At 51.0% G+C, this 138,171-nt stretch overlaps 10 protein-coding genes and 1 pseudogene across 12 annotated transcripts; 4 read left to right on the forward strand and 7 right to left on the reverse strand.

The window, feature by feature from the left end:
• Window positions 1-29,232: 29,232 nt before the first annotated feature.
• Window positions 29,233-42,424, reverse strand: VPS52 (VPS52 subunit of GARP complex). The gene is made up of 20 exons (XM_075555452.1): window positions 42,093-42,424; window positions 41,298-41,382; window positions 41,117-41,169; window positions 40,847-40,922; window positions 40,605-40,672; window positions 39,897-40,072; window positions 39,370-39,520; window positions 38,993-39,093; window positions 38,750-38,882; window positions 38,575-38,632; window positions 38,092-38,225; window positions 37,517-37,672; window positions 37,274-37,392; window positions 36,925-37,048; window positions 36,562-36,657; window positions 36,348-36,455; window positions 35,897-35,962; window positions 30,306-30,417; window positions 29,998-30,116; window positions 29,233-29,758 (listed from the first exon to the last, which is right to left on the reverse strand). The coding sequence occupies exons 1-20, from the start codon at window positions 42,180-42,182 to the stop codon at window positions 29,612-29,614; spliced, it is 2,172 nt and encodes a 723-aa protein (XP_075411567.1). The 5' UTR covers window positions 42,183-42,424; the 3' UTR covers window positions 29,233-29,611.
• A 17-nt stretch (window positions 42,425-42,441) lies between these two features.
• RPS18 (ribosomal protein S18) lies at window positions 42,442-46,783 on the forward strand. Its single transcript, XM_075555453.1, has 6 exons — window positions 42,442-42,575; window positions 43,075-43,173; window positions 46,119-46,205; window positions 46,285-46,386; window positions 46,470-46,561; window positions 46,667-46,783. The coding sequence occupies exons 1-6, from the start codon at window positions 42,573-42,575 to the stop codon at window positions 46,740-46,742; spliced, it is 459 nt and encodes a 152-aa protein (XP_075411568.1). The 5' UTR covers window positions 42,442-42,572; the 3' UTR covers window positions 46,743-46,783.
• A 547-nt stretch (window positions 46,784-47,330) lies between these two features.
• B3GALT4 (beta-1,3-galactosyltransferase 4) lies at window positions 47,331-48,912 on the forward strand. Its single transcript, XM_075555455.1, has 2 exons — window positions 47,331-47,435; window positions 47,508-48,912. Exon 2 carries the CDS (start codon window positions 47,528-47,530, stop codon window positions 48,668-48,670), a length of 1,143 nt encoding a protein of 380 aa, XP_075411570.1. The 5' UTR covers window positions 47,331-47,435; window positions 47,508-47,527; the 3' UTR covers window positions 48,671-48,912.
• Window positions 48,913-49,104: 192 nt separating this feature from the next.
• On the reverse strand, window positions 49,105-58,004 carry WDR46 (WD repeat domain 46). Its single transcript, XM_075555454.1, has 15 exons — window positions 57,844-58,004; window positions 57,524-57,739; window positions 57,348-57,428; window positions 57,081-57,193; window positions 56,884-56,971; window positions 56,411-56,472; window positions 55,780-55,884; window positions 55,531-55,681; window positions 55,274-55,409; window positions 54,994-55,093; window positions 50,233-50,546; window positions 49,994-50,088; window positions 49,730-49,825; window positions 49,451-49,564; window positions 49,105-49,366 (listed from the first exon to the last, which is right to left on the reverse strand). Exons 1-15 carry the CDS (start codon window positions 57,910-57,912, stop codon window positions 49,271-49,273), a joined length of 1,836 nt encoding a protein of 611 aa, XP_075411569.1. The 5' UTR covers window positions 57,913-58,004; the 3' UTR covers window positions 49,105-49,270.
• Window positions 58,005-58,256: 252 nt separating this feature from the next.
• PFDN6 (prefoldin subunit 6) lies at window positions 58,257-59,337 on the forward strand. Of its 2 annotated transcripts, none has more exons than XM_075555456.1 (5): window positions 58,257-58,332; window positions 58,505-58,583; window positions 58,713-58,783; window positions 58,873-58,997; window positions 59,199-59,337. In XM_075555456.1, exons 2-5 carry the CDS (start codon window positions 58,520-58,522, stop codon window positions 59,326-59,328), a joined length of 390 nt encoding a protein of 129 aa, XP_075411571.1. In that variant the 5' UTR covers window positions 58,257-58,332; window positions 58,505-58,519; the 3' UTR covers window positions 59,329-59,337. The 2 variants fall into 2 exon arrangements, with proteins under 2 accessions (XP_075411571.1, XP_075411572.1); XM_075555457.1 differs by having other exon boundaries at window positions 58,263-58,301.
• A 735-nt stretch (window positions 59,338-60,072) lies between these two features.
• RGL2 (ral guanine nucleotide dissociation stimulator like 2) lies at window positions 60,073-68,823 on the reverse strand. Its single transcript, XM_075555458.1, has 18 exons — window positions 68,366-68,823; window positions 67,963-68,161; window positions 66,553-66,636; window positions 66,166-66,344; window positions 65,979-66,029; window positions 65,591-65,888; window positions 65,107-65,358; window positions 64,906-65,009; window positions 64,720-64,804; window positions 64,566-64,634; window positions 64,313-64,387; window positions 62,301-62,333; window positions 62,067-62,188; window positions 61,889-61,984; window positions 61,700-61,811; window positions 61,307-61,594; window positions 60,836-60,950; window positions 60,073-60,701 (listed from the first exon to the last, which is right to left on the reverse strand). Exons 2-18 carry the CDS (start codon window positions 68,119-68,121, stop codon window positions 60,490-60,492), a joined length of 2,334 nt encoding a protein of 777 aa, XP_075411573.1. The 5' UTR covers window positions 68,122-68,161; window positions 68,366-68,823; the 3' UTR covers window positions 60,073-60,489.
• Window positions 68,824-69,205: 382 nt separating this feature from the next.
• On the reverse strand, window positions 69,206-85,060 carry TAPBP (TAP binding protein). The gene is made up of 8 exons (XM_075555461.1): window positions 84,869-85,060; window positions 84,557-84,730; window positions 84,117-84,371; window positions 72,437-72,835; window positions 71,756-72,097; window positions 71,580-71,669; window positions 71,462-71,499; window positions 69,206-70,222 (listed from the first exon to the last, which is right to left on the reverse strand). The coding sequence occupies exons 1-8, from the start codon at window positions 84,903-84,905 to the stop codon at window positions 70,211-70,213; spliced, it is 1,347 nt and encodes a 448-aa protein (XP_075411576.1). The 5' UTR covers window positions 84,906-85,060; the 3' UTR covers window positions 69,206-70,210.
• Window positions 76,613-79,807, forward strand: LOC142453122 (ribosome biogenesis protein NSA2 homolog pseudogene; annotated as a pseudogene).
• A 186-nt stretch (window positions 85,061-85,246) lies between the features above and the next one.
• ZBTB22 (zinc finger and BTB domain containing 22) lies at window positions 85,247-88,551 on the reverse strand. Its single transcript, XM_075555460.1, has 2 exons — window positions 88,447-88,551; window positions 85,247-87,786 (listed from the first exon to the last, which is right to left on the reverse strand). The coding sequence occupies exon 2, from the start codon at window positions 87,713-87,715 to the stop codon at window positions 85,811-85,813; it is 1,905 nt and encodes a 634-aa protein (XP_075411575.1). The 5' UTR covers window positions 87,716-87,786; window positions 88,447-88,551; the 3' UTR covers window positions 85,247-85,810.
• A 613-nt stretch (window positions 88,552-89,164) lies between these two features.
• DAXX (death domain associated protein) lies at window positions 89,165-93,517 on the reverse strand. 2 transcript variants are annotated; one of them, XM_075555462.1, is made up of 8 exons: window positions 93,373-93,517; window positions 92,283-92,541; window positions 91,297-92,128; window positions 90,986-91,200; window positions 90,637-90,823; window positions 90,019-90,481; window positions 89,650-89,872; window positions 89,165-89,422 (listed from the first exon to the last, which is right to left on the reverse strand). In XM_075555462.1, exons 2-8 carry the CDS (start codon window positions 92,487-92,489, stop codon window positions 89,363-89,365), a joined length of 2,187 nt encoding a protein of 728 aa, XP_075411577.1. In that variant the 5' UTR covers window positions 92,490-92,541; window positions 93,373-93,517; the 3' UTR covers window positions 89,165-89,362. The 2 variants fall into 2 exon arrangements, with proteins under 2 accessions (XP_075411577.1, XP_075411578.1); XM_075555463.1 differs by having other exon boundaries at window positions 92,283-92,538; window positions 93,373-93,514.
• A 2,623-nt stretch (window positions 93,518-96,140) lies between these two features.
• SMIM40 (small integral membrane protein 40) lies at window positions 96,141-96,383 on the reverse strand. The gene has a single exon (XM_075554186.1). It carries the CDS (start codon window positions 96,381-96,383, stop codon window positions 96,141-96,143), a length of 243 nt encoding a protein of 80 aa, XP_075410301.1.
• Window positions 96,384-138,171: the final 41,788 nt, after the last annotated feature.

The following is a 138,171-nucleotide window of genomic DNA, read 5'->3' on the forward strand; positions in this document are numbered from 1 at the left end:
CATGTCGTAATAAGGCAGGGAGGGCAGTAAAACTGGAAGGATGTGGTAGTCCCAGGCTATACCATTACTTGAGCTTCCTCAAGAACCAAAGGCCACCAAGACTGGTTCTGTGATCTTGGGATAGCAGTCATCTGCTTCTTCTCACAACTAGGGCATTTCAGCCATACATTCAAGGGCTACAGGTGAGTTTGAGGTAGAAGCCAGTTCACTTCATGGGCTCCCACATGGAGTGTGACCTATGAAGGATGGCGTGGGCCTTGAAAGAACAGAGTCTAAAGTCCAGTACTCTGCAGCATATGGCCTGGATCACAAAGGGCTGCATAGAAACTGGGCGCAAAGTGTCTAATTAGGAACAGACTCACTGCCATTGAGTCCATGCCAACTCCCAGTGACTCTGTAGGTCGGGGTAGACCTGCCCTGTGAACTTACAAGACTGTGGCTGTTCACTCAACACAGGGAATCCAGGACAGGTAAACCCCCCAGGATCCATAATGGGAGTAGGCATACCAGGAGGGTAGAACTGATTGCAATGATTGACGTATAACACCCTCCCACCCACCACCCAGGGTGACGGACAACAAGAACATGGGTGAAGGGAGACAGCAGATGGTGTAAGATATGAAAATAATATGATTTTATAGTTTATCAAGGGTTCATGAGGGTAGGGGGTGTGGTGGAAATGAGCAGTTGATATCAAGGGCTCAAGCAGAAAGAAAATGATGAGATAAGAGCTCAGGACACGCGGAATCCAGGAACAGGAATAGTAATAGAGATACCAGGAGGGTAGGCAAAAGGTGGGGAGAGGAGGGGAGGAAGGGGGAACCATTTATGATAATTGACACATAACCACCCACACCCCCTCCAGGGGGATGAACAATAGAAACCATGGGGGAAGGGAGACAGCAGCTGGTGTAAGGTATGAAAATAATGATAATCTATCTTTTATCAAGGAGTCACAAGGGTGGGGGTGGGGCGAGGGAAAAAAGAGGAGCTGATACCAAAGGCTCAACTAGAAAGTGTTTAGAAAATGATGATGGCAACATATGTACAAATGTGCTTGACACAATGGATGGATGGGTTGCCGCAATAGCTGTAAGAGTCCCCAGTAAAAAGATTTTAAATAAATAAATGAAATGAAGAAGATGGTAAGTGTTCACGGGAGCAGAAAGCCCAGTGTTTCACCCATGGAGCAGCTGGTGGTTTAGAACTGCCAACCTTCTGGGCTGCAGCCCAGTTTGTAACCAGAATGCCTCCAGGGCACCCGTCAAGTAGGAGCATAGCACCAGGGAATAGTCTCCCCTGGGGGTCTATATAAGTATTGTTAAGTATTTTTATTCTGACGTCAATGTGGTATTTAGAGAAGCTCCCACTGGTTTATTTTATCTTCGGTAGTGAGCAGGGTGTTTTTCATTGTGTTGTTGGTGTTGTCAGGCCTCATAGCAGGGTCCTGAGGGTGGTATCTATTTTCCCACGGATGATTCTTAGGGGTCTAAGGTTTATATTCAGGTCTTCAATCCATGTGGAGTTTGTTTTTAGTATACGCTGGGAGGTAGGGGTCTTATTTTAATTCTGCTGCGTGTAGAGGTCCAGTTTTCCCAGCACCATTTATTGGAAAAGCCACGTCCTCCCCCCCACTTAATGTATTATAGTCCCTTTATCAGAAACCCTGAAGGTGCCTGAAGGTGTCTCGTTGCATCTCTGAGCTCTCTGTTCCCATCCACTTGACTACAGAGCTGCCGTTGCACCCATCCCATGTTGCTCTGATTGCTGTGGGCTGCGATCGGTTTTAAATCGGAGACCTCGTACTTAGTTATTATTTAATAGGGTTTTGTTTATCCTGGGTTTCTCTCCTTTCCATATAAAGGGCTTCGTTGTTTTTTTTTTCCAGGATGTTTTTCTCCAAATGCGTGATATTCCACAAATAAACAGGAATAAAGATTTTAAAGAAGCATCACAGCCTTGAACGCCCATTGTTCATTAGACGGCACACTGGGCTGAGTAGCTGCAAAAGGAGGAGGAGTCAAAGGCGAAGCTGCCTGAAGTTCTTCTGTGACCTCGGGGTGGCTTCAAGCCACAGCAGCAGTTCCCTCTTCTATTGCAATGTGGCCGTCGCTTTCCCTCAGGAAAATCCCTTAGCACAGGCCACAAACCCATGAGGCAGGAGCTTGAAAGAGGCAAGGTTGGGGGGCCTGTCATGACCTATCAGAGGCACGAGGCCCTGGGAAGGCGTGCCTTAATAAAGCTGGGGGACGCTGCAGTGGTGTCAGGGATGGAGGGGAGAGGACCAGAGGTGCTGGTCGACATTGACACCGGGACTGGAGGGAGAGCTCAGACGTTGTAAGAAGCTCAAGAGCCAAATAGCCAAGGATCGGCCGCTCCATTAAAACCCACGGCCCTCAATCACTCCTGACTCCGAGAGACCCTATCGGACGGGCCAGAACTGCCCGGTGGGGTTCTTAGGCTGTCAATATCTACAGGCATAGAATGTCTTTTTTTTAAATAATTTTATTAGGGGCTCCTACAACTCTTATCTGGTGATCCATCCATACATCAATTGTGTAAGGCACATTTGTACATTCATTGCCCTCATCATTCTCAAAACATTTGCTCTCTACCTAAGCCCCTGGCATCAGGTCCTCATTTTCCCCTCCCTCCCTTCTCCTCCCTCGAGTGTCTTATCTTTCTCTTGAGGAGAGACTAGTGGGTTTGAACTACTGACCTCATGACCAGCGGCTCGATGTACAGATGTTTACTGGACCATTGGCTTCAGGGAATAAAGTGAGAGAGCAACCTGGGATGCCTTGTGTTCTCAACCCTCCTCATGCCCCCACCCTTTCATACAGTTCCTCATGTTGTGGGGACCCCCCCCCCAACCATAACACTATTCTTTGTTGCTACTTCATCACTGTCATTTTGCTGTTGTGAGGAATCGGGTGACCCCTGTGAAAGGGTCCTTCGACCCCCAAAGGGGATCACGACCCACAGGTTGAGAACCGCTGGGCTAGAGCAATTGGGTACTTGGTCATCTCCGGCTGCTGTAGTCAGAACAGCGGAGAAGGAGTGGGCTTGAGGGGAAAGATGAGCTTAAATTTGGGACTTCCCAGAGCTTGCTTGATACGTTCTCATCCTGCCTCATTAACGTGATAGAGGTTAGAATTAACAGCACATACGAACCAAACCCGCGGCCCTCCAGTCCATTCTGACTCTCGTTGACCCCACAGGACGGGGAAGAACTGCCCCTGTGAGCTTCTGAGTTGGAACTAGTTCCTGACATCGGAAACCTCATCGTTCTCCTGTGGGGCGACTGGTGGATTCAAACTGCTAACCTTGCGGTTTGCAACCCAACACGCAAGGCACTCTACCACCAGGGCTCCTTTTACAACACAGCATCTTGAGGTCAGACCGCAAGACAGAGGATTAGACATTATACTGAGCATGGTGGCCTGGCCTGTGGTGTTGAGTGTGTTGGGGGTGGGGGGTCACTTTAACCCATCACAGAGGGTATTTCAGGGGATCTCAGCGTGGGGGGGGCCTCAGCTGAGCAGCAGCAGGCCTAGCAGGAAACTGGCTAGAAATGCAAATTCGCAGGGGCATCGCAGACTTACTAAATTAAAAAAATATGGTTTGAAAAAAAAATTAAAAATATATATATATATGGTTTGGCAGGCCTTCCAGGTACTTCTGCTGCTGCACCTCAAACGTGGAGAGTCGCTCCGTCGTTCTAACGTGAAGAGGAAAGAGAGTGGGCTCAGAGGCCAGAGGTCGTGTGGATCTGGAGACAGGGCATAGAGGGGCTTCCTCCTTCTCATGACATAAGAGGTGACATCATCTGCCAAGAGTAAGCAGGGGACGGTGGGGGGCAGAAAGAGGAGCCTCAAGTTTGAGGACTGTGAGGGTTAAATTAGCGATTGACCAGAATCATGAGTTTGGCTTACTAAACCAAGCCAAGCCAAGCTGGGATCCTCTCTGGGTTGATGGCCAGGAATGAGGAGGAATGATCGTGTCCTGGATGTGTGACCTTTCCCATCCCTTCTCGATGGGCAGCGTCAAAGCCTAGAGAAAATAGATCACTGAGATCATGGGGGTGGGGGAGGTGGCGGGGGGTTGGCTTTGCCAGGTGGATGGATGCAAAGGGTCAGAACAGAGAGCGGCAAGGCAGTTTGGGGAATGGTGGAAACGACGGGCCATCCATCAAAGCTGGTGAGAGAGGAGACCGTGGATAGGCAGGAGCTCTGGGACTGGGAGAAGGCGGGGCATGATCGGGAAGTCCTGGGGGTGGACAAAGGGTGTGAGGAGCGTGGGCAGCTCAGCGAAGGTCAGACGGCGCTGCTTGAGCCAGCAGTTATCCAGCAGCGGCAGCTTCAGGTGAGCTGGTTCCGCCGGACTGAGGTGCGGTGGAGACGTCTCCAAGCTGCTAAGAGGCCAGGTGAGACACTGAGCGCTCCGTGCGGGCAGTGAGGTGGCCCGTGAGCAGATTCTGGGGGCAGGAAACCAGCCAGCAGGCTGCCTGGGCCCCCCTGAGGGAGTGGGCCAGCGCTGACGGCTGCGCTGTGGAGGCAGAGAATGATTTTGTAACTAGCAGTCGGGGGCTGTGTGAAGAACCGCCTAGAACATGTCCTGAGAGGCGCGATCAAGAATTACTTAACGCTCTGAGACGTTTTCGAATGCTCGGTTTATTCACTGCAGACACACATCACACCAGCCAAAAATAATCCAAAGGATAAAAGGACTGGAACAAGCAAGCGTGATCATAAGTATGCGCATAATAACAGCGCTCTGCACACGTATCATTCTAGCATCATAGTCCCAACAAGCATTGCCTTCATCGGTGCGTTCACCCGGGTAGAGTTGGAGAGAGCAGAGCAGGAGTTGATGTCTCCTTGGTTCCTAGCTCTCTAAAAAGTCAGTGCCTGTCTGTCTCTACCCAGGTTTCAACGGACAACTTGGCTGGTTCTTTGACGTATTCACTGTCCCAGTCAAGTCTCTCTCATGGGGTTTCTCCACACTCCTCGGACCAGCTGCTGATTCTTGGCGATGGATGGTCCAACTTCCTGACTGGGCCCTAAGGTCACACGTTATTTCTTCTCCGAAGTGGAGTTGCGTGTGTTTGCTTCTTTGGAGGAGGCCCAGCGTCTTGCAGGGAAGTGCGATGGATGGCGCACTCTCATTGGAGCAGCATTTGGGAGCAAAGGAAAGCACTCTTGGCAATAATAAGCAGCTCCCGGTTCAGAAGGCTGCAGGGGGGGCGATGTCCTCAGGAAGACTTGCATTTCAGTGAAGGCAGGACGTGGAGTGAATGCCCTAAACAGCCAAGGGGACCCGGGAGTTTGCAGTTGATTAGAAGACAGTGGGGAGCAGGTTAGGGAGGGCTGGCTGTACCCCAGCCAGAAAGCACAAGGCACCCTGAGGACAGAGAGCAATAGAGGGGAGAGGTCACTGAGTGGTCACTGCGTGGTCACTGTGCTGATACAGGCTGTGAAAGTGGCAACGTCAAGATGCGGTCCTGTGCAGCGGGACCTGCTGGGACACACGTCTCAGCGCCGTCACCCACCGTGGCTTGGGCCCACAGCCACCCCCTGTGTCACAGAGGAGAATGCCCCAGGGTTTTCTTGGCCGGGCGGCACGTGTGGTAGAGGGTCGGAGCAGAGGAAGCCCCTCAAAGAGATGGATGGGCACAGTGGCTGCCATCTGCGGGCAGCGATTGCGACGGCGGTGCTGGCCCGGGCAATATCTTGTTGTGTTGTGCACAGCTGTCATGACGGGGCTTTAAGCCGCCTCCATCCATGAAATGCCTTGATCTTTGTGTCTGATAAGGTGGACAAGGAAAGGAAGGCTGCTCCTAACGGTACTGACCCAACACGAACAACAAAAGGGGTCACTAGCCATCCATAGCCCATAGCCTCGTGCCAGCATCTCTGGCCTTCAATTTCTTCTGCTGTAAAATGGGGATCATCACACGACGTCCCTCACAGGGGCGCTCTACGTTTTCCAGGACTTAGTGTCTCCAGTGTCGTCTACAACCGTGTGTGTGGTGGGCAGTTGCCTCCGTGCCTTTCCCTGGTGCCTGAGCTGGTCAGTTGGGCTAAGGCCGTGGGAAGCGAGTGAGCATCGTCTCAGCCTCCTTGCCTCATTGAAATCCTCCTAGGCTGGATCGAAAGCAGGCACCGCAGGCATTTGGATGGGAAAATGATGGGTCTGATGAGACGTTCGGAATGCAGGAACTTTTTGGAGACACCAAGGGCGGCTCCCCTACAGGAGGTCCCAGAGGAAAACCAGATTCTTCCCAATAGACGCTGCTGACGTGCCTTAGACCTTAGACGTGTATCAGGAGGGCCGGTCCCTGAAGGACATCCTGTCTGGTCAAGTGGAAGATCGATGAAAAACAGGAGCCCCTTCGATCAGATGCGTCAACCCAGTGGCTGCAGCAATGGGCTCAAACGCCGGAAGGGTTGTGAGCATGGAGTGTAAGCGGGCCGTGGTTCATTCTGTGCACACAGGGTTCCTGTGAATTGGAACCGACTCGGTAGCACCTGACGACGACAGCGGAGTAAAGGCCACCGTGGGCTGGACAACACGAACCTGCCCAACGTTGGCATGGTCGCGGGAGAGCTCTCAAAGGAGGGAAGGTGGCACTTTGCAAAGGAAAACAAGGAACTCTTATTTTTTAAATCATTTTATTAGGGTCTCATACAACTCTTATCACAGTCCATACATACATCAATTGCGTAAAGCACATTTGTTCATTCATTGCCCTCATCATTCTCAAGACATTTGCTCTCCACTTAAGCCCCTGGCATCAGGTCCTCATTTTCCCCCCTCCCCCTCCCTCATGAGCCCTTGATAATTTATAAATTATTATTTTGTCATATCTTACACTGTCTGTGTCCCTTCACCCACTTTTCTGTTGTCTGTCCTCCAGGAAGGAGGTCACATGTAGATCCTTGTAATTGGTTCCCCATTTCCAACCGACCTTCCCTCTACCCTCCCAGTATCGCCACTCTCACCACTGGTCCTGAAGGGATCATCCGCCCTGGATTCCCTGTGTTTCCAGTTCCTATCTGTACCAGTGTACATCCTCTGGTCTAGCGAGATTTGCAAGTTAGAATTGGGATCATGATAATGGGTGGGGAGGAAGCATTTAGGAACTAGAGGACAGTCGTATGTTTCATCATTGCTATACTGCACCCTGAGTGGCTCGTCTCCTCCCCGTGACCCTTCCGTAAGGGGATGTACAGTTGCAATGGGCTTTGGGTCTGCACTCAGCACTTCCCCTGGCAAGGAACTCTTAAAGGAGCTGGGCTCTGCTGTTATTTGAGAAAGGAGGCAGTGGGTCTTCCTTTGAAGCCTTTAGGTGAAGATGAAATCAGAGGCTACCAATGACATGTTGAGGAGGCAGAGTTTCATTTATAAGGGGATAGGGCCCTTCCACAAAACAGAACAAGATGGCAAGCAGCAGCTGCCCCACAGCAGATGCATTTGTTGTCATTGTTTTGTTTTCTTTTGTTGCTTTGTTTTGCTCTGTCTTGTTTTTTGTGCATATTATAAGGCACATTATTAGGCATCCAGGGCTCAATCATGTGGCCATCAGGTTAGAGAGATCTCAAGAGAACGGAAATGTGGAGGGGAGGACAGGCTTTTCTTGATGCCCCTGAGACCAGCAGAGTGTCCGGGCATTGAAAGTCTATCGGGGCATCCGAAGCAGCATTTCCAGAGCCCAACGCTGACCACCCCCTGGACCTCCAGTAGCTAGAACTGGCCTCTCCCTGCAACCCATTCTTCCCAAGTCACAAACACTTCTCAGGTGCCAACCCCTGAGGTCATGACTGGATCGGTGTGCCTCAACTCAGGCAACCAAGTTGAGAGTGGGGAGGGGGGTGGTACCACGCATTTCCAGGATGGAAAACCGCCCCCCACGTTGCGGTGGGGAGCGTGGCCCAGATATTCCATTGCACTCTCTCTCATCTAGGGGCTGCTGGGTGGGGATTTTGCCGATGTAATTAAAGTCCTCACTCAGCTTATCCGGATTAGTCAAAAAGAAGCTAAGTGGAGGTGGGTCTGATAGAATCACATCAAAGCCCTTTCACAGTGGCTGGAGCCTCCCATGTGCTTCCGAGCCTGTCCAAGGCAGGCAGGGGAATTTACTCTCCTAGAAAGGCACCCTGGCGACTGAGTGGGTCATGCTGCCGGCTGCCGGGTCAGCAGTTCGAACTCAGCGGTCACTCCGATCTTATAAAGATTTATGGCCTCAGAAACCCCAACGGGCAATTCTGCCCTGTCCTAGGGGCCATTATAAATCGGAAGCAATGGTAGTGGGTTGTATGCTCCAAGATTTCCGTACGTGAATTCCAGCCGTGCAGCCTAAGGGTCAGCTTTCTGTGGCTCCTGGACGGGGCTCTGTGAGTGCCGAGTAAAGAACTGCTAACTATTCAGAAACGAAAATACTGATGCTGTAGAGTAAACTTACTAGAGTAAACTTACTCAGAAAGCATGCAGCAGCGGCGGCGGCAGGTGTGTGTGTGTGTGTGTGTGTGTGTGTGTGAAATTCAGGGCACAGGGAAGCCTTTTCGCAGGTGTGTGTGTGTGTGTGTGTGTGTGTGTGTGAAATTCAGGGCACAGGGAAGCCTTTTCGCAGGTGTGTGTGTGTGTGTGTGTGTGTGTGTGTGTGTGTGTGTGTGTGTGAAATTCAGGGCACAGGGAAGCCTTTTCGCCAGTACATCAAATCCTGGAGTGAACAGAAAATGCAAGGTTGTCTTGACTAATGGGAACTCCTTAGTTGTGAGCGACATCTAGACACGAGGAATAGAAACCAGATATTATCGCAAGGCATTGCCAATCCTGACCAAGAGGGGGACACTGCAGCACAGAGTGTCAAATCTCCATACAGGCCAGACGTTCGGAAATCATGAAGTCGAATACACCTTCCCCAAATTCCCCTGAGATGATCTTTAAACCAAAACTGTCCCTGAGGTCAAGCCCAACAAAAGTTTAGCTGACTTTGCAAAGCTGGTCAGTTTTGAATGTTGTGTTCTGTTAGAGAACTATCAGTCACTGGAAAAATTAGATAGGAAAATTAGGGGTTAGTGAATTTATGTCAATAACTCAATGAAAGAGCGGAAGAATGGTTGTAAAACTTGAAGAATGCAGCCACAATCAATTCTATGGGTAGGAATTGCTAGATTCATATGTCTTCTGCTGTACATACCCTCACCAACAATAAGTATAATAGATATTATTAAAAGATAAAAAGCTCAGGTGTTCTAAAACTAAGAAGCATGTCTAATTTTAAGAACTAACAACTCCCCAATAAAATGATTTAAAAAATAGATGTGGGGGTGACAGTACAATTCTCCTTGATATGAATGAATGATTGAACTATTGAATTACATGATATGTAAATTACTTACCAATAAAACTGTTGGAGGAAATAAAAAGAACTAAAAATGAGAGAAATTATAGGAATATTATTAATATTAGCAAATTAAAAAGAAACTTTTGCCATTTGTTAGGGCCTTATTCTTGAATGTTGTACTTCGGTATAATTTCACACTCAGTTTGTCCTGATTTCGAAAAACCCTGTTGGGATTTGATTGAAATGATATTGGATCTATAAAGCGTTGTGAGGTTACTTTATACCTCTTCAATATTAATTCCTTCCATCAATAAACATGGCATAATCCTCTATTAAAAAACCAAACAAACCACAATTTCCAATAGCTGACAACAATGTGTACTGGTTCTGATAAATTTGCAAGACTTACGCCAAGCTGTGAGAGTCACCCAGAGACCAAGGAGGGAATCCCTGCCCTCTACCTGTGGGGAGGCCCTACACAGGATCCCGGAACATAAGTGGGAGAACAACATCTTCTCAGGGCTTGCCTGTCGAAACTTGCCACCTGAAATACAGGTATTTTACCCTGGAGTGGTGCCACCAATTTCTCACTCCAAGTTCGGGGAAGAAATGGATCTTTTTATTAGCAGGCAAACACCAACAAGTTTACATTCTGTCTTTGTGTTGTCCTGTTTGAATTCTGAATACACAGAGCACATATACCATTTATATTGGAAGTTACACTTGGGGGAGTCACATGTAGATGTTGTACATAAACTTGGGTCTCACGGTAACCTCGGGGAAACAAATATTGACCATGGACAAGCAAGCAAAACAATAAGATTCTTTAAGCCTAAGGTCAGTCTCAGGCTATCTTTTCTTTTTTTTTTTTTTCATTCCAATGTGTTTATTTATTTATAAACCATTTTATTGGGGGATTGTGTTAGTCTGGGTACTTTAGAGGTGCAAATCCACAGAAACACATGTATAAGACAGAGTTTTATATAAAGGTTAAGTGCGCATCAAGAAAACATCCCAACCCAGTGCTGCCCAAGCCCACAAGTCCAACATTAGCCCATATGGCTGACACCAATCAACAAAGTCCTCCACCTCAGAAAACACACTCATTGATGCCGACTGCAGAAAAAAAAGCTGAGTCAGTAAATGTGTAAGCATCTCAGTGCTGGCAGGGGTCTCCACACGGCTGCTCCAGCACCCAGGGCTGCATCGGGGTAGGTCCATGAGGCTTCTCCTCAGTGATGTCTTGCAGGTAGTGAGCCTTGCCAGCTGAAGCAGGGAACTGGCTAAGGCAGCTGCACCCTGGGGCGATCATCACTCAAAGACCCGAGAACTAGAAAGGCGAGACACACCAAGCCATTTATTTCTCTGCCCTTCAATTAACCCCACATGTGTTTATTACCCAGGTTAGCACAATCAACTAACTATATCAGGGCTCTTCCAGCTCTTATAACAATCCATACATTGATTTTATCGAGCACATTTGTACATATGCTGCCATCATTTTCTAAACATTTTCTTTCTGTTTTGAGCCCTTGGTATTAGCTCCTCTTTCCCCCTCCTTCCCCTACCCTCCTGCCCTTGTAACCTTTATATTTTTATAAATTATGAATTATCATTTTTCATATCTTACACTGACTGCTATCTCCCTTCACCCACGTTTCTGTTGTTTTTCCCTTTTGGGGTGTGTGTGTGTTTTAAATGTTGATCATTGCAGTTGGTTCTCCCTTCTCTCCCTCTTTTCCTTCAATCTTCCCCCTTGGTATCGCTACTCCCATTTCTTTTCCTGAGGGGCTTATCTGTCCTGGGTTCTGTATGTCGAGAGCTCTTGTCCGGACCAGTGTACATGCTTTGGTCTAGTTGGATTTGCAAGGTAGAGCTGGGGTCATGAATATTGTGTTTTGTCAGTGCTATACTGCACCCTGGCTGACTTGTTCCTTCCTTGTGACCCTTCTGTGAGGGGATAACCAATTGTCTACAGATGGGTTTTGGGCCTCCCCTCTGACCTCCCTTATTCTCAACAATATGATCATTTGTTTTGGGTCTTCTGATTCCTGTTATTCATATCGGTATCCCTGATCACACAGGCTGGTGTGCTTCTTCCATGTAGGCTTTGTTGCTTCCCTGCTAGATGGCCCCTTGTTTAACTTCAAGCCTTTAAGACCCCAGACACTATATCTTTTGATAGCCAGGCACCATCAGCTTTCTTCACCACATTTGCTTATGCACCCATTTTGTCTTCAGCGATTGTGTCTGGAGGGTAAGCATCACAGAATGCCAGATTGTTAGAACAAAGTGTTCTTGCGTTGAGGGAGGGCTTGAGCAGAGGCCCAAAGTCCACCCACTTCCTCAATATATTGCCATATAACTATATGTACATAGACCAATGCCTCCATTTTTATAAATTAATATGTTTCCATATATATGCAACTATGCTTCTACCTCTATCGATGGTTTTGCTTCCTAGATCTTTCCTCTGTCTCCTTTTACCTTCCTCATGCCCCACTGTCACACTCACCCTTCATTTGCCTCTCAGTAATTCCACTTGGCTAGATCACCGTTGCTTCAACAACCTCAGGGTCTCTATGCCCACCCCGCCATTGATTTTAATTCCCTAGTTGTTCCCCTGTCCATGGCATGGTTTGCTCACCGCTCCCTTCCCCCGCCTCCTCCTCCCCCAAATCCCCGGAATCATCAGTCTTCATTGCTTCCTCCTTGTGCTTGCTTCTCATGCCTGCCTGATATAGGCAGACAACACAGCAAGAATGAAGACAAAACAAACAGTAAGCTCACGATTGAAGGCGGGGGGGTGGGAAAAAAGAAAGGGAGAAGAAAAAAAAATCCACACATCATTCCAGGTCTGTTCACTGACTGTTATGACCGTCTCCCCACCAGTCCTGGGGAGCTCCAGGTACTGCCCCTCCTGGCCTGAAGTCTATTTGGGGGGCTCCTCAGGGCTTCATGGCTTTGCTCCCCTTGCTGATCAATTATGCTCCCTTCTTGGTTCGCCCCACTGGGCGGGGTGTGGGGTGGTGGTGGTTAGATCAGGCTCACTCCCCCAGTGTGTCCCCATATTGTCCCCTGTGGTGGTCAGATGCTCCAGCAACGGGGCATGGTGTCTGAAGCTGCTGTGGGCCCTACAGTCCTCTCTGTGCCTTAGCGGCTCCGTGCAGGGACGCCGCCCACCGGGCTCTCAGGCTAGCTTTGCCGATTAACTGGATAGAAGAGCCTCTGCATTAGCTTGTCATCCCCGCCATTCAGGTGAGTGAGAGAAGACTCTCCGAGTTATCTGGCGGCCAACCTGTCTGCATGGAGCACTGAAGTGAGCTACAGCAAGTCCACAGAGACCGCATGAAGACCTTTAGCGAGGGGGGGGGGTTTCTCACTACACTAAACTGAAGTGAAATAACTTGGGTTCCAAACTTGATAGAACTCTGACTTTCTTCCTCTTGACTACCAGTTCCAGGCCAGCCCCATCCATGTTCCCTTGGAAGCGCTCCGGTATCCTGTGATCTGTGTGCGAAGTGTTGGGTGCCTACTGGGGCCCTTTCCGGGCCTGTTTCCTGACTTTCTCGGACCACGCCCCCATCTCCTAGCAGCACCGGCCAACCTCCATTGACTCATCCAGATCCTGAACTCACAGACAAGTTGGGCCTCGATCCAAATTCCATTGGAGAGACAATGGAATGTTACAGTTCCGTACCCTTGTGCGCCTTCCCTCCCCCACTCAATGTGTCAGACTTGCAAAACATAGAACACAAACCTCAGGGGCACAAAATAAAGGGGACCATCAGTAAGGACGCCGGACATTGGATGAGCTCAATAAATCCGATCCGTTTGACAAACACAGACCACATCTCCCAGCAGCAAATAATTCACATTTTTATTTTATTTTTTTATTTTTTATTTTTTTATTAATAATTCACGTTTTTATACAGAACATTATTTTCCAAAATTACCCCCATGTTAGGTCGCGGAACAAGCTTTCAAGTTTTCAGAGGATTGAAAACCACTCCTTTGAATCCCACCATAATCTCTGAAATGTTAAAAATCAGTAATGAAATAGGAAAATATCGAACTCCTTCATATAAAGAAAAGACTTCTAGATAATATCTAGATTAAAAATAGAGGTAAAACTCATCAGAACTAAAGAAAACACCTCATCAGAACTTGGAAGTTAAGCGTGTCTACAGAGACACAGTTGTCATTAAATGCGTAGACACAAAAGCTCACGGAGAAATTCCATTCGTTTCCAACTCCATGGAATTTTTTTTAAGCCCCTTGGTATCAGAATAGGAAACAGGGTGAAAAAAAAATCAATGATTTGAGATTCATCTTGAGACATCAGGCCAAGGTTAACACATCAAGCTTGAGTATAGCAAACAGAAGAAATAATAAAGAGGTAAGAATCACTGAGATAGAAAAACGTTCAATAAATTGACATCATGGGAGGGAACCAACAGTGCCTGGAATGGAGCAAAACACTCATTTCTGTGACAGCGACGCTCTGACGCTCTCGTCTCTTGTGAGTCAGGGAGGCACCGAGACAACAGGAAGAGACCTTGGACACTTACTGGGGGCGAGGCTGGCCCAGGAGCCCTGCAGATTCCAACCTAGTGGCATTGGGGGAGAAATGAGCTGGGAGAGTGGCTGTTGATCTGAATGCAAGGCAGAGTCTTTGGATGGCATAAAAGTTGGTTGTTGGATGAAGCAGCAAAATAACAGGGAGGTCTGTGGGGCCGGCCCCAATCCCAGCTACGTGGAGCCCCTCCCCAGAAGACGGCACTACAGGGGACAGCACTGAGGACACAGCCCAGGGAGAGTGGCGGGCCTGCCCAGACCACACGGGAGCAAACTAAGAGCGAGCTAGAGAAGGAAAGTGGACAGCAGCCTGGCCCACCAAGCCCCGAGGATGACGCTCTTGCTTGTAGCAGCCAAGGCCCAGTGAGGCCCATAGGGCCACCCCCACTTTGAGACACGACGTCCCCACACTGACCCACAGCACTGCAGGGGACAGCACTGGAGACGCAGTGCAGGAATCATGTCTGATCTGACCACCCACAGCAGGGCACAACACAAAGGGGGCACAACAGAGCAGCAAGGGGAGCAAAGCAACGAAGTCCCAGAGGAATCCCGAAAATAGACTTCAGACTCAGGGGGCAGGGATTGGCACCTCATCAGACTCGGATGGAAAACACACCGAAGGGTCAGCAGAGAGACCTGGAATTATTTATAGGCCTTTTTTTTCTTCATCTTGCATGTCTATTTAAATAAGATAGGCAAGATAAATAATCCAGAGGAGAAAACAATGGAACCAATGGTTCTGGGGGGACAGGGGAGAAGGGAAGGTGGGGGGATGGGAGAAAAGAACAAGAAATCTAAAACCGATGGCAAGGAGGGCATAGAATGCCTGATGGGGTTCAATCAAGGACAATGTAGTCAAGAGGAATTACTGAGAGCCAAAGGAAGGTTGAACATGATAGGGGGCAGGAATAAAATAAAAGGAGATAGAGGAAAGAACTAGGAGGCAAAAGACATTTATAGAGGTATAAATATAGACATGTACTTATGTAAATATATTAATATATAACAATAGGGACATAGGCCACATACACATATTTATATGTTAAATATTTAGGAAGCAGATGGACATCGGGCCTCTGCTCAAGCTTTCCCTCAACACAAGAACATTTTGTTCTAATAACCTGGCATTCTGTGAAGCTCACTTTTCCAACACAGTTGCTGAAGACAAATGGGTGCATAAGCAAATGTGGTGAAGAAAGGTGATGGTGCCTGGCTACTAAAAGATACAGCGTCTGGGGTCTTAAGGCAGTGGTTCTCAACCTTCCTAATGCCGCGACCCTTTCATACAGTTCCTCATGTTATGGTGTCCCCCAACCATAAAATTATTTTCGTTGCTACTTCATCACTGTCATTTTGCTACTGTTATGAATTGGGTGACCCCTGTGAAAGGGTTGTTTGCTCCCCCCCCAAGGGGTCACGACCCACAGGTTGAGAAGTGCTATCTTCAAGGCTCCAAGTTAAACAAGCAGCCATCTAGCAGGGAAGCACATGGAAGAAGTCACCACCACCAGCCTGTGTGATCACGAGGTGTTGACGGGATCAGGTATCAGGCATCAGAAGATCCCAAAACAAACAAATATACCGATGCAAGTGATGGGGGTAGGATTGGAGACCCAACGCCCATCTGACATTCTCTCACAGAAGGGTCACAACGAAAGAACGAGGTAGTCAGGGTTCAGCGCAGCACCGACGGAACACACAATATTCCTCTAGGTCTTTAATGCTTTCTCTCCCCGCCCCCACTCCCACCCCCGCCATTGTGACCCCAGGTCTATCTCACAAATCCAGCTAGACCAGAGCATGTACACTGGTACAGATACGAGCTCTGGACACACACGGAATCTAGGACAGATAAAGCCCTCAGGAACAGTAATGGGAGTAGTGATACCATGAGGGTAAGGGGAAAGCGGGGGGAGAAGGGGGAGAAATGGGAACCAACTATAATGATAGATGTATGACCCCCCGGCCCTTCCCAGGGGGACGAACAACAGAAACATGGGCAAAGGGAGGCAGCGGACAGTGTAAGATATGAAAACAATAACAATTTATACATTATCAAGGGTTCACGAGGGTGGGAGGGGGGAAGGGAGGGAAAAAGGGAGGAGCTGATACCAAGGGCTCAAGTAGAAAGGAAATGTTTAGAAAATGAAGATGGTTAAAAAGAAAAATAAAATGATGATGGCAACATATGCACAAATGTGCGTGATACAATTGATGTATCAATTGTTATAAGAGCTGTAAGAGCCCCCAAAAGAACAATTTATTAAAAATTTTTGTTTTTAAGTTGGCCATTGCCATCCACCAGAAGAGCCTCAGAAGAAAGGGCTGGCGATCTGCTTCCCAAGGATGGTAGCCATTATGCGAAAGGCAGGCCTATCCGAAACACCGAAGGGACACGGAAGAGTTAGGACCGATTGGGTCGACAGTGATTTGTCTTCTCGTTATGGCCGCCATTGTTTAGAATTACTGGTACATGGAGATAAGAGAAAGTTGGTTTCAGCATTATTTTAAATTTCTTTATAGACAACCTACCTCTTTCAACCCTTCCACTTGGGGTAGCCCTTCCTCTTGTGTGTGGGGTGGAGTCTAACCGTCAGGGTGATGCCTTCTTGGGGATGCAGCCTTTCCATAAGCGAGAAGCTGGAAAGTTCCCCGCTCTCTCTTGCCCTTGCCCTTCATCTGTGTTTGGACTTTGTCTCCCTCCAAGGGTGGCCTCCTGTGTGCCGCCTGACCCTGAGAGCTGCCAGCTCCCTGCCACAGGCTCTACCTTCTTGATCTATGCTGACCCCTAGACATAGGGTGAGATGGACATCACAAGCTTCAGTTCTCTAGACAACCCAGCCCACCACCAGGGCTGTCTGTGTGTTCTTTTGTTTCTGGGTTGCTGTTTGTTTGTTTGTTTGTTTGTTTTCTTTTGTCTGATGTTCTTGAAGTGAAATCCAGGGCAGGCACGTCTAAGGAGACAGCAATTCGATGAATAGTTTCTTAAAATTATGGCAGGGGAGGTTGAGGGGAAACAGAACAAATGACAACAAGAAGGAAGGAAGAGGTCTAAATCGATCGCCGTGATGACTTCACAGCTCTTTCTAAACAGGGGTATCGGCATTCACTTATCACACAATTCACTAGCTCTATCACATCAGGAAGAGTTGTACAATCAACTCTTTTTCAAAAATGGAATCATCTCCTTTTAATGCATTTAAACCAATGGATTACATGGTGTGTGATAACAATGTCAACAAAACTGGTCAAGTGCACAACGACAGCCTTCAAGCAGCACCATGCCAGAGTGGAAAGGAAGCTGTGTCAGAAGAACACGATGCTTCCTGTCCTCTCACCTGCTGGAGGGAGAGAGGGACCAGTATTATCATCGAGCCAACATCCCCACCGGCCCCTTTGATCCTAAACCTTGCCTCAGAAACCAATGTTCAGGAGCAATGTCTTATCCAATCCAGAGCGGTCCTATAAGATAGAGTGGAACTGCCCCTGTGGATTTCCGAGATGAAATCTTTTTAATATTTTGAGACTGTAAATTTTATATATATTTTTTTAATTTTGAGACTGTAAATCTTTAGGAGAGCAGAAAGCCTTATCTTTCTCCATTGGAGCAGCCGGTGGTTTCAAACTGCTGACCTTGAGGTTAGCAGCCCATTGTGTAACCACTATGCCACCACGGCTCACTGTGTGGAGGCAAGGTGGGACAAACGCCTGGCACTCAGAGATGATGATCTCCAATTGCTTGCCTGAGCGCAACAAAGGACTCTGAGACCCTCAGCTGCAGGAGGGTGCGGTGGTTATACAATGTTGCGTCAACTTGACAGTATTCAGAGTGAAAGGGCAGAGTCTAGCCTGTCAATCAGGCCACAGTCTGATGCTGATGGGCGTGGCCTTCTCAGGAGGATTCTGGGAACTCCTCTCCCTCTGCCTTGGTTTTCCTGTTGACAAGACCATGCGGAGACTTGCTGAGACCTGCAAGAGCTTTCTCTCTGCTTCACCTTCCTGTTGAAGAGCCACACTCAGAGAGCGGGAGGAGCCACATGGAGACCCGCGACAGCACTGAGACGCTTCCAAGGACATGGGATCCACCAGACTTTGTACCCATCAGCCTGTGATCTTCCTGCATTTTGCATCATTGCATGTGACTGCCTGAGTCTAAAGAAGAATTCTTGGACTAGTGTTGGGCTGACTGATGGGCCAATATAAGACTTATGGACTGGATGTGGACTGGGCTCGAATGTTGGTTTTTCTAAAATCATTTTATTGGACTCATACAACTCTTATCACAATCCATACGTACATCAATTGAGTAAAGCATCCTTACACACTCATTGCCCTCGTCATTCTCAAAATTCGCCTTCCGCTTGGGTTCCTGGAATCAGCTCATTTTCCTTTTTTCCCTCCCCCTCCCTCCCCATTCCCCCCTCCCTCATGAACCCTTAATAATTTATTAATTATTATTTTATCTTATCTTACACTGCCCGGCATCTCCCTTCACCCACTTTCCTGTTGCCCATCCCCCAGAGAGGAGGTTATATGTAGATCCCCAAGATCGGTTCCCCCTTTCTACACCCCCTTCCCTCCCGGTATCGCCACTCTCGCCGTTGGTCCTAAGGGGTTCATCTGTCCTGGATTCCCTGTGTTTCCAGATCCCAACTGTACCATGGAATGTTTTCTTAATATACAATTACACTTTGAGATAAAGCTCTTTCCTACACATGTGTCCCTGGATTTGTTTCCCTAGTCAGCCCCGACTAACAGAGAGGGTAAATAAAAAAATACTGGTACTAGGATTGCAATTATTACATGCATGAGTTTATCCCACACAAAAGCATTTAAACATGTCTCTGTGATCGGTAGATGGTTGCAGACAAGTTCTCTCAGTAACAAACTTGTTTAATCTCATTAGGGTGCCTTAATTTTTTAATTTTTGTAAAGGTCCAATCAAAACAGTGACTTGTGAGGGAGCTTCTTAAATTCAAGGCAGAGAGGTCAGCTGAGTGGTGGGGCAGTTCCGGGTGTGGCTCAGGGTCTCCCGGACTTGCTCGCTGGTGCGGCCACCACCTGGCGCAGGGGTACAGGGGCTTAGGCAAGGCACGCATGCCTGTCGTGGAGACTGCAGACCAAAGTAGCCATTGCTTGTTTCAGGAGTGTCCTTTTGGTCTGTACTTCTTTCTTTTTCTTTTTTTATTTTATTTTATTTTATTTTTTTTGGTCTGTACTTCTTTCTTCTGGGTCTCCAGTGTGGTTATTCTTGCCGTTGGCATTTGGGGCAAGGTGAGCCTGGAGAATTATTTTCCTCTTTTAAGTGAGAAGGTCGCCAGGGTCCCGTCATGGTCATGGACGCTGGCACTGTCATGAGTCTTTGGGGAACCTTTGGCGGTTCTGCTCCCTGCCAAGCTTCTGCCTGGATGCGACAACGATGCGATGTGCTGATGTCATCACAGGATCACTTTTCAGACATGAGATTAAGAGCAACTTTACGAATAATTATGCCGATGAAACACAACTTTCCTGTAGTTCTTTGGTGCTTCCTCCCCCACCACCCCACTATCATGACCCCAGTTCTATCTTACAAATCCGGCTGGACCAGAGAATGTACACCGGGACAGATAAGAGCTCTTGACACACAGAATCCAGGACAGATAAACCCCACAGGACCAGTAATGAGAGTAGCGATACCATGACAGTGGGGGGAGAAGGGGTGAAATATGGAACTGATCACAATGATCGATGTACAACACCGCCGGCCTCCCCCCTGGAGGGGACAAACAACAGAAAGGTGGGTGAAGGGAGACAGTAGGTGGTAGAGACTGAAAATAAAAATAATTTGATGGGGTGGGGGGTGCTATAAAAAAATTTTTTTAAGAAAATAAAAATAATTTATAAATTATCCAGGGTTTATGAGGGTGTGAGGGAGGGGGGAAAAGAGGAGCTAATCCCAAGGGTTCAAGCAGAAAGAAAATATTTTGGAAATGATGATGGCAACCTATATGCAAATGTGCTTGCTATGACTGGTGTATGTGTGAATTGTTATAAGAGCTGTAAGCGCCCCCAGTAAAATGATTGATTAAGAATAAATAAACAAAAAAAACCACACACAAAAATAAAAATAATTAAATAAACATTCAAATGAAAAAAATTAATTAATTTTAAAGACTAATTATGAGAAGACCCCGCAACAATATAACACAACAGGAGATGATCCAAGTGTACACAAGACCCGGAACACACTGCACTGCGGGGCTGCTCCCAAATCCATCCGTCGGGAAGCTCCTAATTGTTCCTCCAAACTAGGATGGACAGGGTAGGGCTGTCACATGGAATGAACTGGGAACAAGAGGAAAGTGAAGGAAACCAGGAAGGTAGCCAGCCACAGGCAATGACCTCCAAGGGGCCACAAGTGGGAGTCCTTGTAGGATTTTTCTGCAGCGTCGCTGGCTTCCTGCTGCCTTTCTGGTGCCCTAACAAGCAACCAGGAAGCCACCGAATCTGCGGGCTCTCTCCTCTGCGACTTTCAGTCTCAGAACCCTCGCTGTCGACCCTTCATGACAGAAAAAGGCGCTTGCCCGGCCTATCGCAGCCCAGCTCGTGACCGGAGCTGCCGGGGCTCCTTCTGGAAGAGCCGGTCAGTTAGAAATGAAATCTGCTCCTATTGACTTTTCCTTTTCTCACGGAGGGCATCGGCCAAGCACTGGAATGTGCTATTTTGATGTAAGACGGAATTGGCCCCTCTGAATTTACTACTGACGTAGTGGGATAGAAAATCAATCCCTCCGAGCTGCCACCATCCCCGGGAGTCAAGGTTGTCCGGTCTGATTGTATAATGTACATCAGAAGGTTGGAATGCTGTCAGTTGTGGGGCGAGGGGGGATCCCCAACAAATCATCACAGGTCCCACAGGCGCAGTTGTACAGCGATAATAAGTAAAGATTATAGTAAAGTCATAGAGAGCGTGAGAGGTAGAGGAGAGATTGGAGTCAAGACACATTTCATGGTGGCATGCTCATCGCAGCCCCACTTGGTGGTCCTCGAGGGGGGAGCCCAGCCACGAGAGCAGGAGAGAGCCCCACTTTATTGGTAACCAAGGGTTATATCTCCTTCAGGGGCGTGATTGCAGATAACCACGTGTCACAGGAAGGGGCAGTCCAATAGGCACACACATCGTAGGAAGGGGATGTATGATAGGCATGAGCGTGACAGGAAGGGGATGAGCTAGGAGTGTGCCCATAGGAAGGGGAGGGACTAGAGGTATACATGTGACAAGATGGGCGGGCCCTAGATTCATGATGGCAGCCTAACCTTGGTCATCCTTGACCTCTCTGGTGTCTCCTACAAGGAAACAGACAACTACTATCCTTATCAGAAGGGAGTGGGTCCTACTTGTTGTGGGATAAACAGTGGTGACTGCTTGTCTCTAGATGGCTGATAGCTCTTAGGGAGAATGACCCTGACCTACTTCTGATGACCTCCAAGTGTGCAGTCATTGGAGGGCAGCTAAGTTTGGCATATATTTGGGGGAGACAGCTTGGGAGAAATCCTTCTGCTTCCCACAGTCAGTAACCACTGTTCTGCAACCAGGCAGCAGAGGATCCCACCGTGTCCTAGAACTACAGTCAGTATTTGGAACGCACCCGGTGCTGGCGATGGTCTCTGACCGAATGCACCCCCAAACTGAGATACTCTTCATGCTCTGCGAGACAGCAGGTTTTAACACGCTTACGCTTGCCTCCAAATTAAGGGGTTTGTCCTGATTATATTTTCGCTATTGGAAGAGTTCTCGTTAATCAATGATGTTGCAGTTAATGTCTTTTCTTTAGGAATTTCAATTCCATTAGCTTTATTTGGTATTTCCTCACTGGGTTTATGAGGTTTAATCGGTCAACTTGAGTAGTGTTAATTTTGATTTGTGTTCTTGAGTAATAAAATTATTTTACACAATAAGAAAAAGACGATGAGAGGGAGGAGGAAGAGGAGGAGGAGGAAGAGGGGTAGAACCTCTGATCTCATGGTGAGTGATACTCAAAGCTAGCTGCTCAAAGTATGGTCTCTATATTTTCACCCAGCACCTCTTTAGAAACGCGAAAGCTTAGGCTCCATCCCTGATGTGCTGAATTATAATCAGCATTTGAATCTGAAACAAGATGCTTCATTAGGCCTGGTCTGCGTTTTTTTCAAGTTGCTAAGCTTCCTGCTGGCAGCCAGCCTGGGTGGCTTAGTGGTTACACACTGGGCAGCTAACCAGAAGGCCAGCAGTTTGAAACTGCTCTGAGGAAGACAGAAGAGGCTTTCTACTCCCATAAAGAGTCGCCGTCTTGGAAACCCACAGGGACAGTTCTAGCCTGCCCAAGGATTTATTTCCCCCCCCCCATCATGACAATGTGCTATGGAATACTTCCGAGAGGAGCAAACGCCCTATCAGTAGAAACCTTACTCCACCTACTGGTCTTCGGACCTCTTTAGGTTTCTCAAACTCAAAGAACATTGAAAAGGAGCAGGACGTGAGTCCCTGAAGAACCCCCCAAACTCCTTTTTGGACAGGGCTCCAATCAGAGAGGGAAGGATGCGGCGGTCGCGGGTCACAAAGCTGGGGCACCACCTTCAGAAGGCGACCCAGTTTGACACATTTGTGTCAAGAAAGGATTCTGTGGATTTGCAGTGAAACCTTTTCCTTATTTTCCTGTCATCATTGACCAGGCAGGTGTTTGTCTAGCTTATGCAGAGAATGGTACCTTGTATGGCTTGACCGAAGAGCTCCAAATTCAGCAGACCTGGGATGTGGCACCAGGAACCTGGAAGCCTGTTTCTTTTATGGGAGTTAGATTAGAAAGGCTACCAGGAAGGGGTGCTGACCTTGGGAAGCCCTTAAGGTCAGGCAACAAGGACAGAAAGGAACTAACATTTCCCCCGAGATTTTACTTTTGCCGAACCATGCCCATCTCTTATCTCATCTGCTCATCACATTGATCCCTAATAGAGCGGGGCTTTGTTTGCTTTCCAAAGTGGTTTCTTTTTCGTTTTTAAAAATTTTTTTATCTAATGTTCTCTCTCTTTAAACAATTGTTTATAAATCATTTTATGGGGAGCTCTTACAGCCTTTATAACAATCCATATACCCATTGTATCAAGCACATTTGTACATATGTTGCCATCATCCTTTAAAAAATATTTTCTTTCTATTTGAGCCCATGGTATCAGCTCCAAAAGTATTTTTTATACATTAAGAAAAAGAAGAACCAAGAACAAAGATTCAGTTTACTCTAAAGTGATTAAAAAAAAACTTGCATCTTCTTCCCGCAGAAGAATTCACTTCAAAGGATAGCACTGAAACTACAGCTCCGGGAGAGGGACATGTCTGATCAGAGCACATGGGAGCAAATGAAGGGGGAAGAAGAGAGAGTGGAGTGCATCCTGGCCCACCAAGCCTTGAGGACAATGTTCCCGCTCAGAGCAGCCAATTCAGAGAAGACCATATGGCCAGTCCCACTATGAGACACGAGATCCCTCACTGCCCCTTAGCCCTACAGGGGACAACACTGGAGAGACAATGTGGGAATTGTGCCCGATCTGATCCCACCACACCGAGACAAAACACTAAGGTCTTGCAACAGAACAGTAAGGGGAACAGAGCATCAAAGTCCCCAGGAAATACCACTAATAGACTTTGGGGCCAGGGCTTGGCACACAATCAGACTTGACCAGAAAACACTCCTAAAGGACAACAAACAGTCCTTGAACTAACTACAAGCATTTCTTTTTTGTTGTTGTTTTCTTTGGTGCTTCATTTTGCTCTGTCTTGTTTTTGTGCATGTTATTATCTCTGCAGGTCTGTCTAAATAAGATAGGCTGGATAAACAATTTGGAAGAGAAAACAACGGAACCAACAATTCTGGGGGGACATGGGAGAGGAGGAGGTGGGGGGAAAGGAAGTGATGTTGTTAACAAACCCAGGGACAAGGGTACAACAAGTGATCCAAATTGGTGGTGAGGAGAATGCAGGAGGCCTGGTAGAGTGTGATCAAGGGCAAAGTAACTTAGAGGAATTACTGAAACCCAAATGAAGACTGAGCCTGATAGTGGGACAAAAGGAAAGTCAAAGGAAAAAGAGGAAAGAGATAGGAGACAAAGGACATTTATTGAGGTCTAAAAGACATGTACATATGTAAATATATTTATATATGAGGATGGGGAAATGGATTTATGTGAATATATTTATAGGTTTAGTATTAACGTAGCAGATGCAAGAATACTTTCTTCTAGTAAACTGGCATTCCATGATGCTCACCTTCCTGACAGAATCACTGAAGACAAAGCGGGTGCATAAGCAAATGTGGTAAAGAAAGCTGATGGAGGTGGCTATCAAAAGATATAGTATCTGGGGTCTTAAGGATTTGAAGGTAAGCAAGCGGCCATCTAGCTCAGAAGCAAAAAAGCCCACATGGAAGAAGCACACCAGTCTGTGTGATCATGAGGTGCCGAAGATATCAGTTATCAGGCATCAAGAACAAAAAATCATATTATGTGTGCTCACCTCCATGATACGATCACTGAAGACAAATGGGTGGATAAGCAAATGTGGTAAAGAAAGCTGATGGAGTCCGGCTATCAAAAGATATAACGTCTGGGGTCTTAAAGGCTTGAAGGTAAACAAGCAGCCACCTAGCTCGGAAGCAACAAAGCTCACATGGAAGAAGCACACCAGCCTGTGTGATTACAAGGTGTTGAAGGGATCAGGTATCAGGCATCATCAGAACAAAAAAAATCGTATCATTGTGAATGAGGATGAGTGCAGAGTAGTGACCCAAAGCCCATCTGTGGCAACTGGACATCCCCTCATGGAAGGGTCACCCCGGGAAGGAGATGAGTCAGTCAGGGTGCAGTGTAGCAATGATGAAACTTACAACTTTCCTCTAGTTCCTAAATGCTACCCCCCTGAGCCCTGACTATCCTGATCAAAATTCTACCTTACAAATCTGGCTAGACCAGAGGATGTACACTGGTACAGATAGGAACTGGAAACACAGGGAATCCAGGGCGGATGATCCCTTCAGGACCAGTGGTGTGAGTGGCGATACTGGAAGGGTGGGATAGAAAGGGGGAACCGATTACGGGGATTTACATATAACCTACTCCCTAGGGGCTGGACAACATAAAAGTGGGTGAAGGGAGACATCAGACAGGGCAAGATATGACAAAATAATAATTTAGAAATGATCAAGGGTTCATGAGGGTGGAGGGAGCAGGGAGGGAGGGGGGAAATGAGGAGCTGATGCCAGGGGCTTAAGTGGAGAGCAAATGTTTTGAGAATGGTGAGGGCAATGAATGTACCAATGTGCTTTACACAATTGATGTTATGTATGGATTGTGATAAGAGTTGTGTGAGCCCCTAATAAAACGATTAAAAATAGAAGATAGATGGAGCTCTCCATCTCTCTCTCACTCGTCAATACTTCTGCATTCCTCCCCCAGCACCTCTTCTTTAAATTGTACTCATTGCCGTGGGGAGCTGGCGTTTGGACTGACTCACACCTTGAACAATGGTGCTTTTGTTTCTTTCTTTAATCGATGTTTGGTGTGATGGGAGGACAAAAGGCGAGTCTGAAAGTAACGGTAATTATGCGCACTGCCAGAGCGATGAGGAAGGACAGTGTAGACATTACACTGTGAAGGGCAGGTGGCATGGATGTACGTGGTGGAGGTGGAATTTGAGCACGTGGACACTCGCTGGATTTCGCCGCCCCGCCCCCTGCACCTGCCCCTCCCCCATTCTTCTGGTGGCTAGCTCTCTTTGACAGGGGGTCACTCATTGCCCCCATGTGTGGCGCTGTTCATCAAAGTGCCCTGTCCTCCTGCAGTCAAGGGTGGGTCTTCCATCAAGTGACCCAACCTGGGCCAGCCAGTGCTGCCCGTGCAATTGGATCAGTGGATCCTGGTGGAAGCACTGACCTTTGGTCCCCACGGCCTAGATCTCAGAGCTGTCCTGGCTTCTGTCCTTTTCAAAGCCCGCCTGTCCGACTTTTCTTTCAGCTCTTCAGAAGATCTTTCAGATACCTTACTCCTGCTTATTAGAGTCAAGGGGCTGCTTCTCTACAATGGCTGCCTCCTCAGCTCCAAGACGCCAGGCTGGGAGTCACGGAAGGAGAGGTGAATGTGGATACAGGAGGTTCAGCCCAGGGAAGGGCTATGGTGTTGGACTCATTCCTCAAAGTGGGTGAAACAGGACTGGTGCGTGAATTCAGAGAGGTGAGAAATCTCCCTAAGTGGGCTGTTCTCACGTCATTGACTCCGCAAGCCCACCAAGGGATACGGAGATAAGTGAATGAGTGCTAAACCTGAAAACCCTATAGCACACGAATGGCCATGTCTCATTCTCAAAATAGAGACTGGGTGCCTAGTCTTCCCCTCAACGTTTTGTCTCGGTTTTGCTTTCTCTATCTTTCCTTAAATATTTGCCCTAAATCTGAAGACTTAATGTTGGCCACGGCCTGCTTCTAATGCCCCATCTCCTGAAATCAGGAGAGCGGCCCTGAAATGGAAAGGTGGGCAGGTCCATACTTACCTTTTGTCCTCAGGTCTAAGTCCACTTTCGGTAGCTCTGACAAGGATTCTGAGGCGAGCTGGTCCGCATCATACACCCGTAGCACTGTTGAGTACTTTCCAGCGAGCCAAGTTAACCCAGCTCCGGGCAAGGCCAGAGCTCACAGAGCCGGAGAACCTGGGAGAAATGGTATTTCTTTAAAGCATAGAGATCCCTGGACAATTGAGGGGCTGTTTCAGTGCATTGATACCCCCCTGCCCCCCAGTACCCTTTTCCCTGACATAGGGGCCTCCTATCCTAAATACAGACCGGGATTGGCAGAGGGAAGGAGGTATTGATGCGATTCCGCCCCAGGGAGAGAGCTATCCTAGCTGCTAAGAGGTCAGTGTATCACAATTAACAAAAGGGACAAGATGAGGGAGAAATCCAGGGCTGGTGGTGTTCTCTGCGGTTATGCGTTTCGGCCTGGGATCCCAGGGCCCGGAGCGCCCGCCGGCCAGCGGACCGGTCTGCTCGGAAGAGCAGCTCGTGCCCTGACCCACGCTGCCGCCTGCAGGTCTCGCTGGGTATCGCCGCTGGTTCTCGCTAGGTCCGAGGATTCCCATGCACAGACAGACACCTGGAGAGTGAAGTGTCCCCGAAAACCGCCTGCTGCAGTCCCACCTCAATGCTGCACGCGGGGTTCCCGAATCACGAGCGCGGGAGCCGTTCTCGGCCGCACCGCGCACATTCAGCGCTGCCCCTTCAGTGAGACCTCTACACCTGTGCTTACTGGTTCAAGTCCGAGCCCCCGCGCTGGGGTGGAAACGGGGCGTGCGTGTGTGTCTGTGTGTCGGGGCAGGTGTGTGTGCACGTGCACAGAAGGGTCAAAACTGGGAGGGATCGAGACCCCGGCCTGCCCTGGGAGGTCCTCCCCTGGGAGCACCAGGTGTTGCATGAAGCGCCTCCCCGCAGTAACCACCCCCCCAAGTTAAGAACCCCTCTTTCCCTCCATGCAGGAGCCCTGCGGGTGTGGGGGTTGCATGTTCGGCTGCGATCCACACGGTTGGAGGTTTGAAACCACCAGCCGCTCCGCAGGACAAGGACTGGCCTTGCTGCTGCCGTGGAGGCCCACTGAAGGGCATATGCGTCGGGGAGTTGTCAATGCAGCCACATCGCTCCTGTCCCGAGCTCCAAGCCCACGTCCTTCCTCCTCACGGGGGTTAAAGTCAGGACAAACGTGAAAGCATTTCCTGGGTGCCCCATGACAGGGACTTGGGAGTGGGACGCGACGGAAGAGGGGCGGAGGCGTCGGGGCACGAGCCTGGGCGGGCCCGGGGGTGGAGGAGGGGCAGGCCTCGGCGGCTGTCTGGGGCTGAGTCAGTCTGGCGGGGCCATCCCGGAAAGGGAGCCGACCTTCCCGGAGATGAAGGGAAGGCAAGCCGCGGGGCGGGGGTCAGTTAAGGACAGTCCTGGTCCCGCCCCTGGCGCGCCTAGACCAATCAGGAGCAGTCCCCAATCACCTGCGGCGCTCGCACTTTAGGAGCTGAGTGGCGGCTCCCGCAGCCAATCAGAGCGCGACTCTCGGGGATGGGCGGATCCCCAGCAAGGCTGGAGCAGGGGCCGGCTCTGGTAGACCTTACAGCGGCCCCTCACCACTGCAGCCCGTCCGGTGCCCCCAGTTCCCGGGACCACGTTAACTGGGCCACAGTGCATCCCACCAAGCGCCCTCACCACGCTTCGTGCCCCTGAGCGGCCCTTTTCTCCCCATTCTGGGGCCACATCCAGAAATCCAAATCAGAAGGTGGAAACTGGTACCCTCTTCAGAGTTGGCGGGAGCGGGGTACGGGAAAGACGACGCCATGCGTGCGGAGGTGACACTTTGCCCCTTAGGACTTACAGGCACCCGCTTGTCTCTCCAGTCTAAAATCTGGGTTAATGAGGTAGATAGACGTGGACATGAACGTGGCTCCCGCTCAAACCCAGAAATGGATGGTGTAAGTTGCCAACCGGCTGGCTTTCCCTTACTGGGTGTGAGGGTAGCAGACCTCCAGCAGGGGCCGAGGAAGGCACAGGCTGGTGCAGCAGCAGCAATGTCTGAAGGCCGGGCTAGTCCCAGGATAGCCTTTGGGAGGATGCCAGCCGTTGCACACTGCCCGCCGTTGCTGCAGGGCCATTTTAATCACGATAATGATCTCCCTCCAGCAGGTGAGTTACCGTGAAACACTCCCCTAGGCTCAAACCACTGCGGCACTAGAAGCATGGAGAAGCTTAACCATCTCTGCCCCTGCCCATTCATTCTGGACACCCACCAGAACAGAGGGGTGGAAGCCGGGAGGGAGAGGGAAGGTGACCCTGCAGCCGAGGTTGGGGCCGGCTGAAGGCCTTCAAGAAGAAAGGACAAGGAGGAAGCGTAGAAATGTGAGGTGGGTAGAAATGTGAGGAGGGTAGGGGTCCTGGGGTCAGTTCCCACTCGGAGCGACCACATTCTATCACCGTACAAAGTGCTCCGTGGTTCGTCGGCACGCTCACAATTGCTGCTGGTTGAGTCATTGCGGCGGCCACTGTGCCCCTGCCTTTCCTTGAAGGTGGTCCTCTTCACTGACCCTCTCGATTTTACCAAGTATGGTGTTTTTCCTGGCACAGTAAATATTTATTGTTTATCATAGGCTGATCTTGGAGTACGTCTCCGGCCAGGCGGGGATGAGTTAGTGTTCCTGTTTGTGCTGAGATCTAAAGCCAAAGAGCTAAAGAAATCATTCTGAGTTAAAAAAACAAAAACAAAAAATGACTTGGAGACAATCTTTCCTTGCCACCAATTCCGAGGGGGGAGGCTTCACAGCTCAGGATATGGTGACAAGAGCTGAGAGGGTCAGAGGTGGAGGCAGGCACTGGGAAGATCACACTGGGTGTGTGTGTGTGTGTATGTGTGTTGGGGGGGAGGGTATGTGACAAATTGAAAACACAAAGGTCATTTTGGAAGTCCGGGGGCAGTGGTCCTGGGAAACTTGAAGACAGGAGATTCAAGAAAGGCCAGGGACCCCAGCTTATCTTGATGGGTTAGGGTCTGGAGAATGGAGGCAGCAGAGTCAAGAGGCTGGGAGGCAAGGGGAGAACTGGAAGCGGGCTGAACCCAGGTGAAGTCCACGGATATGGCGGGCAGCGTGTCAGAAGTTGGGCTTGTGCTTCTTGAGCTCCACCATGAGGTGGTGAATGTTGATGAGCTCCGCCCGGGCGGGAAGGGCACGCAGCTGTGGCTGGGACAGGACGCGGTGGAAGCGATGATAGAGCTGGATCAGCTGGGTCAGTGCTCCCTGTTCAGAGAAGGTTTCGAATGCATCAGACGGTGGTGTAGGGCGAGGGAGGGCGGTTTAGATGCACACAGAACTTGGGCCAGCACTGGTAGGTGACGATCAAGGGTGGGGGCTGAACTCAGGGGAAAGGCGGGGACAAAAACCAGTGTTGGGGGTAGGATAGAAATGGTGACGGGCAGTTATAAGTTACCTGGATGACGGGGGTAGGATAGAAATGGTGACTGGCAGTTATAAGTTACCTGGATGATGGTGGTGCCATTTCTGAAGTTGGTAAAACTCCGCATTACGTCCTGACTTAAAGACTCCACTGATGTTTTCCACGAACTACCAAAGCCCCGGATCAACTGAGTTACTCTGGCTGATGACAGAAAGAAGGTGTTAGAGAGAAAGCAGGCAGGGCAACCTTCCACCCCGGTAAGTACTTCCTAATACACACAGCCATCCAGCCCTTTCTGACTGACCCCTTCCAACTTGTTCTTCTCGGGCCCTGTACATCCTGTCCTAGTCTTACGCGGCTGCCCAAGGCACTACCACACCGTCCTCATACCTTCTTCCCCTCGAAGCCGCTCAGCCTGCCCACGTTCAATCAGAGCCTCAGCTTCCTTCACAAACGCCACCAGGCCCCCAAAAGGGGGAGACAGCAACTCTTCAATGAACTCCTGGGGAGACACGTACATACACACAAAATCAGATGTCCCACTTCTGACACCAGGGCTCACCCAATGCACAGAAGTGCAGGCCCACTGCAGAACAGCCAACCTCTGAAAAGAACAACAGTTGAACACATCGCTGATCTTACACACTAAACCCACACTCACTGCCGCCGAGCCGATTCCGACTCAGAGCGACCCTGTACGGGAGTAGAGCTGACCCTGTGGGTGTCCGAGATTGTAACTCATTATGGGAGTAGAAAGCCTCATTTTTCTCGCGTGGGGCCCGCTGGTAGTTTTGAGCTGCTGGCTTTGTGGTGAGCAGCTCAAGCCGTCACCCACTACTGGCACCAGGGCTCCTGTTTTACACAAGGGGGAGGAAGTCTCCAAGGCTCTCCTGAAAAGGGGGGAAAGATACCAAGCAGGAAACTCAGCGGAAGCGAGGGGCAGAGAAACAAGGAAATGGAATCAAGCCTGGAGCGAGAGGGCTAGGCCGCACTGCGAAAAGACCAATGATTCTGATAATAACTCTGCTGTCTGTCCGCGGCTGTCTGTCTGACACCAGTCTGGAGCGGGGAGGCCGAGTCTCGGGTCTCTTGGAAAACCTCGAGAGGTGTCAGTGTGCACCTAGGTGAAAGCTTCTCGCTGTCGTGGAAATAGGAGGCTTCCTCTCCTCGGGAGGGGAAAAATCTCAGGCAATGAACTCAACTATCACCAGACACAAACACGCCAGCCACCGTGAAAATCAGCAGGATCAAAAAGCAATGGATTTAGACGGCCAGTAACTGCCAATATTATGACGGTCAGATACAGTTGCTTATTCTGTTGGAAATATCTTTTTTAAAAGACAAGGATGCAAAGGTAACCAATCAACAAGAATTATTAGCAGCAAACACGCTTGAGAAAAAGTGGGATTTTTCTTTAAGATATGAAAAAAAACATCACTGTTGAAATTTTTAAGAAGTCCACAGGCTCGGGAGCATTTCAGAAATACCTTAAGAATGATGGAGCGAACTGGAATTCCTAACTGATGGGATGACTCAGGATGCAGCACACATAAGGAGCTGGGAAAACTTGAGGTGTCTGGGGACAAAAAGTCCCAAGCCCAAACACGGAGTCGATTCCATGATCGCTAGTCGATTCTGACCTGTAGTGACCTAACCGGTTTCCTCACGGAGGACCGGTCTCCTCACGGAGGACAGCCTCTCGGTTTCCTTTCCTGGGAGGGCTGGTCCCTTAGTAGCCCTCGGAAATATACCAATTCGTTTGAGTGAGCTGGGTTCACGGAAGGTAACGGCATCACAAAGACAACCAAGAAGAGGTTATGTGCCTTCTGATACAAGCACAGCACACACCGACTCCAAATGCTGTTGGCATCTGATCAAACCTTCCCATCTGATGAGACAAGTAGTCGGTTAAGAGACATACGCAAGACGGAGGCACGGTTTTGCATCACCACAGAATGCAATCACAAGAACCAGGTTACACATCCTTCTAAGGGAAAATGACCCGATTTTTCCACAAATAAATGTCAAGGGCAAAGATGGAGATAGCCTGCAGATTGCCTACGGCCGGACTTGATAGGGATTCTGATTTAACTGTACAAGTAATTTATGAGATTATCTGAGGAGATCTGAGTACTCCATTGTTATTAAGTTGATACTTAGTTGTTCATTTTTAAAGAGCGTTACATCCGTCTTACGGCTCTGCTTTTAAAACAACTCCTGGTCCAGGGGAGGTGGTGATGGTAGAATTTAACTTCAAATAGTTGGAGCTGGAAGGAAACAATATAGGTTCCGGAGCAATCACATTGTGAGTTGCTCTTAGTTGCAGTTCTGTGTGACCAGTGGCTGAGGGTTCACGAAGCTGAAAGGGCCGTTTTTGTAGGTGCCGCCCAGCCCATTTCCACTCACGGGGAGCCCAGGTGACAGGCAGGGCACCGGCTTTTCTCCTGCAGAACTGCCAGGCCAGCTCGAACCACTAACCTTGCAGTCAGTGACCAAGCACTTACTGGACTGTAAGTTATTGGGGCTCCTTTGGTGAATTAAAAAAAACAACATTCTTTTGATAGCCGGGCACCATCAGCTTTCTTCGCCACATTTGCTTATGCACCCGTTTGTCCTCGGCGATCATATCATGGAGGTGTGCAGCCAATCATATGATTTTTGTTCTCTGTGCCTGATAACTGATCTCTTTGACACCTCATGATCGCACAGGCTGGTGTGCTTCTTCCATGTGGGCTTTGTTGCTTCTGAGCTAGATAGTGTCTGGGGTCTTAAAGGCTTGAAGGTGAACAGCGGCCATCTAGCTCAGAAGCAACAAAGCCCACATGGAAGAAGCACACCAGCCTGTGTGACCATGAGGTGTCAAAGAGATCAGGTATAAGGCATCATCAAAAAAAAAAAAATTCCTTACCATAGTGAATGAAGGGGGAAGTGCAGAGTGGAGACCCAAAGCCCATTTGTTGACCACTGGAGACCCCCTCACAGAGGGGTCTAGGGGAGAAAATGAGTCAGTCAGGGTGCGATGTAGCACCTATGAAGAACACAGCTTTCCCCCAGATCCTGGATGCTTCCTCCCCTCAACTACCATGATCCGAATTCTAGCTTGCAGGGCTGGATAGGGCAGAGGTTGTACACTGGTGCATATGGGAGCTGGAGGCAAAGGGAATCCAGGGTGGATGATGCCTTCAGGACCAGGGGTGTGAGGGGCGATGTTGGGAGAGTGGAGGGTGAGTGGGTTGGAAAGAGGGAACTGATTACAAGGATCCACATGTGACCTCCTCCCTGGGGGACGGACAACAGAAAAGGGGGTGAAGGGAGATGCTGGATAGGGCAAGATATGACAAAATAATAATTTATAGATTATCAAGGACTCATGAGGGAGGGTAGAGCGGGGAGGGAGGGGAAAAAGGACCTGATACAAAGGGCTTAAGTGGAGAGCAAATGCTTTGAGAATGATTAGGGCAAAGCATGTACAGATGTGCTTTATACAATTGATGTATGTATATGTATGGATTGTGATAAGAGCTGTATGAGCCCCTAATTTAAAAAGAAAGAAAAAACCCCCAAAACATTCTTTTTCCTTTTCTAATGCCGCTAGATGCTATCATGCTGGCTCCATCCACACTGCCCCGGGCACAGCGGGACGGGGTACAGCCTGCTCCTACACCACCCGCACAGTTGTTGTCTGCACCCCGGTGGTAGTCACTGACCCTGTGAACACTTAAATCACCTGGGTGCCTCACATCGGTGGCACGAACTCCAGTTCTACTGGGTAGCACTGGTCTAGCCTTGGGTAAACTTCCTTTACGCTTTCCACACAGCAGAAGTATGCATGAGAACATTGTGACAACAGGAGTGGCCAGAGGGTCCCAGCGCCCAGGGCTTCAGTGAGCCAGCTCTCCCACACAATACAATCCGCAGCCAAACTCAAGGAGGACAGGGAGCACTGACCACAGCTGGCTCCTCACCTCTGGCCAATCCTGTGACACGTCAGCGGCTCGCTGCAGGATCCACTGGTTAGGCGTGTCTTTGTGGGGTTACAGGATCTAGACTATTGAAGCGCTGATTCTCTTTGGGTCACCTAACTGTCCAGGGGGAGTATATCCAGTTCCTTTATCGTCAAATCGCATGTTTGTTTTACGAAAAATGAAAGCACAGCACGGGAAAGTCTACCCTACCAACTGGTCAGATTCCCGAAGACGAGAACGCAAAAGCGATGCTTAGAGAGATGCCAATTATGAAACGTCCAGACACAATGGAAAACAAAACTCTAGAAGACCCAGGAAACCACAGCTACCAAGTGATGATATAAAGAGACATTCACATCCGGACGCAATGTGGCAAAACTGCCGGGCGCCCCGAACCAGAAGCCAGAGAAGGCGCTGTGCCCGCAAAGGGACACTTGTCAATGTTCCTGGCTTAAATGTCTAAATGGTGGAAGTGCTGAGCCAGCCTTGACAAGGAAGCACAAAGCATCTATTCACGAGAAAGTGGAAATGAAGACCTACGTACACAAACAAAACCAAGAGTTCATGAACGACAGACTTTCCCCAAAGGAGAACAGTAAGTGACTGTGAAATTCTGTTTCCTGCTTGGGAAAAGTGCTACACAAACTGTTGTGATATTGAACACAGCTTACAAGCACAGGGCTATGGGGAAAGACTCGAGTGTAAGAGTGGTTTTCTCGATTCAAAAAAGGTAAACTGTCAATTGATGACAAACCTCACTCTGGACGTCCACCGACTTCCCAAGTGGACGGAAATTTCAACGAATTCATGCACTGACAACAGACGTTGATGAGATGGGGGCCTTATCTAGACTGTCTTGGAGCTCAGTTCCGCGAATTATAACAGGAGATTTGGGAATGAGAAGGTCCCGACTGGCCAGACAAAGAGCATCGCGTGGAGACATGCTGTGCTTTGAAAGGCGAGCTCGGAAGTGACCCAGACGTTTTCCCAAGGTCACTACTGGAGGCGAGGCACGGTGCTATGCTTACCACCTCGAACGCACACATCAGTCAAGCCGGTGGGAGATGGCACCGTCACCTCCCCAGCACTGGTCCAGAGGCTGGCGAGCAGCTACATGGCCCTCGGCTCAGGACTCAGGCTTGGCTGTGAATGACCTCCCCTCGGGCGGCCGAGGGGCTCTGATGATGTCCACGTATCATTTTTTTTTACGCCATCTTCATACCACCCCTGGTAACCACTGATAAACTCCGGTCCCACGAGAAAGCTTTCATAAAGGCTCTCAACATCTGTGTGTGCCGAAGGACACACACCAACATGCTCAGAAAGCCGTGCTCCCAGTGGGGAAAAAAAAAACCAACTTGAAGCAATCCAACTTCCCACTCGCAGAAGAATATGGATGGTCGCAAAGTATAATAGAAGACAGCAATGAAAGAGAAGACATGGACAGATGTACAACAGGGCAGTATCGCCCATGAGAAAAACGCCCCTCTAGTTTAACCAGTAAAAAATGTCGCTTTGCCTTGTATGCGCTTTTAAGAACTACCTGTACTGGAGGGAGCTGACAAAGAAGCCACGTGAAAGATTAGATCAGCGTTTAGAAGGCGTCCCCACCCCAGCCAGTGCTGGGGCTTCGGGGCTCGGCTCAAGGAGAGTCCCTCTGGGACACGGGGTACAGTGAACGGGGTGACCCTGTGCCTGGGCATGCCTACACAGTAGGGGATGCGGGGCCCCTCTAGGGTTTCCCGTACGGGCTCCAATAAATGTCTTACCTTTTGCTTAAAAAAGAAAAGAAAAACCCCAACAGAACTTAGGCGGCAGTGAGCTGCTGTTCACGGGGGTGAGCCGCTTAGAAAAGGAGGGTGAGACCATTGGTATCTCATGCATGTCTCTGAGTGCTCCCGTAGGAACTGGGGACACGGGTCCGGCCGCGAGGCTTCTCAAGGCCAACAGAATTTGAATCTGGGCTCTGAGGTCTATTAGCTGCCGCCCACGCCTACCTTGGCCCCGCCCTCCTACCTGTGTCCGAGCATTGAGGAGCTGCTGGAAGCTTTCCACTTCCTTGCTGTCATCCGAGGCCCGCTCCTGAGGGGAGACAAGGGAAAGCGTGGGCTCGCAGGAAAGCAGGCCTTCGCTCAGGGATCCTCGTCATTTCCCATGGACTGGACTTAGCCAAAGCAGCCCCGGGGCACGCTGAGCTGCTAACTAAAGGCAGTGTAGCGGTTTGAAGCCACCAGCCGCTCTGTCGGTGGGAGCTGAGGCTGTCCGCCCTGCAAGGGCTTCCAGCCTCAGACCCCACAGGTGCGGTTCTAGCCTGTTCTAAGAGTCAGCTGATGGCAGTGGGTTTCGGACTCAGCCAGACACGCACGGTGCTAGACCCTGGGGATCAACTACTGAACAAGGCAGGCGTCCCCTCTGTCCTCGCAGAGACCACGTGCTCTGGGCCGGGACACAGGGAGGGGCCTGTTACCATCAGCACGCCCAGCATCATGTCATAGTTGTTGATCAGAAACACAAGCTGCTCCTTCCTGGAGGAGAACTCGGCTGCCACTCGGAGGACAAAATTCTCCACTTCCACCTGAGGAGGCCAAGAAGAGGGGACATGAGGAGGCCCTCCCAGCGCTGCCTAGGGCAGCTCAGGAGAACAGAGGGCTGCTGCAGGAGGCCCCGCTGCCCTGTCCCACCTGCAGCTGTGCCAGCAGCTGCATGGTCCGCTCATTGGGAATGGTCTGGTTGATGCTGACAAGGGCAGAGGAGAACTCGGCATATCGGCGTGTGATCTGGGTGAAAGAAGGGAGAAAAAAAAATCATACCACTTCTCCTGTTCCAAAGCATGCAATCGCCAAACCCCCCCGAAGCCAGCCAAGCAGGCTCCCGTTGACTCTGCCTCTGCTACTTTCTAAGAGGTCCCAACCCATCCTGAGCCTGGCCCACTCCAAGGCTGCCCCTCCCGGCATGGCTAAGTATCCAGCCAGGCCCACGACCCAACCGAGGCGAGCTTGAAGGCCAGCCCTCCAGGAGCCCCCCGGGGCCGGGTCCTCCCTCACATAGTGGGGCCGGGTATCCAGTCCCCCCAGGCGCTGAGGGTCAGTGCTTCGGACACTCTGGACATTCATCTCCAGGATCAGCTCAAACCGAGGCCACAGCAAGGCAAGCGCCTGTTCCCAGTACCTGTGGGCTTAAAGCGATGGGAGGTCAGCTGACAAGGAAGGGTGGGGGGAGGTAAAACATGGCAGGGGCGGGGGAGGGGATCTGGAGGGGGTGGGTGAGAGGTGACTCAGAGAGCAGCAGTCCAGCTGTTCAGGGCAGACGAACAGCACAGGGGACCCTGATGTCGGATGGATGAGCAGAAGCCCTGAGGGCCATGGCAGTTGTATAAAGCTGGAATCCAGTGACCTGTCCAGGGCGGGAACGTCCCTCTTGGCCACAATGTTGCGGAACCGGAGGACAATATGGATACAGAGGAAAACAGCAATGGCGTCGTAGCAGTCAGCTAGGTAGGACTCCAGGTGCTTCTGTGGTTCGAGCACAGGGAATTGCGAGATGGCTGTTAGTTTGCCACCCCAGTGGCTGGGGACACACACATGGGTTTGGATTTTAAGGAGCCCGGGGGGGGGGGGGGGGGGGAAGGGCTCTTACCAGGGTCATGCTGAGCGTCCGGCCCATCACCGCATGGAAGAGGTCGTGCGCAGCCGGGCCGGACACGGCAAAGAATTCACAGATGAAAAGATACTCGCGGCAGGAATTGTCTAGGAGGGCGTAGTGCTGGCTGCGGAAGAGGGCCTCAAAGGGATACTAGGACGGCAAAGGTAGAGAGGAGAGGCAGGGGGGATGGAGCCCAACGGTCATCCCCAGGTGGTGGCTAGCAACCCAGCACACCTGCGGACTAGGAGGCCAAGACCCTTCTCATTGCTCTCCTGCCCACCAGACCCAAGTCCTTACTGCGGACAGGATCCGGTATGGGCCCTGAAGAGGTGGGAGAATAAGGGACATAAGTTGCCCTCCCCATTGGCATCTTGCCTCAACACCTGCCCCAAGCCCCTCAGCTTATCTCTCCCCTCTCAAGTCCCCTCCCCTCTCCGACCACAGCACACAGGCGGTCTAGGGGACTGACTGACACACAGGAGGGGAAGTTCTACCCTGCCCCCCGACCTTCTCTCCTGCCCCCCCTGTCCAGTGTCCCCTCTGTGGATGCAGCCTGTGCCTCTTCATACCCTCTGCTCGCCTCGCTGGGCTGTGTGTGGCACCAGGATGGGGGCCTCTAGTTCGGTGGGGGAGATGACAGAGCCACGGGTCCCCAGAGTGAAGATGGTGTTCCTGCTGCGAAGTGATGGCTTCGAGAAGAATCGTGGGAGGGGCACAGTCAGGGAAAACCATGAGACCGCAGCTGGGCCCCAACACTTGATGCTTCCGGGGCCCCACCAGTCAGGCCCGGCCTTAGATGCTCCTTAGCACCCCATCCTCTTACCCAGCCCCAGGACTTGGCACCTGGGAATGGCCTTCAGGGTACACCTACATCCTCTGAGATCAAAGGCCAAAACTGGGTGCTAAAATCCTCTGTGCAGTTTTCTGGGGGAGGGAAGCCCCCCCCACCCGAGATTCTCACAGGTCCTACACCCAAAGGTAGGAGGCAGTGGGACCCAGCAGGCTGCCCACTCTCAAGGGCCCAGCGTGAGGGCTCTCCAGTGCTAGGATATCTTTCTTTGCCGTATCTTCCACGCCCATCAGGTCATCTTTTTCCGCCACCTCCTCATACTAGACGCAACAGGAAAGAGAGCTGGTGGCCGCCTCTTCCCACAGAGCCAGGAAGAATTCGCCCTCCACATGGCTCTTCCCAGCCCGTGTGCCCAGGGATGTCCTCCTTGGCCTCACCTGCACCTTCATGAGCCGGCCCAGGTAAGAGCGGTAGTAGGACAGGTAGATCTTGCTCAGGGTTTCCACGTACTCATCCCTGATCTCCTTGGCCGTGGCTCGCTCATTGCCCAGCAGGAACTGATAGAAGAACCTGGAGGGCCAGAGACGAGTCAGGCCGCCTGCCCAGAAACCCTGTGCCCTCGCGGGGGTGCTCAAAAGCCCAGCAGCCACCCTGTGCCCTTCTTCCAGGTGGTACGTGACCTGTACTTCAGCAGGGCCGTCTGGGGTATCTGGTAATTGGTCATTGGTTTTCGGAAGGAGTAAATCTTCTGGAGAATGAATTCCCGGATCTTCGTCACAGCCTAGATCCGGGGGAACCAAGCACGCCATGAAGCGGCAAGACTCTCCCTGTTCGGGAGCAGCGGGGGAGAGTGAGAGGGGCTGAGCCGAGGAGGAGAACTGGAGGGCCACTCTTTAGTGTCTCAGAAGACTCTCAGGGGAGCCCAGAGGAAACCGAAATGATCTCCACTAATTGACGTTAAGGTGAAACTTCGGTGAGCTCTGCCAGGGGAATCCAGATGCACGTGGTAGGGAGAGTGGCCCCAGCAGTCTCTGGGGTACCCACCCCCGTGCCCCACCTTGACCCGGAGCCGGTCGAGAACCCCTCGGACGTCTGCGCAGGCTGCTGTGCCCCTGGCCTCCTGCTCTCTGACCGCGGCTGCCTTGGCATCGAGCTCCTGCAGCTGCTCCATGAACCTGGGCTCCGTCACTGGGGCCTCCAGAATTGCCCTGGTTGGGGTGGGGGAGAGTGGGGAAGGTTAGGTGGGCGCCCCAGCCATCCTAGGTTACATGCCAACCAGCCTCTGTCTCCTGCGCCTTCTGCACTCTATCATGCGGTCAGACTCTATGCATAAAGTTTCCTGGATTCGCCATGTAAGCCTCGGACACCCTCACTGCACACTGACCCTGGACAATTCCGAAGCTGTGTTGCCCCCCCTGAAAGCTTGTATCACAGTAGGAAAAGACTGTCAACTTCTGTCAACCTATCAACTACCAACTTAACAACCTACCAACTTCTGACAGGTTCTGAAGGAGCAGGACCCAGACCACCCACATGGTAAGCCATCTGACAGAGACACTGTGATCCTTTCAACTGGTGACTCACGTGACCAGGGCAGAGGGCACCACCAGACCATCAACAAGCTCCCCAAGTTTCCCTCGAACTGCCTGGCGGTTTCGAAGACGAATGTTCATGGCTCCTGACTGTTCCTGCAGTGTCCGAATCTCAGAACTGATGGAGCTGAGGTCGCTCTGGAAAGCTCCCAACATCTGCTCCATGCGCTGGGAGGGGGGTGGGGGGTTGGAGAGGGAAGAGCATATGATGCTGGAGCACCATAGGGTTGGTCAGGGACAAGTGGGCCCTTTCCCTTTCTTGATAAAGTGGGCCCGAGTAGACAGTCCTCCAAGGCCCAAGCACATTCATCTCTAGGACCAGCTGCATGTCCAGGCCACAGCAAGGCAGGCGCCTATTGTCAGTGCCTGTGCCCAGTGAAAGCTGGGGATGGGGGCGTGAGGAGGGAAGAAGCATTCCAAGCTGACCATTCAGGAAGTGTCAACCCACCCACCGACTTCTTAATGACCGGGACCCAGAAGGCCCATGTGGTAAATTGTCTGAAGTAGACATTGTGACCTTTCTAACTGGTGACTCACTGCCTGTCAGTAATGACAATGAAAAAATGCAGCTTAGGTCATCCTGAAAATGACTCTACCCAGTCCCCACCTAAGGCCAAGGCCAATGAATTAAAAAAACGACACCCAAATCCTTGGTCTGATCGGTGCAGGTTATTATGGGTCACAGGTCTTGGCTACTAACCTCAAGGACAGCATCACAGGCTGTGATCTGGTTGTGCAGAGACGCTATGTTCTCACTCTCTTGGATATCTGACCCCCCAAAGTCAAGAGGCCTTATGGTGAAGATGGAGCGCCTCGGACCCACAGGACCTCTTTGACTTCTCCCTGAGGCAACCCCTAGAAATCTTAGCAGGGCTGTCTGCACCCCCCCCCCCACGCAATCCCTGTGTCAGAACACCACTCTCGCCCTCTGCTGAAGGATACAATCCCGAATGGATTTCTGCTCAATCTGCTGCAGCTCCAGTTCAACCTGCTTCGAGTAGTGGCGGAGGTCCACCCCCTAGAACATGAAGGCGATGGGTCAGGAGAAAGCACAGCGAGGGACCAATGGAACAGAATCAGCCAAGGGCTAGTGGGTGACACCCCAGAGTGCTGTAATGTAAACAAGAGATAGATTTCTTCCCTTTTTGGGCGGTGGGGTGGTGGTGCCAGGGTTTAGATGAGGGAGCAGATTAGCAAAGTGGAAAGCCTCACCGTTTTCAGAGCTTCCTTTACTAACTCATCCTCCAGATTGGCCTGAATGTGAACTGAAAACAGAAAGTTAATGTAAGGGGGGGGGCACTTTCACAGTTTCCTCTCCACACCCCAAATCCCAGTCTCCATCCCTCGGCCTTAGATGACAGGTACTCTGACTTCGAGCTCGGCCAACACTCACCATCCACTTCATCCAGGATGAACTCGTCAGAAGTGATGTCCAACTCCCCCAGCTGCAGTGGCTCGGTGAGCCCAGGACCACTCCCCTGAAAGAGGAAAGATTAAGAAGGGACGGGTACGAGGAGGCGAGGTGTGGAAGAATGAATGGATACTCCCAATCCTCAAGCGGGAGAGGGGCGCTTAAACTGGGAAGTAACAGGTGCGGAGTCAAACCGTTTCTAAAGCTTCACACTGCACCTAGCTTATTACTTCAAGGTGCATGGGCAGGAAATGGGACCAAGGGGGGAAGCCACCCATGAAGAGGGTGGAGGATTTAAGCCCCCGGGTTCTCTAGAGATGTCAGTCAACTAATGATAAAACATCCACTGTGTTTATCTGTGGGCCAGGTGCCATTTTACAAACATGAATTCACGCAATTCCCACAACACCCTATACGGTACAGTTTATTCTTTTCATCTCGATGGAATGACCTAGTTCGCTTGTTCCAGGGCACAGAGCGTGCGGATGGCGGAGCTGGAATTCCACCCCGGGCGGCGGGCTCCAGAGGCCCGTATTCTTCACCTTGACTCTCTGCTTCCCTATTCTGCCCCCGCCTCTGAAGGGCGGTTGAAAGTATGGCCCTGGGACGCTGGTCTTCTCTGAGACTGAGGTGGGATCCCCGGGAGGTGATGTGTGTGGGGAGCCAGGCGGGGAGGGTCCGCGCGTCTACCCTTGCGTGCCTACACCCAGCCGGGTGTCTGTGGCACGGGGAGGCCCGGACGGCGCTCTAGCGAGGAAAACCGTTCCACGCTCTCACCAGGGGACCCTCCTCCTCGTCCATCTCCGAGGCCCCGGTCCGCAACGCCAGCTCCCGGGCAGCTGCCGCCATGGTCGCAGCAGCGGCCATGACGCTCAGCCGCACTTCCGGCAGCTGTCAGTCCCGGCCAGTCCGTTCCCAAAGGGCCTCGCACAACGCAAAACCGTTCCCGGGGAATTGGGTCAACGCGGGTCACTCCGGCCTTCTTTCAACTCGACCCGCTTCGCCCCGGCGCGTAGGAGGGCGAGGTGGGTGCTCAGGCACCGGCTCGCCCCGGAACCTTCGCGGCGGTCCGTCACACACTCGGCGGGAAGCAAAGAGGAGGTCGCACCGGAAGTGGTGGCAGTCGAGTCCGTTTGCGGTAGGGTAGTTTCAGGAAGTGCTTCGCCCAGTTCGTCCCGCCTCTTCCGCCAGGGACCTATATAAACAGAACACGTCACTTCCGCTCCCTTTTCCACCGGAGGCCTACACGCCGCCGCCATGGTAAGCCTGGAATCCGGGTCGGGATCCGGCGGCATCCGAACCGGGGCAGGGAAAGTGTGCTTTCCGAAGGCCAAGAATGCCTTGTCCTGGGGCCTGCTGCTTGCTGTGTGGAGCCTTGGATTGCGCCCTGAGAAAGGATGACCAAGGACTTGGAATGCCGGGGAACGGGACCCGAGGAAGGGTCACTGCCCGGACGCGTCCGAGCACTGAAGGCTTAGGGGTGTATGGCGACCCTCGGCCTTCTATATGCAGAGGATACTTTTGGGAACCGCCAGGGGCCCTACCCCTCTTTCCAGAAGCCTCATTTTCCCCGGGCTCGAACGTTTTCCCGTTCCTGTTGTCTGCAGTACTGAGGAGTTTGCCGTGATATGAAAACGTGACACGGGGGTCGCGGCTCCCCGAGTGACGAAGTAGCGGTTCTGTGTGAAGTTGTTTGGGGGCCGTACGGTCTGACGGTCGTTCGCGGTGTCTGACCTCTCCCCTCATCTCTTTCCATCAGTCTCTCGTGATCCCCGAGAAGTTCCAGCACATCTTGCGAGTCCTCAACACCAACATCGATGGGCGGCGGAAAATAGCCTTTGCCATCACGGCCATTAAGGTGAAGTAGAGACTGTTCACAGCACTTGGGTGGTTGGGTCCTAAGCGACAGACGAGGCAGTGCTGAGGCACGAGTCTCATGCGGGCCGCGGGCTTAATGGGTGAGGCAAGAGAAGTTACAGGTGTGACTGGCTTCCTGAGCACAAAAGGTAAGTCGTGAAAGCCAGAGTGGTTTAAGTTGTCAAGCCAAACTAGCTCACGGTGCGGGGAGCTGGTACGGTTCCTTCCCGGCTTTGCCAAATGGAAAAGCCATTCTCTGTTGCCTCTCGCCTAGCATGTACATGCTAACGACCCTGCCTGTAAAGCTTACATGCCCCGAAAGCTGCTGCTCATCATGGGGAGTAGCTTTGCTAACACATGCCAAGCGAGAAGGAGAAACAGCCCCATGGAGCAGGTTGTTGCCAGGACTGTAACTCGGTTGCCGCACGTGGAAGTAGGTGTTTGTCTAATGTAGCTGGAGAGCCAACAGGTTTCGCCTGCGGCTTGTTGGCAAGTGTTGGATCAGCAAATGCAAGCGTGGACATCACTTTGACCCAGTCTTCCAGATGGGGGCATTCTGTCCTTTGTAAATTACGAGGGGAAATAACTGCTTGTGTTTGTTGTCCTATGTAACTCTGCGGGAACCAGGGACAAGCTGGTCGGCTCCCAATAATCCATCACTTGTGCATTGTTGTGCATCCGATGTCCTGAAGGAGGTGCTGGGCATACAAAAACATCTGGTGACCCGGGCTGAGTCCCTGGCTGGTCCTGACAACAGGTCTTTGTACATGATAGTACAAAACCGAGCTAGCTGCTGAGAGTTCCTACTCACGGTGATTATGTAGAACTCCCTCTGGCTGTAGGTTTTAGAGACTGAGTGGAATGCCTCTCATCCCCCACAAAGTAGCTGGCGGTGTTGAATTACTGACCTCAGTGATTAGTGGCCCGGTCCATCACGCACTCACTGCCCGAGCATTCTGTTACTGAAAGGGTGTCGGTCTTAGGGGCTAATTTTTCCACTAACATTGAAGCCATCTTTAACTCTTTTACTCTACTGCAGAGGAAGCTAGCAGTTGATTCTTTGACTTTCTCTGGAAAGGGGGAGGCACTGGGAAACTCTGCACCTTAGCTGCCACAGAGGGTTGTAAGTATGAAGGAAGAGCACTGGGGTCCCTCTCTGCCTCTAGAGATTGGTGGAAATGGGTCTTGTTAATTTGGTGGGAATGGTGTGGAGAGCTAGGAAAGACAGCTGCCTGTTGGTAAAAAATGTTGAGCTTCTTAGGGGGGCCTTTGTTATGGGCAATGTTGAGGCACTGGGGTAATAGAAATGAACACAAGTGTAAAGGCGAAGCAGGAACAGGGAGGAAGACAACATGGCAGGACAAGGGAGAGCAGAAACAGCTTTATGGGGGGGGGCTCCCATCCGGATCTCACCTAGGCCAACAGGTCAGGAAGTCAGCAGCTAGGGGTGAGGGTTTTTAAAGGGTGGTGAGGAATGTAGGGCAATTAGCAGATGGGGTCTGGAATTGCTGGCTGCTTTCTTTGAACCAGGAACACCTGGTTTCACTGGTTATCTTATCTGGCGCCCCTGCTGCTGACCTTTGGGATGTGCAGGGCCCAGACCTGCTTCAGCTCGTCCAAACGGGGGCTGCTTAGTTCAGACCCAACCTTAACACCTGTGGTGGTTCTGCGGTAGAGCTCTCAGATTAAATCTGAACATGACACTGAAAGCCCAGTTAACCAAGGGGGTGCAAGAATGTGGTGCTCAGGACTGGCCAGGCAGCATTTCAGTCCCATGTGTATAGGGGTCACACGAGCCAGCGAACAGCAATGCAGGTCCTGGGGTCTGCGTTGATCCACATCCTGCTGGGTTGCTAACGCTAAAATGTTCAGTGACACCACAGTGTTTGAGAAGGCCCGGCAATCTGCTTCAGAAGTTACACCCTGTGGAGCTTGCACATGCATGCATGGTCGCTGTGAGTCTTAGTTGACCACTGGAACTGAGATACACCAAAAGATGCTTAGATGCTGTGATCTTTTCCAAGGCCAGTCTTCTAACTGCTATGTAGGAGATGGTTGTAATGGGAAACTTGAGGGTTAGCGTTCACACAAGCCTTGTTCATAAGGAGCTCTTATCCCACTGAAGTGCTAGATGGCCGCCACCTTTAACTGGTTTTGGGCACACTAGTAGTTCTGCCCTAGAGTAGAAATGGGCCCTCTGCAGATTATGGACTTTGTTGGCCATGTATTTTCTCACCCGAATCATTGAAAAGCCACCCGCTGTTTCCAGGTACGTAGTGTAAGTGCAGTTGCACTGGTTGGTTGCTATCAACTCATGATACAGGCCCTCGGACAGGAGGCATTGGAGAATACTGCTCTGCTGGGGCGGAGAAAAGGCGTGAAAGCACTCAGTGTAGCTTCAAAAGCTGTCTGTCTGTCTATGGGGAAATGGTAAGCATGTCCCAGTACCATGTGTACTTGAGCTTAGAGCTCATTGACTTGTGGCCAAGAGCTAGTGAGGCCATTGCTGTTCATTTCTGGTCGGGGGTTTCCAAGGTTGTCAATGTTTACAGAAGCAAGTTTGTGGATTCAAAACTGACCTGCTAGACCATCGTGGGCTCCGACAAGTTCTGATCTCAAAACCAATCACTGGAGTCTGGTACCTTGCCCAAAGGACTGACCCTTACAGACCTTCAGCAGTCAGATCATCTGACCTCCCACCGGAGGGCGTCTGATAAGGGCTCTGGAATTTTGTGGGTATTCTGAGAGGGAAAAAGTTCAAGGATTTATTCTCTACCCTAGGTTCTATGGTAATTGTCTAGCTGAATTGAGGGAAGGGCACTTGTGAATTGTAAAGTAACTTTCAAAAATATTGCAGACCCTTCCTGTATGTGCCCCCCCCTTTCTTTGAGTAATAGAGCTAAAAAATGGTAGTAGATCTAATTCTTCCCAAACCTACCCTCTCAGGGTGTGGGGCGAAGATACGCCCATGTGGTGTTGAGGAAAGCAGACATCGACCTCACCAAGAGAGCAGGAGAGCTCACAGAAGATGAGGTGAGGGCAGGGAGAAGGGGCTGTGGGCGGGGCGCACCTGCGAGGGGCTTCTGGATCTGACCCTGGTCCTGCCTGCCAGGTGGAGCGCGTGATCACCATCATGCAGAACCCACGGCAGTACAAGATTCCAGACTGGTTCCTGAACCGACAGAAAGACGTGAAGGATGGTAAATACAGCCAGGTGAGTATTGTGGACTGGAGATGTGGGGGCGGGTCCTCCGGTAGGTGACCACGGGTGAGGACAGGCCCTTGTCCCAAATCCAGGTCCTGGCCAACGGTCTGGACAACAAGCTCCGCGAGGACCTGGAGCGGCTGAAAAAGATCCGCGCCCACAGAGGGCTGCGCCACTTCTGGGGGTAAGTGGGGGGCGGGGGGCTGCTGACAGCCCTGCCTGAGTCTCTGTGTGTAACCAGTTCTCTCTCACCTACAGCCTTGTAACCAGTTCTCTCTCTCACCTGCAGCCTTCGAGTTCGAGGCCAGCACACCAAGACCACTGGTCGCCGTGGCCGAACTGTTGGTGTGTCCAAGAAGAAATAAGGACTATCAACATTGACTGTTAATAAATAGTTTATACACAATTCTGTCTGGGGTTCTCTTCATTTGCCAATGCCGAGAGGGAGGGAGCGTGGGCGGCTGGGGCATCACTTCAACCCTTCCGCTCACTCTTGAGAGAGAATGTCACCCCCTCCCGGGCTTCTAGAGTAGAAAACAACCTGCACCCAGCCTGCTGGTTTGCACCCTGGAGTTAGAAAACGCCAGGCCACGTGCCCCTTCCCAGCTAAAGGCTAGAGTCCATAACGCCGCCACCTAAATAGTGCCTTGGGATGGGTGGACATATTAGGCCCCTCCCTATCTCGGCACCCAGGTGTTGGGTGTGCCATCCAAGTAGGAACACCCCAGCCTTGCGGGGAGCCCGGTCGGTTGTGAGCACCTCTGGGAGGGAGCTGGCGGGGTGGGCGCGAGGCTTTCCCCCCTCCCGCTTGGCCGGGTTGGAGGTTGCCTTTACAGGGGGGGGAGGGGGGCGCACCGTAGGAGGCAGGGTGGCCCATGAGCCTCGGTTTGATAAGTGGGTATGTGGGTACGCCGGCCGAGTCGCCGCTTTCGATGAACCGGAAGGGCTGGGTGCTGCGCCAGGAAACACATGGCCGGGTGCCCTTGGGAGGGGTGAGCTGCCGGCTGTCGGCCTGGTTCCAGCCTGGATACCCCGCGCCCGGCCGGAGCAATGCGCAGGTAGCCGGCCGGGCCCCGCCCCGCCCCGCCCTCGCCGGGAACCGACCTGTAACGCCCCCCTCTCCCCGCCAGGTGCCGGCCGCCGCCACGCCATGTCCCTCCGCGGCCTCCGCCGCCTCCTGCTGGCCGCCGTGCTGCTCGTGGTTGCCTGGACCCTCCTGGGGCCCTCGGGGCTCGGCGAGGAGCTGCTGAGCCTCTCGCTCGCCACGCTGCTGCTTCCCGCCCCGGCCTCCCCGGGGCCGCCGCTGGCCCTGCCCCGCCTCCTCATCCCCAACGCCGGCTTCTGCCGCGGGCCCGGCGCGCCCCCCTTCCTGCTCATCCTCGTGTGCACGGCGCCCGACAACCTGCACCAGCGGAACGTCATCCGGGCCTCGTGGGGCCGGCTGCGTGAGGCCAGGGGCCGGAGGGTGCGGACCCTCTTCCTGCTGGGCGAGCGCGTGCTAGGCGGCCCCGGCCCCGGCCTGGCCGAGGAGGCGGCGGCCCACGGGGACGTCTTGCAGGCGGCTTTCCACGACTCCTACCGCAACCTCACGCTCAAAACCCTCAGCGGGCTGAACTGGGCCAGCACGCACTGCCCCATGGCCCGCTATGTCCTCAAGACCGACGACGACGTCTACGTCAACGTCCCCGAGCTGGTCTCCGAGCTGGTGCAGCGAGGAGGCCCCTGGGAGCAAGGGGAGAGGAGCCCAGAACCCCCGAGCTCAGCGACCGTTGGAGATAACGAGCAGGAACAAGGGGGCCAGGATTTGGGGAGCGAACCCGTGCCCCTGCTGTACCTGGGCCGCGTGCACTGGCGGGTGTACCCCTCTAGGCTGCCGGGGAGCCGGCACCAAGTGTCAGAAGAGCAGTGGCCTGAGGCCTGGGGCCCCTTCCCACCTTATGCCTCTGGCACCGGCTACGTCCTCTCTGCCTCTGCGGTGCAGCTCATCCTCAAGGTGGCTAGTCGGGCACCCCTCCTGCCACTGGAGGATGTCTTTGTGGGGGTGAGTGCCAGCTGGGGAGGCCTCACCCCAACCCACTGTGTCAAGGTCGCTGGTGCCACCCACTACCCTCTGGATCGGTGTTGCTACGGGAAATTCCTGCTCACGTCCCACAAGCTGGACCCCTGGAAGATGCAGGAGGTCTGGAAGCTGGTGGACAGCGCTGATGGGGAAAGGACTGAACCCTTCTGCTCCTGGCTCGAGGGTGTCCTGGGTGTCCTGCGGTGTCGATTCATTGCCTGGCTGGACTCTTGAGTGGCTGGGCCCACTGGAGGAGCTGAGGGTCAGGCACGCTGGGACCTTTGTGTCCCGCACCTGAGACAGCCCTAGCCGCGGGCAGCAGGTCCATCTCAGTCTGACACTGCAGACCAAGAAGGAATAGGTGGAACTCAGGGGCCTAGCCTGCTAGCCCCCAAAGACGGCCATCGTGGGCAGCGAGGACTCAGGAAGGACATGAGGCCCTCAATAAACTTTCTCTCTCTGCCTCGTGAGTGCAGTGTTTTCTTCACATTCCCAGACAGGGAAGGAGCTCTCCCAGGGACTGGGGGAAGGAGCACTGCCTGTCTGAGAAGGCCCCAAGGTCACGGCCGGCGCACCATACGCAGGGCAGGGGCTGGAGAGTCTGTCTGCCGTGACCCCACTGATCCTAGAGCCCTCCCTTCAGACACAGGACACACGAACTCATGATCTAGAAAAGAGAAAAATCACCTCTTTAATACTAACTCCCCTGGAACCAGCTGGCTATGCTGTCTGGGGAGGGCACATGGCTCCTAGCTTCCCAGGAGCCAGGTCGCCCCCCACAGAGGATCCTGGGAAGAAACTTGTTCCAAGTCACCGGGAGAGGGGAGGGCAGGTTCAGCGCACAAATCTGTCCAGGGCAGATGGCCGGGCCCCCTCAGGCTTGGCCTTCTTTTGCTTCTGCTGCTGCTGGAGGCTCTGGCGGACCTTGTCCTGGAGGAGGCCCAGACAGAATGAGCAGTGGCGGGGACCGAGGCGGGGGACGGGTGAGGGCAGGGCCCCGTGCAGTGTGCTCACCCGGTGCTCCTCGTCCATGACCTTCTTCTTCCTCTTCACCAGGCTGGCCGTGGAGCTGCGGCCTTTCTGCTTGGGCTTTGGTTGGAAGGGCGTCTTGGCCTCGGGGTCGTAGCCCTGAGGAAGAGGGGAAGGAAAATTCGGCTCCGAGGCAGGGAACCGGTGCGGCAGCTCTCGCCCGCTGTGCTGCCCTCTGGGGACAGGCCCGGTGGGGTGGGGTGGGGAGGGCCGGGCACTCAGGGTGGTGGGCTTGAAGGTGGGCATGCAGGGTGGGCTCTGTACCAGTCTCTCTATCCGCTCCTTCTTTTGCTGTTCCAAAGTGACGACATCAACTTCCGCCAGGGCCCGTGGGTCCAGACAAATGAGCTCTGCAGGTACCTGGGGGTGTCACGGGGGACAGGAATAGTGTGGAGTCGCAGGTGGTGGCACCAGAGAGGGGCAGAGCAAGGAGGGTGTTGAGCCCCCGTCTTCCCAAGACCCCCAGCATGGGGGACGCTTTTCCTACCCCCGGCCCCCGCCCCAAACCACACATAGGCACAGGCTCACCTTCTCCAGCAGGGCCTTCACCTCCCATTCCTGACGCTGCTTCCGGCTCCTGTACGGGTTACTCTCCAGGCCGTCAAAGTTGGGCTCGGCAGCCCCTGGAGGGAGGGGCACGGATGGGACCACAGGAAGAACCCGGTCTGCCAGCTCCAGCCCAGCCCTCTGCCTCATATTCACAGGCCCACCCAAGCAGCCCCCAGGACATTCCCCGGGGAAAGGCTCCCGTGCCCTGACCCACTCACCGGGGACCAGCATGCTGGTGATGCCCCCACTGTGCCCCACCCCCAGCACGTCTTCAAAGGGGCAGAACTGAAGGCCATGCACGTGGCCGGAGAGTCGGTGGGTGAGGTAGGGCTGCTGCAGGGAGGGCAGGCTGCCCTTGCCCTGCCCTGCCCATATGTTGACCACATCGCTCGTCCCTGCGGCCAGCAGTCCTCGCTGGGAGAAGGCCAGATGCCCTGCTCCCTGGGGCAGGGTCTGCGCGCTCAGAGGCTGAAACGTCCCTCGCAGGTCAAAGACCTTCAGCTGGTGGTCCAGGCCAGAGGTGGCCATATACCTGGGCGACAGGAGGGATCTAGCAGTCAGGCGATAGGGGTTGACTGAGCTTTCCGTGGCCAGTCCCAGATTCACGGAAAATACAGCCTGTCCTCCAGGCACTGGGTCTGGCTGGGCAGGAAGACCAATCACCACCCCCGTGCTCTAGGCAGCCTCTCTGTGACACGGCACAAAGGGGCCCTTTGGAAGAGGGGCAAAGGGCACACAGAGAAGGGAAGTCGGGGAGGAAGCAGCAGAGCTGGGATTCTGGGCAAACCCATTTCCTCAGTGTCTGCACTTACCAGCTAACGCTGCACCACCCTCCAAGACACAAGAAACCAGCACCGCAGAGGCCACAGTACAGTGCGTGCCTGCAGGGGTGTTGTGCTGCAGGGCTGGGGGGAGGGTGGTGGTGGTGGTGGTGGTGGTGGTGGTGGTGGTGGTGTGTGTGTGTGTGTGTGTGTGTGTGTGTGTGTAAGCGGTCAAGGACAGCCCAAGCCAGTCTACCCAGTTTTCAAGGAGACCCATGGGCCTCGAAGGATATTTCACACTGGCACCCAGATGGAAGCAGAGGTCTGCTTTCAGGGATGGTTAGGAAAATTGGAGACAACTTGCTCCACGTCTCGGGGAGGGCTCTTAGCTCAATGTCCCAATGTTAGTCGCCGCCAAAGGCTGTGTGAACACGAGAGCCACCGCTCTGGAGGGAATGAAGCCAGCGGCAAGAAGGCCTCCTCGCTCATCTCTGCTCCCCAGCCGTGGGAAAGGCAAAGGAGGTGACCAAACCCCCTGGAGGGATCTCTCCGCCTGCGTCGGTTACTCTCAGAAGCTTCTCAGTGGCTTCTAAGAGATGGAGGCTGTAAGGGACCAGGCCACCGAGGGGACACGGGCTTCTCTTTCTTGCCCTGCGAATGCAGGAGGAGGGACTTGAGAGTCGTAAGAGCAGAGATTCACGCTGTGACAGAGGCAGACAACCAGGGACCCACGTCCACCAGAGGATGAGGCCAACCAGGAATGACAAAGGGTTCCTGGGACCCAGGGCCACTCCCTTTGGTGAACCACCAATGCAGAAGCACATGCTGGCTGATCCCAACATGCCCACCAGGTTGTTCCTAGAAAATTCCGGCCTGGTGGCCACATTGGCATCCTGGCTACATTTGCAAGCAGTGGTTCGCCTTTGAGAATCCAGTTCAGTCCTAACAAAAGCTCCCAGAATGCCACTAGAGGAACATGGCGAATCTCATCTCTGGAGGATGTGCGGCTTGTCTGAGGGGCTCCTGAGGGTAAGGCCCAAGGACCAGGGGTAGTCAGCGTCAAAGCGCTGCCCAAATGCCAGGCTCAGCGAGCTAAGGGCGTATGCCTCACATACTACTTAAGCCCAGTGGTGCCCAGAAGGCAGAAAGCCCCAGGGCAGGCCTCTCATCCTCCCAGAACCAGGCTGCCACCCCCAATCCAAAGCCCCGCCAGCAAGCCAATCCTGACTCACAGCAAGCCTACCCAGGGTTTCTGAAGCTGTGTATCTTCAGGGGAGCAGCCAGCCTCGCCTTTCTCCTGCAGAGCAGCTGGAGGGTTTGAACTGCTGCCCTTGAGGTTGGCACCCCACTACCTAACATGCCAGGCTCCTAGCCTGGCAGAGGGACGAAGTAAGAAGCAACACCAAACCACAGACATGTCGGTCTGAAAGGCCCGGGCGCCTCCAGGACTTCAGCAAGCTGATGGCCACTGGTCTTTTCCTAGGCCTCTGCTGTGATGTCCCCTTTCAACCGTTCCATTGGCACTTCATCCACTCAATCACATCAAGAAGCGTGGTATAATTACCATAATAATAATAATAATTCTAGGGGGGAGCGGGGAGGGAGGAGAAAAAAAAGGACCTAATGCAAAGGGCTTAAGTGGAGAGCAAATGCTTTGAAAATGATGAGGGCAAAGAATGTACAGATGTGCTTTATACGATTGATGTATGTACATGTATGGATTGTGATCAGAGTTGTATGAGTCCCTAATAAAAGGTTTTAAAAAAATAATAATTCTAGAACATTTCCTTGTTCTCGGTATGCCTTGTTATTCACAGCGATTTTCTTTTTAACAACCGACAGTCACGCCGTTTGTGCTCTCATGTAGAAGATTCCGGAGCGGAAGTGTGAAAGGAGGAAAGCAGGTTGTGGGGTAGGATTGCGAAGGAAGACTGGCTCTGAGAGGCACTCGCAGCCGTGGGCGGCAGCAAGATGGAGAGACACAGACCTGCGAGAGGCCCCAGGAAGGGCCTCCAGGACTCCCCAGGCACCGGCGAGCAGTAAGGAAGCAATGTTGCTGGTCAGACAAGTATCAAGGCGTGGGGACCCGGCTAGCCCTCAGTACATGGTGCCGTCGACACCCGCCTGCCCTGCCGACGGCTGGGGAGCGTGGAGGCTCTGCTTTAAGCGGGGCAGCTGGACGATGCTGGAGGAAGCGGGCAGCACGGAGGATTCTGGCAGCGGAATGACCCACCTCCCAACACTGAGTGCATCACCTGGCCAATCAGTGCCCCCCCTCCCCGCCCAGGGGTCCGCACCCTACAGCCTGCCGCTTGCGTTTGTAAAGAAAATGCCCTGGGAACAGCACCCCAGAGCTGACTGACCCTGCGCTCCCAGCACCTCAGCACAGACCAGGACACAGGGAAGACCTGATCAAAGAAACCGAATGAGAAGAAAACACACTGATATTTGTGTGAAAACACAAAAACCAAAACAGGCCCCTCAGATACAGACATAGAAATCACACAGAGAAACGAGAAAAAACGCAAATAAACACTCTCCAAGGAAGAACAGAAATGCAAAGTAGACACACCACGCCCACCTCTGCCGTCAGAGGTGGTCACTGAAGATGGTGGTGACAAAGGGCAGGTCCCGTGCCAAGCTCTTTCTGTGCCTTCCCTGCTCGATGGCTGCCGCAGCTCGCTGAGGGGCTGGGAGACCAGGGCTCAGGGGCCAAAGCTGGCCGGCCCTCTACTGCACTAGGACCCACAGGGAAAGAAGAAGTCTGTTTTGTTTTTTCTAACCATCTGGTGCGTGCATTCGCACTCTCAGTGATCCTCTTGTCAGCGCAGAACGGCCCTAGAAGGTTCCAGGGCTTAGCAGGCATCGACTTTGCAGGCGTTAACTGCACGTCTCCTGCCAAGCAGTTGGTGGGTTTGAAGAAAGGAGAGTTTTTTTATGCCCCTTTTAAATGGCTAAACGACAGCCAAAGATTTCATGGTGAAAAGCTACAGGAAGTTCATACACAAAGCTGTCCTGAGGTGGATTCACTTAGCCTGTGGGTTGCTGAGGGGTTGTCAGAGCCCATATAGGGCCCTCTCCGTGTCTGTGTGGCTGCCCTGGGCACCCACCAGCCCCAGTGACAAGAGCTGGAACCTGGCCGCAACCGGGATGCCTGGCGCGGCGCCTCTGGGGAGTGCTTCTAAAGATGAAATACACACAGAAAACCTGTGCAAGTCAGCGTGGGCCGGTGAACACTTTGCATTTGAGTTTGATGGCACGTAACCCTAACTTGGAATCTCAATGCCCCAAAAATGTTACCCTCAAGCACAGAGTTCCATTCTCACAAATGGGCCTGTATGACCCATGACAGGAGCCCTGGTGGTGCAGTGGGTAAGTGTTGGGTTGTTAACCACCAGGTTCCCTGTTCAAATTCACCAGCTGCACCTTGGAAGAAAGATGAGGCTGTCTGTGTCTAGAAACGGGCACTGATGGTCTCACATGCCCTAAAAAGCGGGGTTGCCTTCAGCTGAAATCAGTTGGCCAGCAGTGGATTGGGATTTGGGATTTTTCATACTTAATTAATAAATTTTGAGTTTCATCGCTTAAAAAACTGTGACAGTTGCTTTTGTCTCATGTTAATTAAGTCCCTTCAGCAGGATCTTTGATGTTGCCTCGGGCCTGCAAGACACAGTTATTCACGATCTGGTCCTTTTTAGGAAAAGTTTGCTGACCCCCTAAGCCAGACACTAAGGAGCCCTGGTGGTGTATGAGTGGGTTATGCGTTGGGTTGCTAACCGCAGGGTCGGCAGTTCGAACCACCAGCTCCTCCAGGGAGAAAGACAAGGCTTTCTACTCCCATAGTTACACTTTCCATTAGGAACATCCATTACAAACAAACAAATTGAGATACTTATTACATATTACATATCACTCTTCCATTACTACTAGAAAAAGTGTATGAAAAAAAGTTACAGTCTTGGAAATGCCCAGGGGCAGTTCTGTCCTGCCCCATTGGGTCGCTGAGTCTGAATCAACTCAATGGCACCGAGTGAGACGCTAGACAGAGGCTCCCCCACTCCGGAGGGGAGGACATGACAACCCACAGGAGCTGTGTAATGAGCTCACAGGGCCAGAGCTGATTAAATGACTACAGAAGATTTTAAACGAGACAGGCACATTTAACTCCCACACCTTTCTGTTCCCTCCCAACCCTGCAACTCCAAACAAATGACTTACGTGCCTGTAGAATCCACGGCCACAGCCCGGACCCCACCACGGTGACAGAGAATCTTGGCCAGTGGCTCCTTCAAGGCTGGGCTCCACAGAGACACAGTGCCTGAAAGTGACCGAGGAAAAGCTAAAGCTGTTGATGCCAGGAGGTCATTAAAGCCGGGAAAGATGATGCCCAAAGACCAAGGGAAGGTAAAAGAGCAACATTTGGGGGCTCAGGAAAAACAAGTAAAGAAGAAAAGCCGGTCAGGATGGGCCAAGGGTCACACCCAACGCAGGGCCTGACCGTTGCTGTGTCCCAGGTGGATGACGGCATTGTACGGGTTTTGAGCCATGACATCGAGGCGTCCAGCCCGAGCGTTCAGAGCGGCCACAATCTTCCCCACGGACACATCCAGGTAGGTCAGGAACCCTGTCTCTGACTAACAGACAGAGAGATCGCTCAGTCCTCATTGTCCCCCATCCTCCGTACATTGGGGGCCAAGAGGAGGCGCAGTCTTCCCAAGGATTGCCACCCGGTCGCTGAGCTCTGCCGTCACTCACAGCAGAGGCCAGGAGGAAGTGGAAGGGCAGGAACTCCAGCCGTGTGATGCGGTCGCAGCGGCGGATGCAGTGGAGTTCGATGCCTTGGTTGTCATAGATGTGGAGCCAGCGGCTCTGAGCAACAGCCAGCAGTGCCTCCGAGTGCAGAAACCTGGGCCGTGCAAGGGGAAAGGAGTCGCAGGCTGCCATTCCATCGGGGTGGCGCTGTCTTGGTCCCAGGGCCTGCTGCCTGCAGGGCAGGCCACTCACCGGATGTCCCGCACAGCCTCCATGACGTTGATCTCGCACATCAGCTTCTTGGTCACCCAGTCAAGGGCGGCCACATGGCCCCGGCGCCCTCCAAAAGCTAGGTGTCTATTGGAGGTTGGGGACAGAGTGTAGGTTTAGGGAAACAGGCTGCTTCAGTCCATTTGAAGTCCACCCCATCCCAGCCCCACCTTCTCCAGGTGAGAGACGTCACGCTAGCGCAGCGGTTCTCAACCTGTGGGTCACGACCCCTTTGGGGATTGAACTACCCTTTCACAGGAGTCGCCCAAGACCATCGGACAACATAAAAATCTCGCAATATGTAATTACATATTGTATTGTGATTATCACTATGCTTGAAGTTTAATTACATTCAATGTGTAGCAATGAAAATACATCCTGCTTATCAGATATTTACATGACGACTTCTAACAGTAGCCAAATGACAGTGATGAAGTAGCAAGGAAAATAATTTTGTGGTTGGGAGGTCGCCACAGCATAAGGGACCGTATCAAAGGGCCGCAGCATTAGGAAGGTTGAGAACCACTGCTCCAGATGCTCATCTCCATGACCAGGCACATCACATCTCCTCCCCCATCAACAAGCCAAGCTTAGTCTCCGAGCGCAACCTCACCTCCCAGTTTGAGAGTAATTCAGCCTGTAGGGTCCGAACTGCCGCAGATTTAAATCAAAGTGCTGGGGAAGGGGAGAGGACAAAGAATCAAGGCAGAATTGGCCCCTGAGGCCACTCCCTCTTCTAGTCCTCACTGCCCTCTTGACTTGAGGCATTTGCTTGAAAACCCTTGGGGGGGGGGGGGGAACCAGACTCAAAACGCCATGGTGGAGGAGCTGATACCAAGGGCTCAAGCCTAAAGCAAATCCTTTGAGAATGATGATGATGGCAACAAACGTACAAATGTGCTTAATGCAATGGATGGATGGAGTGTGATAAGAGATGTAGGAGCCCCGAATAAAACGATTTAAAAAAAATTAAAAATACAAGTTTGACAACAACAACAAAAAGAAAACGCCACGGTATTTCCCACCAGCTTTTGGGAAGTTAAGCCCTCTTGTCGATCCACTGGGCCCTTCGGCGCCCAGGCTCACCTTGGCTGCACTTGCAATGTCCACCGCCTCCACGATGTCCGCCTGACGGATTTTTGCTGTGTCCTCCCCATCCTCGCCTTCCAAAAACCTGCACGGGAAGGGTAAGACTGCAGTGGAGCGTCCTCCCTCATATGTTGCGTATCCCACGAAGAAAGGGGAGCCCCCCCTGACGGGATTGGTGGGGCCCACTCACTCACCCAGGCTCCTCTGCCAGCAGCAAGGCGGACCGAGCAGCTCTCAGGCTGGTTTCTTCTTCCTCAGCTTCGGCCACTTCAAGTCGGTTTTGGGTTTGGGGCTTAGCATGGGGGAGCTACGCATTGCCGCCAGGGAAGGGGTTGGGGAAAGAACCAGAGTTAGGTGCGGGGGGGGGGGGGGGGGGGGATGGGGGGAGGACAGGGGAATCGCTGCCCATTCCCCATCCAGCTCCGCCTTCAAGCTCTCCCTTTCCCCGGATTGGTCCTCACCTTCTTGGATTTGTTTATCCGGCGAAATTTACCAGTGGCTTCTGCAGGCACAGGGGCGGGGCCTGGGAATGGGTCCTGGGCCTGGGGACCAGAGGACAGCGTGGGCTTCTCCACCTGTCACCCACCCGAGTCCCGGGCACCTCGCCCCCACCACCCTGTCCACTCCCGGTCCTTACCCCGGACAAGGTCTGCCGGGACTCCGGATTCCTCCGTTCCCGCGGCCGCTTCGGGGCTTGGGGCTTCTTGGCGATCCGAGCCTTCTTTTGGATGTACGCGTTCTTTGGCCTCTGGGAGCGGGCCTCCTGCTTCCTCTTCTTGCTCCCAGGGGGCCGTGGGGAGCCTCTGGCAGCGGTCGGGGCGCTCTCTTCTTCCTCCCAGTATCGCCGAGGCTTCTGCAGGCAGATCGGGGACCTGGATGCCCCGCTGCCCGCGACACCCCGCCCCCGCCGGGTACCGCCGTGGGGAGCCTCCCTCCCCGCCCCGGAGGAGCCTCTACCTTCCTCTGGACCCGAAGCTTCTTTGTCTTGGGCGGGACGTCCCCGCCGGGTTCCGGGGCCGTCTCCATGAAGCCCCCGGACTGGTTAGGCACGTGCAGACCCTTCAGCCATGCACCGCCGGCCAGGAACGCCGGAAGTCCTCTGCCCTCAGCCAGTCCGCGCGGAGCAGGCCTGACGCCGCCTCGGCGCCATCTTTAGTGAGGGCGGCCGCGCCGTGCCAGGAAGCCCGCCGGGCCCGAGCACTAACGTCACCGTGGACAACCCCCGAACCGAGGAGTGCTTCGTCTCCAGCTCCTTCTCCTGCTTAAAGCCGTCTCCGTCCCGTCTTGGTAGCGGAACGCCGGCCGTTCAGCGGGGACCACATTTCCCGGCATGCCTCAGACGGCAACTTCCGGGGGCGGCTTTTCCCCCAGCGTTCCCTGTCCACTTCCGGGGTTAGAAAGCCTGAAGGGGGAGCGTGAGTAGGGCTGGCTGGCGGTTGAACTGGGGTGCGCTGGGGTCTCGTTTGGCCCGCTTCGGGGCGGCGGGGGTCGAGGCGCGCCCCGGGACGGTGGAGGGTCGGGGCGGCCTCCCCAGCGGGCTGTCCGTCCCGCCGGCCGGGCCGGGCAGTTGGGGCATCTTCCAGTCTGAGCCCCAGCGCCCCTCTCCCACCGCTCGCAGGCACTGGTCCCCGCCATGGCCGAGCTGATCCAGAAGAAGCTGCAGGGGGAAGTGGAGAAATATCAACAGCTCCAGAAGGGTAAGGGGGGGCCTCACCCCCATTGCGTCACGGACCCACACCCCCGACGGGGTTCCCCGGTCTCGTCTGGCTAGCACGGCGGGGGGCGCGACAGACGGCTCTGACCACGTCTTTCCTTGCACACCCCAGACTTGAGTAAGTCCATGTCCGGGCGGCAGAAACTCGAGGCACAGCTAACGGAAAATAACATCGTGAAGGAGGTGAGCGGCCGGGGGTGCGGGGCTGGGTTGGGGCGGGGCGGGTGCCGGCGGTCGTTCTGATCGTGGGTGTGTGCTCGTCCCCCCCTCAGGAGCTGGCCCTGTTGGATGGGTCCAACGTGGTGTTTAAGCTGCTGGGGCCGGTGCTGGTCAAACAGGAGCTGGGGGAAGCCCGGGCCACAGTGGGGAAGAGGCTGGACTATATTACAGCCGAAATGTGAGTCTGCCCCGCCACCCTAGGGTGCGGCTGGCCCTGCTGGGAGTAGAGGGGTCCAGGGACCACCGGTAGAGCAGCGCTGCAAAGTGGCCCCCAACTGCCAGTCTCCCCCTCCCCCCTCAAATGTCAACTTTACCTTGGTTCCTTCTCAATCACCCCTTCTTAAAACCCACTGATCTCCTCTTTCTTGCCTCTCCTCAGTAAACGCTACGAATCGCAGCTGCGGGACCTGGAGAAGCAGTCGGCGCAGCAGAGGGAAACCCTCGCTCAACTGCAGCAGGAGTTCCAGCGGGCCCAGGCTGCAAAGGCAGGGACTCCCGGGAAGGCCTGACCTTGGGGAGGGGGGGAGGGCGAGGGGAGGGACTTGGCAGCTTTGGGGTCTATACTGTAGCTAATAAAACGTGAAAACACCTGACGCGTGTTTTCTGACCACTCTTGTCACTCCACCCATCCCTTGCCCACTTTCTGGATCTGGAATTGCCATCTCTTTTTTCTTGCATTGCCTGTCTCGAGCTTACTTGCCTGCCTCTACCACTTGAACGTTCTCATACTGTGCGGCAGCTGGTTATAAGTATCAGTTTAATTAGGCCCACAATTCTCAAGCCCGATGCCCAAGAGGCAATGTGGTTACCACCCTTGCTATGATCAATAGTACTAGTGATCCAATAACCAACCCTGCCACCTCTTTTTAGTCAGTCTTGGAATTTGGTCATTGCCTCGGCCGATTTAAAAGTCCCAACATAATGCTATACGTGGTCCTAAGTTCTCAAAGTTCCCATGTATGTTGCCCACGGAATTGTTGCTGCCACCTGAGTCCTAAAATTGTTTCCCTAGAGACTTGCATCCAAAGGACTCCTTCATACTGATTTCCTCTGGGAAAAGAGAAAAATGTAATAATAATGGGCTGGGGTGGGACGTTGGTGGAGAGGAGCCAACTGCACTGCGAAAACCATCGGAACTCCCACCTCGTTACAGGGATAGAAAGCATCTGGCGTCTCCTGTTGGCTTTGCTTCTACCTCAGCCAACCTCCTGCCCCACCCCTAGCAGCTGGGGTCGCATCACAGACAGGAGAACTCGGTAGTGTCTTTATTTATTAGTGTTGTCAGAGTACAAACCCCTCAGTGTCGGGGAAACCCGCCTTGCCACTGACGCTCTCCTGGGGCTCAGAGCCTCCAGGCCTTTCCTCTCACTACCTGGAGGCCTTTCTTTGGCCTTTGGCATGCCAGGCTGTGGTCAGGAATCAGGACTGACCCTTCTGGCCAGCATCAGCTTCACGGAAGGCATCCAACTTGGTTTCCAAGATTGCCCGTTTCCACAGCGCTCCAGCTCACGCTTCCCTGGTAAACCAGTGACACTTCACCGTTCCAGGGTGGCTGGCCACCCTTTAGGATTTCTGTCCCAGTGCAAGTGACTGCCACCATTCGGGAGGTTCCCCCGCTCCCGCATCTGGTAGAGCCACCCTGAGTCCTGTGAACTGACAGAGCTTCCTCTTCAGAACAGTGCCCGGGCAATCTTCCTCCCCGTGGCCTTGATCCTGGGGAAAGAGCCACCTCCCCCCTCACTTGGGGGTGTTCCTGAGGCAGAGGGGCCGCTGGCGGCACCCACTGTGGCAGCTGAGGGCCTCCGTCGCCGACGCAGAAGAAAATCGTGTGACGCTCCGTCCATGGCATAGAAGACGTTAGCCGAGGGTGGGATGGTCAGCTCTGTCGGCACAGAGACTGTGTGTCAGGCACTACACAGTTGTTCCCCCACAACTGTGCAGATGGGGAAGTCCGTCCAGTGGCCCAGCGTTAGCCCCGAATTCCTCCCAAGCCTGCCTCTCCCCAGGGCCGCTGACCTCGCTCCCCGGGCAGCAGCTGCACCAGCTCATACTCGGAAGCCACCGCAGAATCACGATTGTTTTTCTTCAGGACACGGCTAATGACACTTGGGGCCTTGTCCTGGCTGGTCACCTAAGACAGAACAGGAAGGTATTCCTCCAGAACCAGTTCATCCTTCCAACCCCAGCCGCGGACCCACAACTGAGAAAAACACTACCTGGACCCCGTGTGCTCACCCACACGGGGCCCAGGGGACGGGGCTTCCTCCCTGTGGGGAAACTGCTGCGGCTTCTGAAAACGGGACCTGGCCATGCAGAGTTCAAGCGGCTGCAGCTCATGCACAGCAGACATGCAAAGAACACGGCTGCCCGGGTCCAAGGTCAGAATGAAAAGGAAACCGGGCCGCCCCTGGGGCTGCCCAAACCTCCAGGCTGAAGCGCAGAACAGGCCCGTCCTGAGCCCGCCTCCAGCAGGCCAGGGGTACTCACCAAGATGCTCTTGTACACACTGCCGTCTTCCCCCAGCTCCATCTGGACGCGGATGATTCGGCAGTCGGAGGCCCCTGGCCCAGTGCCCCCTCCTCCAGATCCAGTGCCCCTGGGGGTCCCGTCTCCTCCACTGAGGGGGGTGCCACAGGACGCAGATCGGCGGTGGCCTCGGGAAGGCCGCGGAGAGGAGGCTGGAGGAGAGAGGTGGCTGGGGTCGGCCGGACTGTGCAGGGAGGGCGTGCTTTCCAGGGCGGAGTCCAGAGACGAGACAGATGGCCACTTCACGTGCTGAGGGGACAGACAACATGGGGAAGTGGCATAAAAGCAGGGTGAGGAAGGTGCACTCGAGGGCCAGGCTCAGGGCCAAAGTCAGAGGTCAGGAGAACAACTCACCTGGGCTAGCCGGGTCAGCAGAGGCGCAGGGGCTCCAGGTGCTTCATCTCCCCCAGCACTGGGCCGGTCCCAGGACGCCAGAGGGGTGGGGACCCCAACAGAGCCCAGGACCCTAGAGTGGCAGATGGGTAGGGTCAGAGGGAGAATGGCAAGTCCCCAAGAGACCACCCTCAACTGCTGACCCCTCACTCTGTCCACTGCGAGATGACCAGTGTTGGCCGAAGCACCCGTGGGGCAGGCGGGTCACTGGTCCCCGGAGGCTCCACCTCACAGGACACCCGGTGGCTGGGGAGGGGACAATGAGCAGAGTTCAGGACACAGCACACTAATCCCCCCGCAGTGGGGCCCCAGCCTCCCCAGCGGTCACCTCTGGGCCTCCGTCAGCGGCCGGAGCCTCTGCAGCCACTGCTGGATGTCGGGGTCAGGTCGCAGGGCATAGGCTTGGCACTTGTTCTGGAGCCGCCGCAGTTCAGAAAGGACAGCGAACTCCTAGGGAGACCCCTCACGCTGCAGGAGCCAGCTCTTGGACACCCCCGTCTTTGCCCTCCCCCTTTCTTGGGACACGGAAGGGGGAGGTGCGGCATCCTGCCAGCCTGCTCACCTTCCTGCGCTTGTCGAAATTGATGTAGCCATTCTGCAAAGACAAGAAGGCCAGTGAGAGCCCGAGCCCTGCCTTCCGGGCCACAGAGGACGAGGCACCACCTCAGACACACACACCCCCAAACTCAAACCCTCCCCCCGGCCTCGCTGACTCCCCTTTCCATCGATCATGCCCCAAGCCCTCACAGGAAACGGTGGCCACTTTGCAGATGCAACATTAAGGCTCAGAGAACAGCACCTTGCCCAGGCTCCTCCTAGTAGTTCATGTGGCCCCCGTGGTTACAGCCACCGCATCCGTGCTCGGCTCTTACCCCGGTTTGAACCCCCAGTCACTGAGTGGGAAAGACGGGGCTTTCTACTCCCGCAGAGTGACAGTGTCGGAAGCCCCCAGGGCCAGTCTGCCCTGTCCTGTTGGCTCGCGATGACTCGCTATGGACTTGAGGGCAGTGGGCTTGGTGTTTTTGGTTTAGCCTTCATCAGAGCAGGGTGATGTAGTGACCCCTTGTTTCCAGGTCCCCACGAGTGGCGCTGTCAGGTAAGGATCAGGCTGTTGACGCCAGGCTGGTGGTTCAAATCCACCAGGCACTGAGGAAGAGCCGCGGTCTGCTCTGCCAGCGCTCACCACCTCTGTCCAGCGTTGCCACCAGGCAGAACTGACTCGATGGCAGCGGGTCTGGTTTAAGGTAGTACAGCAATGACAGGGCGACGTTATCAGAACAAGTCTCTGCCGAAGATTCTGCTCCGTTAACAGGAGGATCAGCCAAACAAAATAAATAAAGAGGGTGCTCCTCAATGGACTCCCACGGGGACGATAAGCATGGGCTGAAATCGCCCTGCGGGGGTGGTGCGGGACCAGGCGGTGTTTCCTCCTGCACAAAAGGTCACCAGGAATCGGAAAGAGACTTCTCTTCTCACAACAGGCGGCTCGAAGGGGGACCCCCGTGGGGCCGTGGTTAGGCCCTCAGCTGCTAACCCACAGGTGACAGTTTGAGCCTACCGGCCACTCCACAGTGGAAAGGACCACGTGTCCTGTTCCGGGAAAGATTACAGCCTAGGGAAGCCCAGAGGGGCCCTGCTGGCTCTGTGGGTTGCGCTCTGGCCGGCTAACCGCAAGGTCATCCGTTCAAACCCACCAGCGGCTCCAGAGGAGACAGACGAGGCTTTCTGCTCCTGTAAAGCGCCACGGCCTCAGGAATCCAAAGAGGCCGTTCTAGTCATCCTACAGGATGGCAATGTTTCGGTCTGGTTTTCTTCGAGGAAACCCTATGGGGCAGTTACATACTATGACGTGTTTGGCATCAGTCGGAGCCAGCTTGATGACCCGTAACAATCAGGCACTAACAGAGTACCTCTGGGTGGCACCAACGGCGAAGCAGGTGACTACTGATCAGGAAGGCTGACAGATCAAACCCACTCAGACTCAGAGGTGCCTCAGCAGAAAGGTCAGGCAGTCTGCTTCCGAAAGACCACGGCTTCAAGAACCTCTTAAGCCCAGGGAGAGTTTATGCCCAAGGCCCGTGGAGACCTCCGAGAGAGACGGGGCCCACCGAGGGTGAACAGAGGCAAGGATCCGCCCCCGGCCTGAGGAAGTGCTTGTGGGGGAGAGTGATGTAAACCTGACACAGAGAAAGCTTTCCCCTAAAGCTGGCACCCGGAATTTGGGCTGTTGGGCTCCTAGTTGGTGAGAAGATATAGTTGTTAACAGTTCAAATCAAGAAGGTGTTGAGCATCCAGAGGGGGTCACGACGTCTGGGAAGCAACGTAACATGGCTGGTTTCGCTTGGTGTTCGGCCTAAGGGCGGCACGTTTGCTTTTGGAAGCGGCACATGCAGCTTAGGCAGCTTCCCCAGCACGCGGGCAGACCCCAGTCATCTCGGCCCATAATCTCCCCGCGTTCTCAGCTGTTCTGTCTCAGCTTCCTTCTGACGGGAGGGCTGTGTGGCTCTGAGGCCCACTTGTTGACACACACACGCACACGTGCACACGCACACACACGCAGACACGCATGCTAACCTCCAGCTCGTCCTTGGAGGCTGCATCCAGCATCACCAGGTCCTTCAGGAAGGTTCCGAGGTATGGGACGACACCCTGGGGTCAGGAGTCAGGCTCAGACCCCCCCTGACAGGATAGGAGGGTCCTCCACTCCCCCTGCTACTTCCCTGCCCTCCTGCCTGAGCGGAAATTGGATTCCATCTCTCAAGCTGCTCCCGCACCCTGCCTTCTCGTCTTCCCGCCCCAGCACGACCACCCACCGCTGATCACTCACCCCGCCCCGGGAGCCAGACCTCAGGGGCTTCTTTGAGTTGGTCTCCAGAGGGGACTGCAGCTTCACCTCCTGGTGGTGACAGAGAGGACATGGAGGGGGTGGGGAGTGGGGGGGGGGTCGAGGAAGAGCCGGCACAGCAGGGGCCAGGGCCTACCTGAAGGAGCAGCTCCCTGCTCTGGGAGTAATTATCCTCTTCGGAGAAAATCTGACAGAGTCCGGAAAAGACTCGGAGGCTGTCCCTGGGGGACAAAGGGTGTGACTGTGCGGGCAGGCCTGGCTCAGTCACCTCCTGCCCAGCCCTGGGAGACCCCCAGCCCATCCAGGGCCCCGTCCTATCCACCTGGCTGCTTCCCCCCAGGCTGCCCGAAGCCTGTGGACGGGGCTGGACTGCAGGGCGGACACGACGGCATACACGGAAGAGAAGTTGTGGAGGCGGCGGCACTCCTGCAGGGGGGTTCACAAGCCACGTCGCAGAGAGGACACTGGCTGGGGGACCCCTCTCCACGCCATGGCCCCCAGCAGGGCAAGCCCTCCTTTGGACCTCTGCCACACGGATCCACTTCTCCAGGAGCCGGGCCCTCTGTGGTGGGCGCAGTGGCCGTACGGTCACCTCCTCAAGCCCCTCTCCGGCCGAGGTGGCTCCCAGGACAGAGCTGACCACTGCCCCTGCCACCTTGTTGAACTGGGTGACAGTGGCCCGGACAGACGGGCAGAGGTGGGAATGTCCCGGCCGGTCTCTGTGGCCCCACAGGCCTCCCAGGCACTGAGAGGGGACCAATTTGAGAAACAGCTCCTACAGGGCAAAGGTTAGACGTTAAAAGTTTGGGGTGAAGTGAAGTCAGCCTTCTAACAGCAGGGGTCAGAGGGTCTCAGATGGCCAAGGAACCAGTGGACATTAAAGTTTGAAGGACAGCAACCCAGGGGGCAAGGGGAGGCTAGGAGATGGGAGCAAGGTAGGGGTCTGGGCTCGAGGAGGGTTGTTAGTAAGGGGGAGAGGGCATGGGGGTCAGAGATCAGGGTCTCACCGCATCTAGCAGGGTCAGCTGTTCGGCCAAGTGGTCGGCGAGGAACACCAGGACATCCGTGGGGTCAGCAGGGGGGTCGCCGGGGGGGGCCAGGGACTTAGGAAGGTCGGGGGCCTGGGGGTCCACCCGGGACCGGAGGTTGCGGATGAGTTCAGCGCTGCCCCCCCCAACACCCTCCCCTACTGCATACCCGGTCCGAAGGAAGAAGCTCTCAAGCCGGTCAAGTTGACCCTTGACCTCAGAGCCAAAATCCTCAGGGTGAGAGGCCAGCCAGGTTGACAGGACAGAGATGGCTACCCTGGGGGAAGGGGAATCAGCCAGGGATCAAAGGTCAAGCTGCAGCTTGGGCAGAAGGGGTTGAGGGGGTTAAGAAGCCGCGGTCACTCACCCTGCTGTCCGCTCGAGTTCATCGGTAGGATGAGACTCAAGGGCTTCCAGCCTGAGGAGGGGAAGAAAATCCTCCTGTGCCCCTTGCCAAACTCCCTGCAGCCTTGGCCATTTTGGAAGGCTCTAGTAGTCTGGCTCAAAGATGTCCAGACCCTTCCACATGCCCCTGGTCCCTTATGATCCCTGACCTGTCAGCTATGAGCCCCAGCAGAGCAGGCGTGGAGGTGAAGGCCAGGTGGGTGGCCAGGAAGGTCGGGGTGAAGGTCACGTCAGCCCCTGAAGTCCGGGCATCCAGCAGATGTCTGACCAAGGCCTGGAGAGTGCCGGCTCGGAGCCGTCGGGAGGCGCGCGGGGGAGGCGTGGGGGCCTAGGAGAGAAAGAGTCAATTACTGAGCTTTCCCTCAGGCCAGACCGAGGAGATGGACCAGAACTGCTTCGGTGAGATTCAGAGAGGTCGACACACTTGGCCGAAGTCCCGCAGCAGAGTGCGGATCTCCAGATGCCCGACCTGGCATCCTGCAAGGACAAGAGGGAGGTGAGGGGTCCGAGGTAAGAACCCAAAGTCATGTTCTCACCAAGGGTGCGAGAGGCCGGTATTGGCGGCTTGTGACGGTGAAGGTGGAATCTTCCTCTTCCTCATCCCAGACAGACACGGGGGCCTAGAGGAACAAGGAAGAGGTCAGAGAACGCACACCATCCCCCCAACTCCCCATCCTCACCCCCAGGCCGGTCCCCCTCTGTACCCTCACCTGTGACGGTGGGGGGCAGTACCAGCGTGTGCGAGGGGTTGGGGGGGCAGGTGACCCCAGGTCTCCCCCACTGGGGCCCAGACAGCCCCCCCCCTAGCCGTCTAAGGGCCCGATGGAGTCGGCGGGGTTGCAGTGGGGGGGTGCTCGATCTATAGGATTGCTGATCCCGGAGACTCCCAGATCTGCTTCCCCCCAGAGCTGAACCCCAACCCAATGGAGAAGCAGGTTGCAGAGGCCAGAAGGGAAAAGCGAAGGCAGGTGAGAGCCAGAGGCAGAGACCTACAGAAGCCGAAACCTGGGCAGAGGCACGGCAGAGACTCCGCCTCCCCCGACCCACCCAGGGAGGAGCCCAAGCCAAAGAATCAGTCCTTCGCCTGGACTCCCTTGCCCCAACGTTCCTCAGGTGGGGACCCCACTCTCTGGCAATGGTTCTGGGGGTTTCCACCCAAAGCGGCGGCTCCAATCCCAGTACAGGAAGGAGAAGGGGAAGTGGGAATGATGATGTGTGTGGTGGTGGTGGGGGGGAGGCGGTGTAGAGTCAGTCACGTGGCCCCAGCCCCTCCCCCGCCCGATCCCGAAAAACCAGCCCTGCCAGTCCCTTTGACCTCACCCAGCCTCTGGACTTAGGTGTTCAGGCCCTTGGGCCTCAAATCCAGTGCCTGGCTTCTCCTGAGGCCCCAAACTCGGCTCCTGGCCATTGCTATTAGTCCCAGACGAAAGTAAGTGTCCACTCCCTACTAGGCTGGGATGGGTCCCTCCAGGTTCCAGAACCTCAACTTCCGGGGGGAGGGGGTGGCGTGGCCTCCACCCAACACCTTGACTGTGGGTTGGGAGGTGAGGGGAGGAGGGGCCACGAAATCTCAGCGTTCCCTCCCAATCCCAGAGTCGGAGGAGCTGGTTACTGTGGAAACAAACCCCTCCCCTCCAAACAAAAACCAGGAGGGCGTCGGGGAGAGGCAGGCACAGGCAGGCCTGGGCTGGCAGGGCGAGGCCTGCAGCGGCCCAAACCCAGTGGCACCCCCGGCGGGAACACGGCGGCAGGTTCCTGCGGGCAGCTCCTGAGTCACACTGACACACACAGAGACGCCGAGACGCCCTGCAGCGGGGAAGTTGGCAAACGCCCATCGAAAGGCAAAGAAGTAAACTGAGGCGAAGAGGAAGAGATAGATGCAAAGGAAGGGGCAGAGGCGCTCCGAGATCCGCTGGTTCCCCTGCCTCCTGCCAACCGCTCCTCACCTCTTCCTCCTCCTCCTCCTCCTCTTCCTCCTGCCCCCCGCCCACGCCTTGGGCCCCAGGAACCCCTTCTTCTTCGGGGTTCCGGCTCCGGAAGCTGCTCAGCACGACTCCCCCGGGGGGGCTCGAGTCCAAGAGCAGCCGCAGGGGCCGCGGGAGCATGGCCGGGGGAAGGAGTCAGCGTGGCTGGGCCATGGGGCGCCTGGGGAGAGACGAGGGGTGCAGGGGAGTCAGGGGGAGCCAAGCGAGGGAGCGATGCGTGGGTGCCCGAGCCACCCGCCGGGAGTCCGGGCTGGAGCGGGGGAAGGGCAACACCGGGTGGAATACGGGGGCCCTGTTGCATCTTGGGGAGGCGGGGGTCACGAGTCCCGGGTCGGGAAGGGTCAAAGGGTGCTCCGGCTCTGACCTGCTCGGGAGGGGCGGGGGCTGCGCGGGTCCCGGGCCGCTGGTTCCCGTCGGTCTCCGGCCCCGGACCGAATCCCCTGCCCGGCTTTTCCGCACCCTCTGGAGCCCCCTCCCCGGCCTCCGCCCGCCGGCCTCCCGGGCCCTCCCGCCCTTTCCGCTCCCCCCTGCGTCCGCCCGCTCCGAGAGCAGGAGCCAAAAGGGGAAGGAAGTGAGGACGGGAGCCAGGACCGCGGACTCGGGGAACACCAGGGGCCGCGTCCCAGGAGCGCGGGCGCCCAGCTCCGCGGCCCTCCGGCCTCCTCCTCTGGGGTCGCGGAGCCCCCGCTCGCCCCTCGCTCTGAATTGGGGTGGTGATTCCAGGAGGCAAGGCCTCGCGAGGGCAGGAGCGGGACTTAACATCTCCGACCGCCAAAGACCAAGCTAAAACTCCCGCGAAAAAGCGCTGTCGGCGGAGAGGGACCCCGTTACTCCGCCCCCGCCGTGTGACACTTGCCAACCCCACCCACGCGCGCAGCGGGCCGAAATCCACCCCGGGCTTTCTAGGAAGCCCTCGGGCCCCGCCTCCTCGCGGAGGGGCGGGGCCGGATGCCGCCACTTCCGGTTCCGGAGTCGGTGGCCCTGGGTTTCCGGCACTCCGAGGCCGGGATCTCCGTTTCCTGCGGTCATCCTGCGGGACCCTTCAGCTTGTGGGCGCCCCGGGCGCCGTTAGTGGATTGCTTGGAAAGGCGTGAGGGTCGCGCCACGGCGGCGTTGAGGGCTTGGGGGTATTGGGAATGGCCAGCGGCGACTGGAAGAAGTGTGCTTGGAAAAGGGGGTTCTGGGGAAGAAACAGAGGCCCCGGTGGAAGCACTGGTACACAATTTTATTCCCGCACGATTAGACCCGCTTCCTCCCCGTCGTCCCGGCCGCCCGTCCTGCCCTTCGGAGGTCCACAACACGGGCGGCCGTTTCATCCGACATTCAGCGGTCATTTGAGGGGCGCCCTCCAGTGGACGCTACGATCCGTGCACGCGCGGGGTTACAACAGTGGACAGACCAGCTCCCTGCCCTTGAGGACGGGACTGACCTGGGAGGGAATGCAAGGATTCACCCAACCACTTAAATACAACCATGTTGAACCACACAAGAGGGGCACTAGGCGGCCTACGGGGAGTGACGGGGCTCACCTAGTCTGGGACCCAGGGTGGGCGAGGGCGGGCCAAGCAGAGGCCACGTGGAGGAAAGAGGGGGCTTTGGGTGTGACAGCATTGCGAGGCACAGGTGGGCCCGGAGAGAGTCCGTGAGCCCAGGCAGAAAGGCAGGGTTTGGCCTTTAGCGCAAGCGTTCCCAAGTGTTGACCCTGACTGGGGGTGGGGTGAGGGAGTGGTGGGGTGTTTCTAGGAGGATTTCATGGGATAAGTGGGGTCGATACGACTTTTCATACCGATACTGAGGTGTTACTTCTCTTTAGCATTCTCATTCTGTAAGGGTGTGCTGTAGAGTTTTCTAGAAGCGACAATATGTATTGACCTCGCACTCACTTCATGGAAGATGTGTGTATGTGTAGCCTTGTGTTTGCGTTTTTTCTTAATACTCATTTCTAATAGAGTTAACGGTCAGTCGTTAGAACGCACAGACAAAATTTCTTTAGGGACCTCGGTTAATGTTTAAGAGGCCAAAGGATTTGGCAACTCCCACCCTAGAGTTCTAAAATGAATGTTGTAAGAACTGTGTCTTTAAAGGAAGATTCTAATGACTCGGTGGGGAATGAGTTGGAAGGAGTAGGAGCAAATGAGGGGACCAAATTTGGCGGCACTACTGCAGAGATGATGGTGGCTTCGGCAGGGTGCTGGTGCTGAGAGAGCCCTCACTGTACTTTCTGGAAAAAGAAGGAAGCAGGTGAGGAATGCAGCATTTGGGAGTTGGGATGAAACATTCAGAATCAACTCAGATAAACCTTCACAGGTACACGGGGTTAAGGAATGCCCGGGCTACCTTGTTCTGGGCTTTCTGCCTGCTAGACACTGTGCTGAGTTACTGTTTTGTTTATTTTGACCCAGCGAACTAGATGACAGGGTAGAACTGCCCTATAGAGTTCTCTAGGCTGTAACTTTAGAGGGTCAGCGCCCCAGGTCCAAACCCCAACCTTTCTGTTCGCAGCTTAACCCTTGTGGCAATAGGGCTCCTTGGACAAGCGTTACTCAGCCAGAGTCTCCCAGTGACCCTGTGAGGCTGGGCTACCCACCACGCTAAGAAACCATCACCTACCTGGGGATATGGAGCACTGGAAATATGGCTAGTCTGAATTGAGATGTGACAAAAGGGTCTAAGTTGAAACTGGTGTTTTGAAGATGGAGTGCTACAGACATCTAGGATTTCTTATACTGATCACACACTGAGATAATATTTTAGATTCTACAGTTGGAGTTGAATGTGTTACTATAAGTTCACCTGTTTCTTTTAATTGTTTTCTGGAAGTGGCAACTAAATTATTTTAATTGGCATTGTATTCCTATTATACTCCTTGCTCATTAAAGATAATAAAGCATCTCATCCATTTCAACCCGTAGCGACCTTTTAAGGACGAGGCAGAACTGCCCCGTGGATTTCCAAGACTCTAAGAAGCCCCATCTTTCTCCTGAGTGGCGGGTAGTTTCAAACTGGTGACCTAGTGATCACAGCCTAATTCATAACCATGACACAAGCAAAACCCAACCCACCGCCATCAAGCCAGTGCTGACTCGTAGCGACCTGTAGGTCTCTGAGACTAGCTGTTTAGGGGAGTAGAACATCCAGTCTTTCTCCCCTGGAGGTGGTTTTAAACTGCTGACCATGCGGATCGCAGCCCAATGCCTAACCACAACACCACCGGGGCTCTTTATGAGACAGCTTCACCTAAATAATACCTGAGATTCTGGTGCAATGACCTGCCAAAGAGACTAGGTTACGGAGCTTGTTCAGGGGGTCCTATGGTTTAAGGATCTAAGTGGCAGGGGTGTGAGAATGCTAAGCCTGGTTACTCCCCACCCTAGCAGCAGCCTCCTGCCATGGGTGACCAGTTGGTGGACGGGCTACGATGATAAAGGAAGATAAAGGGAAATGATGAGTTGTTTGTTACCTCTTTCTCTGACTTGTTGGCAGTGAACAGGTAGGCACCTGTAAAGAGATTGAGAAAGGATGGGATAGAGTGGGGAGCTTCTGGAAACAGGATTGTCACGGGGTGGGGTCATGCTCACCAAGCCAGCCCGATGCCTTGATGAGGCTTAGGAGGAGGAAGGCTGAGAGGAAGAGCCCCATGCTGTCCTCTAGGGAGGGCCCGGAGAGGCCTGGAAAGCAGAGGGGTGGCAGTGAGCTTCCTTCCCGGCAGGCCCTGGGCCCCACCACGTGGATCTGTGGCATTCCTGCATCTTACCTGCCACTTCCAGGGTCACTTCGGCGCTGCGCCCTGAGACCGGCAGGCTAGGGTGGTGGATGCGACAGGCGTAGCGCATCTGATGCTGCTCCTTGGTGACGGGGGACGGCTGGAGATGCCCCGCGAGGCTGACAGAGCCATCAGAATGGTGGTGCAGTGTGGAGTGCCACCTCTGCCCCTCAGCCTTCTGAAAGCCACCCTCCGGGCCACCTCGGGTCTCCCACTCAATTTCCAGGCCCTCGGAGGGGTAGAAGTGGGAAGCAAGGCAGACCAATGTTGGGGGCGCCTCTCCAGGGGCAGCCCAGATGAGGGGTGCTGGCGTCAGGGACACTTTAGGGGGTTCTACGGAAAGAGTAGGAAACAGATATAGGGTAATCAGTTCACACTCCACCCCCCTCATCAAAGACCTTCAGCTTGCCTTCTGGATGTCCCAGAGCTACTGGGGGAGGGGAGCTTGGGTTTCTGCTTCCAGGATGCTGGCACAGGGAGCCCACTGTCTGCCCTTTGCCACAGGCACCATGATAAAGCAGCTTAGAGGCCCAGTGACCCTCTCACTTCCTCTCCACTGCCAAGAGCCCCACCCTCACTCACCCAGGCACCCCATCCTCCACCCCCACCCCCTTCTTAGGCAGCCTCTAACCCCAGTGCCCAGCCTTTACCCATGGGGACCCCCACACTCACTGTACACAGTAAGCTCCAGGGTGACCTGCCCTTGCAGGTATGGCAGGTGGACAATGGCCAGATAGGCGCCCTCCTGGGTGGGTCGCACTGCAGGCAGCCGGAGGGTGCCATTCCCGGTCCATGGTCCCCACGGTTCACTGTCATCCCACGAAGCAAATGTCACTGCCCCTTCTCGGGCCACTGGCACCTGCCCATTCAGCCCTGGGGTTGCGGCCAGGAGCAAGTGCCCCTTACCCTGGTGCTGGTGTCGCCACTCCAGCCCAAAGGGCGGGGGGCCTAGGGCCAGGGCTGCTGCAGCCTCAGGGGTGGGGGGCATATAGGTAAAGCTCAAGTCCAGCAATGCATCCTGACCCAGTCGAATCCGAGGCACAGGTGTGTGGGTGAGTACAGTCAGCACCGCTGGAGAGGGCAGGGGAGGAGGAGCGAGACAAAATAGAGAAATGAAGTTACTAGAGGCTCAGCTATAATTTTACCCATTCCACAGAAACCCCCCTTTCTGATCTCCCCCCAGCCCTCAGGAAACTACCCCGCTGTGCTGGTACCCAATCTGGCTGGGAGTGAGTAAAGGGGTAAAGTGAAGAGGGGCAGGTAGTGGGCATTGTGAAAGAGCTGGAAAGGACTCAGTGCTTGGTTTCAAGGCGAGGTTTCTGCCAGAGAAGCAGCCCTGGTGGCGTTGGGCTGTTGGTCATTGCACCAGGGTCACAAGGTCAGTAGCTCGAAACCACCGGTCGCTCCGTGGGAGAAAGATGAGGCTTTCTACTCCCGTAGAGAGTTACAAGCTGGGAAACCCACAGGGGGCAGTTCTACCCTGTCCTATAGCAGCAGTGCTATGAATCAGACTGGGCTCGATGGCAGGGAGTTTGGTGTTTTGATTTCTGCCTAAGATGTTGTTGTTTTTTTTCCCTTTTGCTGCAGTACTTTTTGCTGAGTCCTTACACGGTGTTTCTGTCCCATCCCGGATCGCTTTTTGTCGTCGTTCCTTTAATACAAACTTTAACAAAAGTTTCGGTTTGCTCTTGTACAGTAATAGCTCTTGGCGGCTGCTCAGAACACTTGAGCCCAGCGGACAGGGGGATCCGAGGCATACTTGATCCAGGCTGAGCCAATCCGTCTCCACACACACCACCTTGAGGAGCCAGGCCTGCCTTAGTTGCTGATGAAGGCGGTGGTGACCTCTGACCCTCAGTCCTCCCGGGCTGTCCTTATTGGTGTTGTATGCATTAGCTATGGAAGATCCAGGTTCCGGCCTAGACCCGAGTACAGATCGCTATGCTCTACTGAGGCAGTGTCGTGCAATGGTTAAGTGCCTGGAGCCTGGTTACCTTTGTTCAAACCCCCACTTGCCAATTACTTACCAAATAATTGGCCAAGTTCATTAACTTGGACCAGTTACTACATCTTCCCATGGCTCAACTTCTTAGTCTTTACAAGATAACTACTTCATGGGGTTCTGGTGAAGGTTAGACCCTTTAATGCCTCTTGCTGTCCCAATCTTGCCAGGCTTCAACTCTAGACAACAAACGCACCTGTACAGGTCCTCCCTGGAACAAAGGAAGCCTGCGGAAGTACTTGCTAGGATGACCTCTGACTGCCAAATTTACCATGCCCCTACCTCAGCATAGTCTCTGTGTCATCTCCACTCTGTCGCAGTGCCTGCCTGCTTTGCCTGGATGGACCCCCACCGGCCCAAGGTAAGCACTTGAAGTCACCCTGGCTCCTTCTAATTAATCTTCTAACAAATATTTATCAAGCACCTGGGATGTTCAAGATGTATTGCTAGAGGATCGACAGGCAGTTTCTGCCCTCAAGCTGTTTGCAGTCTAGTGAGGAGACAGACAAGTGTTTCAGGCCTTCAATTCCAAGCACTCGTTTTCCTGAAGGCTTTGGCTTACAGTAGGAAATCTATTTTGAGTCTCTACACACAAGCAGCTTCCACTGAGTTCTTTCTGACCACTGGCAATGTGAAAAGCATTTTACCTCCAACAGAGTGCATTTCAAAATGGCTTGCTGCAATTGCCCTGGCTAGCCCAGCGACAGTCAGTCAGTCTGGCCCTCAGGGATTTGCCTGGGCAAACCCTTGATAGAAATTGGGACATTGGTGCCTCCTGCTTATGAGTCATGCCCCCTCCTCCCCAGAACCAATCCCATAAGCTTTTTCTAATCTGCAATATTATGTCCCATCCATAGTCCCTTTCCAATTTCTATAGTCCCACCTGACACTGTGATGACTGGATCTGCAGCCAATCTTGATTTTCTTGCAATTCCCCTTTCTCTTCATGGCTTTATACCAGGCGTCCTCAAACTACGGCCCGCAGGCCACATGCGGCCCACCGAGGACATTTATCCGCCCCCCCCCCCCCGGGTGTTTGTGCCCCGTTTGTTTTTTTTACTTCAAAATAAGATATGTGCAGTGTGCATAGGAATTTGTTCATAGTTTTTTAAAAACTATATCCCGGCCCTCCAATGGATCTGAGGGACAGTGAACTGGCCCCCTGTTTACGAAGTTAGAGGACCCCTGCTTTATGCCCTAGCTACATGGTGTGAATCCTTCGGACACTGTGATGACCTCATACTGAAGAGGCCCCTGATCCCAATGATTTTCTTTGTTTCTTTTTCCTTTTAAGACTTAATAAAGGGATCTCGATAAAATATATTGGGATTTGGGGGTCACTCCCCCCACCCCCAAGGACAGTCTTTTTGGCTCTTAACATAGTTCAGGCTCCACTTGAGTTCTTCCTGACCATTCAACTAGCCACAGGAAGCTTAGGGAGGTGGCCCTTGGCTCCAAGTATATCACACCTGACTTTAGAGACAATCTCAAAATAGATTTCCCGTGTTGAACTAATGACTGATGACCTGATGAGTTGTGGTCAAGAACATCATCCATGAAGAAAGCAAAGCTCATTAACAAGACAGGAAACAAAGAGCCAAAGTGGATGTCAGAAGAGACCCTGAACATAGACTAGCAAACGTGAATGGAAGAAATGATAAAGTCAAACAGCCGAACAGAACATTCCCTGGGGCAGCTCCAAAGACAAGGTAAAGCATTGTCATGAAATACACAAAGGCTTGGCATTAGAAACCCGAGAGAAGAACACTTTCACCTCCTCAAGCTGAAAGAACCCAAGAACCATTCAGGTCTCAAGTTGCAGTATCAAAGAACTCTGTGGGAAAAATAGAAGCCTTGGTGGCGTAGTAGGTTATGCTTTGGGCTGCGAGCCACTGTGTCAGCAGTTCAAATCCACTAGGGACTACCTGGGGAAAAGGTGAGGCTTTCTGACTCCTGTAAAGATATATAGTCCTGGAAACCCAAAGAGGTAGTTCTACTCTGCCCTATAGGGTTACTGTGAGTTTAAATCAACTTCATAGTAATGGGTTTGGGTTTTGTTACAGGTAAAATATTGACTGATGCAGGACACACCAAAAGAAGATAAAGCGATACCCAGAGCTGCTGTACCCCGCCGAGAGATAGCATATGTAAAAAACCAATGGTAAAGAAAGAAGTCCAAACTGCACGAAAGGCATCGACAAAAAAAGGCTCCAGAGACTGATGGGATAGCAGTTACAATGTTTCAGCAAACTGATGTAGCATGCGGGCACCCACTCTTCCATGCCAACACGTTTGGAAGACACTTACCAGGCTAGCCAACTCTAAGAGGTCCATATTTGGGTCCATTCCAGAGAAAGATGGCCCAGCAGGATGCAGAAATTATCAAGCAATGTCAATAACCCATGCAAGTAAAAATTTGAAGATAATGCAGACAAACCACTGCAGCAGTACAATTTGGATCCAGAAGAGAACATAGAATAAGGAACGTCATTGCTAACAGCACATGGATCTTGGTTGAAAGCAGAGTCCACCAGAAAGATGTTTACTCGGGTTTCATTGACTCTGCAAATTCTGTGGATTATTTCAAACTATGGAAAACATTGTGAAGGATGGGAATCCCAGAGCACGTAATTATATCCATGTAGAACCTGTACATGAATGAAGATGCAGTCCTTCACAGAGAACAAGTGGCTAAGATCAGGGAAGGTGTGCATCTGGGCAATAGCCCCTCACCACACTACCACACTTACTCTCTATGCTGAGCAAATAAGTGAGAAGCTGGGCTGCATGACGAGGAATGGGCACCAGGATCGGAGGAAGGCTTATTAACCAGCTTACATATGCAGATGACACAACCTCGCTTTCCGAAAGTGAAGAGAGAGGACTTCAGATACTTCCTAACGAAGATCAACGAATACAGTACGGATTGGCATTGATGACAAGAAAACACAATCCCTCACAACCGGACCACGACGCAGCATCGTGATCAAGCAAAGCCTGATGTTGTCGAGGAGTTCATCTTACTTGGTTCCACCATCCTCACTCCGGGAAACAGCATCAGGAAATCAAGCAAGGACTCTCACCAGGCACATCTGCTGTCTAGGCCTTTTGAAAGCATCGAAGAGCAAAGGCATCACTTCGAGGAATAAGATTCGCCTGACCCAAGCGGTGGTCTTTTCAGCTGCCTTACGTGCATGCGCAAGCATTTAAGAGATCGGATGCATTTGATTGATGGTGTAGGTGAAGAATACTGAAAATATTACAGACTTCCAGAAGAACAAATACATTTGTCTCGGAATAAGTATCGCCAGAATATTCCCGAAGGGCTACAATAGCAAGGTCCATCTAACATACTTTGGAAATGTTATCAGGAGAAAATCGTCCCTAGAAAAGGACATCATGCTTAGGAAAGCAACAGTGAAAAAGAGAAAGCCCCTTGTGATAGTTAGGTTTGGGGTCAACTTGACAGGGCAAGGATCCTCAGTGGCATTTAAGACCTAGTAATCACGATATGGCCTAACACATGTAATCAACTCCAAAAGGGGGGGGGTCTGTGGAGAGCAGATGATCAGCTGTGGAAAGAATAGGGTGAAACTCAATCTCCCTATTTAGGTGACAGCCTTGATGCAACTGAAAGGAAAATTTCTCAGGGGGATGTGCGAACCTACTTCCTACATAAGTGGATGCAGTGGAAAAGTTTGCTTGCTATTTGCTGGGTCTGGATCCTGCATCTGGCTCATCAATCTCTGGTTCTTTAGACTTGAGCCAGTGGGCTGCCATATTGCCGGCCAACCTGGGGAGTTGTCAGGGTCTTTCTATCTGAACTTTCAACCTTGGAGTCCTACACCTCTCCTGTCACAAGCCTGACCTATTGATCTGGGTTTCATCCACCTCTGTGGCCCCCAGCTAGTGGTGACCTTGGGTTCATCAGCCCCTGAAGCTACATGAAGCCTCTAGCTTAAGAGCTGACTCACAGAGTTGGAATCTGCCTGGGTTTGAATTTCTCTAGTTGTACAAGTGTGTGAGCCATTTTCTTGATATCAGTCTTCCCTGTATAAACATATAAATGTCCCTGGTTTTGCTCTTTAGGGAACCCAGCCTCAGACAACCCTCAAGAAGCTGCACGGCTCTTTCCTATGGAGGGCTGCTTGGAGTCAGCTCTTGGGTCTCAGGGACCCGAAAATTGAGTGGTTCGTCGCACCCCGGAAACTGCGCCCGGTGGCTTTGGTGCTGTCACCGTACCCCAAAATGAACATATCAAGTCCCACCGTAAGCGTTATGGGTATCGTTTGGATTACCAAGAGAGAAAGAGAAAGAAGGAAAGTCAAGAGGCTCATGAACGTTCAAAGAAGGCAAAAAAGATCATTGGCCTCAAGGCCAAGCTCTACCACAGGCAGCTGAGAAAGTGCAAACGAAAAAGACTATCAAAATGTATGGAAAGAGAAACAGCAAACAAAAGAATGATGGGAAGACCCCACAAGGCGCAGTGTCTGCCGGTCTGCTGGACAGGAAGACGATCTAACGAAAAGAGAAAGCAGGAAAACTGGAAGTTCCTCTGCCCAAAGTCCATGCCCAAGGGGTTACTGAAATACCATAAGTTATCCGAACAGGAAAGAGAAAAGAGGAGACGGGAAAGGATGGTTACTAAAGTCTGCTTGGGGGGTGGGGGTGGCTCTACACGGAAACCACCAAACTATGACCGGCCCATGACCAATGAATGGGCTTACGTTCCAAGAAGGCACAGGTTCCTTGCATCCTGAACGTAAAGCCACCTTCTGCTTGCCAATACGCGGTGGAAAGAGGAACCCCTCGTTCCACTGTCCACGATGTTGGGTGTTGTTACCAAAGGGACCGTCACTGAAGGGAGTGCGAGCGAACTGGGCCTGGTGACCAAGGAGGCCGGGTGATGTGAGGAAATATGCCCAGGTTCCCGAAAACGATGGCCGCACAGAGGCAGTCCTACTGGTTTGATGTCACGTTCATACAAGGAGCTCCCTGTGTGTGTGAGGATGACAGATGGATCAGGGCACCACCATGATTACCGTGTTCCTGAGTCCCACCACCAGTTTACCTGTCTGACGTCAGCAAGAGAACTATTGATAAGAAAAACAAAACATTAAAATGGCCCCGTTGTACAAAAAAAAAAAAAAAATAAGAAGCATCGATAGAGTGACTGTGGCAATGGATGTATCCTAACAACAACATGCCCGTGGGTATGCCGTCAGTCGTCCTGTGTGGCCATGAGCTGGATTAAGGTGGAGTGTATATTGAGTAATTTCCTGAAGGTGATACTCCAGTTCCACCTTTATCCCGCATGTTCAAGTGGACTCCCTTCCCTGCCGTACTGAAGTCGCCCCTTATCTCTTGCAAGAGAGAAGGGGAGACCAGACTACCACCAAGAATAAAGGGCAGATGTGGAGCAGATCACTTGGCCCCAGCGAGTGGCGCTGCATGCAGTGGGAGAGTCCTGGAGCCAGGAGAGATAGAGAGCTAGAACACTGGAGACAGTGCGAAATGGCAAGAAGCTGCCATCGATTTCAAAGGCAGCATCTGGCCCAGCATAGAACTCAGAAGGCAGGCAGAGATAAGAAAGAAGGGTGAATGAAATGGTCCACACAAGGAGGAACTGAGAAGAGGGCCATGACATTGCCGGGATTGCAATCGGTGGTATGAAACAAAATGTGTATGAATTGTAGAATGGAAAACCAATTTGCTCTGTAAGCTTTCACATCACAGTGCAGCAGCAGCAGCTGACCAGCAGCACCGTGGGCTCCCTGGCCCTCGGTGAGAAAGCTGAGCACCTGTGTGCAGGGCGGAGGCCAAGGACCATTCACGAGTACCCATGGGGCATGACTGAGGAGATGCTGTACGGATCCAAGAAGTATCTCCTCAATAATTTCTGATCCCAAATTGTCATCTATTATGTCTCTAGTAAATCGCATAATTGTGAGAATTGCCTGTGAGTTTCTGGTGGCCGTTACAAGGAATTGTCACACCCAGTAGAGGAGCTGAGGGTGGTGGGGGAGGGATGACTTGGATTATGTCACTACCATCTATCAGGGTTGGTAAACAGTGCTGGAGAGTGGGGGTCTGTCTAACCTCTACTTCCTAGGAATCAGCCGTGGCTGATCTTTGTTCTCCTTCCCTTTTGTGAAGTTAAAGGTCAGATGCACCTACCAGACCATTAGTGCACCTCCTCTCTGGTCTTGCTAGCCTGTTTCTCTTCCCTTCAATTCACCCTCCACACAGGAGTCAGTTCAAAACCACTAGCGGCTCCTCTGGAGAAAGACTGGACTTTCTACTCCCATTCACAGTTACAGTCTCGGAAACCCACAGGGGGTTGCTCAGAGGGACCACTGACTTGATGTCAGGGAGTTTTGAGAGAGTTTTTCTTTGTGATGATGTTACCTTTAATCCTGGATACTTAGGCCTACAAAGCTAAGCCATTCGCAACTTGATGGGATTGTTCTAGCAGAGTTTAAAAAATGCATACAGTTTCACTTAGTTTGTAAAGAAATCTAGGCATAGAGATTGTTAAACACAAACAGTCCAGAGAATTAAATAAAACATGAAGGTTTTACAGTCTAATCTTCAAGCTAACAGTAAGTAATAGGAGCGTATGGGATTTGGGAAGCAATTTTAGACCTGTGTCCCATGAACTGTGCTCTGCGAAAAGGCAGGAGTAACTATGACGGGGCCAGAATCATAAGGAAGCCTGTCACCTTCATTTTGGTAGCATGGATAAATAGATTTTTGCTTTCCCATTTATTAAAAAGCTGAGTGTGGGAATTGCTCCCAATCTTATCCTGCCACACCGAGGCAAAACACTAAGGGGGTGCAACAGAACAGCAAGGGAATGGAGTGGCAGGGTTCCCAGGGAATGCTGAAGGTGGACTTTGGGACCAGGGTGTGGTCCCCCAACAGAATGGACTGGAAAACACTCCTAAAGGCCAACAAACAATCCTTGAACTAACTACAAGCTTTTCTTTCTTGTTGTAGTTTTTTTTGGTCATTGGTTTGTTGTTGTTTTGTTGTATATTGTTGCTTGGTTTTGCTCTGTCTTGTTTTTGTGTGTGTTATTGTCTCCACAGGTCTGTCTGGATGAGATGGGCTGGATGAGTGATCTGGAGGAGAAAACAATGGGACCAACAGTTCTGGGGGGACATGGGACAGGGGGAGGAGGGGGAAAGGTAGTGGTGTCAACAAACCCAGGGACAAGGGAACGGGAAGTGATCCAAATCGGTGGTGAGGAGGGTGTGGGAGACCTGGTAGGGCATGAACAAGGGTAATGCAGCCAAGAGGAATTCCTGAAACCCAAATGAAGACTGAGCATGATAGTGGGGCAAGAGGAAAGTTAAAGAAAATAGAGGAAAGAGCTAGGAGGCAAAGGGCATTTGTAGGGGTCTAAATAAAGGCATCTACATATGCAAATATATTTATATGTGAGTATGGGGAAATGGATCTATGTACATATATTTATGGGTTTAGTAATAAGGTGGACATTGGGCCTCCACTCAAGTACTCCCTCAATGCAGAAATACTTTCATCTATTAAATTGGCATTCCATGATGCTCACCTTCCCAACACAACCACTGAAGACAACGTGGGCGAATAAGCAAATGTGGTGAAGAAAGCTGATGTTGCCTGGCTATCAAAAGAGTTAGCATCTGGGGTCTTAAAGGCTTGAAGGTAAACAAGCGGCCATCTAGCTGAGAAGCAACAAAGCCCACATGGAAGAAGCACGCCAGCCTGTGTGATCACGAGGTGCCGAAGGGATCATTTATCAGGCATCAAAGAACAAAAAATCATATCATTGTGTGCTCACCTCCATTATATGATCACTGAAGACAAAGCGGGTGCATAAGCAAATGTGGCGAAGAAAGCTGATGGTGCCCGGCTATCAAAAGATATAGCTCTGGGGCCTTAAAGGCTTGAAGATAAACAAGTGGCTATCTAGCTCAGAAGCAACAAAGCCCACATGGAAGAAGCACACCAGCCTGTGTGATCACGAGGTGTTGAAGGGATGAGGTATCAAGCATCATCAGAACAGGTGCAATGTAGCAATGATGAAAAATACAACTTTCCTCTAGTTCCTAAATGCTTCCTCCCCCCCCCCCACACTATCATGATCTGAATTCTCCCTTGCAAGTCTGGCTAGACCATAGGATGTACACTGGTACAGATAGGAACTGGAAACACAGGGAGTCCAGGACAGATGATCTCTTCAGGAGCAGTAGTGTGAGTGGTGATACTGGGAGTGTAGAGAGAGGGTGGGTTAGAAAGGGGGAACTGATTACAAGGATCTACATGTGACCTCCTCCCTTGGGAAGAGACAACAGAAAAGTGGGTGAAGGGAGACGTTAGGGCAAGATAGGACAAAATAATAATTTATAAATTATCAAGTGTTCATGGACTGGGGGGAGCAGGGAGGGAGGGGTAAAAATGAGGACCTGATGCCAGGGGCTTTAAGTGGAGAGCAAATGTTTTGAGAATGATGAGGGCAATGAAATGTACAGATGTGCTTTACACAATTGATGTATGTATGGATTGTGATAAGAGTTGTATGAGCCCCTAATAAAACAATGAACAAAACAAAACAAAAAACATCTTCACAATAAAAAAATATATATATATTAAAAAGGTGAGTAATACCTATTATAAAGTATCAATAAAAATTATTCCAAATCTAATCAAGTTTCTAAATCCAACTACCAAGAAGCCAAAAATCAAACCCACTGTCGATGAGAGTTGATTCCAACCGGCAGAGACTAGTTTACAGGAACTCAAGGGCAACATCAAGGACACCATAAGGACACAAAGTGGACAACGGACGATGTAAGACACGAAGTTACAACAACAACAACATATAACTGATCAAAGACTCACGAAGGCGCACACAAAGGAGCTGATACCAAGGGTTCACGTAGAAAGAAAATGTTCTGGAAAAGTTGATGGGAGCATATGTGCAAGTGTGCTTAATACAATCGAATGATGGATTATGATAAGATGTGTAAGAGCCCCCCCCCAATAAAATGATTAAGAAAGACGATTCACCAACTAACACAAACAAAAAAAAAGGAAACAAAAAGCCAGGTACATTCTCAAAATTCCTTGCCATTGAGTCAATTCCGACTATAATGACCCTACAGGACAGAGTAGAACTGCCCGGGTGGGTTTCCCAGACTGTGAATTTTTACAAGCGCTGGGGCTCCCTTAGTTTTCTAGCTGACTCTAATTTGCAGCCAGAACCGAGAACTACTGAGCCTTACCTATTCTTGGTGTTAATAAATATTTATTGAAACAGTGAATAAATTAACACAGTACCTCAGTTGACAGTCACAATAGCAGGTAGATGGAAACCAGTAATGCCCTGTTACATACACATGGATAAACAGAAAGGGACCTTCTTAGGCTACCTCAGTGAAGCCTCGGCTCTGGAAAATGTCACTCTTACCTACTGGAGTATAACACAGAGCCCCAGAAGGCTTTGTTATCCCTGCTCCCGCCCAGGGTGGCTCAGGGTTTAAGGTGGGAGGTGAGGGCAGCAAAGTGTGTGCCACCTTCCCCTTCCCTAACCCTGGGGGTCACTGTCTCTTAGATGGCAAGGAGAGGGTACCGGGCCAAGGGAGGCGCAGGGCCTTGGTTGGGGTTGACCTGTCAGCCTGTATTAAAAATTGTGTTTAAGACGGAAGGAAATTGAGGACTCTTCCCATAGCAATACCCACCACTGTTCGCCTTGAGGAGAGCCGGCTCTATTCTTGCTTTATTGGCCTTTTCTCTCCGCTTGCCCCAACCTCGCCGAGGGCCCGCCCGCGCGCCCCATCTGTGAGCCCCAAACCGCTTGGCACGGCACAACGAGCGGTCCTTGCAGTGGGAATCAGCAGGCCCCTGTGCTTTCTTCCACCCCCAGTTGAGTGACCACTGAGTCTGTGCATCGTCTCGCGCCGCAGGCTAGAGTGCCAGTGGGTTTGCTTTGCTAACTGCTGCAGGCGGCCGGCCGGGGTGGGTGCCAGACAAGGTGAACCTGAGACAGCCGGCGGTAGTTCCTGCTTCTGAGCCCCGCCCCCCTACCTGGGCCAGCGTCCGGAAAGGCCGCCTCCCTCCAAGTCCCGCCCCACTGCGCGCCTGGATGCTCCGCCCCCAAACCTAACCGCCCACCCGGGTCCGCCCGGTTTCCCTGGGTGGGGAAGGGAAGAGGAAGGACGGAGCGTCCGACCTCTCACCTCGTCGACTCGCGACGAAACTGCGCCCTGACTGGGGCACTGGGTCGCTCAAATGCACGCAGCTCGTTAGCAGCGCACCCGGACCCTAAACGCTCCGCAGCCGTCATCACCTGCCCGCCCCACCTACCTGTTGCCTTGGTGATGAGACCCGGCTCCGGCTCCGGCTGTGGCTGCAGGAGGCTGGAGAGGCTCAGGACCGGGCTGGACACGCTGACCATGAGCCAAGGCCCGTCCAGGGATCGCGGGCAGCTGCGCTCGGGGGTCAGGCCTCGGGCCCAGTAGGCAGAGGCGGGGAGCGGGACGTAGTGGCTCATCTCGCAGTGTGGCGCCGGGGCGCCTCGTGGGTAGCGCCGGAAAGCGGCCTGGAGGGTCCCTGCCGGGTCTGCGAGGGCAGAGGAGGAGGCTCGACTCCCGGTGCCGCCGGGAGAGGGGCGGGGAGGGCAGGGCCGCGGAGTTCCCAAAGCACGGACGACGGGACCGGGAGACGTTTGGAGGGGTCCGACTCATTTTGCAGAGGGAGAGGCCCTGGGGAGGGGGCGACTTAGGGGCGAATCCCGGAAGACTCACCGTGCACACTAAGGTAGAGCTTGGGATCGAGGTCGGGCCGGGGAGGAGGCCCCCCCGGGCCCTGGCGCAGCAGCAGGGCGGCGGGTGTCTTGGACAGGCCGCCGCCGCCACCCACGTCCTCCACGAGCCAGCACTCAAGCACCACGGGCCCGGCCGAGACGACAGTCGCCAGGCCTGAGAGAGGGCGCGCGCGTGAGGCGGCGGCTGGGAATGTCCGCCCACGAACACCCACCTGCCCACCCCCGCCCCGCGTCGCCTGGGAAACCGCCCTTACGCCCCGGTTCTCGGGCAGGACATAGGCGATTCGCTCACCCAAAGCCACGGAGAGGAGCACGGACCCGAGCTTCATGGCGCTGCTTGCTTCAGCTCTGAAGTCGCCTCTTCCCCCTTTTACTTTCACTTTCTTCCAAGTCAGTGAGGGGAAATCCCGGCTTAGACGACAGGGCGTGGGAGACAGGTGGCCGCCACCGGGCCAGGCGAGGAGGATCCAGGAACACCCCCTACAGTTGTCAGGGCACCCCGCCCCCTGCGCCACCCAGTCCCGTGGGTTCCAGACCCTCCGCAGCCCCATGCTCCCCGCACCCCATCCCCTTGCATGCCGCCCCCCTGGGGATATGTGCTCTGCTTTCCCCACTTGTACCCGGTCCCCAGCAAAGACGTATAGGGGTTGTCAGGAAGTCACATGAAATGATCAATAAATATTTTAATCACCGTTAAAAAAAATAAGATTTAAAATAAGAACCTTGTACTCCTACACTACATACTCCCTCCTTGTCTCCCCCCTCCCGCCCCTGAGAACCGAATCGGGGAACCCTCTGGAGGTGGCGGGTAGAGATGTGGGGACTCCTCCTGTCGGGGAGAGAGAGGTTCTAGGACACGGATGGGGCTCGATGGGCTGGTCTCCACACAACACAAACACAGATTTCTGGCACAGAGGACAACCACCGGACTCTCGACCCTGACTCCAGCCCCCTACACCTCCTAGGTACGCCCCACTCCGTGGAGCTGGGCCTTTGGTGTGCCCGGGTGAGGGGAAGGAAGGGCTGAGTACTGGGGGTAACTTCTCCAGAGTAGAGGAGGGCGGAGAGTAGAATGGGCTGATGATGGCAATGACCTTGGTTCTCCCGCCTGGGTATATACAAGTGAGTATATACAAGTCCATGGAGTTAAGGAAGACGGTGGGAGACCACCTGGGACCCTAGCTCGTACTTCCTGTTCCCTCTCCCCAAAGCTAACCCCGCTAGCTCTGCCCCCTCAGTTTGCCCCTCCGCCTCCACTGAAGCCCATCTCCACCTTGTGAACACTAGTAGGGGACCAGACCCTTGGGCTGGGGGGAGGCGTGGCCCCACTCGTCTCGTCACCACTCCCCCCGCCCACCCGGTGGGACTCTCGCTTGGGCTGCACAGCTGGCCCCGTGGGTGGCCCAGGCCCCGCCCCGCCCCCTGGCCCACCACCGCCCAGGCGATGCCACCTCTCACAGTGACCCCGATGGCGCATGAAGCTGTCGCGCCACATGAACTTCTTGGCGCAGACGCTGCACTCGTAGGGCTTGAGGCCCGTGTGTGTTTTCATGTGCTCCGTCAGGTGGTGCTTCATCTTGAACTTCTTGTTGCACACGGGGCAGTCGAAGGGCCTCAGATTAAGGTGCATGTTCACGTGGCGGTCCCGCATGCTCTTGTGTGAGAAGGCCTTCCCACAGTGGCACAGAAAGATCTTATTCCCATCTCCGCCACCTGTACCCCCAGAGGCCCCGCCAGTGCTCCCTGGCACACCCAAGCCCCCCGCTGATGCGCCCCCCAGGGTCACTGCCCCATGCTCTGCCTGGTTCCCTGGTGACTGGCCGGGAGCCTGAGAGGAGGAGGAGGAAGAGGAGGAGGATGAGGATGGAAAGACCAGGATTTGGTTGCCCTGCATATCCAGGGGAAGCAAGGGCCTTGGAGGGTGGGAGGGGGCATAGGAGGAGGGGGTAGGCCCCCCCGAGTCATCCAGTCCTGCCCCAGAACCCCCACCCTCATAGGGGCCAAAGTCATTGGAGGACTCACAGAAGTTGACTTGTTCCTCCCCCTTACTTGGAGGCTCTGTCAGGGTCCGCACATCACTTATGCTTAGGGTAGCTTCAGGCCCTCCCCCCGCCGAGATCCCTGAGCCACCCCCCAGCTCTTCGTCTTCATCATCCTCACAGGTCAACACCAGGTCTTCCTCCTCATCCTCCTCTAGATCCGGATCTTGGGGAGCCAGGGGTGCAGGCGCAGGGCAATTCCCACTCTGTTTTACGTACACCCAGTGTTTCTGTGGCATGATGCTAGAGGGTGTGTAGTTGGGTCGACGGAGTCCAGTCCCAGGGACCACCGCCCCTCTGCCATCCCCACCATCGTCGCATAGTTCATCTGCCTCCAGCAACAATTTCCCAGAGGTGGCCCCACCACTGCCAACCACAGGGGCTGGGAACACAGGGCCACCTCCTCGCCGCTCCCCACTGCCCACCGCAGAAGCAGCAAATGCCTCTTGGGAGGAAGATGAGAAATCCGTGGATTCCCGGGGGCTGAAGTAGTTGCTGCTGCTAGGGGACTGGTTCTCACTGGCCTGACTAGACGCATGGGAACGTACAGAGCCCACGGTGGCAGGGGCCACGGTGCCCCCACTCCCTGCTGGGCCCCCAGCACCAGGGACAGTAACTGAGGTGGCCGCAGAGGTGGTGATGGTGGCCGAGGCCCGGCCTTCACGGAGGAGCTCAGTGCATTTGTCCACGATGTGCCACATTTGGAGCACGGAGCCCACGGTGAGGAAGTTGACAATGTCAGCAGCGGCCATGCTGAGGCGGCCAGTGTAAGCGGAGGCCAGGACAGTCTCGAAGGCCCCAGGATCCATGACGCTGGGCAGTGAGATGGACGTCATGCCCTTGAGTAGGACCTGGTCGTGGAAGTAAGGGGAAGAGGCAGCCAGAACAGCACGGTGAGCCCGGAACTCGCGGCCCTGCACTCGAATGGACACATCGCAGAGCTGGCCCTGTAGCCGCTGCTGGTTGAGGGATTCCAAGAGGGCACTGGTGACCTCAGGAAAGGACACGTGTACCACTGCAGCCGCTGGCAGTGGGGGCTGGGCCATCGGTAGGGGCAGGGGAAGTGCTGCCCCACTGGGAGACAGAGACGAGGGCTCCATGGTGTCGAGGGAGGGGGTGGCCCCCCCCAGCCACAGGAACAAGGGAAGGAAGAGGGCGGCCGGGGGGGTACCTGGGGGCGGAAAAAGAAGAGTAACAATACCACATAATGATACAGCCCTTCACAACTAATAGACACCTGCACAGGTATCATGCAGTATCAGAGTGGGTCCCCACAAACAACACTGTGAGGAAAGCATTCTTATCCTCCTCAACTCCATTTGACAGACGGGCAAACTGAGGCTGAGAAAGGTTGACATTATCCAAGGTCACATATCTAGTAAGTGGCAGTGCCAGCAAATGTAGATCTCCTAACTCGAAATTCAGCGCTCTTCCTTTAACGGTTGTTAAAGAAATAAGATGTTCTTAGGGAATGGGATACCAGCCCCCCCCACCCCACTAGAGTTACACCTGATTTTCCATTTGCCTGAGAGTCTGACTTTCTGAAATCAACCTTTTTGGTGTTTTGTACGGAGGGAGTGGTACGCAACTGTTCACGTCCTAAAAACCATCCTTCACTTCATCCCCCTCAGGCCAGGCCCTAGCTCTCACCGACCACGCCCCGTACCCCCGCCCCAGTTTATCCGTAGCCCCGCCCCCAGTCCTTCCGACCCCGCCCCTCGTCCACCCCCGCCCACATCGGACCCCGCCCCCCTCTGCTCCGCCCCAAGCGCTTCAACGGCCTCCTCGCCCACCCGGAAGGCGCCCCCCAACCCCGCGCGTCCCCGCTTACCGGGCCGCGCGCCCCCGGGCCCCCCCGCCCCTCACTCGGCGACCAGAGCCGCAGCCTGGGCCCCTCCCGCCGCCATCTTGCGCCGACTCCCTCCGCCCTCCGCCCCCGCTCCGCCTCCCGCCCCTCTGCCTTTAAAGGCATAGCCAGGCACCCCGCCCGTGCCGCTGGGCAATACTCGGCCGACTCGGTCAATTCTCCTTTAAAGAAACGTCGACACATTCCACCTTAAAGGTGTCAGGTCCTTCCTCAGCTGAGGGCTCCGAACCTGGTTCGGCAGAAGCGTTAACTTCCCCTTTAATCAGGAAAGACCTGCCTCTTCCCAGTAGTGACGGGTCGGGACCTTAGTTACCTAGGCTCCGCCCCTGAGCCGTGGCTATTAGCTGGTTTCCCGGGTCAAATTGCCCCCGCCTCTCAGCCTCTGACAGTTCCCAGTAAGCCCCGCCCTCCTCCCCCGAGCCTGGATTGGCCGAGCACCCTTGAGCCGGCGCCTGATTGGCCTTTTGGCTGCGGCCGCTGGAGAGCGAGAAAGTACAGCCCGTGGAGGAGGCCGGAGCACTTTTGCTCAAGCCCGGCAGAGGCTGCGGGGCGGGCTGCGAAACCCGACAGGGGTGCACAGAAGCCCGTCTGGGCAGGGCAGTTCTAGGGCTCCTTGGGGTCGGAGCCCGGGGAAGAACTGGCGCCCATCTGTGACAACCAAAGGACACGGGAAAGACAGGGATACAATAAGAAAAGAACTTTATTGTTTAATGTTTCTGTGTAAAACATAAGCCTTTATGTTTGTAAAAGAAATCACCCAAAAGGGATGAGATCAGTCCTTCCTCTTCAGTCATGTGCTCCCCACCATCCTCCAAATGCGTGCGTTCTGCCAACATTTTGGAGGCGGGAGGGAGGGAGACAGACGGTGGGGGGGAGCCAGTTAATCTGAGTCTGAGAGCACGATGATCTCCTCCGGGTCGCACTGTGTGGCCACACTCATCTGCCGGAGGGGAGGGGTGAGAGACAAAGGGGCAAGGGTTAGGCAGCCTGGGGGGACGCGGAAGAGAAGCAGGGTCAAGGTCATCATCAGCGATAAACACCCCTGGATGGAAAAGCTAGAGGAAGACTGTGGCAGGTGCAGTGTTCAGAGATGGCCACACTGCAGAGACAATGACTGTACTGCACCGCAACTATCAGAAGCAAAGCACTCTCTGTCGGCTCCCTTACCTTGTAAGTACCAGGCCGGGGGGCTTGGGATTGGGGGTTTGGGCACGGCTTGGCTGGAGAAAAGCCGCAGAGGGAGCTGGTCACCAGGCTGTGGCTGGGAGAGTCCACCCTCGTTGAGGAATCGGCTACTAGGGTCTTGGATGCCAGGGGTGAGGGTGGGCTGGAGAGGGTACAAATCCTCTTCCCGTTCTTCTCATTCACTGCCCTTCGCTTTTCCACATAGCTGAGTCAGAAACACAAAGGTGTGGAGGGGTGAGTGGGCTGCAGGGGGAGCGTCTCTGCTCATTCTCGGCAGACTGTTCACCAATCCTCCTCTCTCAACCCCCCCTGCACTCCTGCCATGACTTCCCTCTTCTGCCTCCTCATTACCTGACATCTAATGGCCCTGTCCCTGTGTCCTCCTTCCGAGATTTCTTGCAGGGGGGGCCGGAATCGCCCCAGGTGTGAGGAGACACACCTCCATTGAAGGAAGTAGACGTGACTGTGGCAGCTCCGTTCTCCACCACAGGGGGCAGCGAGTCTTCGGTTTGCTTCCTGGAAGCTGTAATGTCCCTCTCCTCAGGGGAGGGGGTGTTCTCCACAGGCAAGGCCTCAATCTCTAGCTCAAAAAGTTGAGACATAGGACTCTCTTCCTCCAGAGGCAACTGTTCGCCACTGCTTTCGCCGTCTGTGGTGGACAAGGCCGTGGGCTCCTCTGACAGTGAAGAGGGGGACGCTCTCAGTCTTCTGTTTTGCCATGCACTTGAAGACTTGCTCAGCTCTTGGCCAGCTTCCAGGTTCTGTTCAGGGAAGGTCTGCAGGGGCGACGTGGGGCTCTTGTCTCCATCCTTGCCTGAGGAGGAAGAAAAGAAGGGAGACATGAGAACGAAGCGGTAAATACTGCTGCCGCCGAGGATATTCAGGCAGTCGACAAGGGTCTCAACAAGGTGGTGCTTGCTCAACAGGGTGAAGGAGGTGACCTGTGGGAAGAATGCTTCCCTGACATACCCGCTTCCTCCTCCTCGTCCTCTTCATCGGACCCTTGGCATTCCTGAATTTGTTCCAGATCGTCTTCAGAATCAGTGACCTCCTCCTCCTCTTCTTCCTCGTCCTCTTCCTCCTCTTCACTCTCTTCCTCATCGGTCTCCACTTTGGATGTGGTAGGACATTCCTGAGACGCTAATCCACTAGGACCCTGGAGGACAAAGGCATTTCTCTAAGAATCCCTTTGCTCCAGAGCCCAGCCCTGGCTGTCCTCCTGCACACCCTCCTCCCAGCACCCCCAAAGTCACCTTGGATGCCCTGGTGGCCAGTGCAGGGGGAAGGCATGGCCTTTCTGAAGGTGTCCCTCTCATACCTCACCAGAATCTGAGGAGGCTCTGGGGGGATCCACAGAGTGGGAAGAGGTGGCTTTGGGGTGCTGGGCTCTTCTTTTCTGCCTCTCGCCCTCCTCATTCTTGTCTTGCAGCACTGCGTACTTGGAGATGACCTCATCCAGCCGGCTCATAGCCAAGTTCCGGTTTTCCCGCAAGCGTCGGGCCAGGGTGGGATCCAGCAGTGCGGGGTCAATGCCTGTGGAAGAAGGTGTAAAAGCCAGGGAATTCAGCCCAAAGCCCAGAGGGCAGGACTAATGAGATGCCTCACTGCCACACATCCCACAAGTCCTACCTGGCCTATAGTCATCTGTGAGGTGGCAGCCAAAGTTGTAGATGAGATCAAGGTGGCGCCGCTCCTGCAGCCTCATGCCCACATCTCGGAAAGCATCCTGAGCCATGAGCTGGAGCTGCTGACGAGGGAGACCGAGGCTGTGGCGAGTCGCTGCCTTCTCCACAGCCCGCAGCACATCTCCATAGTCAGGAAAGGTATCGGGCCCAGGCTTGTTGATAAGCCGCTCAATGCGCCTGTTGACCTCTGGGTAGCGCGTTCCACGGTAGGGGATGCGCTGCTCAATGACCCGACCGGTCAGTGAAGAGCAGTCTTTCAGCTCACACAGCCGCCCAAAGAGGCGGATCAGCTTACGCTTCAACCGTGCCTCCTGCATGTATGATGAATCGGGATCGTCCAGTTCTGAGAGATCCAGCTCCTTCTCCTGCAGCCTCCGGATCTCTGCCACATAGAGAGCCAGCAGCTGCTCTAAGCGCTGGATCTGCCGCCGGGAGCCCCGGGGCCTTGGGGCCTCGGGGGCTGTGGTCTCAGCACTTTTGGGTTCTGAGGAGGGGTCAGCGGGAGGGTTATTTCCAGAGGGCTCAGAGGAGGTGGTGGCTGCAGGAGCCAGGTTCAGCTTCTTCTTGACGGAGTGGGCTTTGAGAACAGTTAAGAGCTCGTTGATGTAGACATAGAGCTTGGCTGGCCGGCTCTGGGCCCGCGACAGGACCCGCGAGAGGATGTTGCAGAACTCCGCAGAGGACAAAAACAGAGAGTGGGCACGCTGCTGGCGGTCACAGAGGAATGGGACCACCTCAGGGTGGTCTGCCGTCTGCGCCTTACACAGTTCAAGGAACTGGTGGGTCCAGGGGAGGTAGGGAGGGAAACATAGAGACAAGGGAGGGGGGTCGAGAGAAAGAAGGCAAAGTGGGGTTAGTAAGGAAGATAGGGCAGGAGAGCCAACTAGCCATCCCCCTCCCTGGAGTACAATCTTCTCCCCTAAAGCTCACCTCTTCAAACAGCTTCTCATTCTCCAACTTGTAGCATTTCTTGCCGCCCGAACTACTGCTTCCTCCGGCCCCACAGGGCTTGGAGGAGCCAGGGGCTTCTGCCCGGGGTGAGGCCGGATTGGGGGGTGGGTGGGAGGGCCCTGGCTGAGCAGCTGCTTCATCTTCGTCATCATCATCCAGCACGATGATGCTGTTTTCGGTGGCCATAGGGGATCAAATCCCCCGGAGGGAGGAAGTAGTAGGGATTTCGCAAATCCTGCTGGAAGGGGATGGGGCCTCAGAAAGAGCCCCTCCAGTGTCGCCCCTCCATCCCTCCATCGCACGTTTGCCAGACTCCTTGGGTTTCAGTGACACCCAGCTCAGCCCCGTAGTGGTCTCACTGCCTCTCATCAGCAGCAATGCGCTCCATATGCTTTTAAGGCCTGTCAGCTGCAAGGGTGAAGCCCAAACCCTCTCCAAACTCAAGCCCTTGGCTCCAGCGCCACCCCTCACGCTGATTTCCGGCCTTTCTGTTTCGTTTCCCCACATTCTCACAGTCAGTAAGTTGAGCCTTCCTCCCAACCCCAAGACAGCGCCCCCCACACAGCATCTGATTTCCTCCACACCTCCTGGCGCAGATGCCACACCCCCGTCGCGCCCACCCCACGGCCTTTCCCCCTTACGCCCTCCAGGACAAGCCTCCACCCTCCACCCCCCTCCTGAACGGCCACTGCAACTCCTGGGCTCCCGGTGGCGGGAGAGGTCCCTCCTCATCAGCCCCGTCTCCTTTCGTCTTGAATTATCGTCACGGTCCGCCCTCGGACAGGGTCCCTCAACCCGGAGCGTTAGGGTGGCGATGATAGCTCCCTTCGAATCCCCTCCCGCTCACCCAGGATTTCCCCCAGGAGCCCCAGCTGGTGCCGGCGACGACCCCCTTCTTCAGGCGAGCTTCCCGCCAAGCCACCCCCTCCCCCAGTTCTGACCGCGGCCACTCGCTCCCCTTGGGGAGCCCGAGGGACCACCGCTTGCCACCTCACTCTCCGCTCCCGCGTCTCCACAACCTCGCTCCCTCGACACCCCAGCCCGTCTCCCCACCCCGTCCGGCCCCCACCTCAGAAACGGCCTCTCGAGGCGGTCCACGCCGCTGATCCAAGAACCTCGCATGGTTCTCCCCGCCTTCCTTCCCCCTCCCGTCGCAGGCCGGACTCAAAGCCGGAAGTCGCCGAGTTCCCGCCTACCTGGCCCCAGGCTCACCCATTTTGTGTTACGGAACCCGGTCGGCCAGTGGCCGGAAGTGGCGGCAGCCCCGCCCCCGACCGGCGCCAAACTGCCTACGTAAGCGGAAGTTCCCGTCTTCCCTCACTTACAGGAGCCCCTCTGTCGCTTCGGGGCGCCTGGGCGCCGCCATGTTTCCGTACGGCACCGTCGCCGCCCGCGCAGGTGCCCGCCGCCCGAGCTGAGCACTCTCAGCCGGCGTTTCTGCGTCTCAGCCGATCCCAAAACGTCCTGCTCGGGGCCCAGCCGCCGCCGGGTCGTGTTCCGCGGGGACAGAGCCACTTTTCCAAGTAGGAAAGGGAAGACACGGCTCTAAAGACAGCGCGCAATCACGGAAGACTGGGAAGCTCTCGAGAGGGACATCGAAACCTTTTCCATCCTCTGGGGTGTTGGCACCCCTTCTAGCACCGCTTTCCTGCACCGTAAAGCGGAGGGGAGGCGACGACGAGGAAGGCCCTCAACGAGATGGACGTGACAGTGGCCTTAACATTGGGTTCAGATATGGGAACGAGTGGGAATGGCGCGCGACCCGGCGGTACTTCATTCTGTTGTGCCTACAGGTCGCTTTGAGTAGCATCAGAGGCCACCTCACAGGTATCAGTGTGCACCGCGTCATCAGTTGCTCCAGTCTCCTGAAGGCTGGTCACTTCCGTCGCTCACCATCAACTACAGCCAGAGGCTTCCACAGCCCCGTGGTGAAATGATCACACAGGCACACAAATGAGCACGACGCGCTATAGATGCGTTTTAAAAATCACGATTGTTAGTATTGGTTTGCTTTTCCAGCTCCCCCACATGTCATGCAGGGCCCTGGGTGGTTCTCTGTGCTTTGGAAGGGAGGGTCCTCTGCAGCGTCCGGGGAGGAGCAGACCCCACGGATCGGATCGGAAGGCAGGGTGATGGGGCCAGAGCTCTTTGGACAATCGGGGCAAATTACCACGGTGAAAGTGGCAAAGTCTTCTTCCTCTGGAAAAGCTGAGGGAAAAAGAATGGCGGAAGAAACCAGTTGTGAGGCCCGTCTTCCCCTTTCCTTGAACCTGGTTGAGCCGGTTTAAGGGGGACTAGAGGAGGCGGAGCTCTGCTGGTCGGTTGATAATCATACAGCAGTTTGAACCACCAGGCTTTCTGCACCCATAGAGATGTACAGCTTCGGAAACCAACGGGCAGCTTTACCCTGGCCTGTGGGGTCACGATTAATCAGAACTGACCCCATGGCGGTGAGTTTGCGTTCATCAAGGCAGCCAGGTCCACGCTCAGAGGCGGCCTTCTGGGACACCCCAAAAGTTACTATGACCCCAGTCTTTGATATTTCCACCTCCCGTATTCCTCCTGTGATCCTGATATCCTCCACATCGTTGGCAGCCCAGAACCCCAAACCTTTCGTTAAAGAATTTCACAGTACTTCCTGTCAATTCTCTAAGCCTACCCAAACCAAATCCACTGCTATGGGGTCCATTCGACTCAGGACCCCCACAGGACGGAGCAGAACTTCTCTATGGGGTGGCCTCCAAGGCACGACATCAACTTCTCTCTCCCCCAGACGGCTAGTGACTTGGGAACTTTCTCCCGGGAGCCAGTGCTGATCACCACTGTGCCCTCTGGGCGTCGCGCCCTAAACTACAGTCTCCAAACTGGAATGCCGTAGAACCGCACAGAGAAGAGAATAGAAAATTCAAGGATATGTGAGCAGAGACTCATTTTTGGGGGTAGAATTTCTCTCAGATTCTCAACTTTCCCAAAGTTGTTGAAACCCTAAAACAGGGATTTTTCTTCCTTTTACCTTTTTTTAAAAAATGGGTTTTTATTAAGGAGAGAAGGTGATAGAGAAGAGAGGAGAAGAGAAAGGGGAGGGGGGGAGGGGGGAAGAAAGGATTGAGAGAGACCACAGCAAAAGAGCTCCCTTCACCTTTTACAATATTCTCCCTCTTAAAAAAAAAAGCTCTAAATTATTAAACCGTATCTGTCTCAAATACAGATACAAATAGCCTCTTCCTGTTTGTTACCAGGAAACCACAAACAGCACCTTGTTAATCTTATTAAAGATATGCTTATTTTTAAGTTATGAAAATGTATAAAATCTGTTGCTTTTGATCAATTCCGCTTTAATAATCATTGTAATAACCTAGAAGAAGGAATTTAAAGTATATGTATGTCTAAAAGTATGATGGGTTGATCTATAAGAGGCTTGCAAGTATAAAGTTGTCTGTGGGGAAGTATTGTGGTAATAGGCGGGCAAGAGAAAAGAAAATAAGTAAGAGAAGAGGAATGAGCCTCAGAAATGCATAGTGGTGGGTATCAGGGCACTATGATATCTCAATTCCATTGGGAACTCAAAGGGTGATTTAACTAGTCTTTTAGAATATGAATAGTATAGCACTATTACTTTGAATCCTTGAAACAATCTATTTTTATGATGAAAAATCATAGATGCTTAACATGATGAGAGGCTATATCCATGTTCCAAATGATTTCAGACATTCTGAAAATTGTTTTTAAAAATTTAAGATTGCTATTCACGTCTCCGCTCCCCAGCCCCCATCAGCCCCACTTCCTGGCTCCCCTCTCACCTCTGACGGGGAAGAGAGGATGTTTGTATGAGAAAGGTCACAATTCCAGCTCCTCCTCCTTCTGGGGTGTTCCAAGAAGCCAGTCCCCAAACTGTGCCCATGGTAGCGGCCACAGCAGCTTATAAGTAGCTTCCAGCATCAACAGCATCAAAAAGAGGGCCAAGAAGAAAAAGAAGGCCTTGTCCAAGGTCCTGCGAATAGGACCCCTGGGAGGAGAGGGCCCCTGGGCAAAGGCCAGGAAGACATCCCCCTCATCTACATCACCTTCCTCTTCTGCCATCCTGACCTCTAGCCAGACAGCTGACTGGGTCTGCAACACTGGCACGAAGCCCTTGCTCAGCATTGCTAGGATTAAAGGGCACGGGATGACTCCTGCACCTGTTGGTCTTGATCCTAATTCCCTTACCCAGGAGAGAGAAAGAAGAGAGCGTTGGGAAAAATTAACCAGCCAGCCAGTATAAGGTGAATGAAATGGACTAAATGTTCCCTAAACTCCCCTCCAGATTTATTTTCATCCTGTGTTTCTGTGTTTTGGAACTGGAGTGTCCAACACGTCCAGGTCAGGAAGCTGGGATAAACATAGGAGGTGCAGTGAATGACTCCATATGGCTCTTCCAGCTGTAGTCATCTATTCTGTGATTGTTGTAAATGGTAGCCTCCACGCCTGTGGTAGTAGTCCCATTTTGGAGAGACTTGCCCATTATGTTAATGAGGCAGGATTACAGTGGGATGCATCTTGATCCACCACTGTATTAGAAGGTGTGACTCAAGCCACCATCCTTGACCCGTGTGTTAGCCTCCACACCTGTGTGCTGCCTTGCCCAAGCAAGCAGAGTTTCCTTGAAGGTATGATTTGCATCCAATCTATATGAATGCTCTGGCAAAGTTTCTCTCTCTCGCATCTGGCGTATCATCCTATCTCTGGTTCTTGGAAGTTGAGCTAGCAGCCTCTTGTCTGATTTGATTTGCTGGCTTCCACAGCCTTGTGAGCCAGTGATCATAGGTGGAGTCCTCCAGTGCTTGCCACCATGAGTCAGGGGATCCCTCCAGTCTGACACTTGACGCAGGAAGGGTCAATTACCATTTCTCTATAGGGTTTTGTGGGAAACAGAAATGGAGGAGACAATATGCCAACAAATTGTCTACGCTCACATGTTTAGGAGCCTAGGAGGCCACCACGCTTGTGGGTTGGAGATGAATCCTAGTCACCGTCACCTAACTAAAGTTGTTCCCCACAGTGTCACCCATAATAATGCCAATTTTAAGGTGCTGCTAGTGAGCACATGGTTGCTATTATATGCTAGAAGGTTAGCTGCCACCAAGAGCGATCAGACCACCCCACCTTTAGAACAGCGCACTTCCTTCTGATAAGGATCCTAGTTTGCTCCCCTGGAAAAGAGCTCAGGGACACTGGAGGTCAAGCCAGCTCAGAGACAACCAAGGTTAAGGCCCCATCTTAACTCTAGAACCCACCTATCTTGTTAACGTATGTACCTTCCTGTGAGGTGTAGGCGTGTGTCCCTAGCACATCCCTTTCCTGTTAACGTGTATATCTCTAACACATCCCCTTCCTGTTACATATGTGGATGATTGGCTTGCATGCCCGAGATTATATAAGCCTGTGAGAGATTACATTCTCTCTCTCTCTCTCTCTCTCTCTCTCTCTCTCTCTCTCTCTCTCTCTCTCCTTCTGCTGTCAGAAGAGGTGAGCCCTTGCATGTCTTGTTTGATGTTTCTTTAATTTACCCTTCAATTACACAACTGTCCCTTGGACCCATTCAGTTGTGGAGGCTGGTTCTCCACAGGGTTTTGTGTCAGGATTCTCAGTGGTTTAGCAGTCAAGATTTAGTAATTCCCCCATGATGAGAGGTAACATAATGTGATCGTCTCCATGCTGAGATGAGATCTGCTATGAACAGCCAAACAATTGAATGGAAGTTGGCTTCGTTTGTTTGTTCGGTGTGGGCAAAGTGGGGGAGGGTGGCATTGGTTGCTGCTGCTTCCGATATAAACAGATGGTGTGTGAGAACTTGTTTGCTTTTTGCTGGTTCTGAATCAGGCATCTAGATCCTCTCCAACCTCTGCCTCTTTAGAAGAGTTAGCAACCTGCCAATCTTGGGAGTCATTATCAGCCTTCCATCTTACCTGAGGACCTTGGATTCATTTGCCTCTACAGTCCAAAACATGCTATTTGAACTGCCAATTTTAGGTGCATCAACCCCTGCAGCTACCTGTGTTAGGAGAAGCCTGACTTCTGCCCCATGGTTTTCGAACTTGCCTACTCTACCGTTGTGTAAGCCATTCTTTAGATATAAACCTTTCTATGAGGGAGGACCCCCCAAAACTGGAATTGCACTGAGTAGAGTGGAGCTTGAGTAGCACACATTTTTCCTGCTAGGCGAGCATCATAGCAACTCCCTCTGAGTTAGTGCACCCAGTGGCATGGCCTGGGAAGATTCTCTCTGGTCACAGTTAATTTTTCATAAAAGCAGTTTTTTTCGAACCTCGTTTTTTTGTAATGGATGATTTAAGAGACCAGCATGCGGCTGTGAACTTTCGTTTTCTGTCTGGGAAAACTTTTGTAGAAACTGTTGTGATGTTGAACACAGCTTACAAGGCTAGTCCTGTGGGGAAAAACTCAAGGGTACAGCGGCTGCTCTCATTTCAAAAATGGTGAATGTCGATTGATGACAAACCTCGCTCTGGATGTCCATCAACTTTCCAAACCAATTGGAGTGCATTTGGAGTCTGTTCTATGGAGAGTTACTGAAAAGATAGTGTAACAGTGTGTGACAAAAAATGCCTAATTTGTGGCAGACAGGGGACTGGTTTTGCCACGACAATGCGCCTGCTCATGCAGCCATCTCAGTGAGCTCGTTTTTTGGCAAAAAAAAACAGCATGCTTACCTTACTCACCTGACCTCACTCCATGTGACTTCTGTTTGTTTCTGGGAATGAAGAGGGACATGAAAGGACAGCTATTGAAGACATAGAAGCTGTGAAGGGGGGGGGAGGAAGTGGGAGGGGCTGTCAGCTATCCAAACAGATGAGTTTGACAAATGTTTCCAAGAATGGAATCACAGATTTGACAAATGTATTAAGTGTAATGGAAAGTACTTTGAAGGTGATAAGGTTGTTTTATTTAAAAAAAATTTTTAATACATAGCTTTGGGGTGGGGGACTTTGTTTTGGGTTTTTGTTTCTTTCTTTCTTTGGTTTTGGTACCTCCTTCATATATGCATATCGAACTTTCACTGGTTCTGTTTCTCTAGAGAATCCAGCCTCAAACAGGCCCCCAACCCTTGAGCCTTGAACTTAAAGACCTGAATAACTACATCAACAGTTCATCTCAGGAGGATCAGTACATGAAGCAGAGGCTAAATACGTCCCAATGGTCCGACTGTTAAAAGTTACTGTACACCAACCATTCCTCCTCCTCTTGGGATACTCCCTCCCATCTTTGGGTTCTAAAATATGTTACAATGTCTCACAGAACTCACAAGCCTTTAGGAAAATGACTCATGCCGCTGTGGAGGCGGGCGAGTCCCCAAATTGCACTGCCAATAGCAAGGGTGGCAGTTCAAACCAACCAGCTGCTCTGCTGGGTTTAAAATAAACCGTTCCACAGGTGGAAACGGGCACAACCCAGACAGACGAGCCAAGAGCAGGGCATTTCCTCTGGATCTGGGATCTTGGTACTGAGTATCTCCTCCACCAAGGATCCTGGAAGAGACAGACAGTCATAACCCTGGAGAGGATCAGAGACAGTGAGAATCAGTGGCAGAGAAATGGTGGCAGCAGAACCAGAGGTGCTGACTCATGGAGCAAGAGAGCCGAGTGCCGTTTGGTAATGAACTTTCTGGGGCCTTCAGACACTTATTGGCAACTCTAAAGAAGCTTTGTAGCACTCGATTGAGCAGGGCAAAGGCCAGGCTGAGGAAGCAAGGACCAGAAGAGGTTTATTTGAGAGCACAGCTAAGAAGAGGATGTCCTGATGGAAACACTGTATCCTGAGGGTTCCTGAGCCTGAACTGGAATCTGTACTTTTAAAAGAAACCCCATTTATTTAGGCCTGTGTGATCATCTCAATGAATGATTGAATCCAGTTTAGAAAGAGTGCCATGGGAGGGATGGTTGGTGTCAGAATTGGTTAAAAAAGAACAAAATGTAAGATAAAGCATGTTTGACCTCCACCTCATAGGACTCAGCCTTGAGTGGTTGATGCTGTGAACGAGTCTCTTTCCTGGTTGTGCAGTTAGAGTTCAGAAGGCTCACCCATGCCACTTGATACCTGTTTGCCTCAAAAGATTGTGCTGTGGGCAATCAAAAGTGTTTTTATTTTGTTTTTCAATTGATAATCACTGCCACTGAGTCAATTCTGAGTCACAGGGGCCATGTAGATGGTTTCCAAGATTGTCGATTCTTATAGGAGTAGATAGCCTCATCTTCTCCCACAGAGCAGCTGGTGGGTTTGAACCAGCAACCTTGCAATGAACAGTCCAATACTTACCTTATATCTGGGCTCCTGATAACAGGCTATGGAAATGTAATCCAAAGGGGCTTCAAAAGGTTTGTGTAAAAACCTCATTATCTTTTGATTCCACAGTTTTACAAGCTTTTGAAGCCCCCTTATATATTCGTACCTGATACTCTCATGCGTTTCAGACAATATTGCAATAAGCCACCCCAACACTCTCTTAATTTTCTTAAAGTTCTTTCTTTCTGATAAGCTCAACACCAAGATCACCTGAAATAAAGAAATCCAATGCTTTATTGGATTTTCTTAAACCTCGAGCTAATTCCAAGCCCACAGGAACAGAAATTAAGGGCAGGACAAAGAACTCTACCATTCCTATTGAGCTAGTTTATTGGGCCAACCTGGCTGATAGACACCTGTGGGATTAATTGAAAGGCAGAGGGATAAATGACTCAGTGAGCCTTGCCTTCTTAGTTCTCAGGTCTCTTGCTTTGTGATGGTTGGACCAGGGTGCAGCTGCCTTAGCCAGTTCCCTGCTTCAGCTTGCAAGGCTCACTTCCTGCAAGGCATCCCCAAGGAGACGCCACATGGACCTATCCCGATGCAGCCCTGGGTGCTGGAGACCCCTGCCAGCGCTGAGATGCTTACACATTCACTGACTCAGCTTTCCTCCTGCAGTCGACATCATTGCATGTGCTTTGTGAGATGGAGGAGGACTTTGTGGACTGGTGTTGGGCATATGGGTTAATGGGTTAATGTTGGACTTGTGGGCTTGGGCAGCACTGGGTTGGGATGTTTTCTTCATGCACACTTACCCTTTCTATAAAGCTCTCTCTTACACATGAGTGTCTGTGGATTTGTTTCTCTAAAGTACCCAGATGGCCACACCTTTCCCCCAGACTCCTCAGTGGTTGACACTCGACAAGATTTGCTCCATCTCTTATGCAACCCCAATAGAACCATCCCAACCCAAAAAGCAGCATTGTTTCAAAATCCACCAGGTGTTTTCAGATCCAGTCCCGATCTCACCAGCTCTCCCCAAAGCTGTCCTTCCTGGTCCAGGATCATGGATACTATTTGACCGTTACCTAGCTGTACTTTATTTCTTTCTTTTTAAAATCATTGTATTGGGGGCTCGTACAACTCTTATTACAATCCATACATCCCTCCATTCTGTAAAGCACATTTGCACGTTTGTTGCCATCATCACTCTAAAAACATTTGCTTTCCACTTGTGCCCTTGGTATCAGCTCATTTTTCCCCTCCCTCCCCATACCCCCCAAAGGATGATTTTATATTTCCATGATCTCTTGTATAGTTTGTAGGTGACAATCTATTATGTGAGGCAGTTCCTTTCCTCGCAAATTTACTTGTTCATTGATATATTTTTCATATCAGCTAATAAATTGATATTATGCAGACCTACGGCTTTCTATGGTATTGAACGAATTGTTACCAGTGTTGATCACTGGTTGTTACCAGTGTTTGCTTTTGGGGTGGGGTAAACGGTTCGCATGCTCAGGTTGTCTCGGATTTGTCCATGGCAAATGCTTCAGGATGGTGTGTTTCCTTTGGAAATTGTCCTCTGCATTCCCTGAGCCATGCCTTACTTTGCAGTGCAGGAGGGAATCAAGCTCGATTTGCACTTTCCCCCGTGCTAGCTCAAGAAGCAATCCTTTCTTTAACGAGCTTTGGTTTCCTGTAACCGAGAGTATTTGAAAACCACCGTCTGAGTGTTGGCTGTGTTCACCTACTTCAGTGTCACTGTTTGAAGGCCTCTCAGCAATTTAGACAAGGTTACACTGTAGGGAACGTTTCTCTGTGCTCAGTGGTATCTGGATCCTCGGCTGGAAAAGGCGGATGGTGATTTCGCCACGGAGAGGTGGAATCATCTTCTCTCACATGTCTGGCAGTTGATGCTGGCTGTGAGCGGGTCTCCACTGGGCTCGTCAGCCAGCATGCCTGCGCATGTCCTCCGCGTGTGGCCTGCTCTTCCTCACAGCGTGGCACCTGGAACCTTGCATGACAGCCCATGGCTCCAAAGGTCAGTGCGGCAGTGAATAAGCCAGAGCTATTGGCAGGTCTAGTGTTTAAGCTGTGTTGAGAACCAAAGTTCAGGTTGCCCTTGGAGCACATTATAAGTTTTTATATTTGCTCTGCTGCCCAATGATTTCCTGTCTCCCCAAGTGGAGCCGCAACAGCTAAGTTGCGACTACAGACGCTTCGTCTGCGATTTGTCCCACTGACCGATGATGCATTTTGGAAAGAATGCTTCCGAAATAATGTACATGCAACCACTTTGCCTGTAAGTTATGTAATTAAAAAAATTTTAAATCCATGTGTACAAGGAAAGGGTTTCTTTTTTAAAAAAAATTTTTCTAACCCTAACCCTAACTGAAAGGGTTTCTTTTTGAAGCCTTTGCTGTGTCTGATGTCCTGCAGAGTCATAAGCTAGGCTCTCTAACCTGCATACCAGGATCTGATATCGACAGCACCAAAGTCAGAGCCCACCACGAGTGATGACGGAGTACTGGAATCGTTTCCCAAGTTCACTTTGAGTCAGAGTCCAGCTAGTTTCACAGAGAGCTTCAAGTGAAAAATCTCCTCTTGTCAAATGCATTTTGCAGCCTTTGCCAAGAAGACAGCTTCCAATGTAATATAAAAATGCGTCTCAATGGGCATTATTCACAAAAAGCAATATTTAAAATATAAACCGAAACAAGTAATAGTTGCATCACCCGCCCTTCCCTTAGGCATAAGGATACTATCCGATAGGATGAATCTCCAACTAATTATTTTTGACATGGAATACAAACAGTCCTTTCCAGCTTATCATTGCTGACCTAGTAGAGCCGCAGGGTCATCTCCTTCCGCCTGGCCAGCATCAGCCCGTTCCTGCTCACTGCTGATTTCATGCACCACATTTCATTCTGCACGACTTCCCATTTCCCTAGATCCACACTGCATGAACTCCTCAGTCTTTTCCCCCACTCAATGGCAATATATGCTTTGTATTTCCTAGCTTTTCCTTTAAAAAAATATATTCCAATTTTCTTTTTTTTAAACATTTTATTAGGGACTCATACAACTCATCACCATCCATACATACATCAATTGTATAAAGCACATCTGTACATTCTTTGCCCTCATCATTCTCAAAACATTTGCTCTCCACTTAAGCCCTTTGCATCAGGTCCTCATTTTCCCCCTCCCTCCCTACTCCCCCCTTCATGAGCCCTTGATAATTTATAAATTATTATTCTGTCATATCTTGCCCTGTCCGACATCTCCCTTCACCCACTTTTCTGTTGTCTATCCCCCTGGGAGGAGGTCACGTGTAGATCCTTGTAATCAGTTCCCTCTTTCCAACTTGACAGTCTTATTCCTGATGGGCGTTTGCAGCTGTTTCTTTTCGCGTTGAGTCCTACCACACCAGAAAGAAAGATCTGGATAGACCTATTCGGACCACGTCGTCGAGGCAGCTCTTCCCCAGCGGTAGTTTCAGTGCCTTCCACTCTCAGCGGCTCATCTCCTCACAGGGTATCCAACAATATTCCCCTGCTGTTCAAAAGGTTTTCACCGGCCGACCTTTCCAGAAGTGGATGGCCAGGTCCTCCTTTCTAGTTTGTTTCGAATTCGGAAGTTCCACTGAAGCCTGTCTGCCATGGATGAGCTTGCTGGTGTTTGAAATACTGGCTTCTTCGCTTTCGGCATCACAACCACCCACAAGCCTCCACCGTGTAGCAACTTGATATGCATGGGGTGGTGATAGAATCCATACTATGGGTCCTGTGTAGCACCACTATAACAGAAAGACCACATGTAGGGGCTTTAACAAACAAATTCATTCTCTCATCATTTAGGAGGCTAGAAGTCCAAGTCCCAGGCACAAGCTCTAGGGCAGGGGTCCTCAAACTTGTTAAACAGGGGGACAGTTCACTGTCGCTCAGATTGTTGGAGGGCCGGACTATAGTTTAAAAAAAAACTATGAACAAATTCCTATGCACACTGCACATATCTTATTTTGAGGTTAAAACACAAAATGGGAACAAATACAATATTCAAAATGAAGAACAAATAAAGGTAAATCAACACACTTACCAGTATTTCAAAGGGAACTATGGGCCTGCTTTTTGCTAATGTCAATGTCCGGTTCCATATTTGTCAGTGCTAGTCCTAACAAGTGACGCAAGTGTGCATCAGTTCGTCTAGATCTGGTTGGAGATTTCAGATGTTTCCTTCTGGAAAAAGTCTGTTCACAGACATAAGTGCTGCCAAAGATGGCTGCCATTTTGAGTGCATGGTTCCTGAGATGAGGATCTGTCTCAGAGGGGAGAGCTGCATAGAAGTTAGGAAGGCTGCGTGACTCAAATGCGTCTTTCAGAGTCACAATTCTGCAGTTCAGCCAGCTCCATTTGGTATACGGTATCCACATTTTCAATGTCAGTAGAAAATGGATTACGGCAAAGCTGTGTGTCCTGTTCGTGGAGATGAAGCTCTTTAAATCTAAATTGGAGCTCCTTTTGCAACTTTTCCAGTGAATCCACACATGTTTTGTTTGGGAACGCAACCAATGGTTTTTCCACTAACAGATTTTGAGTTGTGGGGAGATGCAGAAACTTTCCTCCTTCACTTGTTTGATTAGGAGCCCCAATTTTACTTCAGATGCTTTCACAGGTGATTGCACATCACAGACGAGCTTCCCCTTTCCTCGAAGTTTCACATTGAAACTGTTGAGAAGCTCTGTTACGTCTGTCAGAAAGGCAAGGTGCCATTTCCATTCTGCATCACTGAGCTCTGCTACTCTTTGTTTCTTGAAAGCAGAAAAGCTGTTATCTGTGGAAGTTAAGTCATAGAAATGTTTCAAAACTCTCCCTCAACTCACGAACGGACTTCCGTGTGGTACAGAACATCTTCATAGGCAACATTTAGCTCAGACAGAAATTCCTGAAATTGTCTGTGGGTTAGTACATTAGCTCTAATGGAGTTAACACAAGATACCACATTTTCATAACAGAGTCCCACTTCAGTGATTTACTAACAGCGCTTGTTGGTGGATGAGGCAGTGTGCGGCTATTGGATGAGAATAGTTATGTTTGTCCATCTCTTGGTTAATGTGAGCAATTACTCCTTTCTTAGACCCCACTGTGATAGGAGCACCATCACTTGTCACGTTTTCTAGTTTAGCCCAGTCCAGCTCCAAACCATTCCCAGTTTGGCAAACCTTTTCATAGATATCCTCTCCTGTAGTTGTTTCTTTGATGCTTTGCAGTGCAGCAAGCTCTACTGTGACTTTGAAATAGTCGTTTGTCCCACGAGTAAAAGTTAGAGGTTGTGCAGAATCACAAACATCATTACTTTCGTCGAATACCAAGGAAAAATAGGAAAGTTTTTTGTGGAGTTTTGCAAATGCTGATGCAAATTGTCTCCCATTTCTTCAATCCTTTGTGTAACTGTAGGTCCTGAAAGGTCCTGTAGGTACTAAATAAATCGGCCTTCTCTGGACACATCTCTTTGGCAACAGAAAGAAGGCATTCTTTCACAAATTCTCCCTCCACGAATGGTCTGCCAGTGCACGCTATTAGCGTGGCAACTTGAAAACTTGCTCGCAGTGATGAAATATTTAGCTGCTTCTGCTTCACAAAAGTATTTTGCTGAGTTGTCAATGTATTTTTCAATTTTAATATTTTATCTTTTCTCATTTCTCCACCCAAACAATCATATTTATCTTTATGTTGAGTTTGATAGTGTCGCCGCAATTGTATTCTTTGAACACAGACACTCTATTCTGGCATATCAAACACACAACTCTATCCTTGTACTGCATGAAAAAGTAACCCTAAGTCCAGTGTTCTTTGAATATCCTCCACTCCGAGTCAATTTGTCTTTCTTGATATCATTGTTTCCTAGGGATTCCCAATTGCTGTTAGTAAAATACCAATCTATATGTACAGCACTACAAAATTAATATATCAGCAATAACTCTGCTCCCACAGAGACGTGCAGACTACACTGCCCATCAGTGCAGACTGATCAGTGCCCATCAATGCAGCCTTGCCAGGCCACATCATTTCAGCCTGACCAGTGCCCATATTGGTGGAACTCCGCATTTACCTCAGGCTCACACTGGTGTGGTGCGGGAACCTGCAGGAGCACAGAGCTGGTTCCTCCACCACCTTTCCAGTTCACACTACCCTGTGGGAAGCGCACTGCCTTCTGTGAACTCGCACAGGAATCTGATCGCATGGGTGAGAAGACCCATATGATCAGATTCCACTGCAGGAAAAAAGAAGGCACATTTGCCTTTCTTCTTCCGAATCTACTGCGAGTTCAGCCGTACAAGGATATGGCTGAACCTGCACTGCTCGGAGATCGCAACAGTGTGAACCGGGCTTACACAGCACACAACATACAACATCATACACAACCGAATAGCACTCAGAATATAAATGCACTTTCGTCAATTAAATAGGGTTTCCTACTCCTCGGCTGTCTGCAGGGCTGGATTAAGTTCCCATGGGGCCCTAGGCAGGTTACCAATTTGGGGCCCCCGTGCGATAACACACTGACCGCTGACCATTTGCAATGACACTGAGCCCATACCATGATCATTACCACCGAGCACTGACCATTTGCATTATCACTGTTATGCAACACCCCCCCAGACACCACCCCCAACCAACTAACCAACTTAAAAAAAGACCTCCTAACTCCAGAAAAACAGGCCCCCCCTCGCCCCCCAAAAAAGGCCCCACTAACTGCAAAGTAAAAAAATATATAGATCTCCTAACTTCAAAAAAAAATCCTAACTTGTTCTTACCTCCATCCTCAGGCAGCAGCAGGCTCTGTACAGGCCAGCTCGTGACTCATGGGATCACCCCGAGACTGAGAGGAGTGGAGAGACAGAGAGAAGGAGGGGAGTCGGAGAGTGAGCGCACATTGCACACATGCGCACTGCAGGCCTGGGATGAGTCCGCTGCTAAGCAGGACAGGCAGTGGCAGCAAAAAACAAAACCAAAGAAATGCCCTGGGCGGGCCGAATGTGGCCTGCGGGGCTGTAGTTTGGGGACCCCTGCTCTAGGGGAAAGTTTTCTGTCTGTCGACTGTGGGGAAGGCCCCTGTCTCTCTTTAACATCAGAGGGCTCAGCATTCTTTGGCGATCTCCATGTGTCCTGGTATGCCTCAGGGGCCAGGAGCTCGTTAGGACAGGATCCGTGGGTTCAGAGGATGTGCTTCAGTCCTGGCTTTTTCTAACTTGAGGATAACGAGGTTCCCCTCTGAGATAGTTAAAGTTGATTGTGCCAACCTGGCTGATATACACATGTGGGGTTAATTGAAGGGCAGAGAGATAAATGGCTCAGTGAGCCTTACCTTTCTAGTTCTCAGGTCTCTTGCTTTGCGATGGTGGGACCAGAGTGCAGCTGCCTTAGCAGTTCCCTGCTTCAGCTGGCAAGGCTCACTTCCTGCAAGACATCCCCAAGGAGAGGCCACATGGACCTACCCTGAAGCAGCCCTGGGTGCTGGAGCAGCCGTGTGGAGACCCCTGCCAGCGCTGAGATGCTTACATGCTCACTGATTCTGCTTTCCTCCTGCAGTCGCTGTCATAGTGTGTTTTGTGAGATGGAAGAGGGCTTTGTGGATTGGTGTCGGACATATGGGTTAATGTTGGACTTGTGGATTTGGGCGGCACTGAGTTGGGATGTTTTCTTGATGTGCACTTAACCTTTATATAAAACTCTCTTTTATACATGAGTTTCTGTGGATTTGTTTTTCTAAAGTACCCAGATTAACACACCCTCTCTCTGCTTGCTTGTTTTTCAAAAAAAGAGATTATCTCAAGCCACAGTGTAATCCTGTAGGCCCTATTCTGCCTCAGCAACACAACAGCTTCCAGTCCTGCCTCTGATATCAGAGAGATAGGATTTGCAGCACAGACGGGCATTACGTCAGATCACGAAGGCTGGATAATTGCACAATATTGAGAATCTTAGCCCAGCCACATCAACACATATTGGGGGGGTGGGGCGGATAATCCATAACATCATGCAAATTAGGAACCAGAATCTCATTGGCACAGATTACTTCTGACAGACTATTTCAGCTATCTGTTGCTCTGTATGAGTCAATAAAACATCCAGTGTCGTGCAGCAGAAGCTATTTAGTCAGCTCACGGTTGTGCTGTTTCTGCCAGCCTGGCGGGGCTCCAATGTGCAATTCTTTTAGTGCTGGTAAGCTTTAGTCATTTGTTTGTGGAGAGCTGCTGGTCAGCTCCACAGTTGAGCTTCTAAAGGTCTCCAGGGTTTTAACTTTGGCGACACGACTTGCGTGGAGCACACGTGTCGTATCCCTGAGAAGACTAGCCTGGGCTTGTTTGCATGGCTGTTTTCAGGGTTCTTACACGGGTACACGTGTCTATGTCTTCTTGAGGCCTAAGCTGGAGCTGACATCCGTGTTGCTTCTACTCATTCTACCGACCTGAACAAGGTACAAGGCCAGCGCAAAGACTGGGCACACATTCCACCTCGTAGTGAACACGGCGGCATCCCTTCCAAAGGGCATGCACATAGGGAGCCGCAGAGGGCTGCAGCCATATGTGAAGTCGAATGCCTTTTAAAGGTTTGGAATTTGGGGAGTGCAGATGATAAATATCCAGTAATGGGCAGGGTGGGGTCGATAAAGGACACACAAACCATCTCCAAGGACAGACAGAATAAATGTGAACATCTGCCACAGCCTGAGATGTAGTCCCACAATAAGTCTCGTTAGCCATAATTCCTCTGTGATATGTTTTAATCCTGGACGCTGTGCCTGTGGCGATTGTAATGGCATTCTGGAGGAAGTTCTCTGCGCTGCAAATGGACAAGATTCAGGTGAGATCAAGTCCCAGCCTTAAGAAAAGGTGTAAGCCGAGTTTTATTTCTCTGGAGGTGCGACCTGCTGAAAGACAAAACCATGCGTCCATCAAAACTATTCCTCCGTATAAGAGCCATCTAGCACAGGGAAGGGGTGAATCAACTAGGGCGCAGGATAGCACCGATGAGACACACAATATTCCTCTGGTTCCTGGAAGCCGCCTCATCCTCCCCCCCACCCCCCCACGCTATCATGACCCCAGTCCTGCCTTTCACTTCGGGCTAGACCGGAGCATGCGCACAGGTACAGATAAGAAATAAGCGCTCTCGCGACACATGGGATCCAGGAACAGGAATGGGAGTAGCGATACCAGAAAGGTAGGGGAAATGTGGGGAGAGGAGGGGAGGAATGGGGAACTGATCTCAGGGATCACATAAACACACACACACACACACACACACACACACACACACACACACACACCCCTCTAGGGGGACGAACAACAGAAACAGTGGGGAAAGGAGGACAGCGGTCAGTATAAGATATGGAAATAATAATACTTCGCAATTCATCAAGGGGTCATGAGGGGGAGAGGGGAGGGGGAAAAGGAGCTGATACCAAGGGCTCAATAGACATTAAATGTCTAGAAAATAATGATGGCAACATATGTACAAATATGCTTGATACAATTGATGATACAATTGTCATAAGCACTGTTAAGAGCCCCCCCCCAAAAAAATGATCTTTTCATTTAAAAAAGGGGGAAACGAGTCATCTAGGACCCAGAGAGAACACCATCAGAAGAAGGACACCTTCCAGATCTGTTGAAGCCAAGAGCAGAGCAGCAGAGACTGTGGCGTGCCGGCTGTCGGACCGAACAGAGGAGCCAGGCTGGGAGCAGAGGCCAAGGTAAGTAAGCCATGGGGCAGGGCAGAGGGGCAGCGTGAGTCTATGGGACTGCGAGACAGAGTGACAGGCGGGCTCCCTGGTCCACGGAGGCTGAGGTCCAGGGGCCGCGTGCCTGCTAAGGACCAGGGAGAAGCTTGGTTGCTGGCCGAGGTCCTTACTGTTTACTGATCCTGGCTGGTGGTCACCTGTTACCCTTAATCCTGAGGCTAAGGAGCCCTGGTGGCAGAGTTAGACTCATTGGGCTGCTAAGAACAAGGTCAGCGGTTCAAAACCATCACCTGCTCTGTAGGGGAAGGACAGGGCTTTCTACTCGTGTAAAGAGTTACCGTCTCAGAAACCCACAGGGAGAGTTCTGCCCTATCCTGTAGGGTTGCTCTCAGTCAGCCTGGGCTCGATGGCTGTGAGTGTGTTCATCGTGAGTATGGTCTGTGAGTTCTGGGCAGCAAATGGTCATCGATGTAGAGAGGTGTGGGAGGGATGGTGGGTGTTAGAACAGGGAAAGAAGGATGGAGCGTGGAAGCGAGTCTGACTTCTACTTCGTGGGAACAGGGAAGCCAGAGGAGGTCAGACATGGCTTCTGCACATTGGATACGCAGTTAGCGCACTCCTCTGCTCATCAAAACCAATGCTCACCTGGGCCAGGTAAGGAAAGCATTTCCTTCACCTATATCTCTCCCGCTTTCGCCTCTCTGACGGGCATGCCGGGGAGTCAGTGTGAGAATGAGGGAGGTGGAAAAAAGATGCGTGGAAAAGAAGCCAGCGACATCACCCAGGTTTCTCACGGGCAGGTTCTCCATGTCAAGCTCCTCTGAGCCTATTTTAAAACTAAGTTTAGTTTAAAAGAAATTTTGGAGGAGTCTCTATATCAGAGATTGCGCAGATAGAGGTCTCATTCAGGGACAGTGGAAGAACCAGCCCCCCCCCACCACCACCACTGTACCCTCCGTCCGAAACCCATATTCTCCTTGCTGTCCCTGTCAGGGGCATGGGGGTGTGGGGGAGGGAGGGGAGGATGAAGTTGCTATCTTGTAGTTGTTGTTGTTAACCCATGGTGACTCTGTGCACAATAGAACCAATCACACTGCTGGGTCCTGTGCCACCCTCACGATTGTCCCTCTGCCTGGGCCCCTGGTTGCAGCCACTGTGCCAACCCAGCTCTTTGAGAGCCTTCCTCTTTCTGGCCGCCCCTTTACTCGACCAAGCATGACGCCCTTCTCCAGGGACTGGTCTCTTCTGACAACATGTCCAAAGTCTGTCAGGAGAACAAGTCTCACCATCTTTGACGCTAAGGAGGACTGGGCCATACTTCTTCCAAGACAGATTGGTTTGGACCTTTACTAGTCCACAGTACACAACCCTACCACCACCACTAATCCTAACAATAAACCTAACCCTAAAGCTAAGCTAAAACAAACTCTAACACTGTGTTAGACAGGGTTCTCTAGAGAGACAAAACCAGATTGCTAGTAATTTTATGAATATATGTTTATAAAGATAGATATATAACACAAGAAATGAAGTGTTAAATTATATATAGATAGCTAGATAGATAATACAAGAAATTAACAGTTAAATTATAAAACAGTGAGACACTAGCAGTGCTTTAAGTATTGAGGGCCACCAGTTCCTCCTCTGTAGAGAGAGCTGGGCTATATATACCCAGGCAGCAAACAGCAAGGCAGGTCACCAACTGTCACCAACTGTCGGTCCCCAGCTCCAGAGATGAACATTCCAATCGTGTGGGCTTAAAGGGACCTTAACTTACAGCGACACAGGCCACAGGCTAGGCATCCCACAGGTAGTGTACCCTTTAAACTGAGGCACAGAACAACCAAGGTGAGGCTCACCGAGCCATTTATCCCTCTGCCCTTCAGTTAATCCTACTCGTGTTTATCGGCCAGGCTGGCACAATAAACTATAGCAGACACCAACCCTAACCCTAACCCTAAGCCTAACCTTAACCCTAACCCTAAACCTAACCCTAACCCTAACCCTAAACCTAAACCTAACCCTAACCCTAACCCTAAACCTTATACCAACCCTAACCCTAAGTCTAACCATAACTGTAAGCCTAACCAGAACCCTAACCCTAAGTCTAACAGTAACTCTAGCACCAACCGTAACCCTAAACTTCACCCTAAGTCAAATACCCAACTTAACCCTAATCATAACCTTAACACTAACAACAACAAAAATAGATATAAGAAAAAAAAATAGTCCAAGGAACTTCCAGTATTTGCAAATCCCATGGGTTCAATGCCCTGTCATAGAAATGAAATAATTACACGCTGTAGTGGAAGAGATGAAGGCGACAGTGAGGGTGGAGGGCAGTGAGTCGGGAGGAGTCTAGGTATGGAGAGGTTGGTCTGGAAACCCCTATTGAAGGAGAGGCAGTGAAGAAGGAAGATGAACAAGGCCCAGCATTCAGGCAGAAGGGGGGACGTGCAAAACTCTCCAGGCATGACCCATCTTGGCCTGTTCTGGGGCCATTGCTCTCACGTTGGAAACCCCAAATCCACTTGGAGAGCCCCCTCATGGAGTAAGCTCTGGTGAACCCCTTCTGACCACAGACCAGGTATATTAATCGTCTTGTCCTTAAACTAAGCCCTTGGAAAGTGGCTTCGGGCAGATTTTCAGTTTCAAATTTAATACATTATCATTGGTTTTCCCTCTTGACCTATTTTTAATTTGTTCTAGTTTCTATTATCTTCTGCTTCTGCTTGGATTAAGGATCGTCTGTGTTGTGTTTTGCCATCAATATTGGGTTTTTTGTCTGATTTTAATGTGAAATCCAGGATAGTTAAATCTGTGGAGATAGTAAGTAATTGATGAATGTTATTTCAGAGAAGGTTTGGGGGTCACGGGTAGCTAATAATGACACAAGAATGAAGACAATGCCTACAATTGATGATGATCATGATTGTACACCCCCCCCAATCCATTTATTGGGAGCTAATAGATATATCATTGCATAGTTCAATCACATCAAGCAGTATTGTACAATTGCTACCACAATCACATCCTCTTCCTTCTTGAACCCCTTGATATATATCAGCTCCCCTTTACTGTCTCCTCCCCACAACTCTTTTTAATATATTGAAGCCATTTAACTGTATGGTAAGTGGATTCTATGTCAAGAAAATGGTCTATAAAAGAACAGCTCTAAGGGGCACACAGGCCTACGATGACACACACAGTGTCCCTGTGGGCCAGCGTCTCCTTGGCAGCAAAAGTCAGATACAATGAAACCCACTTAGTTTTTAGATGTACAGGTCTGTAAGTTTTGAAAAATGTGTATTGTCATGTGCATCACCACAATCAAGATATAGAACATTTTCAAGCCTTAAAAACTCCCTCCGGATCCTTTGTCATCGATCTTCTTTCACTCATCCAAATTCCTCGGCAACCATTACCCTGATTTCTGTCCCTGTTGCTTAATTTTTTTTCTTTCCTTATTATTTGGGATTTAAAATGTGTAGCATATCATTCCATAAAATTCCAGACCTTCTTTTCTGCATGTACTCCTTGACACCATCACCCTTTTACACCCGCCCCCCACACCACCACCACTGTACCCCTCCCCCTGGAACCCATATCTACTTGCCGTCCCTGTAAGTTCATCGATCCTGGGTGACATATACTGAAAAATGCAAAAGCATATCACACAACTTCAAGAGGGTGACCATAACACCTCTGAGATACACCCTAACATGAACAAAGGAAACCAAAACAGCACACTTTAATTTCGGAAACCAGATCAGGGCCAGCCTGCATCATGGGGGAATCTACTGACGAAGTTTTAACTGTTTGAGTTCGATGTAGGCCTTTGATCTTCTGTGCTCCTCTCTGCTTTACTGACCTTTTTTTCCCTTGTTGTGTCTTCCTAGAAGTTTATTGGTTGTTTTTGTTTGTTTTCAATCATTTTATTGGGGCTCGTACGTACGACGAAGTTTACTGGTTTTAATGATCTTTTGGGAGAACCGGCTTTCCGTTTCGTGGACTTGTCTCTCTCCCTGTCTCGGGTTTCTTTCTTCACGTAGGTGGCATTTGTTAGCGCTGGTGTGCTGGGTGGCGTTGATTTCGACACGAACATTGCTTATTCTCGATCTTGTTTGCTCTGGCTTTTGTTTGTGCTCCCGCTTCCCAGTTTCTTAAAGTGTAAAATTAGGTAACTGGTATGACGCTTTCTGATGGTCTAATCTAACTAACATTTCAGTCACAGCGTGGGCTGTTTCCCACAAGTTTTGAAAAGTGTTTTCATTATTTCTTTGGTTCAAAATTTCTTTTAGTTTCCTTTGGGACCTCTTCTTTGGTCCATGGGTTCTGTAAAAATATGTTGTTTACCAAATAATTAAAGTGGGGGGTGGGGGGGGCTCCCAGGTATCTTTTCCTGTTATGCATTTCTAATTTACTTGCCTTGTGATCAGAGGACACACTCTTTATTATTTCAGTTTTTTGAAAATTGCCGAGGTTTGTTTGTACAACTTGAAATATGGTCTATCTTGATGAATAGTCTGTGTTCTTGATGAGTGTGTGTTCTGATGTTGACTGAGGTACACTGTAAATGCCAATTAAAAAAACCCTCACTGCCATGAAGTCAATGCTGAATCATGACAACTCTACAGGACAGGATTGAACTGCCCCTGTGGGTTTCCAACACTTGAACTCTGATGAGTGTAGAAAGCCTCATCTTTCTCCACCAAAGCGGTTTTGAACTGCTGACCTTGCAGTTAGCAGACCAACTCCATTATGCCTCCAGGGCCCCAAATACCAATTAGGTAGGTCAAATTGGTTGATAGTGTGTCAGCTCTTCTACCCACCAGCAGCTCCGAGGGAGAAAGAAGAAGCTGTGTACTCCCACAAAGATTTAAAGTCTCAGAAAGTTCTATGTGGTCGCTATGAGTCCGAATCCACTCAATGGCAGTGAGTTTGTTCTATCAGTTACTAAGAGAAAGGTATTGGAATCTCCAAGTATATTTGTGAATTTATCTTTCGTTTGGTTCTAAGTGTTTTCACACTTTTAGATACATAGACATTTAGGATTGTTACTATATTCTTCACAAATCAAGGGCCGTGTACACAATGTACACAACACTGGAGGCACAGTGAGGACGTGGCACCCCATCAGACTGGACCAGAAAACACGCCTAAAGTCTTCAACAAACCGACCTAGAACTATTTATAGGCTTTTTTCTTGTTTTAGCATTGGTTTCGTGGTTTTTTTTTGTTGTTGATTTGTTTTGCTTTGCCTTGTTTTTGTGCTTATTATTGTCTCTGCACATCTATCTAGATAAGATAGGCGGGGGGGGGGGAACAATCAAGAGGAGCAAACAATGGGCCAATGGTTCTGGGGACATGGGAGAGGGGAGGTGGGGAAAGGAAGTGGGTGTTAACAAAACCCAGGGACAAGGGAACAACAGTGATCTAAAATCGATGGCAAGGAGGGTAGAGGGTGCCTGGTGGGGCTGATCAAAGGCAATGTAGCCGAGAGGAATAGTTGACGTCCCAATGAAGGCCGAACATGATAGCGGGACAAGATGAAAGTCAATCAAAATAGAGGAAAGAACTAGGAGGCAAAGGGCACGTACAGAGGTCTAAATGCAGGAATGTACATATGTAAATATATTTATATATAGCGATAGGGAAATAGATCTATGTGCATATATTATATGTTAAGTATCAAGGTAGCAGACAGACATTGGGCCCCTAGTCAAGTACTCCCTCAATGCAAGAATACTTTATTCTAATAACCTGGCATTCCATGATGCTCACCTTCTCGACACGATCACTGATGACAAACTGGGTGCACAGCAAATGTGAAGAAAGCTGATGGTGCCCAGCTATCAAAAGATATAACGTCTGGGGTTTTAAAGGCTTGAAAACAAACAAGTGGCCCATCTAGCTGAGAAGCAACCAAGCCCACATGGAAGAAGCACACGAGCCTGTGTGATCATGCGGTGTTGATGGGATCAGGTATCAGGCATTAAAGACCCAGAACAAAAAAATCATATCAATATGAATGAGGGGAGTGCAGAATGGAGATCCAAAACTCATCTGTAAGCAATTGGATACCCCCTTACAGAAGGGTCACAAGGAAGAGATGAACCAGCCAGGGTGCAGTATAGCACCGATGAAACATATAACTTTCCTCTACTTCTTTAATGCTCCCCACCACCCCCCATCATGATTCCAATCTTACCTTACAAATCTGGCTAGACCAGAGCATGTACATGGGTACAGATCAGAGCTGGAAACACAGGGAATCCAGGACAGATAAACTCCTCAGGACCAACAATGAGAGTAGCGATACGGGGGTAAGGGTAAGGTGGGGGAGTAAGGGGGAGCCAATCACAATGATCTACATATCACCCCCTCCCAGGGGGACAGACAACAGAAAAGTGGATGAAGAGAAACATTGGTCAGTGTAATACATGAAAAAATAATAACAATTTATAAATTATCTAGGGTTCATGAGGGAGGAAGGGGAAATGAGGAGCTGATACCAAGGTCTCAAGTAGAAAGAAAATGTTTTGAGAATGATGGTGGCAACAAATGTACAAATGTGCTTGACACAGGGGTGTATGTATGGATTGTGATAAACGCCCAATAAAATGGTTTTTTTTAAATGTGCATAGTGCACATAAGATACCAATGCTGAAGTAGCTATGTGGTTTTATTTATTATTTTAAAAAATCTTTTTGCAAGGGGCTCATACAGCTCTTTTCAAAATATATCCATCCATCCATTCATTATGTAGAGCACATTTGTAATTTGTTACCATCATCATTTTCAAAACATTTTCTTTCAACTTGAGCCCTTGACTACATGGTTTTAAAAAACCACATATCCAATTTGGGGGGGCATTGTTTTATGTGTGTGTGTGTCGATTACCTCATCATTCTGTCCTTCTTAATCTCTGGTAATATAGCCAATGAGGCCTCTGTGTAGGCAAGCCTCTCCTGAGGATTCTGGGAACTCCTGTCTTCCTCCCTGGAGGTGGGACACACACTCTTGGAGCTGTGCTGATGGAGCTAGAGCCCTGGAGCTGGAGGAGCCACCTGGAGATCCACACCAGAGCTGAGATCCTTCCACCGCCACTGGATCCACAAGACTTTCCACAATGGCCTGTGATCTTCCTGCATTCGGCATCATTGCATGTGTTGTGTGAGTCTGAAGAGGAATACATACATTGGTATCAGACATATGGGCTCATATCGGACTTGCGGACTAGGCTGGGATGTTCCCTTGATAGATAATTACTCGTTGATATAAAACTCTCTCTTACACACATTTGAGTGTCTCTGGATTTGTTTCTCTAGTCAACCCAGACTAATACATCATCTGATATCAGTATAGTTTGCTTGCTTTCTTGACTTTTTAAGTGTGGTGGTAATATGTGTAGCAAATATACAACAATTTCTACATGTACAATTTCACATCATTGATTGCATCTTTCAAACTGTGGAACTATGCTCATCTACCTTCTCTGGGTTGTCCCACCTCCGCTAACATAAACTCACTGAGCCCTAAACTTCCTATCTGAAGATTACAAAGTATTTTTATTATTTTTGATCATTTTATTGAGAGTTCTTACAATTCTTATTACAATCCATGCATCAATTGTATCAGGCATATTTGTACATATGTTGCCATCATTCTTTTCTAGACAGTTACTTTCTATTGAGCCCTTGGTATCACCTCCTCTCTTTTCCGCCTCCCTCCCCCATATCGAATCTTCTGAGTTGCCACTGTCAGTTTGGAACCATATAGCTAGATCTTAAAAGCACACAATGCTCAAAGCAGATATTGTTTCTTAGTGAAGCTAACCTATTGAAACTAGTGTTTTGTTTTAAGATCTCAGGGATATATATATATGTGTGTGTGTTTATATATAGATAGGTATATATATACCTATATATATATATGTTTAAAGTTTAAATAATCTATAAGGGCAATTGTTTCCACAGTTTATTCAGCTCATGGCTCCAGAAAATCTGGATGTCATGGGAATTTGAAATTCTATTCTGCATCCCCTTCCCCTTTAATTAGGCCTCTAATATAGACTGTTGATCACAGTGTCTCACTAGACACCAGCCAATTATTCTGGCCTCATAGCGAAGGACATTTCACTTCCTTCTCCTAGTCCTGAGATTCCTGACTTGTTTCTTCCCTCGTAGCTCCCGGTGAGTAGACACTAAGTGTGTCTTGGATGGCCACTGGCCATTACACAATGAACTGAGAGGTAACACAGAAGCCCTGAACCTGTTATTAGGCCAATTAACCAGGAGGTCCTGTGAAACCATAACCCTAAATCTCCAAACAAAAAAACCAAATCTCCTGAGGTATTTGTGCAAAAGCAGCCTCACCAGCCACTCTCTTCTCTCTTCTTGTTGCAAATATAGCTATCACACAATGCTTGGCACTTCGACTTTTCATGGGCGAGCCCCTTATTGACAGCTGTTACATTGATCGGCAGGCAATTCTACCTTAAACCAAAGTGATTTTTCCATCACTACAAACTGAAACTCATTACTCCGCATCCAATAACCCCCACCTGCCTCTCCTTCATTCGTGTTTACATGGCGTATCTGTTTTTCATCCTTTTAGAATATCTATCTACGGCCTAGGCATGTGCAAGTTGGACACTGAGTAGGGAAGGCTGGAGAGTGGATGCATATTTGAAAGAGGTGCCGGCAGAGAATATCGAAAGTCTCATGGGCTTTTGAAAGGACAGACAAATCTGTCTGGGGAGAAGTTCAGCCAGGATGGACTCTGTCTCACATGCTTTGGACATATTTACTGTCAGGAGCGACCAGTCCCTGGGGAAGGACCTCATGCTTGGTAGAGGAGAGGGGCAGTGAAAACGAGGAAAGTCCTTGTATGCTGGATTGACACAGTGGCTGCAACAATGAGCTCCAACATAAGAACAACTGGGCGACGGCGCGGGGCTGGGAAGTGTTTCATTCTGTTGTGTCTGGGGTTGTGATGCGTCAGAATGGACTGTATAGCACCTAACAGCATGGTGTTAGACTCGAAGCACGTTTCGTGTTTCTTATAGAGAACATATAGGTTGAGTCTTGCTTGTTACCCAGCCTAACAGTATCTGAGTCTTTTAATTGGCATGTTTGGATTATTTACATTCAATGTAATTACTAGTATGGTTGACTTTGAATCTATCATTTTATGAATTGTTTGCCTAATCAGTATTTATTTTTTAATCTATTCCTGACTTCTCTTACATTGAATTAAAAAAAAATAAATCATTTTAATGGGGGCTCTGACAGCTCTTATAAAAATCCATACATCAATTTCTCTTTTTTTAAAAAAAATCATACATCGATTTCATCAAACACATTTGCATGTTTGTTGCCATCATCATTTTCAGGACATTTTTTTCCTCTTTGTTTTTTTAAATCATTTTATTGGGGGCTCATACAACTCTTATCACAGTCAATATATTCATCCATTGTGTCAAGCACATTTGTTCATTTGTTGCCAGCATCATTCTCAAAACATTTGCTTTCATCTTGAGCCCTTGGTTTCAGCTCCTGTTTTTCCCTCCCTCCCCACCCTCCCACCTTTGACCCCTTGACAGATGATCAATTATTATTACTTTCATATCTTACACCATCCACTCTCTCCCTTCACTCATGTTTCTGTTGTTTGTCCTCCTTGGGGTACATTGAATAATTTTATTATTCCACTTTAGCTCCACTATTTAGTTACACTTTTTGCTTAGGGATCATCCTAGAATTTTCAATATACATCTTTAACTGATCACTCACCAACCTGTTTACAGTGTAAGGTGTAACTTCTACAGCTTTCTCAATGAGCCTGCCATGAGGTAAAAGATGTCACAGGATGTTGAGATATAAATATATTGCCCTTAATTAGCCTAATAATCCATCTCTCTTGAGCCTTTTTCCTCCTGGCAAAATACCCCACCACCAGAACTGGGACTGCTGAACCTGTGCCGAGAGGCCAACCTACAGCTGACCCTGGAGCAAAAGAACTTTGGTCAGGGGATAAACAGTAGCTGGAAAGACCTCAGACTAATTCAGTCAACACTTGAAAGTGAGCTGTCCAGCCAAGAATCATACCCACCCCAATGCATATTCATAGCCATTCCTTGGAGACCTGTTACATATTCATAATCTCCTCAAGTGACTTCCCGATGTATATGTAAAAGCCTCCAAATGCTCTATTTTCGTCTTGGCAAATCTAGTCTTGGCTTGCTCCTTGCTTGTTCAACCAACTGGAAGCTTTCTCCTTTCACTTTCATCCAATCTCTGTCTTTGTTTCTCAGTTGCACCAACCGAGACCAGGATGGATAACACAGTCTGTCTTTAAATAATTAGTCACATATTAGTTCTTGGGTTGTGTAAGAGCCATGTAACATTATGATTTCATTTCTTCCTTCCCATCATCCTTTGTTCTTGGCTCTATTGCTGCCGTGTAATTTACATATGTTACAAACTGTTCTATAATTTCCAAAGTACAATGCATGGTTATTTTTAATCTGAGACAATTCCATTTTTAGAAAATAATTTTAAATAAGAAAAAAAATGTTCCTGCTAGTTGCCTTCATTTTATCATATAACCTCTTTGTATAACTTTAAGGTTCCATCTAAAATCATCGTTTTTCTGACCTAAGAACTTCCTTTAACATTAAAAAAAAATCTTTTTATTGGGGGCTATTACAGCTCTTATAATCCATACATACAGACATTGTCTCCAGCACATTTGTGCATATGTTGATGGCAACATATATCTCCTCTTAACATGTTTTGCAGCAAAGGCCTGATGGCAATGAAGAAGTTCTATCAGCTTTTGTTTGCCTGAAGAGGTCTTTATTTCATTTTCGTATTTGAAAAATACGTCCACTGGGTATAGAGTTTGGGGCTAGAAATCTCCCTTTCTCTCCCCCACAGGTATTTTTAAAACATTGCTCGGTTGTGTTCTGGCGTGCATATCTTTAGAGAATTTTAATGAAATTCTTATCTTTGCCTCTATAATTTCCCCCCCCCCTGCTTCACTTAAAGATTTTTCTCTCTGTCTTTGTTTTTCAGTCGCTTGATTCTAATGTGGCTAGGTGTGGTTTGCTCCTTCTTTATTCTGCTTACAGTTTTCAAGCTTCTAAGCCCTGTGCTTTCATGTCTTTCTTTAAATGTGAAAAAAAAAATCACAGCTTTTTTTTTTAAATGTGTGTGATGTGGGTGAAAGTTCATCAGACCATGCACATTTCTTTCTGCAATACTGATTGCACTCCTCACAATGTAACAATACTCCTCCCACTATCTCCCTGTGTCTTCCATCCCAGGATGATTGTCTTCAATATGTCTCTGTCTTTTTCTCTCTCAATTCTCCCTCTGGGATGTTTAGTATTGCCTCAAAACTTAAGGATTTTTTTTTCACTTGGTATTTTTCTTTGGCTAATTCTTTTAATTCACTCTTTCCTCAACTGTGTTCCATTGAAGGAAAACTTCATTTCTGATGCCATATTTTTATTTTCATTAGAATTCTTCTAATTGTTCATATCTATGGTGAAGTGGAATTTCTTTTTTAAAATCATTTTATTGGGGGCTCTTCCAGCTCATATCACAATCCATCCATCCACTGTGTCAAGCACATTTGTGTATTTGCTGCCATCATCCTTCTCACATTTTCTTTCTACTTGAGCCCTTGGTCTCCACTCATTTCCCACTCCCCTCCCCGAGGTGAATGTTTATCCATGTCTTTGTAACGCCCACAAGTTGATTGGGTGAGACTATGCAAATAGGGTTGGTGAAGCACTAACAGAGGGGATTGGTCAATTTTGCCATTTCCTCTGGCTATGGGAATGAAGCATCCCAGAAAGTGGAGGAGAGAATTCCCAGCACAAACAGGCACCCAGAAAGTGGAAGAGAGAATTCCCAGGACCATCAATCAAGAGCTTGTAGCCAGTGTGTTTGAGGTCGCTTGCTGTTTGAAGTGGCAAAGGCAGTAGAGGCTGGGCCACACCAAGAACAAAGGCCCAGGCAAGGAAACCAGGAGACAGAGCAGCAGGTGGGCTTCTTGGATGATGGAGACCAAAGCCAGGGGATGACATGGCTGAGAGGCTGAGAACTTGACTGTTGGCTGAGGAGAGGCGCTGGTGTAGACAAAGGCTGTATCATGAATGCTTTCTGATTCTGGCGTGTGGTAACCTGTTACATTTCCTAATTATTGTCTGCATTTCTGTGTGGCCATTGTTATAGATGATGGAACCAGCAAAGAAGTAGAGTGTCATGGAAGGCTTGGTTGCGGTCAAGAAAGATGGTCGGTAGAGACCTGCAAGACCTCTGCCTTATGGTGATGAGGGGAGTATGGATTCTCCTTTTTCCTCGTGTAGTGAGATCCCGTAGATCTCCATGTCCTTTACCAGGTGCTGTCCAAGAGTGCAATGGCCTCAGACTCATGGGAGATGGGATCTTTGGGAGAAAGACAGGGATGTAGCTCCAGCTGAGGGGAGCAACGCCACTTTTGAAGTGGCTGGAGGCAAAAGCCCTGCTGCTGGAAACCATGGCTGATAAAACTTTAGGCAGGCTGGAGACACCCTGCCACAAGCCCAAACCATATGCATATGAATGGGATAGTCTAGAGAAGATAAAATTGAACTTGAGTGATTTTTAAAAGGATTACCCGTGGATTGCGGAACTCTTTTAAACTATGTATGAACCATTGAATGTATTTGTATGTCAATAAAAAGTTAAAATTTGAAATAATTTTCTTAAATAAATAAATAAGAACCAACTATAATGATCAACATAAACCACCTCCACCCGCTCCCAAGGGGACAAACAACAGAAAAATGGGCAAAGGGAGACAGCAGACAATATAAAATATGAAAATAATAAAAATTTATAATTTATCAGGGGTCCATGATTCTGGGAAGGTGGGAGAGGGAGGGAAACATGAGGAACTGATGCCAAGGGCTCAAGTAGAAAGAAAATGTTTTGAAAATGATGATGGCAACATATGCACAAATGTGTTTGATACAGTTGATGTATTAGTGTTATAAGAGCTGTAAGAGCCCCCCAATAAAATAATTTATTAACAAAAAAGAAATAAATATAAGCACATAATCTTAAAAAAGCAAAATAAATAAATAAACTTATTATTTTCTTAATATTTTGCTACTTAAAAATGGTACCAATTATAAAATATTCAATATTATTCAATATCATAGTTCTTTCTAAATTAAAAGTACTTTTCAAATGAATCAGATGACATTTTGCTTTTTTATTTGAAAATAAGATTGTGTAGCTAACTGTACTATAGATTTTGGCTTTTCCTACTTAGTGTTATAAAATAGACACACATATGTGATAGAACTGAATTTGGGGAATTATACTTCCAGAGAGTTTGCAAGCCTTTGTAAGCCCTCATCCTCCACACTGACTTCAAACAAAAGCCTGAGTTTTCTGGGTAATTTCCCTAACTGCTCTGTCAGCAGATACAGTCTTAGAACGGTACTGGAGGTCCCCTACCCATGAGACCTCCCTGCCTTGGTTGAAAGGCCTCGGCCAATCTGCGAGCTCCTCTAGCATAACGTGCGTGTCCCAGCTGTGTCGCTCCTGCTTCTGCAGTCCTCGTGTAATGGCGACGAATGGCGCTGCCAACAACGTGACGGCGCTGCTTTCTCGTTCTCCACATCCTGCTGGAGAGACCCGGTGGGCGTGAATTCTTGGGTGGCGTGAGGACTTCCTGCTAACGGTCCCCCTCTTCCCGAGGATGTCTTTGTCCTCTTAATAAATGTTCTCTTTATAGTTGAGGTTTGGGGTCTCTTCTGTACTGCAAACCAGAAGACGCAGCAGATTGTCACAGCAACACGGCAGGTGGCAGATGGATACATCACAGTTGCAGGTAGCACGATAAAACTGGGAACGGGACCAGGAGGGGAAGCATGCATTCTGCTGACAAAAGAAGAACCTGTAGTATTGGCCCAGGGCCTGCAGCCCAAGGCGGTCTGAACATGACTTATGACTATGTGGTCATTGCTCAGGAGGGCGATCTTGATCAAGGACACACCCAGTCAAGCCCCTGAGGGAGATGACTCCTTCCTGGGCTGGTTAAGTAGCTCCTGGGAATTCACTTTTTTTTTTTTTTAATGATTTTATTGGGGCTCATACATTTCTTATCACAATCCATCCATTGTGTCAAGCACATATGTACATTTGTTGCCTTCATCATTTTCAAAACATTTGCCTTCTACTTGAGTCCTTAATATCTGCTGCTCATTTCCCCCCTCCCTCTCCACTCCCCCTACCTCATGAACCCTTCATCATTCATACATTTTTATTATTTTGTCATATGTTACAGGTGATTCACTTTCTAATGCACTCTGCTCCAGGGCAATACTGTTCACATTCTCCATGAGCAGTAAGGAATTGGGAGGGTGGAGGGGAGAAAAGGGGAGGCATAATCCAGGAGGGGACTCTGTAAATGGATGTGGGGGCTCTCACTGATATCCGTTGCCTTCTGAAAACCTAATGCTCAGAATTTAAGCATCAGTACAGTATGGATACATGTTTGACTAACAAGTATGTGTTCATATCACAGCACGTGGTTTGAGATTCGTTTTCATCGTAATTCGGTAGCTGGGTTGTATTAGGAACCCAGGTGGCACAGTGGTTAAAGTGCTCAGATGCAAACTGAAAGCTGCGAGGTTCAGTAGAACACACACCAGCTGTGTGACCAGCTTGGAGCCCCATGGGGCATTTCTGTCACGTCCTGCATCAAGCAAAGCCCCAAACCTGACCATTTGGCGGCAGGCTGGGGTTAGACTTCATTTAACCCCCAAGTCCATTCTCCCCTTTAGCTTTACTTCGGCTTTTTACCTGCAGTGGGCTCTTGATAAACTTTTCCTTCCCCTTAGCAAATAGAGGTGGGGATCAGAAAAGCGGCTAAGATTTCAGTGGATTGTCCCAGGAAGCCTGCTATCTGCTCCCTTCCTTGCACAACTGGTTCTCAGAAGGAATTCTTATGCCTGGTCACCTGGAAAACAAAATGCTTTTCCATGCTAGGCCCCAGATGTCTGCAGATAAGAAACACAAGCTATTTTTAGGGACTTTGCAGTCATGTGGGCTTTGCTGGAACCCGACTTGGTCGACCCCAATCATGTAGGTCCCGGAGATCTCCAGCCATTCAGAACACACTGGGTTTTCACCCTTCTGCTGCCCAGGTGAGGCTGAATGGCAGCTGGGTTTGGATTATGTAGTCAATTCTCCTCTATCTCAATTTTCTTTTATGTTATCTTAAAATTACATGGAAAAGTCAGACTAGCCAAAGCACCTTTGAAAAGGAAAAATAGAGTTTGAAGACTAACCCTTCCCACTTTCAAAACATCTTATAAAACTATAGTAATATATTAGAACTTAAATTCTGAGCACTTCGTTGGCAAGTAGTCGATGGTTTCCAGTGAGAGGCCTGAAATTCAAGTTTGAGGCTCCACAGACATTTAACCTCCAATGACCTGTTTCTGACCCTTAACTGGAAAGGTGAAAGGCTTAGTCCTCAGGCAGAGTGTGTGTGAAAGTGGAATGCTACCAGGCCCTTAGCTCAGGAGGAGCCAGCTTTGCCCTGTGACACTGAGGTGTGTGTTCCCCAAACTAGGTCCACCTAGTAGCGACTGCCTTCATCAGACGACCCTGAACCAATCTGGTAACCTTTGAAGTCTGCAATAGTGTACGTGTCTCTGTCATGCTCTCTTTGCCACTTCTGTAGTCCCTCCTGGGACTGCGATGAGTTGATCTGTCACCAATCATGACTGTGTGAAATTTCCTTTATTCACCACATCTTATTAAATGATCATGTTTCCACTGGGGGAGTGCAGCGGAACAGCAAGGGAATGGAGCTGCAAGGGCCCCAGGGAATGCTGAAGGTGGACTTTGGGGCCAGGGCATGATGCCCAACAGACTGGACTGGAAAACACTCCTAAAGGCCAACAAACAGTCCTTGAACTAACTACAAGCTTTTCTTTCTTGTGTTTTGTTTTGTTCTTTGTCATTGGTTTGTTGTTGTTGTTTTACTGTATATTGTTGCTTGGTTTTGCTCTGTCTTGGTTTTGTGCATGTTATTATCTCCGCAGGTCTGTCTAAATAAGATAGGCTGGATGAATAATCTGGAGGAGAAAACAATGGGACCGACAGTTCAGAGTGGACATGGGAGAGGGGGAAGAGGGGGGGGAAAGGTAGTGGTGTTAACAAACCCAGGGACAAGGGAACAACAAGTGACCCAAATTGGTGGTGAGGTGGGTGTGGGAGGCCTGGTAAGGCATGATCAAGGGTAATGTAACCAAGAGGAATTGCTGAAACCCAGGTGGGTTCGGAGCATAATAGTGGGACAGGAGGAAAGTCAAGGGAAATAGAGGAAAGAGCTGGGAGGCAAAGGGCATTTATACAGGTCTAGCTAAAGACATGTACATATGCAAATATATTTATATATGAGGATGGGGAAATAGATCTATGTGCCTATATTTATAGGTTTAGTATTAAGGTAGCAGATGGACATTGGGCCTCCACTCAAGTGCTCCCTCAATGCAAGAATACTTTGTTCTATTAAATTGACTTTCTATGATGCTCACCTTCCTGACACAATCACTGAAGACAAAGTGGGTGAATAAGCAAATGTGGTGAAGAAAACTGATGGTGCCTGGCTATCAAAAGATATAGCGTCTGGGGTCTTAAAAGCTTGAGGGTAAACAAGCAGCCATCTAGCTCAGAAGTAACAAAGCCCACATGGAAGAACACAGCAGCCTATGTGATCAAAAGGTGCCGAAGGGATCAGTTATCAGGCATCAAAGAACAAAAAATCATATTGGGTGCACACCTCCATGATATGATCACTGAGGACAAATGGGTGCATAAGTAAATGTGGTGAAGAAAGTTGATGGTGCCCGGCTATCAAAGTATAGTGTCTGGGGTCTTAAAGACTTGAAGGTAAACAAGCAGCCATCTACTTGAGAAGCAACAAAACCCACATGGAAGAAGTACACCACCCTGTGTGATCATGAGGTGTCGAAGGGATCAAGTATAAGGCATCATCAGAACAAAAAAACCTTACCATCGTGAATGAAGGTGGGAGTGCAGAGTAGAGACCCAAAGCCCATTTGTCCGCCACTGGAGATCCCCTTGCAGAGGGGTCTCTGGGAGGAGAGGGGTCTCGGGGAGGAGAGGAGCCAGTCAAGGTGGGATATAACACCGATGAAAAATTCAACTTTCCTCTAGTTCCTACATGCTTCCCCCCATCCCCCCACCCCCCACTATCATGATCCGAATTCTACCTTGCAAGTCTGGCTAGACCAGAGGATGGACACTGGTGCAGATAGGAACTGGAAACACAGGGAATCCAGGGCGGATGATCCCTTCAGGACCAGCGGTGTGAGTGGCGATGCTGGGAGGGTAGAGGGAAAGTGGGTTGGAAAGAGGGAACCGATTACAAGGATCTACATGTGGCCTCCTCCCTGGGGGACGGACAACAGAAAATTGGGTGAAGGGCGATGTCAGACAGGGCAAGATATGACAAAAAATAATTTATAAATTATCAAGTGTTCATGAAGGAGGGGAGAGCGGGGAGGAAGGGGACAAAATAAGGACCTGATGCCAGGGGCTTAAATGTTTTGAGAATGATGAGGGCAATGAATGTACAGATGTGATTTACACAATGGATGTATGTATGGATTGTGATAAGAGTTGTATGATCTCTTAATAAAATGATTTTTAAAAAGGAAGGGCAAAAAAAGAGACCCTATATAGGATAGAGTAAAAAAAAAAAAACAACGATCAGGTTTCAACTAAAAAGGGGGGGGATGTAAAAAAGACATGGGTAGCAGAGGAACATGGTGCTAACCCACCCAAGGGGAGGGTATTGTTTATATCTCCACAGGGAAAGAGGACCAGACTTCAACCCGGTGCTCCATGATGCGATTCCGACATACTGGCACGAAGCAAGGAACCAATAGAGAAGTCTGAGGGGCCGGCCCCAATCCCAACTATGTGGACACACCCCTCTCTCAGAATAATTTGCTTCAGAGAACAGCACTGAAGCTGCAGCTCAGGGAGAGGGACATGTCTGATCAGAGCACATGGGAGCAAATTAAGGGGGAGGAAGAGAGAGTGGAACACATTCTGGCCCACCAAGCCTTGACGACAATATTCCCGCTCAGAGCAGCTAATCCACAAAGAAGACCTTATGGCCAGCCCCACTATGAGACACACACCCCTCACTGACCCATAGCCCTACAGGAGACAACACTGGAGACACAGTGTGGGAATTGCTCCTGATCTGACTCCACCACACCGAGGCAAAACACTAAGGGTGTGCAACAAAACAGCAAAGGGAACAGAGCAAGGAAGACCCGAGGAATTACCAAAAATAGACTTTGGGACTAGGATGTGGCACCCCATCAGATTCTACCTGAAAACACACCTAAAGGTCAACAAACAGACCTTGAACTATTTACAGGCTTTTCTTCTTTTTGTCATTGTTTTTGTTGTTTTCTTTTGTTGCTTTGTTTTGCTCTGTCTTGTTTTTGTGTGTGTGTGTGTGTGTGTGTGCATATTATTATCTCTGCAGGTCTATCTAGATAAGATAGGCTGGATAAACAATCCGGAGGAGAAAACTATGGGACCGACAGTTCCAGGGAGTAAATGGGAGAAGGGAAGGTAGGGGAAAGGAAGTGATGTTAACAAACTCAGGGATAAGGGAACATCAAGTGATCCGAGGGTGTAGGAGGCCTGGTAGGACTTGATCAAGGGCAATGCAACTGAGAGGAATTACTGAAACCCAAGTGAAGGCTGAGCATGATAGTGGGACAACAGGAAAGTAAAAGGAAATAGAGGAAAGAGCTAGGAGGCAAAGGGCATTTATAGAGGTCTAAATACAGGTGTGTACATACGTAAATATACTTATATATGATGATGGGGAAATAGATCTATTTGCATATATTTATAGGCTTAGTATTAAGGTAGTAGATGGACATTGGGCCTCCACTCAAGTACTACCTCAATGCAAGAACACTTTTTTCTATTAAACTGACATTCTGTGATGCTCACCTTTCCGACAAGATCGCTGACGACAAAGCGGGTACATAGCAAATATGGTGAAGAAAGCTGATGGTGCTCAGATATCAAAAGATGTAGTGTCTGTGAGTCTTAAAGGCCTAAAGATAAACAAGCAGCCATCGAGATGAGAAGCAACAAAGCCCACATGGAAGAAGCCCACCAGCCTGTGTGATTGAGAGGTCTCGATGAGATGAGGTATCAGGTATCAAAGAATAAAAAATCATTGGGCATGAAGGGGAGTGCCGAGTGGAGACCCAAAGCCCATCTGTAGGCAACTGGACATCCCCTTACAGAAGGGTCACGGGGATGAGACGAGCCAGTCAGGGTGCAGTGTAGCAACATTGAAACATAAACTTTCCTCTAGTTCTTTAATGCTTCCTCCCCCCACACCCCATCATGATCCCAATCTGACCTTACAAATCCGGCTAGACCAGAAGATGTACACTGGTACAGATAAGAACTGGGACCATAGGGAATCCAGGACAGATAAACCCCTCAGGACCAACAATGAGAGTAGCGATACCAGGAGGGTAAGGAGAAAGTGGGGTAGAAAGGGGAAACCAATTTCAAGGATCTACATATAATCCCCTCCCTGGGGGACAGACAACAAAAAAGTGGGTGAAGGGAGACGTTGGACAATGTAAGACATGACAAAATAATAAAAATGTATAAACTATCAAGGGTTTGTGAGTGAACGGCAAAGATGAGGAGCTGATATCAAGTAGAAAGCAAATGTTTTGAGAATGATGATGGCAACAAATGTACAAATGTGCTTGGCACAATGGATGGATGTATGGATTGTGATAAGAGTTGTACAGCCCCCAATAAAATGATTAAAAATAAATGATCGGGTGTCTGTAAATTCTTGGACACCATTATGACCTCCTGCTACTGGTCTCCCTCACCTGGATGACTGTCCTGTTTAAGACTTTATAATTGTGCTTTTGCAAATTATATTCGAATTGGGGGGGGGGGTCTCTCATCTCTCCTTGCTTTTCAACACTTTGGAGAGGTCTTGAGCAACAAATTTACTCAATGCAACGTGTCATGTCATCGCTTGCTGCTGCTTCTGTGCTCCTTGATTGTGAGTCCAACAAGACACGATCCTTGACCACTCCAACCTTTTCTCCATTTATCACGATGGACCCCATTGGTCCCATTGTGAGGCTTTGGGTCTTCTTGCCATTGAGTTGTAATCTGTACTGAAGGCTGCAATCCTTGATTCCATTCATCAGCACGTGCTTCCAGTCCGTTTCCCTTTCAGCAAGCAAAGCTGTGCCATCTGCATATTGATGGGTTGTTAATAAACCTTCTCCGGTCCTAATGCCACACTCCTTGTTATATAATCCAGCTTCTCTGATGATTGCCTCAGAGCATAAGTATCGATAAGATTGAATAAGTATGCTCAGCGCATTCAACCCTGATGCACACCTTTCCTGATTTTTAACCCACGCACGATTCCCTTGTTTGTTAGCACAGCTGCCTCTGGGTCCGTGTACAAGTTCCTCGTGAGCACAAACAAGTGTTCTGCAATTCCCTTTCTTATCCGACCACCCATAGTTTGTTAAGATCCACAGAATCCAATGCCTTGGCATAATCAATAAAACACACGGATGCCTCTTTCTGGTGCTCTCTGCTTTCAGCCACGATCCATCTGACCTCAGCAATAACATCCCTTGTGGGACACCCCTTTCTGCATCCGGCCTGACCCTCTGGCAGCTCCCTATCAATGTACTGCTGCAACTGTTGGATGATCTTCAGCAACGTTTTACTTGTTGGTGATATTAATGATACGATTTCAGCATTTGGACATTCTGTTGGGACACCTTTCTGTGGAATGGGTACATATGGGGATCTCTTCCAATTAGTTGTCCAAGGGCTAGGTTGCCAAAATAGGGACTAAGGGGTGTTCTCTCACCCCTTAGGGACACAACAAAGTGTGGAGTACCAGCCCCCACAATTGAATGGGCCCAAGGAGCGGTTGTTTAATTGAGGGGTAAAATTAAAAAGACATCAGACCAGATAAAGCATGCAATTGCTCACCTCTCGGATGGCCATGATCCCAGCAGCCAGGTCTGCACAGAAAGAGAGACTATATTTCCAATCACAGCTTATATACACTTTCGGGGACATTCAAGCCCCCCTGATTACATCATAACGGGAAGGGGTTGTACAATTGACATACATCAATCAGAGGGGGACAGCTTAGGGGTGGACATGCAATCGGAAGGGGCGGCACCAGGGGCACACATGTGACAAGATGAGTAGACCTAGCTTCAAGATGGCAGCCTAACCTGGGTCCTCCTTGAGTTGGCTTGACCTTGTCTCTGGGCTCTCCTTCAGGGAAACAATCCACTCTCCTTATCCCTGAGACCCGTTGGAGGGCCGGATTATAGTTAAAAAACAAAACAAAACTATGAACAAAACTCTATGCACATTGCACATAGCTTATTTTGAAGTAAAAATACAAATGGGGCAAACACACCCGGCGGGCCAGATAAATGTCCTCGGCCGGCAGCATGTGGCCCGTGGGCCGTAGTTTGAGGAGGCCTGGACTAGAGTTTGATTGCTCTAGATGGCTGATAACCTCCGCGAGATGACCTCTAAGCAGCTGACCTCCTAGTGTACAGTCATTGAATATGTGTTGCATGCAGCGTCTTGGGTTTGGCATATATTTGGGGGACAACCTGGGGGGAAACCCTTCTGCATCCTGCAACAAAAGGCCTGGAAAGAAATCAGGCACCCATTAGACACTGATGGAAAGATCCAAATTGAGCGTGCGTAGACTAGTACCACCTAAGTGCAGGTGACACCAAACCTAGCCTCAATCTATACTTTTACATCACACAGGTGGGCTTAAACTCAGCCAATCAGGTTGGCCAATACCCTCAGCCCCTCCTCCCCAGCCAGTGGGGCTAACAGGCCATCTCGCTCAGGCTGCTTGGCAGGGGTGGGGTGGGAATCTCTTGAGTGGAGTGCATATCGCTGTGCTGTTCGGGCTCCCTCTCAAGGCTCCCCATTGGCCCCTGGAATTTCCCGGTTCCCCCAAGCGTGGTTGGATGATCGGGTTCCTGTATTCTTCCCACGTGGCCGCGGACTCCTGCGCAGTTCCCGAGCAGCCTTGTACCCGTTCCTGAAACAGCGTGTATTTTCTGAGACTGTGATCCCTGAAACTTCCCTTTTCCTCGTAAAAGTCACTTGACAAACGCGCTTCTGCCCCTTGAATTCTATCAGCTTCTCGAAGCAGGAACCAAGGTGTGCCCATCCAGAAACCTAACACAGGCAGCTGTCATCCAAATGCCTTGTGGAAGACGAGTGAGCATGTTCAGTGTTCCATCAGCTTGCTATTCCATCAACTCCTGGGGTCTTGCCTTCAGTGCGGCTTGCGCTTCTTCCTGCAGCACCATTGGTTCTCGCTCTTGTGTTACCTCGGAAATGGTTAAGGGTCGGCCGGTTCTTTTTTGGAGCAGTGACTCTGTGTATTCTTTCCAGTTTCTTTAGATGCTGTTTAATGACCTCCTTAAAGGGTTGTCATGCAAAGATGCTACTTTGAGGACTAAGGTGTACCTGACCCAAGCCACGGTATTTTCAATCACTCATCTTGCTGTTAGGTACCATCCATCAAATTGGTTCTGACTCATAGCGACCCTGGGCACAACAGAACAAAACACTGCCCTGGTACTGCGCCACCCTCAACACTTTTTCGATGCCTAAAGCCCATTGTTACAGCCACTTGTCAATACATGTCATTGAGGACCTTCCTCCCATTCTCTGGGCCTCTGCTTTACAAGCATGACTTCCTCCCCCAGGGACCGGTCTCTCCTAACAACATATCTAAAGGATGTAAGACTTAAGTCTTGCCCTCCTTGTCTTTAAGGAACACGCTGGCTGTGTTCTTCTAGGACTGATTTGTTTGTCCTTTTAGCCGTCCGTGTTGCCTTCTGTATTCCTCAACACCTCAATTCAAGTGCGTGGGTTCGTCTTCGGTCTTCCTTACACACTCGCCAACTTTCACATGCATGTGAGGCAAGCTGAAAATATCATGACACATAAAAACGAAAAAGAACATCTCATGACGAGTCACGTGCTCCTGAGTCCTCAAAGCAACATCCTTGCTTTTCGATCATCTAAAGAGGTCTTGTGCAGCAGATTGACCCAGTGCACCGTGTCTTTTGATCTCTTGACTGCTACTTCCATGAGCACTGAATGTAGCTCGGAGCAAGACACAATCGTTGGCAACTTCGATGTTGTTCTCCATTTATCACGATGTTTTTCGTCGGTTCAGCAATCACCTCGCGCACACGTGGCCATTGAATAAGGAGGACCGATGACAAATCGATACGTTTCAATGATGGTGCTGGCGAAGAATCTTGAAAGTACCATGGACCGCCAAAAGAACAGACAAAGTTTTCTTGGAAGAAGTACCCCCACAATGCTCCGTAGAAACCAGGATGGCAAGACGTCATCTCGTGTGCTTTGCTCGTGTTGTCAGGAGAGACCGACCAGTCTCTGGAGGAGGAGAGTGTGCTTCCGAAAGTGGGGCCGGGGGCGGTGAGAAAGAGGAGGGCTTTTGACAAGGTGGATTGAAATAGTGGCTGCAACAATAGGCTCACACAGATCACGTGGATGCCACAGGACGGGCAGGGTTTTGTTCTGATGTGCATAGGGGTCCTATGAGTCCAGCCGACTGGAAAGCGCCTCGCGGCAACAACGTCTCTTCTCCACCAACCAAACTCACTGCCATCAAGTCAGTGGTGATTCACGGTGGCCATCAAGGACAGGGTAGACAGGTTCCTGTGGGTTTCTGACACGGTCGCTCTCTTCGGGAGTAGAAAGCCCCGTCTCTCTCCCTTGGAGCAGCTGGTGGCTTAGAACCTCTCACTTAGCAGCCCAAGTAACTCTCCGTTCCACCAGTATTCCTAACTTGTCCCTTAAGGCAAATAAATAAGTAAATAACTGTAATAACAGTAATAAAAAACATATCCTTTATATGCCATTGGCATAAGGATAGCAATGCAAATCAGCGGAATAGAATTGTGAGTCTAGAAATAGACCCTAAAGTTATGGTCCATTGATTTTCAACAAGGGTGACAAGACAATCCAATGGGGGAGAGAATAGTCTTTTCAAGAAATGGTCCTGAGAACCCATCGGTAGACAACATCCCCTTACTGAAGGGTTGTGGGGAGGAGACGAGCCAGTCAGGGTACAGGGTAACAACTATGAAACATATAACATTCCTCTAATTCTTAAATACCCCCCCATTATCATGATCTCAATTCTACTTTACAAATCTGGCTAGACCACAGGATGGACACTGGTACAGATAGGAACTGGAAACACAGGGAATCCAGGGCGGATGATCCCTTCAGGACCAGTGGTGAGAGTGGTTGATACCTGGAGGGTGAAGGGAATGTGGGGTAGAAAGGGGGAACCTATTACAAGAATCTATGTATAACCTCCTCCCTGGGGGATGGACAACAGAGAAAGGGGTGAGGGGAGATGTCAGACACTGTAAGCTATGACAAAATAATAATAATTTATGAGTTGTGAAGTGCTTATGAGGGACAGGGAGCGGGGAGGGAGGGGGAAATGAGGAGCTGATATTAAGGACTCAAGTAGAAGGCAAATGTTTAAAGAATGATTCTGGCAACAAATGTATAAATGTGCTTGGTACAATGGATGGATGGATTGTGATAAGAATTGTACGGGCCCCCCATAAAATGATTTTCAAAAGAAATACCCTTCAAAAAATAAATTTAGAAAATAATAAATGGTCCTGAGACCACTGGCTATCCACAGGCAAAAGAATGGAGTTGGACGCCTAGCTCACACCAGGCACGAAAACAAATTCAAAATGGATCATAGATCTTAATGCAAAAGTCAACACTAGAAATCCCTAGAGAAGAATTCCTCGGATGTGGAGGCGGGGAGTCGGAGCAGGGTGGTTAATGTGTGAAGAAACCATCCACAGACTCCCCCTCTGGCTCTTTTTAAGCAAAGGAGTGCCTAGACCAGTGGTTCTCAACCTGTGGGTTGCGACCCCCTTGGGAGTCAAATGGCCCTTTCACAGGGGTCAACCGATTCAGAACAGTAGTAAAATTACAGCGATGCAGTAGCAACAAAAATAGTTTCATGGTTAGGGCGGGGTCACCACCACACGAGGAACTGTATGAAAGAGTTACGGCATTAGGAGAACCACTGTCCTGTACCATCTACTTCATTGTGGCATCCGTCTGCAGGTGAGGCGACTGGGGCTGTTTCAGAACTCACGTAAAGAGAGGACTCACAAATGTGCCACTTTTAAAACCCCTTTGCCGCAAAACCACAGACTCGAAAAGTTGGCTCTGTGAGAAGGGACTAATTTTCTCTGTTCATTGAGCTCTCGTTTGTCACCATTGGAATCTAGACTCTAGTGCTCAGTTCACATGTCTACCCACCGAGGAGGTGATGGGACCTGATGACAACGCCTACCTCGAGGGAGGGCTTCCAGAGAGAGCTCCTGGCTTTTGAAGTAGCGACAAGGAAGTAAAGACTAGGACATAACAGGAAGGAAGGAACAGGCCACCTCTTCTGGCCTGGGGGTGGAGCTGGAGTTGGGGGACTGGCTTTAGACATATGCATAAAATAGAAGAAACCATCAAAGCCGCCACAAACTTGTGCCCAGTGTAGACAAACGGTCCAGGCGTAGTGGGTGGGCTGCGAACTACAAGGTCAGAATTTTGAAACCACCAGCTGCTCCGAGGGAGAGAGACAAGGCTTTCTATTCCCACACAGAGGCTTGGAAACCCACAGGGACAGTTCTACTCTGTCCAATACGGTTGCTCTGAGTAGGCTGGATAGCAGTGAGTGAGTGTGTGGGTAATATACAAATAGGCTGCCATTTTACATAAGGGATTCGAGCATCCAAAGATGTTGGTATCCGAGATCCAACCTCTCACAGACACTAATGGGCAATGGTATGAAGGGGTAGGCGTAGAAGGAACAAGGAGGTGTGGTGGTTATGCTTTGGATTGTGATCGACACGGTTGGCAGTTGGAAACCATCAGCAGCTCCATGGGTGAAGGCTGGGCTTTCTGCTCCCCTGAATAGTCACTCTCAGAAACCCGCCGCCCACCGCTGGGTCGTTATGAGTCAGCATTGACTCGACCACAGAGAGAAGAACACGAAATAAGATGGTTACGGAGCACGAACCAGAGGGGCCCTAGGGAGGGAAGTGTCCGGGTCCTGCAGAAGCCGTTGACCTATGTCTGGATCTGGGGATTCTGAAGGTGCCACCTAATTTCTCAGACTTGGATTATTCCTTGATTGTACAGAATGGGGGGGGGGGGAAGCAACTTAAATGGATGTTTTGTGGGAGGAGGGAGGACTTCATATGAAATGTGAAGGGGAATCAAGCTCTATCTAGCAGAAGTCCTGGTGGTATAGTGGGTATGAATTGGGCTGTTAACTGCAAGGTTAGCGATTCAAAACCACCAGCAGCTCCACTGGGGAAAGACAGGGTTTTCTACTCTTGTGAAGAGGTACAATCTTGGAAACCCACAGTGGGCTGTTCTATCCTGCCCTATAGGGGCACTCTGAGTTGGAAGTGACTCATTGTCCTTATTTTTGCATTGATGATTTTTGGCTATTGGGTGGCACAGTGTCAGTCCTAAGTCTCTGTGTTCCCCCAAACAACCTCTATTGGATCTCTTAGAACCCCAGCGCCACCGACCCCACCAGGCTCCTGCGCAGGCGCACTGGGATGCCTCGTCTACCTCTGCTGTCACAGCTGGGATTGGGGTCTTTCTCGTTGACATGCTCCTTGTTCTGAAGCAGAAGACCTTCACCAGGGCCAGTTACCCCAAGTTAACTCTTCTCACACCAACCACTCCTCCCATACAACTCTACTTCTCTGATCGGTTCAATAATTCATTGCAATTGCCACACAGAACAGGCAGAATATACCCACATGCATGAGGGTCTGTTAAGGATCTTAACAGGTTACCACAGCCAGGATCAGAAACCATTAAGGATGCAGACTTTGGTCCACAGGAGCTCTCACCCTCAGCTCGTAGTCAAGCCTCGTAGTCCCTCAGCCACACAACCCCTTGACTTTTGACTTGTTCCCTGGTCCAGGAAGCCTGCCCACTGCACTGCTTCCTTCACAGTCTCATGCTCTCTGATCTTGAAGGTGCTTCCCTGGTGCCCCTTCTTTGTGCATGGCCACAAGAATTCTCTCCTCCTGCTTCGGAGATGCCTCATGGACTCACTGATCCATTCTTTTAGCGTTTCACACTCCCTGTTACAAGGGTCCCAACCCATCATGTAGGGGGAGTTACAAAAGCGTAGAAGACGGATTCCAAGTAATTTCATTTCACCACACGTGATGGACAAAAATCAGGCAGCGTACGGTCCCATTGAGAAGGTGAACGTTTCATGAGACTTGACAGTGAAGTGAGTTATGATAGAGAAAATTAAGTGTGTCATGAGCGATACGGAACAGGAAAACTAGTCCGGTGTGGTAGAGATAAAGACCAAGTAGAAATGACCATGCGAAACGAAGGATGAGTAAGCAGTTAGTGCAGTAAAAGAGTACCTGTGTGTGTGTGTGTGTGTGTTAGAAGTTTCTTACAAATGTTTCAGATAGTAGAAAAATAGCGTCATGAGACAATCATTTTATTGATACATAAAAGTGATGATCAACTAGTCTATGCTTCCCATTTCTTACAGTCATCTAATTCTTGTGATTAATTAATTAATCACAATT

This window comes from Tenrec ecaudatus, chromosome 7, assembly GCF_050624435.1.
Source record: "Tenrec ecaudatus isolate mTenEca1 chromosome 7, mTenEca1.hap1, whole genome shotgun sequence".
Lineage (NCBI taxonomy): Eukaryota > Metazoa > Chordata > Mammalia > Afrosoricida > Tenrecidae > Tenrec > Tenrec ecaudatus.

Excerpts from the sequence above, each read along its gene's own strand:
- VPS52 (XM_075555452.1), bottom strand. The coding sequence starts at position 42,182 with ATGGCCGCTGCTGCGACCATGGCGGCAGCTGCCCGGGAGCTGGCGTTG. Across the intron at positions 40,073-40,604 it reads CCTGTGATGCTGTCCTTGAG|CGCATGGAGCAGATGTTGGG; the intron begins GTTAGTAGCCAA and ends CCCCCCTCCCAG. Across the intron at positions 37,673-38,091 it reads CCCAGCGAGGCGAGCAGAGG|TATCCCTTTGAGGCCCTCTT; the intron begins GTATGAAGAGGC and ends TTGCCGTCCTAG.
- RPS18 (XM_075555453.1), top strand. Across the intron at positions 43,174-46,118 it reads TTGCCATCACGGCCATTAAG|GGTGTGGGGCGAAGATACGC; the intron begins GTGAAGTAGAGA and ends CTACCCTCTCAG. Across the intron at positions 46,387-46,469 it reads AGGATGGTAAATACAGCCAG|GTCCTGGCCAACGGTCTGGA; the intron begins GTGAGTATTGTG and ends TCCCAAATCCAG.
- B3GALT4 (XM_075555455.1), top strand. The coding sequence starts at position 47,528 with ATGTCCCTCCGCGGCCTCCGCCGCCTCCTGCTGGCCGCCGTGCTGCTC.
- WDR46 (XM_075555454.1), bottom strand. The coding sequence starts at position 57,912 with ATGGAGACGGCCCCGGAACCCGGCGGGGACGTCCCGCCCAAGACAAAG. Across the intron at positions 57,194-57,347 it reads GGATAAACAAATCCAAGAAG|CTCCCCCATGCTAAGCCCCA; the intron begins GTGAGGACCAAT and ends GGCAATGCGTAG. Across the intron at positions 55,094-55,273 it reads CCACCTGGGACACAGCAACG|GCACTGTGTCTCTGTGGAGC; the intron begins GTCAGGCCCTGC and ends GGTCACTTTCAG.
- PFDN6 (XM_075555456.1), top strand. The coding sequence starts at position 58,520 with ATGGCCGAGCTGATCCAGAAGAAGCTGCAGGGGGAAGTGGAGAAATAT. Across the intron at positions 58,584-58,712 it reads ATATCAACAGCTCCAGAAGG|ACTTGAGTAAGTCCATGTCC; the intron begins GTAAGGGGGGGC and ends TGCACACCCCAG. Across the intron at positions 58,784-58,872 it reads AAAATAACATCGTGAAGGAG|GAGCTGGCCCTGTTGGATGG; the intron begins GTGAGCGGCCGG and ends TCCCCCCCTCAG.
- RGL2 (XM_075555458.1), bottom strand. The coding sequence starts at position 68,121 with ATGCTCCCGCGGCCCCTGCGGCTGCTCTTGGACTCGAGCCCCCCCGGG. Across the intron at positions 65,359-65,590 it reads AGCTGACCCTGCTAGATGCG|GAGCTGTTTCTCAAATTGGT; the intron begins GTGAGACCCTGA and ends TTTGCCCTGTAG. Across the intron at positions 61,812-61,888 it reads GTCATCTCGCAGTGGACAGA|GGTCCTGGGCTCTGTTGGGG; the intron begins GTGAGGGGTCAG and ends CTGCCACTCTAG.
- TAPBP (XM_075555461.1), bottom strand. The coding sequence starts at position 84,905 with ATGAAGCTCGGGTCCGTGCTCCTCTCCGTGGCTTTGG. Across the intron at positions 72,836-84,116 it reads TCTCATCACCAAGGCAACAG|CGGTGCTGACTGTACTCACC; the intron begins GTAGGTGGGGCG and ends TGCCCTCTCCAG. Across the intron at positions 72,098-72,436 it reads CCTGGAGCTTACTGTGTACA|AACCCCCTAAAGTGTCCCTG; the intron begins GTGAGTGTGGGG and ends CTCTTTCCGTAG.
- ZBTB22 (XM_075555460.1), bottom strand. The coding sequence starts at position 87,715 with ATGGAGCCCTCGTCTCTGTCTCCCAGTGGGGCAGCACTTCCCCTGCCC.
- DAXX (XM_075555462.1), bottom strand. The coding sequence starts at position 92,489 with ATGGCCACCGAAAACAGCATCATCGTGCTGGATGATGATGACGAAGAT. Across the intron at positions 92,129-92,282 it reads ATGAGAAGCTGTTTGAAGAG|TTCCTTGAACTGTGTAAGGC; the intron begins GTGAGCTTTAGG and ends TGGACCCACCAG. Across the intron at positions 89,423-89,649 it reads CCCGGCCTGGTACTTACAAG|ATGAGTGTGGCCACACAGTG; the intron begins GTAAGGGAGCCG and ends CCCCTCCGGCAG.
- SMIM40 (XM_075554186.1), bottom strand. The coding sequence starts at position 96,383 with ATGGCAGAAGAGGAAGGTGATGTAGATGAGGGGGATGTCTTCCTGGCC.